General features: G+C 46.5%; 2 protein-coding genes and 3 long non-coding RNA genes across 7 annotated transcripts; 3 read left to right on the forward strand and 2 right to left on the reverse strand.

Annotated features, from left to right (window-relative positions):
• Positions 1-20,358: 20,358 nt before the first annotated feature.
• LOC116660282 lies at positions 20,359-34,981 on the forward strand. 3 transcript variants are annotated; one of them, XR_004315732.1, is made up of 4 exons: positions 20,359-20,618; positions 22,235-23,081; positions 31,039-31,123; positions 33,349-34,981. It is a non-coding gene; the product is annotated as an uncharacterized LOC116660282 (long non-coding RNA). The 3 variants fall into 3 exon arrangements; XR_004315731.1 differs by lacking the exons at positions 31,039-31,123; positions 33,349-34,981 and having other exon boundaries at positions 22,235-24,238; XR_004315733.1 differs by lacking the exons at positions 31,039-31,123; positions 33,349-34,981 and having other exon boundaries at positions 20,359-20,614; positions 22,235-24,238.
• A 9,333-nt stretch (positions 34,982-44,314) lies between these two features.
• LOC116660281 lies at positions 44,315-48,865 on the reverse strand. Its single transcript, XR_004315730.1, has 4 exons — positions 48,743-48,865; positions 48,509-48,606; positions 46,948-47,009; positions 44,315-44,492 (listed from the first exon to the last, which is right to left on the reverse strand). It is a non-coding gene; the product is annotated as an uncharacterized LOC116660281 (long non-coding RNA).
• A 4,475-nt stretch (positions 48,866-53,340) lies between these two features.
• On the reverse strand, positions 53,341-89,167 carry LOC106730254. Its single transcript, XR_001366707.2, has 4 exons — positions 88,895-89,167; positions 74,401-74,576; positions 69,328-69,391; positions 53,341-54,437 (listed from the first exon to the last, which is right to left on the reverse strand). It is a non-coding gene; the product is annotated as an uncharacterized LOC106730254 (long non-coding RNA).
• ANKRD34C (ankyrin repeat domain 34C) lies at positions 88,432-98,510 on the forward strand. The gene is given in 3 exon segments (XM_006189623.3): positions 88,432-88,483; positions 96,786-97,741; positions 97,743-98,510. Coding segments are annotated over 2 exon segments (1,611 nt in total). The 5' UTR covers positions 88,432-88,483; positions 96,786-96,829; the 3' UTR covers positions 98,442-98,510.
• Positions 98,511-103,712: 5,202 nt separating this feature from the next.
• On the forward strand, positions 103,713-113,525 carry TMED3 (transmembrane p24 trafficking protein 3). Its single transcript, XM_006189622.3, has 3 exons — positions 103,713-104,090; positions 105,796-106,044; positions 112,656-113,525. The coding sequence occupies exons 1-3, from the start codon at positions 103,920-103,922 to the stop codon at positions 112,890-112,892; spliced, it is 657 nt and encodes a 218-aa protein (XP_006189684.1). The 5' UTR covers positions 103,713-103,919; the 3' UTR covers positions 112,893-113,525.
• The last annotated feature ends 30,213 nt before the right edge of the window (positions 113,526-143,738 follow it).

The following is a 143,738-nucleotide window of genomic DNA, read 5'->3' on the forward strand; positions in this document are numbered from 1 at the left end:
AGCTTAATATAAACTGATAAACTTCAGGAGAAGCAAACAGCTGTGAAAGAGTGAGTAGCAATCCTTACTCAGCAGCGAACCACTGTCCCAGGAACGCAAGAATGCAAACACTGCTGATTGAATTTTCGCAATTGAATAGTTGCATCCGGTAGACAAAGCAAAGACAACTCAATTTTTGTTACAGAACAGAATGCTCCCTGCTATCGATGTTAAAATGCAAGGTGAAAGTACAACTGGCAGAAATAGAAATATAGAAGGGAGGGGACAACAGCTGAAAGGAAGCAAGGGTTACTGGGCTTGTAAAGAGGAAAGGACTCGATGGAACAGGAAGTACAGTGTTTGTTGCTCACATTTACAAAAGTAACCTGAAGAGGAGCTCCAGCTAGTGCTAGGACTCCATTAGGATGTTGGAGAAAGGCGGAGGGAAAAGGAGAGGTTTTAGACAGCCACGTCCTCATCTAATACGGCAGAAACCTCAACCATGCAACAAATTAATAAATTGAGAAATAGAGGTGAAAACCTATTATATTGTGATATGTGATAAGTGTAAATGCCAGATCAGCTAAAAAAAATGGAGGCAGGAAGGGGAAAGGCAAGTGATTGCTGCTTTTATTTTTTATTTTTAGTTTTTTTTAATGGAAATACAATCAGTTTACAATGTTGTGTCAATTTCTGGTGTACAGCATAATGTTTCAGCCATACACATACACATATATATTCCTTTTCTTATTTTTTTTGCTGCTTTTATTAACTGTGTATTTTAAAACTAATCTAAAGATGAAAGAAAAATAAATAGATTTGTGTGGTCCAGGCCACCAATATACATGATCAAATCGACTTAGTTCATCCTTGTCTTGTGTTTGTGAAACTGAGGTAGGGGGAGGTAGGAATTAGAATCTGGTCTGTTCTCTTTCAACCTACATATCAAATTTGGATCAGAATGCTCCAGAAGAGCCTTCAGGGATCATGGTATGCAAATGAAGACCCACTCTTTTTTCAAATAACATCGTTCTTTCGTATTGAATCCTATCTCTGTAGGAGGATTGACAAATGTTCTCTATTATCAACCATAACTTAATCTACTTCCAGTGGAGGGCTGTGGAGGTGCTGATAGTCAGGGGTGAGTTGGGATAGGAGACAATGTTCCTCTTACTGCAGCTTCTGTGGTGACCATGATGCCCAATGAGAGGCTCTGAGAAAAGTATTGACCTGTCACGTGCCACATCTTGGTGAATGCATTGGAAGATCAGTCCAGATGCTAAAGAAAAGCCAGTTCATGAAATCAAGCACTGGAATCAAAACTGAGATTTAACTGCAATTCCTGATATTCAGAAGAGGGAAAAAGGCACAAAAGAAGCAGCCTTTAAGGGACCCCATCCAACCAAGAGAGGGAGATCCTAAGTCAGGTGACCGACTGCATTAAGAATAAACAGCCTGGTACACCAGATGCAAACAGGGGGCCTGAACACCAAGAAAGTCTCCAATTCTCTGCCTGGAAGAGATGTCTTGTTATCAACTTGTGAAGAGCAGAGGCTCCTTCTTGTTCATCATGGAGTTCGTTAAACAGTCATTTATTTACAGTCAACTTAATAAGATTTGGAGGAAGAAGGGAGAAGGAGATTTCTTGGTCTCAATTGCATTTACCCGTGAGATAGTCTGTAGGATTCTGAGATTTGATCTCTGTAACTCCCAACGGTACAGAATGTTGGCAGTTATCTGATTAAATTTCCAGATGCGAATTTCTTGGCTAAAAATGTAGTTTGGTGATCGCAGTGAGCACTGTCCACATTTTATGGATGCTTATAACCTTTTGAGCCGTATTGCTAGAGTCAGAGAATTTCTAGCCTCACACGAGTCCCATCTTCTTCCCTAACGAGAAACTTTGACAACTTATTTCGCCAGTTTGCTTGGTGTCTGACACAGACACATAACCTCCTACCTACTAATCAGACTCATGCACTTGAGGCTCTAATTTGAAAGAGATGATGGCACAGGAGAGGCTCTGGGTGGAATCCATTTTGCCGACGCAGGTGCTACTGAGGCACCTGGCTTCCAGAGGCGGGGTTACTGCAAGGTGGAGTGTCCACAGTGGGACAGTGGAGGTGGCAGCAGTCAGGGAGCGTTCATCAACGGGACAGCTTTTTGTGGTGTGGTTTTGGTCATTAATCTAGGCATCTGAGACCCCAGGCTCAGCTTTCCCAGCAGTTTGGAGAGCAATGCACTCTCCTCTGATGAACTCCTTTGCTGCTTGATCAGCTGCACGCAGTCTCTGTCGCTTGCAGCCAGGAATCCTGATCAATATGGATGTCTGTACTGATCAAGAGAACCAGAGCAAGACTGCTCTGTCAAATGGGAGTATGTCCATCCAACAGAAGCATGGCTGATTTATGTACTTAGCAACTTATTTGTTTTGTACGGACACCAATATATGATTAGGGTGGGCAGGGAAACTAGTCTCTCATAGACGTGAATGAAGTTTGAACTCCACTTTTTTTTTAACATTTTTAAATTGATTTATAATCATTTTACAATGTTGTGTCTAATTCCAGTGTAGAGCACAATTTTTCCGTTATACATGAACATATGTATATTCATTGTCACATTTTTTTCTCTGTGCGTTACCATAAGATCTTGTATATATTTCCCTGTGCTCTACAGTATAATCTTGTTTATCTATTCTACAATTTTGAAATCCCAGTCTATCTCTTCCCACCCCCCGCCCCCTTGGCAACCACAAGTTTGTATTCTATGTTTGTGAGTTTATTTCTGTTTTGTATTTATGCTTTGTTTGTTTGTTTGTTTTTAGATTCCACATATGAGTGATCTCATATGGTATTTTTCTTTCTCTTTCTGGCTTACTTCACTTAGAATGACATTCTCCAGGAGCATCCATGTTGCTGCAAATGGCATTGTGTTGTCAGTTTTTATGGCTGAGTAGTATTCCATTGTATAAATATACCACATCTTCTTTATCCAGTCATCTGTTGATGGACATTCAGGCTGTTTCCATGTCTTAGCTGTTGTAAATAGTGCTGCTATGAACACTGGGGTGCAGGTGTCATCCTGAAGTAGGGTTCCTTCTGGACTACACTTTTAGAGACGGTGTCCCAAAGTTTAACACGTTGACATTTTATTTGGCGTACACAGTGCTCACTAACTCTGAATTATGATGGCAGGAATGGCTGACAATACAATTATGATTGTGCCTCTCAGTCATCTTATATTGTACAAAAAGTTGATCTTTAGTCCTCATTGAACTTCTGGAGAGTGGGTGGGTTTTCTGCTTGCATATGATTATGCAGGAACCAGGGTTTGGATAGCTTAGAAAATGTTTTCATTGTGTTCTTTTCAAGTGTACTTAAATCAAGTTGTTCTTTAAAAATTTCAGAAGAAATTCAGATTCAACATGCGAATGCACCGAAAGTCTATTTACCAAACGTCAGCTCAGTCCACATTTTCAGAAGGACTATTTTTAAGTGACAGAAATGACAATAGAGAGGTTCAGATTCTAAGACCATAGCTGGCAGGATTTCTATGGTGGGAATTCCAGTTCAAAGGAGCCACCGGAAAACAATTTTTTTTTTTTCTGGCAGAAAATCAGAATTTTAGAGGAAGTTTGTGTGATCTAATACCCCCCCCCCCCGTCAAAGTGGGTCTATGATTGCTCAGACCCAAAGGACCCCTCAGTCATTCAACTGGAAATAGGCTTCTACGGAAATATATCCTTCAGAAGGAAAGTCCTTCCCCAACCCCCTGATGTCACGGAGAATAATGGACAAGGAGAGTTTTCTCAGTGTGCGCAATTTGGGGCATCCGTAGTGACAGACCAGGAATCTCCCCCTGTGGCCAGACAGTGGAGCCCCCGTGAGCCTGTGTAGAGCATGTGCTTTGCACTATTGATTGGAGTTTGGGCTTCTTGTTTTCCCCTTTTCCTATTTCTCAACAGGTGTGTGTGTGTGTGCGCATGCGCACGCATTTAATCATAGGTTGTGTGAACATTAGGAGCCACATCCAGATCTGACTGAGAGAAATGCACAAAGAGTTTATATATATTTGATGTATGTAGGTTAGTTGCATTGTGTTAGATGGGCATTTAACATTTATAGGCATGGGAAGAAATGTGTGTATATGTGTACACGTGTGTGCACACGTGCTGGGTACTCAAGGGGTGGAATGTAGGGGACTGTCTGCTTGAGTTTCTGACTATTCAGTGCCGTTTTTCACATCCTTTCTCTGATCAAAGTAACCCACTTTTTCTTTGGAAAACTCTCTCTTCCTCAAACTCCTTTGTTTTGATGGAGTTGTTAATCCATCAGAATATGATAATAATAGTGACTGATACTATTTTGGCTCCAGAATTAGGGCACATGACCCAGGCCTGTGCAGTCAAGAGTAACCATACTCTGGACCAGAGAGATTGTCTCAAAGATGAACATTTGACCCAAATTGGGCTACCAGGGCCCTAGCTGAGATTTTTTCAGCTAATGGAGAAGACTGTCTCTTTTCCACTAGGCTTGGGTGATGTGAGCCTGCAGCTGCCAGTGGCCGAATAGCCTGCCATGTGGAGAGAGCGTGACTCACCCAGATGACAGCTAGTATTTGTTGAGTACTTACTATGTACCAGGTGCTTTTCTAAGTTCTTTATCTCATGTAATCCATGCAGCAACTCTGCAAGATAGGTTTTATCATGTCCTGATTTTGGGAATGAGGAGATGGGGACATAGAGGCCATGGTAACATATCCCTTACTGTTCTTGTGGAACAAGGACTCATAGGCAGGAAGTCTGACTTTGTGGCTTGAGGCTCTACTTGCTATGCTGCGTTGCTGAGACCAGCAGAGAAAAGCCAAACAGAGAGAAGGAAAGCTGGGAGGGGAAGAGGGCAAAAGAGCCCTGAGAGTTTGGTTTGAGGGAGCCAATAAAGAGAACCAAAAGATGGAGGGAACTGAAGCACTAATTCCAGCTGTGCTGGAGCCAGCTGTGCGCCAGGACTTCACAGGTGCTGAGCTCATGTTTTCTGTTTAGGGCTTTAAATGAGTCTGAGTTGGGTTTTTGTCACTTGTAACTGGAGACGTTTGAACCCGAACAACTATATATTATATTCTATAGCCTTGGTGACCAGTAGAAAGAAATGTCCTGCATCTGGGATGTCCAATACAGTAGCCACTCACCACATGTGTCTATTGGATCGTTAAAATGTGCCTAATGCACTGGGCAACTGAATTTTTAGTTTTATCTCATTTTAATGAATTAAAAATCAGATAGCTAGCAGGTACTGTGTGGGATAGCATCGATCTGGAGGGAACAGCTAAAGCTGTTCTCAGAGTCCTACATTACTAAAGGTGAAGGGGTGAAAATTAGTTAATTATTACAACGCAAGAAGTTGGGAAAATAATAAAAAACCAAATGTAAGGAAAAGAAATGAAAGATTTATAAAAATCAAAACAAATTACTGGTTCAGAAAATAAAACACTAGACCTTAAATCCAAGAGCTAGGTAAATTGAAATAAAAATATACACATGATGGAACTGGTGAATCACCAGCTAACCTACACAAGCCAGAAAGGGAGAGAGCACAAATATGCAGAATTAGAAATGGGAATGGAAGCATAATCATAGATATAGAGGAAATTAAATACATTTTACGAAAAGGCTTTACTTAACTTTATGCAAATAAATATGAAAAAACTGAATTACTTTCTAGGAAAGTGTAGATTTCCAAAGTTGATTGTATTATAGATAGAACTGAAATCAACCAATGGATTGTCGAGGGATGAAGTGAGAAATTTACCAAAGAGCTACCCCCTCCCCAGTCTGCCCGGCTGAGACAGTTAAACAGCCACAGAACATTCTAGCCAAAGAAATTTGATCATTCCCCATTGCTGGGCATTCATGACTTGACCAGTCTTTTTCAAACAAAGTTTGAGTTCTCCAAAACTTGAAGGAAAAGGGGATCCCCAGACTCCTTAAATTGTATTAGAGGACTACAAAAGAAACGTTACACATTTTGTTTTAAACCAGCACGATATGGATTTCAAATCTAAAGAAGCATAAAAAAGAATAATAGCCATGAACTTCACTTATGAAGAGCAATACAAAATCCTAATGAAATAGTAGCAAATGGAAGCAATTAAAAGAAAGACATTTCCTTTAATAGCACATTAAAAGAGAGACAGAACCATAACCAAGGGGGACTCACTCTGGGAGTTAAAGATGATTCAATGTTAGGCAATGTTTTCTTGTACTTCATTTATGATCATTCTTGATTTAAAAAAAAAAGGCTTAATGAAGTAGGAATTGAGGAAACTCTTAACAACATAGATATTTCCTTAATAAAACAAAAATATCTCTCAAGCCAAAAGCCAGCATTATCCTTTTTAAAATAATTAAATTTTTTTTTTGTTTTTGGGTAGGAGGGGAGGTAATTAGGTTTATTTATTGTTACTGCTTTTTTAATGGAGGTGCTGGGGATTGAACCCAGGACCCTGTGCATGCTAAGCACACACTCTACCACTGAGCTGTACCCTCCCCCTGCCCAAAAGCCAACATTATTCTTAAAGATGGAAACCCATTAATACAATTAAAGTCAGAAACAGGATAAGGATGCCCATTCTTATCATTGTTATCTGATAGTTTTTCTAGAATATTAACCAATAAGAAAAGAAATATGAGCATAAAAGTTGTGAAGGAAGAGACAAAATTGTTGTTGTTTCCAAATGCTATGATCATGTAACTGGAAAACCCAAAGAATCTAGTAGAAATAGTAAGAGAATTCAGTGACGCTGCTGGTTCCCAAATCAATATACAAAAATTGATAACTGCCCTAAATAAAATAATACTTTACTAGTTAAGATAATGGCATAGAAACATGTGAAAAGAGGCACAGTCCCATTCCTATTTAATGAAATCAAATGAAGGTGACTTTTTTTCACTTAGATTGATAAGGTTAAAAATGGATAGTATTTAAAAGTGTGGGGACAGCGAAAGAGAGTGTGACAATGAATATATATATGTTCATGTATAACTGAAAAATTGTGCTCTACACTGGAATTTGACACAACATTGTAAAATGACTATAACTCAATTAAAAAAAAGTGTGGGGAAATAGACATTCTTACAAAATGTTGATGAGAGTGTAAAATTGGTGCAACTTCTTTGGCAGGCAGTTCAATATTATCTAGCATCATAAAAATATATACACCCTTTGACCCAACTATTCCACATCTAGGAATTTATCCACCAGATAACTTTTGTACACACATATGAACAAATGCATGTATACAAGGGTTATTTTTTTAAATTGAAGTATAGTTGGTTTACAATGTCGTGTTAATTTCCAGTGTACAGCAGAGGGATTCATGATGTACAGATACACATATTCCTTTTCATAGTCTTTTTCATTATAGGCTATTACAAGCTATTGAATATAGTTCCCTGTGCTGTACATTAAGGACCTTGTTGTTTATTTTATAAATAGTAGTTTGTATCTGCAAATCCCAGATTCCCAGTTTTTCCCTCCCCCATGGTAACTGTAAGTTTGTTTTCAATGTCTGTGAGTCTGGTTCTGTTTACAAAGGTGTTTACTGTAGCATGGTTTGAGATGGCAATAGACTCGTAAGGTCAGAAATGTCCAGCAAAGGAGCAATGATTAAACATTATATTTGGAATAGAATAATACTATATGTTTTACAGAATAAAAGTAGATCTGCATGTGCAGATGTGGAACAATCTCCAGTATTTATTTTATGAGGAAAAAAAAACCCATGAGAGATTGAGCAATGCCCATAGTATGCTCCCATTTGTGCCAAGAAAAAAAAATATATATTAACAGTAATTTGTGGAAAGATAAAATAAAATACGTAAAACCCAATTAACAGTTGACTAGAAGCTCAGACATAAAGGAAGATTCGCTCTTTCATAACGTTTCAACATTGTACCAAGGGTATGTATCACTTTTCAATTAAGATGGCCAGTATACACGTGTGAGTGAATCCGATATTCATCCGTTCTTCTGTTTGTTTGTTCATATAGCATGCATTGAGCCTCCTGCTCCTTCCCCTCCCCACTTCTGTATCAGGCACCATGCTAGACCTGGAGGACACAGCAGGGAACAAGACATGCAAGTTCTGGTTCCCTCCTTTCTAAAGGGCTTTGCTACTCCAAGTGTGGTCTGTGGACTGGGGGCATTGGCATCTGTTGGGAACACGTTAGAAATGCAGCATCTTGGACCTCATCCCAGACCTGCCTTTGAGTCAGACTCGGCATTTTAACAAAGTCCCCAGGAGATTCTTAATATGGTTGGAAAGCCCTGTTCTAGGGATCATTCCCCCAGCACTGCATCCTTGCTTGTTCAGGTACGGTTTCTGGACAAGAGGAGGGAGGGAGTGGTTACAGCTAGCTGGGAGCACGCTGACCGCCCAGACAGGAGTGCGGGGGGAAGGAGGTTAAATACTCACAGTCCAAATTGCACTCTAACTTTACATTAATTTTTGTCCTGCCTTTTCTCTCAGGAGTTAACAACGAAATAGCTTTGCTGTGCTGTTGCTATGGTAACAGGGTCTAATAGCGCTTTTACTTTTCCCGATTCCAGGAGCCTCCCGACTAGTCTCTCTGCCTCCAACCAAGCCTGTTTTCTACTAATCAAAGTTGGAATCAAACACATGGCAACAGGGACAATCACAGTCCCCGTGTGATGCAGCAGGTGCACCCACTGCCGAACTTTGCATTAACTTAGGGCTGCTCAGGGCTATGCTGAGCTGGTTCCTGAATTCAGAGCAGAGTCGCCCCTTCCCACACAGAGAGAAAATTAGCTTCTTGGCCAATCATGTATTTTTCATTTTTAAATTTCTATAGTATTTTTTTTGCTGTATATAGTAAAAAAAAAATTAGAAAATGCAAATAAGTGAAAAATACACAATCTCTCCAAGTTCAGACATGTGTCTCCTTTTTAGCAATGGTGCATTATGCCATTGTTGGGTAGAATGAGATGGGGCATGTGAGGCACTTGGTGCTCAGCCCGGCACACAGTGAGACTACAGATCATGGGCGTTTTCATTCTTTCTTCCCCCAGGTGAGAAGGCAGGTCCTGGGCACACACCTCCCCTTGCAGTTCTAATGCCTTCCATTCATCTCTAGCATCACAGCCTTCCTGAACTGCTTTGAGAGGTATCTCTGCTGTAGACACAAACTCACGATTGTCCTTGTCCAAAGGAGAAGCAAACACCAGGCAACTCATAAAAGGATCACTGACCCTTTAGACTAGGTCACACCTCAATTCTTAATAGGCCTTCTCTGTAGCAGCCTCTCTTTTCTTGTTTGTTTTGAAATAAAGACCTAGAGAGTTTGGGGACAAGGATGCCACGTAGACCAGTGCCCTGACCTTTAGCAAGGCTTACCCGTTTCTTGGATGTGGTAACTGTGGTCCAAAGAAGTTACATGAGGTCATACACCAAAGGGAAGGCAGAGGGGCATTAGCTTTTCTGGTTCTTTCATCACATTAGAAACGTTCTCATGTTTCATCCGGTTATAACATTTGCAGTAAAGTGTACACATCTTATGTGTGCAGCTCGATGAAGCTTCACATGTGTAACCACCGCCTACACAAGACATAGTACCCCAGTAGGCTCCCTCATGCTCCCTCCCGACCGACACCCTACCAGAGATAACCACTCTCACCCCAGATCACTTTTACCTACCACTTGTGGTTCTGAAGCTCAGAGGAGCAGGTTTTGCCACCACCATCTTACACCCTAGCAGTTTGTGACCCATATTAAGTGGCAACAATAACGTCTAATATATATTGATTGCTTCCTCCGTGCTGGGCGCTGGGCATATGAACCTTTCCTTTAATGCTCATGACTATGAGGCAAACACAGTTACCACCTGACATCTGTCAACTATCTATCTATCTATCTATCTATCTATCTATCTATGTTACAGGGGTTTGAACTTCGCAGTGTGGGGGCTGATGGATCAGTCTCTGTAAGGCTGTTTATTTGCATCTGTTGCAGGACCAGCTGGATCCCACAAGCACGACTGGATCCAGGTGACCAACTGTCCTGTTTTTCTGGGACTAAGATGGGTTCCCAAGAGGTGAGATTTTCACTTTTTTACAATTGAGAAAGCCTCAGGCAAGCCAGGAAGCGGTGGTCAACCTAGCTGGAAGCCATGAGGGTGGATTGAAAGCTGTGTCTTGCTGCCTCCAACCTTGATGGTATGGGTGTCCCAGAGAAGAAGCCGACACCCTCTTCTGCAGCTGGACATGCAGACCTGGCCTCAAAGCTGAAGATGCTGAAGGGGGCCCAGGGGACAGTGGAACACTTGCAGGCCCCACACCAAAGAGGTGAGCCAGCAGATAAGCAAGCAATCAACAACCTATATGAACTACACAGTGCCTGCCAACCTCATGCTCACCCTCCAAAGCTCTCGCTGGAACGTCTCCTGTGGCCCACCCTAACCAGAAACACACAGGGAAGAGAATTCTGGGAAATGTAGTTCAGTCTAGCCAAGTTGACACATTGCAGAGCTCGCCCCCCTTTTACAGATGGGAAAACTGAGGCTCAAGGAGGCTATTTAACATACCTAGGCCTACAGGGGCAAACAAATGTCACTCTGACGATGTGGCTCTGGAGCCTCATCCTAACCCAGGCTCTGTCTTGCAGGCCGTGGGAGGTTAGCAGTGGCAACAGCTGGGCAAAGTTCCAGCTGCAGATCCAGTGGCTGGGGTTCAGGGGAGGTCCCTGTGCACAGAGGCATGTGGTGTGGAGAGGAGCCCTTAAAAGCGGGGGTCTGGTATGGTGCTGACTCAGCTGTATGTTAGGCAATTTAGTTAACGTCTGCAAGCCTCAGTTTTCCAATATGCAAAATGGGTTTATCATAGTACCTACCCCACAGGGTTTTGTGAAGATTAAGGGAGGTGATCCGAGGACTCAAAGAGGTCAGTTATAATCTGTGATTCAAGAGCTGTGCACACACGCAGCGCTTGCCCTTGGAGGAAAAGCTTTTAGGGCTGGATGGTGGGGAAGGAGTCATCATTGCCCAGCCCCGGGCCTCTCCGAAGCCCCAGAGTACTGAGATGCAGCGGGGTGGAGGACCACCTATATAGGGCCAGTGGGGTCTAGGCGCAGCTCAGGCCCTGGGTGGGGGCAGTAAGGGACTGCAGGGCCAGGTGGTGACAGCGCTAATGGAGATCACTGGTCAGGCCTCGGAAACTGAGAGCCCCTCGAAGGCTTTACCTGCCCCCAGCCCCCTCTCCTAGCAGGACCCCAGCCTTTCAGAGGAGGGTCTTGAAGGCACTGTCCCTGCCTGGCAGCCCTGGGTGAGTCGGCACTGGAGTCCCGGGCTTCAGGACAGCCCGGGCGGAGCGGGAGAAATGGAGTAGCAGCCTCCCTGCCCACTGTGCCACGGGCAGCAGGGGCCAATTCACCAGTTCCCATTGTTTGGTGCTAAATTTAGACTCCAGCTTCTTAGTGAGCTCAGTTTTTGTTTAGTCAAAGGAGAAATCCAGGGCCGATGAAACTCACCTGCCTGTCACTGCCAGGCTGGCAAGTGCCACCGCCCACGGGGGAGGCACAGGACGCTGACAGTGTTCTGGTCTGTGCCCCTCTACCCGGGCCACTCCCCAGCCACTTTCTCTCTGTCCCCAGGCCAGGGCTGTTGACCACCACAGGTCCCTGACCCTGGCCGTGGGACCAGAGGGCCTGCCACTGCACTCTGCCTTGGCCCTACTGACTGACAGTGTTCTCTGGGGCAGGGTCAACATCCAGCTTTTCATCCAGAAGCTTCCGCTGTCTTCTCAGTTTAACACCTGGAGGATTGGATTCCTCACTGGGGCTATTAGGCCCCCGGGCCCTAGTCTACTGGCTTCAGGGATCAGTTTTTCCCTGAGGCCAGCTCAGAGCATTGACTCAGTGGAAATCAGGTCAGGAATTTATTTATTGAGTGCCTACTATTTTCCAGGCTCTGTGCGAGGTCTGTGAATGCAGGAGCTGCCAATTCAGAGCAGTGTCTGAAAACTAGGAGTTGCCACCCATTAGTGGATTATGAAATCGATTTAGTGGATTATAACTACCATTGAATAAAATGAAATTAAAGGGAAAAGATCAGAGGGTCCTGGAAGTAGAAAGGGCAGATATTGTTTCCCAAAACTTCCATATGCGTAGGTGAGTACTAGATTGTAACATAAAGCGTGTTTCTTACCAAGGGCCAGAGTCTAGAAGAGTTTAGGAAACCCTGGCTCAGAGGGAGTGGAATTCTGATACAGTGTAATTGCAGTTGTGGGAAGAGAGGAGTCCTGGACTTGAAACCCGGATCCACCCCCAGCTGCGCGAGCCTGGTCTAGGCAATCATGTTTTTTAGGAGGGATGTTAACTAAAGCTAGAGCTGATGCTTGCCCAGGGCTTAGCACAGTGCGTGGCACCATGTTAGGTACTCAGTAGGTGGTAGAAGCTATTTATAGCGTGACAAGTGCTGAGAGAGTTCTGGAGAGGAGGGAGGGACCAGCTCCTGGAGGGCTGATAGAGGCTTCACAGGACAGCTGACAACTGAACTGACCTGAGAAGGTGGATGAGAGCATGGAAGGACAGTGGAGGCGAAGGACAGCCTAGAGGGGGAGTGACATGTCTCAAGGTCTTTTCTGGGAGCAACAAGTATTGTTGGGCTGGCTGGAGTGTAGAGTCTGAGCTGGGTTGTGACAGGAGGTGAGCCTGTGGTGATGCAGGGCCCTTTCAGGGCAAAGGTCCTCACGTCACACATTTGGGAGTTTGAGCACAAGGAAGAGATATGAACAGATTTGCCTTGAGGTTTAGCTCCTCATTCTGTGATTCCTTCCCCTATGATTAATTTTTAAAAAAAAATCTCTCCTCTGGAATCTTAGAGTGGCCTCAAGCCAAGAGGCAGCAACAAGCCAGGGCACCCAGTCACACAGCTACAAAGAAATGAATTCTGTTAATGACCAGAATGAACTTGGAATTGGGTTCTTCCCCAGTCAGGCGTCCAGATGAGAATGGAGCCCAGTCAACACCTTGACTGCAGCCTTGTGAGAACATGAGCAGAGGACCCAGCTCGGTCTTGCCTGGACTCCTGACCCATGGAAATATGAGGTGAAAAATATATGCTGTTTTTAAGCTAAGTTGATGATCATTTGCTTTGCAGCACAGAAGACTAGCAGGATATTTAGTCCTAACACTCCACCCCAGGATATGCTAATTAAAGTTTTCATCGTTTCCATGTACCTTTTCATTTCAGTTTTGTTTTATATCCAATTTATTAATGGATAATAAGTTAACATGGTAAATTTTAAAACTGTGAAAAGTTTATAGTAAAAAGTCATCTCTTGCTTCCCTGTTCCCGGTTTCTCTGTCTCCTTACCCAGGGACAACTTGTGTTACCAGTTTCTCGTTTATCCTTTGAGGGAAGTTCTACACACTTATGTGCAAATACCACTACATATATATTTTTATTTTGCATTAATGGCACTTCGCTATACACACTGTTTTGCACCTTGTTTGTCAGTTAATGTATCTTGGGGATGATTCTGTATCAGTACAATCGAAGTTCTTTCCTTTTGACGTGCATGTATCATCATTCAATAGCCAGTCTGCAATTGATGGGCTTCTAAGAAGTGTTCCATTTTTTGTTCTTACAAGCAATATTGCAACATGACTTTGTACACTGGGCACAAGTGTATTTCTGCAGGAGAAACTTCTAGAAGTGGAATTTTCGGGTGAAAGGGTATATATCTTTACACAAGTGATAGATATTGCCTCCCTTCCAGAGAATTCACAATTCATCCTCCTGCCAACAATTATGAGAATCCCTGTTTCTCTTACCCTCACCAAGACAATGTCAATCATTTTCCTTCTTAACAAACCATCTGTCTGGCTTATAACATGCATTTAATTTGAGGTTAAGTATATTTTCATAGGTTGAAGAAACATTTGTGTTTTCTTTTCTGAAATCTGTTTGTTCATATCCTTTGTCCACTTTCTTATTTGTTTGCAGATCTTTTTTTTTTAAATCTCAGATTAATTTGTAGAACTCTTTATCCATCAGGATAATTAGCTCTTTGTCTATAATATGAATTGCAGATACTGTATTGTTCCTAGATTGCATTTTGATTTTGTTTGTGGTGGTTTTTGCAAAGTCTATTGCTACAAAGTCCAATTTATTAGACTGTGCCTCCCCTGCTTTCTCCCCTTCCTTCCTTCCTTCCTTCCTTCCTTCTTCCTTCCTTCCTTCCTTCCTTCCTTCCTTCCTTCCTTCCTTCCTTCCTTCCTTCCTTCCTTCCTGGCTTCTGGGTTTGTTATACTTAGAAAGTCCTTCCCTACTCTGAGATAATGACAAAAATTCCCTGTTATTATGCTTCAGAAATGTCAGGTTAATATGGTACAAGGAAGTCAGTTTCTTTGAAATTGACCAATAAAAGGACCTCTGGTATGAGTGACAGAGAAAAGAGAAATTTCGACTTTTGAAGCCAGAACAAGGAGGCAGGTGCAGTCTGGGCAAAGACTGAATCATGCCCTCAGCGATCTAGGAGATTCCAGCCCACATTAACCTGATGCCCCCAGTTCACATGCCCAGATTTCGTCCCAGTTCCAGCCTCTGTCACCCGGAGGATCTGAGACTCATGATGCCAACAAGGGCCAGCGTCTTCATCTGTAAAATGAGAATGCCACTATCTGTCCCACCTTGCCTGCCTTGCTGGGTTGCTGTGAGGAACAAGTGAGACCAAGGAGCATAAAAGACCTTGAAAACTGTCCAGTCCTATATGCATGCACACTGCCCTTCTCAGTTACCTGGGATCAGAACGTTCAGCCCAGTCAATTCCAGTGGCTCCACCATCCTCAAAAGCATCCTGGCTGGAAAACTCCAAGCCATCTCCCCTTTTCCCACATTCTCCACATCCAAGCAGTTGCCAAGACTCATTGATTTTAATGCTAACTTTTCCCTTGCATGTGTCTTCTCTCTTCTGCTTTCCCTATCCCTGCCATCATTCTGCATTTGTCCTTTCTTGGCTCAACTATGGCAGTAATGTCCTCAGTGTCTGCCTGTCTCTGGTCCTTTTCTTCTCCCAGTCTTCTGCTCCTAGACCCGAGCCCTGGCTTGTCCTTGGAGAGCGACTGGCCTCACGTGATTGTAGCCAGTTAAATACGAAATAGAGGCAGACCACGTGGTTGCTTCCCCAGCAGCCCACCCCCTTCTTCCCTGCTTACAGACCCCAGTTTAGTGCAGTTGCAGGTGAATAGGGCCCTGTTCTAGTCCTAAGAGCCTGACACCTCACTGTTTTAAACCAATCACGGTGATGAGGATACCATGCCCCCTTGCTGGTGATTGGCTCAGGAATAGGGGCGGCACAAAATTCTGGCCAATGAGATGTGACGGGAAGACTGCCAGGGGAATTCTGGGAAAGACTTCCTTGCTCTGCAAAGGGGAGAAGTAAGAAGTCCTGCTCTGCGGCTGCTTCTTGCTCTTGGTCTTCCTGTGATGCCTGGAGCTGTGCCAGACATTTTCAGACCATGACGGGAGATGAGCCACCTCAAGCTGTTGATGGCAGGAAGGAAAACGGGAAAGAACCTGGGCGCATCATAATGTGGAACTGCTGAACTGAATCACACCTGCAGTTGCCCTCCCTCTGGGCTTCTTGTATGAGACAGTCAATGTGTAGAAGGTTCTGTGTTGGATTTCTCTGACTTGTAGCCATAAGCAGTCTCACTGCTGAAAACACCGTGATGACATCTACTGATATAACAGGTGGCCTGGCTGGGCCACAGCTGCCGCGTGGACACTGCTGGCACCGAGGGTACCTTGTTCTCCAAGGTTCTGTTTGCTGGTGTCAGTGTGGGTGGGGCTTGTTGGCTTAGAGGGGAGGGAGGGTTGGGGTACAAGCAGTGGTGGTAGAGAGGGAGAAATGAGGAGAATGGGAGCATAATGATTGTCCTCTTCCTTCTCTCCCCTCATCCCACCCTCGGTCTGCTCTAGGAAATCAGCTGTGAGCCTTGTTGGAGAGAGTTTTGGGCCAGGAGCTGGAAGTCATGTTCATGAAAGACGTTGGGAGACCCTGAGCCCAAGCTGTTTCAGGGTTGAGCAGGCAGGGAAAAGTGGCAGCAGGGGGAGTGTTAGGAAGCTCCACAATAGTCCAGGTGGAGATCGGAAGGAGGCCTGGCCCAGGACAGTGGCTGGTGGTGGGTAGTGGGGTGGGCTAGCTCCCCCTGTGGGAAGGGAGGCAGAGACACGTGCCCACTGAGGGCCTCAGTGGGGAGAGTGATCACAGAGCCTGGAGCCCGGCCTGGCAAGCTGGGAGTGATGGATCCGGACGTGCTCTGTGGCTCCTTGAGTTGTCACAGTGCTGGGGCCAGAGCAGGTCATGGGGGATGTCACATGAGCCAGGGGACGGGAGGGGGGGCAGGACAGAGCCTGACACCCTCTCTCAGTTTGGAGGTGGACCTGGGAACAAGTAACAGGTCTGGGAGGTGGCCCTCAGATCTAAGGCAAGTCAGGAGTTCCTGGCAGAAGCTAGGCTGGTGGAGGCAGTGGTGGGCGGAATCTTTAGAAAGCATCTTGCTTGGATTTTGAACCCACCAGGGCTTGATGGTAGGGGACTTCTGGTACCTCTTGCATTCACAGCTGTGCCTGCCACCAGGAGAAGGCAGCCTTGTGGTTTTGTGCACACACCCAGGGGCCTGGGCATCTAGCAGGGAAAGGCCCCAGATCTGCAGCCTGGAGTTGCTTCCTAACCGCCACCTGGAATTTCCTGAGGTGACACAAGGCCTTTCCATGTTGGCTTCCTCCTTCCTCACTCCAACCGGCGTGTTCAGATGCAGCGGGAGTCTGGCCCTGGTGTTGGTGACAGGTGAGTACCTGCAGCTGGATTCTGTTGCCATAGCAACAAAGTAGGGAAAACTGCCCCAGAGCTCGGGGGCTGATTGGGCCACAGGGCCAGCCTGCTTTCCTCTGTCAGCACGTCTTCTGGGACACTGTTGAGTGAAAGTGTCCAGGATGAGACAGGAATTTTCTGACAGGCAGTTTAAGTGGGTGGGATATGAGAGGTTTGACCCCAAAGTTGTGTTCCCTTTTCCCTTCTTCATATATACCTGCCACGGCCAGGCACAATATGCAGTTTCCTGTCTCCTTGTCAACTAGCAGCAGCCACCAGAAAGAGAACCCACTTCCTGTTGACAGCCAGAGTTGCAGAGAATAAAGTGTGTTTGTTTTGGAGCATTATTCAGAGCGGTCTGAAAGATTTACTGATGCTCCGTCACATGACCTATCACTGGGCTTGGGATGTCTTAGTCATCTCAGGCTACCATAACAAAATCCCACAGACTGGGTGGCTTAAAAAAATAAATGTTTATTTCTCTGGGAGGCTGGGAAGTCCAAGATCAAGGTGCTGGCTGATTCAGTTTCTCGTGAGGACTCTATTTCTGGCTTGCAGAGGGCCACCTCCTTGTCGTGTGCGCTCATGGCCTTTTCTTGGAGTGTGTGGGGAGAGAGCGGGCAAGCTCTCTGGGTTCTCTCCTTATTAGGGTACCGGTCCCATCACGAGGGTCCTACCCTCTTGACCTCATCTAACCCTAATTACCTCCCAAAGACTATCTCTCTAAATACTATCACATTCAGGGTTGGAGCTTCAACACAGGAATATTGGGTGAATATAAACATTCAGTCCATCATGTGGGGTCACACAAATTGAAAGTAGCCCTTCAGTATCTATCAGGAAACATTTATTTTTTCATTCATTCGTTCATCTATTCATTCATTCAAGAATTTTTTTGAATGCGAGACACTGTTCAGTGTCCCAGAGATGTAGCAGTGAACAAAACAAACAAAAAATCCCTTGCCATGAAACTTACCTTGTAGTGGCAAGAGATGGGAAAGTGAATAAGTAAGCAAGTAATTATAGAACCAGTGGGTCACAAGTGCAGTCAAAAAAGCATAGAGCAGGGGGAGAATGATGGGGATGCTGGAAGGGGGGGGTTTGCTCTTCTTAGCGATCAGGATGGCCTGCTGGACAGGGGCATTGGAACAGGTTTGGTGACAGCTGTGAGAGTGAGTCTTGCAGATTTTCTACCACAGAGAGCATAAATGGCCCAGGGCCACAGTTGCTAAGCTTTGAAATCTGTTACTGCCTTTATGTCAAGGTTATGTCTTCCACCGCTGCTCCCTGCCGATGACTGACTGACCTCTCCTGGGAGACCGGGACCCCTTGTCAGCAAACCTTTGACTCAGGGATTTTGCCAAAACATCCTGAGACTACACTGAACTCTAGGACCCCTCCATTCTGCCTTCTCTCTTCTCTCCTTCCCTTGGGGTCGGACTTGTGTCACCATCAGACCACAACCCCAGTCTTTCCCTGCTCCATTCTTATTTCCCATCATAAAGACATTTCCGTCAATAAAAGCCTGGCATAATTAACCCCATCTCAGCCTCTGCTTCCTAGAGGACCAGGAGTAACACAGATTTGAAGGAAGTTAGAGAGGAAGCCCTATGATTGCCGAGGGGAAAGTGTTCCAGGCTGAAGGAATGGAAGCTGCAGAGGCCCTGAGGCAAGAGCAGGGCTGACTTGTGTTAGATCTGGGCTTTGGTTTTACCGCAGGTACATACTCCATGCTAACAAGGTAGCCGGTTACCGCTTCATGGTGCTGGCAGGAGACACAGGACTCCTGGGTCTAAGACAAAGGACTTTAGTTCTCATGGACCAGTAACACGTTCCATTGGTAGAAACCAGTCAACAGGACAGTCCAGATTCAAGGGGAGGGAGGAGGGACTCTGCCTCCTGCTGGGAGGAGCTGCAAAGTCAGGTTGCCAGGAGGCCTGGGTAAGGGAAGGAGAGTAATTGCAGCCAGTTTTGCAAAAAACTTCCTCCATGAAGACAGGAATTGGGATACTCAGGAGATTGAGGACACAGAGAAAATTCCCCAAATGATCAACCCAACCCCCCTGGGAGTCTTAAGTCTTTAACCTTTCCTGCATCTGACTCAGGCCTGACCATCCACCCTGCCAAGGGCCAGCTGCTGCCACCCTGTGGGGCTCGGAGGGAACAGAGCCACCACCTTCCCTGCTGGCCGGGGAAGCTGAAATCGGTCACGTGAGCCCCCGTTTTTTCACACTCTGTTAGGGCGATGGCGGGAGCGGGGAGGGGTGAGGACAGCCCGTGAGTAATGTGCTCTGCCTGCTCTCACCTCCACCGTAACCACTCTCCGCTCACCACCGGCACTTGCCCGGCCGCGGGGGTGCGGCTTGCCACCGCATTAGGAAAGCAATTTGTTCATGCAGAATGTGCCGCTGTTGGAAGTTCCTCTCTCATCATGAACTAATTTGCTGCGCTTTGTCGCAGCCCTTGCTATCTATAACCATGGTAACAATGCAAAGAGCTGTACATGCGTTTATTTTGGACCCTCGAAGCCCAAGCATAGTCTACTTCTGGCTCTTGGCTTCGGAGGGGCTGGGTGGGTCTGGAGGGGTGGGGCTGGAGTCCGGGTCCCGCCCTCAGTCCTGTGCCAGTCACTGCGTGGCCTCAAGCATGAGCTCCTCCTCTGGGGCCTCAGTTTCCCTAACTATGAGATGTGGGGGTTGGGTCAGTGGTCTCTGCGGACTCTTCCAGGGGTGTCCTGTGTGTCTTCAGGATCTAGAGGGGAGTTCCCTGGCCCACCCGGCAGGCTGTGAGCTGGCTGCGAACGTGGGGATGTAAGCAGTGACTGCTGCAGCTGACGGTCCCCTCTTCCTGCTAATTTGGTGTCCTCACTATATAATTATACTGTGAAATTCCCTGACTGAAGATTTTTTTTTAAAATATCCTTCCCTAACTCCCACCACTCATTGCCCAGATTCGTGAATGGGGAAAGTGGGTGTTTGCAGCTTTTGGCAGAGAACGAGGGATGTTATGCAATCTGCCCTTCTCCGTTTCCCTGGCACCACCCCCACGCTGGGATTCAGGAAGGAGGAGGAGGGCTTTTCAGAATGGGAGGTGTGGATTTTGACCTCTCTGGGCCTCAGTTTTCTCATCTGTCAAGTGGGGGGAAAGTATCTTCCTTATGGGGTGATATGAAAAGACAGCACACTGTGCCTTCTTACCACAGGGAGTAGGATGGGAATGTGGGCTTTCTCCTGCTCATGTGATCTTAGGCTGGTACCATCACTCCTCAGTTTTCCTATCTCTAAATGGGGTCAATCATAAGTATCTGACAAGGAGGTTGTGGGGGTTAAAACAAACCCCCCAAATCCCTGGTGTTGGGTGGGTGCTCAGCCGCTGGTTTTTATTGTGACTGTCAGCAAAGGTGTGGTGTCCTGTTACGCCCTGTAGGGTCCTTGTAGATCGGGTGTGTCTTCCTGCTGGCTGTGGGTGGGGTCACCAGTCCCAGAAGACGTGGCCAGAGCTGGCAACTAATGGAGCTGTCAGCCCGATTCAGAGCACTCCTTGGAGCTCCCCAGAGGCAGGTGCCGATGCCACATCGATGAGCCACGTTCCCCTGATGCGCTCCTGACATTTCCTGCCTGCCTTCCCTGGCCTGCCTGCCCGGGTCAGCGGTCACACTGAGTCACAGCCGCTCCCTGCAGGCGCTGGCCGCCCACTGCCCCGGGGCGCGGGGCGGGAGGAAGCTGGACCGAGTCAGTGCACTGGTAGGTGGGTGGCTCTTTATATTTATATTCTAAAACTTCATAATTTTTCTTGTTTAACATGTGTATTGTTATTATTCTAAGAGAAAGAAGACACTTGGAATACTTTGACCATTACTGATCTACTAAACACGTCAACACGTGTTTGTTTAAACACAGATGAAGGTCTGGAAGGAACCACCAGGAGTTTGAATTGTTACCTCTGGGGCAGCGACGGGGTTGGGGAGGTGGGAGGCTGGTGGAGTGGTAGTGGGGGGTGGGCTGAGGCATTCCCTTCTTCATAGACCCGCAGAAAGTAGTGGGATTAGCAAACTTTTGGTTTGAGTGAGTGCTCTTCTGTAGGTTTTATGTTTAAAAATTAAGAAGCAAAAAACAAGATGAGTTGCTTTGGAACTGGAAATGAATTTTCAAAATTTAAAAAGAGAGGATGTTGGAAAGCCTTTTCAGGAGGACGTACCCCTCCATCACCTTTGATCGTTTCAACTGGGCTGATCTCCAGAACAACGCCCCATGCTTTCTGGGGGTGAATGTTTCTCATGACTCTTCTCGTTTCGCAAGTGAGACGGTGCAGCCTCTGTGCTGGGACCTTTGTGCGCAGCCTCAAGCTTGCCCTGTCTCAGTTCTGCGAGGTGGGTCTTTCTTCTGCCTTCCCACGTGGAGGGAAGGAAGGTTCAGAATGTGGCTCTCTGCAGCCCTGCCTCCTTTCAAGGGCCAGGCTGAACGCAGGCTTAAGTCCTTGCCATGTGCGCAGCCTCTTTGGGGAAAGATTCTCTGCAGTGCAGACCCCTGGGCTGGCCACCCCGGTCCCCACTCCAGAGAAAATGTGAGGAGTGGTGTGCTTCCTGTTTCAGGGGACTATCTCTCCTTGGACCTGAGGGAGGTCTAGCCAGTGTTGACTTGTTTCAGGGGGAGCTGCAGAGAGAGGGACCATGCCTCTCGCCACTTCCCTGGATTCTCGGTGTTCCCTCAGGTTAACATCAGCACATCTGCCCTTTCACCTGACGTTAGCAGTTTTTAAAAGCAGAGACCGAAAGCCTGCCTTCTGGTTGTGTGCACTGCCAGGATATGGGACCAGAGAAGGACAGACAGCCATGGGCTCTCCTCGGTGGCAGAGCATGTGTGGATATGCTGACTTGCTTCGGTGGAGTCTCAGTGAAGTTTTTGAATCCTAGCTCTACACTAATTGGCTCTGTGATTTGGAGGAAGTTACCATACCTATCTGAGCCCAGTTCCCTCATCTATAAAAGAGCAATTCAAAGTACCCCTCAGAACTGAAAGAGGACTCCGTTTCATGAGATCCAGGATGTAGGGTGCCCGGTGTAATGAATGTTAGTAATAATGGTCAGAAGACCACGAACAGTACAACAGGGAAGTGTTCTGTGCCAGGCAGTGAGGGCAAAGCCTCTGCCTGTGTGTGAGGGAAAGAGCACATTCCCCAGCCCACGTTATTACAGGAAAGGGGGCCGGGTATCGTGGAATCTGACTCAAACTCGGCCACTTGCCTGCTGGGTGACTTTGGGTGGGTTCCTTGCCCTCTCTGGGCCCCAAAGCTGAACATCTTTATGGAAGGTGCCCATATCTGTGGTGTTTCCCATCCCTGCTGACCCTTCTCTCCTTGTGCAGGAGCCATGGTGTCCAGGAGAAGGAGGGAGCAGCCGCCGCCTCTGTCCCCCTGGGTCCTAGAGGAAGCTGCCTGTGCACTGCAGCCTGCTGCATTTCCAAGCCAACCTGGCACGAGGCCCCTTGGCGCACTGCCCTGGCTCTGGCTGCCCCAGACTTGAGTCCTTCCTGGATCACACTGACCTCAGAGCCCCAGGCCCCAGGCCCCATGTGGACCTGCTCAAAGGCCTGAGGTTCGGCTCTCAGATGCCCCATTTCAGTTTGGATCCATCACTCTGCCTGGTTCTTCTGGGATGTTACACCCTGCTCTGGACACCCCCGCACCCCACCCCCTTCTGCCAGCCAGCTGACCCGCGGCTCCCAAGGAAGTGGCAGCAGTCTCTTCTGGAGTGTGCAGCCGTGGCTGTGCTTCCTCTGGCACTGTGCTGGGCTGGCAGATGACCCCTCTTCCCTGGGATCACAGCTCCCTTTCCAAAGATCGGTCCTTCCTCGGCCTCTGGCAGTGGGTTGCTATGAGCCTTGCACGCCTTTCCTCCAAGCCCTGCCCCGACCCCGGGCCCACAGTGCTCCACAGGGCGGAGGCCACCCCAGGCCACCTTTGTCCCTTCATGCTCCTCCCTTCAGCTCTTCAGGACTGGGGGCCACCAGCCAGGCCCAGCTCCGGTCCCAGGAATGCACTTCAAACTGCCAGCGCCCCCAGCAGCTGCAGCTCTAGGTCAGCCAGCCAACTAGGGCACTGGCAGGAAGGTAGGGGTGGCATGGAGACCACGTTTCCTCCCACTGCCTGAGCCCCTGAGCCCCGATGGCAACACCCAGCCCAGAGCCCGTGAGCAGCAGGGCTGGTCTCAAGGTGAGACCAGTGAGAAGCACGTGGAAATGCCCCCCCAACCCCACTCCTTCCCCCAAAGCTGTGTGTGAGCAGGTGCCAAATCCCAAGGCGGGGCAGCACAGGGCGGGGCAGGAGCTGAAGTCCGCAGGGAGCTGCCGCTGAGAACAGTCTCACCTCAGCAGCCTGTGGAGACGGGATGAGGTCTCCTGAGCCCCTGCCCAGGGCTCTCCCACACCTTACGGCACTGACTGCTCTGAAGTGGCCAATAGCTGCCTCTGTCTGGTGGATCTTCATCAGGTCCACCTCAGGTGTGGCTTCTGGGAGATTTAAATTCTCCGAGCTGCCCCAGTGCCCAGCCTTGGGCTGTTTCCTCTACACCGTGCTGAGCTGGCAGGTGACCGTGCTGGGACGCACCTCTGCATGGGTCAGGTGCCCCTTCTCTGAACTACAGCCTGGCCCCAGAGCTGGCAATAGACATAAAGGAAGAAATGCAATGAGCCGGGTAATAGTGGAAATTAATAGTGGTAATTAATTGCTAAGAGCATGCAGAGACCATGGCAACGATGGTTGGATGACAGAGGCACAAACCTTATTTCCTTTCAGGGCTGCGCTCCAAAAGGCTCCGTTTCTTTGTAAACAGCTTACACTAGCTTTGTGGAGGGCCCAAGTGCCCTGGGTCTGAGCCCCCTCCTTGAGTAGAAAAACTCGGGTCAGCCTTGAGTCAGTGCCCCATCTACCATGCTCTCCCTCGCTCTGTCATCCTGGGCAATTCACTGTTCATCTCTGAGCCTTTTTCTGTCCTAAAGTGGGGAGAACAAACCCAATTGACAAGAGCTTTTGAAGAGTCCACAGGTGACCTAACGTGAGAGGAAGATGGACTGGAGCCAGCCTACCTGAGTTCATTTCTGGCACCATCATTTACTAGCTGTGTGACCTTGGGTCAAGTCATCAACCACTCTGAGCCTCAGTGGTCACATCTGTAAAACGGGGGTGATAATAACAGTACCCATACCAAAGGTTGTTATGAGGACTAAATGAGATAATAAATATAAAATGCTAAGCACGTACAGCTTAACTGCACTTCCAGTTTACTATATACCTGTAACAGCACTCTATTGTGAAATGTTTACAGGGTCTCAGCTCTGTCCATAATAAACCTTTTAAATTATTATTAATAACCGCGACATTCATTGAGTGCTTACCATGTGCCGGGTGCTGTGCTAACTCCTTTAAGTGTATTAATTCACTTAACAACCTGTAGAAGTAGGTACTATAATTAGTACCTGTTTTACAGACGAGGACACTGAGGTTTAGAGCTTGGTGACGGAGTGAAGCAAAACTTTGAGAAGTTATCCGGAAAACTAACCAAAGCAGGTAGCCCATGTGGTTAAGCCCAGTCACCCCGGCATGAATTGCTCCCTGCATGTTCTGACATGAGTAGTGGCTGCCTGAGGTGTCCTGTCCTGTCTGGGTGGACAAAGGCTCAGCGTCCCCACCTGGCTCTGCTGCAGGGCTCAGTCCTTCCCAGCGCAGGAACGCTCCCATCCAAACCTGCTCCTTTCCCTCAGCCCGTAAGTTGCTTAATGATACATCACCCTGACCTCTCCCAGACTTTGGGTGCCATCCTAAACGGGGCTGATAAGAGCATTCCGGGCAGAGGGAACAGAGTGAACAAGGGCACGAGGCAGGACGTGGCATTGAATTCTTAGGAAAATGCAAGTGACTGCCCATGACTGAATTGTTTGGGGCTGCACAGGGGGTGTGTTGGGGAGCCCTGGAGGTGAGGGGAGAGGAGGTCAGCAGGGTCTGGAGACGCAATTCCCATCCTTGTATGCATGAGGGATTAACCCCAGGAGCTTTAAAAATGCCAAGGCCTGGGCGCCACCCCAGATGTACTGACTGACTGGATCATGGGATTTTTCAAAGCTTCCCAGTTGATTCTAATACCAGGTTCACACCGGATGATCTATGCAAGGAAGTGTAAGCCTTGTTAAGTAGGCAGACTTACACTGTTCAGTAAATGAATCAACTTCAAGTAAAATTAAAAAATTCAGTTCCTCAGTCCCACTGGGCACATGGGACTAGTGGCCGCCACATTGGTCAGCTCAGACACAGAGCATCCCTGGTCCCATCATCTCAGAAGGTTCTGGTGGACAGGGCTGGTTTCATCTCTTACTTTGTCTGGTTGGAATGAGAACCCACTCAAGGATTTTAAGAGCGAGAGCAACACGGCCAGGTATTTGCTTTAGAGAGAAGATTTAGGGGCAGTCTAGAAAGTGGATTCAACGGATTCGATGCTGGCAAGGCTGACCAACCTCGGAGGGAATAATCAGGGGAGTGTCTTGATGGTCTAGGTGGAAGGGGAAGCATTGACCTAGAGCCCCATCAGAGCTGGAGAGGTCGGGCTGGATTTGAGAAGGGCGAGAAGAACATGCTGTATAAAGCATACAGGGCTGCCTGGCCGGCAGGTGAGGAAGGAGGGGAGGTTTAGGTGGTGCTCATGTAGTCAGTTGCCTGGAGGTGCCTCTCAGTGGTTCCCAACCAGGACAATTTTGCACCCCCCCCCGGGATATTTAGTCATATCTGGAGACATTTTTGATATGGAGTCTGGGGGATGCTGCTGGCTTCTCATGTGGAGGCCAGGGATGAAGCAGAGGCTGCCAAACATCCCACAATCCACAGGACAGACACATGGTCTCAGTGCACACGGCTGAAGTGTTTTATCACCAGCCCTTTACTTTTAATGTGGGTAATTACTCACTGTGTGACCCCAGTGGTTTCTAGCAGGGTTGGCAGAGAACCAGACGTCAGGATATTTTGGTAGATGGACACTGCAGAATGTCCTGAACCGGCCCTGTGGCCTGAAAGGTGAGGGCACTGGTGGGAGTGGGTGGGGGGTGGGAAGGACGCGTCCCCAGGCTTGACAGTGGCCCTCCGAGGGCGGGTGATGCCGGTTGCCTCTGACACCAGTCCCGAGGCGGGGGTCCCGTGACAACTGATAGGACAGTCTAGACGGTGTTGGGCCCAGCCATTGTCGGCCCGGAAGATGACTCATGGATCTGGGCCTTGTTAACCTGTTTACAGTGAGTCATTGGAGCCCCTGTGGGCCTCGGTTCCCTCAACTGTAAACTAGGAATGATGGTAATCGCCCTGCTGCCTCACAGGGATGTGAGGTCTGAATCCAAGAGCCAACGGTGGCGAAAGGGTCGGGTGGACCATAAAGCACCCGCCCAGGTAACACGGCGTTGCTCCGTGCAGTGAGCAGTTTCCCTGCTTGTTGGCTGAGCCATTGCCCTCGGGAACAACACTGCCCAAGTAGGGACCTTCTGGTGCCTAAAGAGAGGGAGAGTGGAATCATCTGCAATGGTGTTGGACCCAAACACTTCTCTGATTCTGCTGACTTATCTCCCAAGTCCTCCTCCTATACTTCCCACCTTGGACATTTGACAGAAAAAAAAAAAAATGCCCATAGTTACAAAGGAAAGAAATGATGAGGGAAGAAACAACACCCAGGAATGGAAGTATATGTAACATGGGGCCACCTGACCCAGCTGTGATCTCACCTCCATAGGTGGGAACACAGACCTTTTGTCATCTGACCTGGGTCTATCTCATGGGCCTCCTGTCTCCTTCGCTGCCCTGGTGAGTGGGGGCTTGGGTAGCTTTCTGCCCAATTCAGGCAGCAGGCTTCTGGGAGTCCATGTCTGCCAGGGGTTGACTGGTGTCGAGAAGAGCAAGGCTGGGGACGGCCAAGAGGGCGGGAGGGAAAGAAGAGCTGAGCATGTGTGGAGGGGTGGAGAGATGCCCCCAGGGGGCCGGGCAGTGACTGGACCACAGGTAGAAGCCTGGGGATTGGGGATACTTTCGGAGTGCCTGCATTTCAGCTGCCTTCCACTTCTAGAGTTCCTCCTGAAAGACAGGGAGTCCAAAATAATTCCATCCCTGAGAATACCTGGCTCATTTTCTCTCTTAAAGTGAGATCATTTGAGCCTCAGTTTCCTCATCTGTAAAATGGGGAGCTAATCCTCACCCAAAGTGCTGAATGTGGGGAGAAGTAGATTGAACAGCAGGTGTGAGGCGCTGAGCAAGCACAGACACAATCCCCGGGGGAAAGCAGGCGCTCCGTTAACACGTTGCTGATGCCGCTGGACAAGCCCGGGCCTGCTGTCAGGAGACCTGCCTGCTTTGAGCCCTAGCTCCGCCCCTGCTGGCTGGGTGCCTCCCCAGAACTTCTCCGGGTCATCAGGGGGCCTCATGCCTTTTAAGGGTTTGAAGCCACACAGATTCTTGTGGAATTCCTGGGCCATAGGTACCCTCAGTGCCCACCGAGGCCAAGGGTTTCAAACTGTTTTTAGCCACAGAAGCCTTTGTTCAAATGCAAATTTGTGTAGAAGCCCATTATATAAAAACAGGTAAAACAGGGCTGGTCTGGTGGCCGCACAAGGTGAGGGGCTCAGAGGTCTATGTCCTGCTCACTTAGTCTGGAGGTCTGGGGGTCCCGTTTCCCACGGAACTTCCGTGAAACCCTAGGCTCCATTGTGGAAACTGATTTTAGTCTAAATGCCTTTTGGGGTTGGAAGGGGGAGACTGCCTGTCATAGAGGAGGAAGGAATTGCTCAAGATAACTCAAGACGTCTTTTGCTTTCCCTTGGCCTCAGCTTTCCCATCTGTAATCAGGAGGGGTAGGTAGTTGGATCACCTCTAATTTTCCAAGGTGTTTTAGTCTGTAACTCCAGTCTAACACATGGCACAAGCGCCACCTAGTGGTGAGAAACGGCTCTGGCAGCTGGAGAGGCGCCCAACAATTTCCCCAGGTGCAGGAGGCAAAGATGAGGCTGTATTCAGGTAACTCCACCTTTTGGCCAGGGCGACACCTCCTGGATACACGTATTAAGAGGCATGGTGAGAAATATGCCACCTGGTTCTGCCACTATACCCTGTGTGACCTTGGCCCCGTCCCTTCCCCTCTCTGGATCTCAACTCCCCCATCTACAACCTAAGGGGGTTGACTGAAGTTCTTACTGTAGGGTTTATGGATCTGTGGAGGGGATCTTGTGAAATCTCTGAAATTTTAAGAAAATTTTGTATGTTTAAGCAGTTATGTGTGGGTGAGAATCTAGATCTTTAATTGCTTTCTTAAGGGGTTCTTTGGAGCCCCTGGTCTGGGTGAACTCTAACGGCACCCAGGGAGCAGGAATTCTGGGAACTTCTCCTTTGGAATGTGCACATGCATTCAGACAACTTGGATGATTCACATTTGGCAAACGCATCCAGTTTACCAGTTTATGTGGAGAAATCCTAAGGAAGCCAAAGAAAGATGAAAAGCAAAAGCCCCCCCAGTAAGTGCCAGCAACCAAGGAAATGTGGCTCAGTCCCCAGCGGCCTGAGGTTGGGACTCTGCAAACCTCTGCCAGCTAAGGGTGCTGTCTGGGCTTTCCCGCCCTCGATGGGACCGCCATGGTCCCTGGGCAACTTCAAAGGTGGGGCTTGACAACTGGCAGAACTAGAGGACTGTAGTCCTCATGGTCTAGCCCCTTCTAGGGCCCGGTGATGGGCTCTTGTCTCAGGCTTCACTCGACTCTCCTCCCCCCCAGGGCCCGTTGCTTTCAGAACTACTCCCCATTAGGTGTCTCACTCTGGTTCCTTCTGCAAAGTGTGAAGTGGGAGATGGAGAAGGAGGAGAAGGGGGAAGAGATTAACTGCTGAGTGTCTGCTCTGTGGCAGGCACTGTGCTAAATATTTTACTGTAATTAGTTCATCTGATCTCACAACGGCCTGGAAGGTAGGATATTCCTGCTATATCGCTGCAGACTTTGAGGATCAGAAATATTAAGTGACTTGTCCCAAACCATAAAGCCAGCAGATGGGCTGGGGTCTTAATCACGTGTTGCAGTCAGCACATGCTGGGCTTTTAGGACTGAAGGTGGCTCAGGCCTCACTGAGAGCTGGGTGCTGTTGCGGCTGCCGAGCACTGAGATTTAGGCACTGGCCTGGCTCCCACGCCGGCCTTCCTGCCAACCTATTAGCCTAAAATTGCCCACTGACTCTGCTTGGATTTCTCATTTCCTGGGGTGGTGATGGTGACCGAGGATCTGACCCAAACACTCCCCAGACCACACCTCACTCTGCTCCATTCCTGGGTTTGACAGTCCACCCATGCAGAAGCCCACACCTCGTCTCTGCTCCCTCCAGGGCCTTCAGACCGCCCCTCCCCATGAAAGGCCACAGCTGCCTGAGAGCGGGCGGTGGCCCACACCAGACACCTGCCCTCTCTATGCTCCTGGCCCACGGGCAGTGACGGCCACCGCCACTCACCCAGCTCAGTCTCCCAAGCCGGTAAGTGGTGGAGCTGGGGTTCAACCCCACGTGGACTCAGTTCAGAGCCTCTGCCCTTGACCACAAGGCTATGCTGCTGTCAGGTCTGGTCTCACGGGTCCTCACTTCATCACCCAACTTGTTCAGCACTGGGTCAGCCCCATGGCATTTGCACATTAGGTAAACTTGCCTTCCACGTCTTCCTCCAAGGCATGGTTGCAGTCTGGTTGGTGGCTCTGACCACCTTCCAGGTTGAATTGGCTTCCAACCCACCTGGAAAGATAACTGCACTTCTCTCCAACGTGTTCATAAGGTTGTCACATTATGTGCCTCCCTGCTATCTGGATGAAAAGTATCTTTAGCAAGTTTCAAACGAATCTATTAAACCTATTAAACAGAGGAAAAGAACTGCGTCTGTAACACTTTCCTTCCAGTAAGATCCTTTCCTTTCTGCCTTTTCTTTCTTGGAATTTTCTGCTGGCTTCCAATTCACTTCCTTCACACATATCCCTCTGTTAATGACTCTTTGGCTGTCAGAGTTTTATTTTATTTTATTAAAAAATTTTTTAATGGAGGCGCTGGGGATTGAAGCCAGGACCTCGCCAATGCTAAGCATGCACTCTACCACTGAGCTATGCCATCCTTTAAAAAATTTTAATTAAAAAATTTGGGGGGGGGCCAGGATGGGGAGAGGTAATTAGATTTATTTATTTATTTATTTAATGGAGGTACTGGGGATTGAACCCAGGACATCATGCATGCTAAGCATGCGCTCTACCACTGAGCTATGCCCTCCCCCTACTTTTTTAAAATGGAGGGGGTTTTTTTTTGTCTTTTTTTAATGGAGTGTCACCATTTTAGAATCTCAGTTTCCACTTGCTCTAACCATCTCAATCTGGGTGCAGTATGGTGAGGTCAGTTGCAGAGCAAAAGAAACCGGAAAGAGGTTTATAGCTTTATTAGTTTAGACTCACAGTTCCCTGGGGAGAATGCTGCACGCCAAGTAGGGCCCCTCAAGGGAAGCACAGGGTGGGTCACGAGGTGGAGGGAGAGAGGGAGCTGTGGGCAAGTGCCTTTACTGTGGTTTCCTTGGACAGGAGTGGGCCAGGCAGGGTGAGCAAGCTTGGCATTGGCTCTGCCTGAAAGTGACGCCCCCGCGAAGTTCACGTTCACGGTGACCGTTAGAGCACGGGGGTTGGGACCATCTAGTCTCCAGATGTTTTGGGATGAGCCAGGGTTTACTTGGGGGCAGCTTGTGGCCATTTTGTGGATGTTAAAGATCAATTTACAGGAATTAGAAATCTGGTTAACACACCACTCTGCCCCAGGACCGTGCTGAGACAAAGCCCACATCTTGTGGTCTTGCTTTCGAGTCGTTTGGACCTTGGCTCTGTACCATGATCAAGAGAAGGAACGGCCATCAGCTGGGATGGCGAATTTCACTGAATCTGTGCGGGTTCTCTGCCAGGCCCGGGGGCCGGGGACGGAGGCCCCTTCCTTTGAGGTGTGAGCTCCCCTCACACCTCATGGTAAGGCTTTGAGCTGCTTGTCTGATGAGAAGGACCAGCCATGGTCACCTAACAGTTCTTGGCAACACACATGTTGGTGAACCAGGAGGGGAGATGGAACCCTGATTCCTGACCCCAGTCTCTTGATCGCACAGGTACAGGACTAATAGTCTCCAAGTGCACCGGAGTCCCCTTGAAGGCAGCGAGAGGAGGTGCCCATGTGTTTGACTGACAAGGCAGGTGAGCTGCATTTCAGATCACTGTTTAAAGGCACGGGGAGGGTGCCGTCATATGCTTCATGCGGATACCGTGTTCTGCAGGGAGAGGCAGCTTCGAAGCTGCTGCTGAGAATGGGCAGTGATCATACAAAGCAGCAGTGGGCTAAACCAGTGCTTTTGATGTTAGTTAGCTCTTCCTTCCGACAGACAACAGGGGCCGGACCAGGAGGAGCCCGGCAAATACAGTCTAATTAAAAGGAGGGAGTCGTGGGTTCTTGGGCAGGTGGAGAAGAAGGTGAAGCTGCCAATCTTTCTCCATCTTTCCCACCCTGAGCCCAGGGCGGGAAGCAAGGGGTGTGACGTTCCAGTGCCCAGCTGGAAGGGCCCTTAGCGACCCCCCGTGCTGGAGTCTTCCTGCTCTCTGCCAGCGGAGGGCTAGCGTCCCCGGAGCAGACTCCTTGTAGCCTGAAGACCAGATAGATATTAGACGTCAGAGAAGACCAGATACCGGATATCAGAGAAACACAGCCTGAGAAGGCTCTGGCTCTAGGAAGAGAATTAAAGTAAATTTTCAAACCAAGGTTGAGTTAACTCGGTGTGGCAACCCCGGAAGTTAGTCCCATTTGACTCCCACAGTAACTAGGTGTCTCCATCCCCTTATATTTTTTGTTTCAGATAACTCTCTGTTTACATTTCTTTTTGTGAATAGAAACATATACTCTGTAAGTTTAAGTGACAATTTTATCCTTCTTGGAGAAAAACCAAATTTGAGCATGCTTTGCCCCTACTTGGGGTCGGCATACTTTTTCTGCAAAGGGCCAGATGGCAAATATTTTAGCTTTCGGGGGCCGTAGTCTCCATTGCAACCATGAATGCCGCCTTTGCAGTGTGGAAGATGCTATCACAGTGGGTCTGCTGCATCTAGTGGGCTCCGCCGTGTTCTTGGAATAAAAGCACATGTCGGGTGGCTGTTACCAGCCTGGGCTGCTGTGATGAGGAGGCCAAGGCCTCAGGCAGACTTGGTGGCAAAAGCTGCTGGGATTGATTAGTGATGTCTGCCACTGGCCCAGGAAGAGAGGGTGGGTAGCAGGTGCAGGCCAGGTATTTGCAGATCTGCGGGGCAGCCCTGAGTGGGTGAACAGAGGCTTTGGGGCTGTGGACAGTGAGTCTCTAGAGACAGAGGCAGCCCTGTGAGAGGGTAGAAAGTGCACTTCCTGTTTGGACATACCATTGGATCTTCCACATCCGATGAACATACATGTGGCATCCATGGGGCTGGGAGTTGTGCAGGGAATCCTGACCCTGGTGAGAGGTGCATCAGGGCAGCGGTGTGTGGGCTCTTGTTTGGAGTTAGTTTGTGGGCTCAGAGTCTGCTAGCTGCCCTGGCAGGGTGGGAGGCAGCCCAGTCATTGTGACACTCATAGCTGGATGGAACCTCTGCCCCTGGGTCTGCACGCTTGTCCTTTGCTGCAAGAACGGGCTTGCCTTTGTTTCCTGGTTGGCTCTCTGGGAACTGGGTCTGCCCTGAGCTTGGCTGGACTCTGGCTCCTCATCCAGCTTTTATTGGCCTGAGCTCCCCAGCTGCCAGCAAGAGGTCCACTTTATTCCAGATGGTTTCGCCCACCCGAGCCGCCACACTCCTCACCACCCACTTCTGACCTGGCAGTTCCACATGCTCCCACCACTGGCCGAGCATCATTGCTGCCCGGGAATTCCACAGCCGCCCCTGGACCAGAGCCCCTTGAGGGTCAGGGCTCCACAGGCCTCTTCGACACTGTGATTTTGATGCTCAGCAGTCTGTCCCGGGGCCAGCCCCGCAGCTCCTGAGTCCTCCCAACCCTGGTCCTTCTGGGCGAGATGTCACTTTTACTGGGAGAACATAATGGCCCACACGACCATGGCTTTGGGCTCTCGTCTGCCAGAGTTACAGGCTTCAGCTTTCCTTTAGAACTTCCTTCCCTATTTTGTTCCTCTCTGGAAATGCCCAGGGGTGGTGGTTTGAGCCTTGGCTTCTGTCGTTTCCTGCTGGCCCCGTCTCTTTCTGTGGGCTTCTGTACCCACTGATCCCTGTCAGGTCACAGAGGCTGCCACCATGCGGGCCTGGGGTGGGGAGCAGGAGAGGAGACATATTTATTATGAAAAGGACCCCAATTTTCCAAGTGGTGCAGAAACCCATCTGTATATTCTGATGAGACTTTATGAAACATTGGGATAAAGTTACACTTACAAAGAATTGTGATTTTATAGGACGTTTTCCTGGCCATCTCTCAGCCTGCCCCGGGCAGTGGAACCCACCTACTGCTGCTGTGAGAGGGTCGTGAGCCTGCCTGTGCTCCCTGGAATCCAGCCTCCTGGACTGAGATCCAGTCCCAGACTGATGACAGCAGGAATGCTCACTCCCTGTGTCAGAAACCCAACCTCCAGTCTCGGTGTCTCTCGTGACCCCAATTGGCAGGTGACATCAGAGCACAGTGGCGCAGAATCAGCACGCTCCCAAATACCGAGAGGGTCTTCGTTCTGAAAAGTTTTCCATGCAGAGCACTGGCTGAACACCCCAGGCTGAATTTCCCCACACCAGGCCCTACTTGCCTTTTTACAGAGGTGCCTTGAACATGGGCAAAGATGGTGCTTTGCCCTGGATCTCACCTCTGAATGCTTGTTACCAAATCTCCACTGAAGCCCACACACAGCTTCTCAAGACTCAGCGACTGTGTGCAAGCTTGGGGCAGCATAAATCCAAGTGAAGACCAGGCTCGTGGGGCAAAGTCTGCAGCGCAGGAGCTGACCCGACCATGACCACACGCAGTCCTGTCTTAGAGGATGCTCAGCTTCTTAACTGAAAGCAGTGGTTTTCAGCTGGGCTGCACAGCACACTCTGCAGGTTTGCTCCTGGGGAACTCTGAAAACTATGCTGCCTGAACCACAGTCGGAGCAATAAAGTCAGAAGCTCTTGGAGGGTAGCCTGGGACCTGGCATTGTTTCCAGGGCTCCCGGGTGATATAATGTGTGGCCTGAGCTGGGAGCCACTGCTTTGAAATGCTGACTCTGAGGTGACTGGTCTTATTAGTCAGGAGAGCTGGGTTATCTTACAGTAACTAATTAATCCCGGTATCTTTGTGGCTTATCATGACAAAGGTCGGTTTTTCAACCACACTGCGTGTCCAGTAAGGGTTAGTGGGAGGCTCTGCCCTATGCAAGGAGCGAGCTAATGGAAGCATCCTTATCTCGTGAGGATCCGTTTCCTTGGTTGCTATGGCAGGGAAGACGGCTGGAAGGTTACTTCTATGTTTTGGGCTGGAGGTAGCACATGTCACTTCCTCTTGAAGCCCATTGGCTAGAGCTGGTCACAAGGCCTCACCCAGCAGCCAGGAACCTGGGGGAGGGGCCAGCGAGCTGGGGGAGTGTTTGACGAGAGCAGCTTATTGGTGGTTTTTCTTTTTCACAGCCCACTCCCCAACACTGACTTGGTTCTTGCTTTACTGAAGGATCATTCTGGAAGTGTTGCCAGACGGAAGTAAACAGGCAGCCCTAAAACAGTGGTCAAGTTCAAATCTCCATCACGTCAGGGTAGAGACCTGCATGCCATCTGGGGAATCGTTCACAGGTCCCACTGAAGCTGAACAGAAAATAGTATTTTTACTCTGGTCCCTCATGTGTACAGTCAAGAATTTCAGGACTTTCCACAAATCAATCATCTCTTGCAGCTGCAGGACACTGTTTAAGTCCTGCAGCTTTGCAGGGGATATTGACACTTCGTAGGACCAATTCCCTCTGCCCGCTTTTCTAGTTCAGAGTTATCTTTTTTTTCCCCCCATGCATTTATTGTTTCAGAAAAATTTTAAATAAAAAGCTGTCATACAGAGAATACAGACTTGTGGTTACCAGAGGGGTGGAGGGTGGGAAGGGATAGACTGGGATTTCAAAATTGCAGAATAGACTACACTGTATAGCACAGGGAAATATACACAAAATGTTATGATAACTTACAGAGAAAAAAATGTGACAATGAGTGTGTATATGTCCATGAATAACTGAAAAATTGTGCTGAACACTGGAATTTGACACAACATTGTAAAATGATTATAAATCAATAAAAATGTTAAAAAAAAAGCTGTCATAAAATTTGGTTGTGATTTTTATGGACTGGACATCTTTATAATGTTATCTCTGCCTCAGGAGAATGCTGTATAATTCTAATTATTAAGGCCTTCTTTTCTGTTTCTCAGTGAATGTTAGCAATTTTTCTTACAGATCTTACATATTTCTTACTGAGTTTATTTTCAAATATACATACATGTACATGCAAATATACATACATATATATATTTTAAATGTGTAGAGGCTATTTTTCCCATCCTATTTTCTAGCAGTATTTCTCTACCAGGGTTAGTGTTGGTGGTGTTTTGGGGTAGATATTTTATCATAATAGGAAAGTATTCTAATCTCAGTTCACAGAGCATTTTTTTGTTGTTATTGTTAGCTGTAGGTATTGGATTTTATAAACTACTTATGGGTCATTTGTTGATATGATTATATGTTTTTTTTTTCTTTTTTGTCCTGTTGATGTGATAGTAATAATTTTTTTTTTCTAGCATTATACTTAACGCCTGAGGAATAAAAGCAGAGCTCTTTGGCTTTGCATCTGAGATCCTTTAAAGGCTGGCTCTAAATGGACATTTCCAGTCTTATATTCCAGTGCCTCTCCAGCCTTACTCCTGATGGGCATCTCCCCAAACACACGAAACCTTCCTGCTGTTCACTTTGTCTGACGCACAGTACCCTTATCTTCCAAATGGGGGCCTCCCCCCAAACAATCTCCAGAGCCAAGGTGACCAGGTGTCACAATTTGCCGGGGACAGCCCTGATTCACAACAGCTGCCCCCGGATTCGCCACTCTCACATGTGTCCTCTGCTGGACAAGGAATTACACGGTCACCGGCTCCTTAGATAAGTTGTCCCTGCTTCCAACACCCCCTTCTCCCGCAAGAGCTGCACTTCTGCCCTCTGCGCTCCCCCTCTTCCTGTGCAGAGTTTCACTGTGGTGTTTAGTGCACTTGCCCACCACCCAGAAGCACTCAGTACATTAGCCAAGGTTGTCAGTTGAATGAATGAGTGAATGTCATGACCTCACTTTTTTTTTTTTTTAATTAAAAGAAGCTCTCCTTGTTGAGCAAGCCCCTCCCTTCTCACAGGCTGTGCCCTCTGAGGCTTTTCTGATGGGCAGCACTGGCCACGCTGCTTGGCCAGGGAGCGAGAGCAGCCACCTGCCCTCAGAGCAGTGGAGGCGGGGCCCTGGAAGGGGCTCCTGCACAAAGCCCGCTGCTTCAGGGCCACTGGGAAATGCAGACTGTGGGCTCAGGACCTGTCCAAAAAAGGAGGAAGGAGGAAGGGAGAGGAGAGGGTATGGAAGACAGGAGGAAGGAACAGAGGAAGAGAAAGGAGGAAAGGGAGGAATGGAGGGGAGGAAGGAGAGAAAAAGAGGCAAGTGGCAGACTGGGAGAAAAGGGGGTCTGGAGGGAGACATAGAGGAGGAGGAAGAGGAGCAGTGGGTGCCCCTCCTGTTGCTCTCACACTGCTATTTTGGGGGATGCTAATTTCTTGACTATTCAGGGAACCTTTGCAGGCATATTCACCTGTCTCGAATGTCGTGGGCCTCACCAGCCTGTGATTGCAGAATAAGGTCACATTCCTCTTAACTACTCAAATTAAAATAGGACAAAGCTTCACTGCCTTTGGTGTTAGAAAAAACTCCCCTGAAGGAGTCCCACGGCCCTCGTCCTGCGGGTTTCCAGGGTGCAGAGGGCCGTGTTGTCGAGGTAGGGACATTTTAATCCATTCTGCAGTTTTCACTTTAAAATATCTTGTTTGTAGAAATCATATAATAAAAATGAAAATACAGTGTCTTTAATATAGTTGAGGACATCCTGAGAAGACAGCAAGGAAAAAGAAAAAGACACTGTTTTAATAAAATATGTTGTTTTTAAAGCTATTTGAAGCCTCGCTGAGAAGGCTCGCAAGCCGGATCGCACTTCCCGCACCGGGGTTGTGTGCGTACACGCGCCGGGTGTTACGTGCGGCTGATTTACATCCCGCCTTCACGGTGCATAATTTAGACACCTTTGCTGAGATGCAGATAGGTTCACAGCTCTAAGAACAGCTCTTATGCTCTGCAGGAGAAGCCTGCCCCTCTGTGAAATTCTGGTATGTCCTCAACCGTCAGGGCCAGGACAAAGCAGGGAGGATGGGGGCGGGGGGGGGGGGACACTGCTAAGCAGAGAACGCCTGAATTACAGGCCTGCACTCACTTGAACTAGCATTTCGCTGCCTTTTAGAAGCATAAGCCTGTGTCCCCATGTCAGTCCTTCTTATTCGATCTTCTGGCCACCCCAGCAGCCACACTATTTTGTGCAGTGTATTATGGAAAATATATAAGCATTTGAATAAGACTTTTTTGAGCTCCAGATTCTCTTCTTAAGGATTGGACTGCTCAGCTGGAGGCTGAGAATCTCTGTTCTCTGCCAATAAGCCCTGGATCTCCCTGACCAAGACCAAGAAGAGGCCTGAAGATGTGGTTATTATCTGAATGATTGCCGTTAGGGCAAACCTCCTCTGGGCCTAAACTGTGTCAACAATTGCTTCTAGAATTGACTTCTCTTGGCCATATAGACACGTGGGCTTTGAAAGGGCTGGGCACTTCATCTTTTAAGGTTTTGCAAGGTTCACGGGAGAGAGTTGGAACGTTAGAACTTGTTTTTCTTTGGCTGTGAACTTAGCCAGTGACCTTGGGAGGGACTTGCCACTTGGTTAAACCTTTTCACAGCAATATGTCGTAGAGGATTCAGCCCTGAACTTGAGAGTCAAGAGGCTGGAGTCTTCATTCCAGCTCTCTCGTTAACCTGGTGTGCGCCTTCGGGCAACTGGCTTCTCTTCTGATGTCTTCCGATGCCCCAACCCCTACAGACATCACAGTTCTAAGATTTGATGATGAGTGACTGTCATCCCCGAGTGTCTTAGCTTGTTTTAGAATTTCTTCCATCTTTCTCCTGCTGGTTCCAGGTAGAAATGAGGTTCTTGAGCATAGAGAAGAAACACGTATTGCATTCTTGGCCAAAGGGGTTTAAAATGGCAGGGAGGTGGTCTCGGCTGGACCTTCCAAAAGCACACTCTTAGGCAAAGACTTGAGTACAAGTGGTTTATTTAGGAGGCAGAGCAGGGAAGTGATAACAGGGAAGAGAAGCAGACCAGGACAGCGCGTGCGAACGAGCGGCTGCCCTGGGTAACCGGGGCTCAGTCCTGCTGGAGACCTCTGGGAGAACAGATGGCAGAGTTGTGTACTTAACGGTATTTTTCCCCCAGAGGTGTTAACTCCCCAGCATGTCCAGCTTGCCCCTGGCATAAGCCAAGAAAAATCCCTGGGATAGAGCACTGCAGATGTTTGCAGCCACGGCCATGTACAGGAATGGGGGAGCCAAGAGGACTGGGTGGGGCTCTGACGGCATCTGCCAACGCTAATGCTGCACGGAACATTTTCCTAATTTCCTTGGCTCTTCATTGTATTCGAATACGTAAGAAATATATCTTGCGAGAGAGTCCATATGTACTTATGCAAGTTTTGGGTGTTCTGATGTTCTGTTTTGTTTGGAGAGACAGAGACTGCATTGAATTAGAAGGAAATGTCTCATTCAGCAAGAGGCTGGAGACGTGGGATTGGTACATGTGGGTCTGATTATGCTGAGATCACATGATGTTGGATGAACTTATGGAATGTGGGAGGAGTCTGTAGAGAGAACAGTGACTGAGATCGTATGAGGAAGAAGTTCAAGGGTGGAAATAGGACACGCACGGAATTTAGATACCCAAGAGCCTGTCCACTTCTCCAGCCTCTTCCACCCTCCCTCCGAGATCCAGCTCAGATGCTCCGTGTACTCGCCTCCACTTGGATACAGATAGTTCCCTTCCCTGGCTCTGAGTTTTATTCCACCTTAAGCTTACAACCTGGGTTTGCTGGAACCATTCCAAGATCAATTTTTGCCTTGTCTTTTTTTTTTTTTTTAATTTTGGGTTTTTGTTGTTGTTGTTGTTTTGGAGGGGGAAGGTAATTAGGTTTATTTATTTTCTCATTTAATTATTTTAACGGAGGTACTGGAGGTTGAACCCAGGACCTTGTGCATGCTAAGCACGCACACTACCACTGAGCTATACCCTCCCTCCTTGTCTTTTCTTATATACTTTAGCCCCGAGTTAGGACAAAATTGTAACCAGATCCCAAGTTTGGTTTGGGAATTTTGGCCCCATTTCCAGGCCCTTATTTATCTCTTCGACCACATTGAGTGTGATGGTCTTGCGTGCCCACTTCCCCCGCAGCCTGGGAGCTCTGGTTCAGCTATGTCCCAGGGCTCCAGCTCAGAGCCCAGCACACAGCTGGTGCTCAGACAGCGCTTCCTAGACCAGCGTCCAGACTGCCACGTGGGCTCCAGAGACAGCAGATGCTGCCTGTGACCCTCAGAACCGAGCAGTATTCAGGGAGGGAAGTAGCTGGTTCCACCTTCAAAGCTTTGAGCCTTCCCCGGCTCCCAGGGCGGGGTCTGCACCATCTCCGCAGGCCAGGCCTGGTGGCTGTTTGTTACGCTTCGTAACATGTTAAATGCAGGCGCTGAGCCCTGTTCTGGGAGTAGCTCACCTGTTGCCACTGGCTGTTCTCTGACGGACTGAGTTGAACAAGCCTGTAGGCAGATGAGCAGAGCCTGGGGCATGTTTCAGCTCAAAGGGGCCAAAGCAAACACTGGGCGTCTCAACCGAGCACATTCCTGAGCTCATTAAACCGGGCGAAGTGAGCCCAACCGGATGGAGACTGGGAAGGAGACAGGTTGTAGCCCTGAACACAACTGGGCAGGGCAGCCTGCTCCGGGAGGGGCTCGGTGCTCAGCGTTTTCCTTCCCTCCACCTGTCTTGAGTCTGTCCCCCCAGCAGCCTGTTATACCCCAACCGTGGGGCGAGTACGTCTGTCCAGGTTTGCAGGGGAGAGGTTGGCTGGTTGAGGGTCGCCATTGGCGCTGCCCATAAGGAACTTACTAACGGGCGGGCAGACAGGCTGTGGCGGAGCCAGCCAGCCGGCAGGAAAGGATTATATGAGATGGAAATTGAATGTGACAGACCGTCCGGCCGGAGACCTGGAAGGGTGGGGATTTCATAACCACGAGAGTCAACCAAAGCCAAAGGAGTCACAGAAAGCACCAGGTGGGATCCTCAGGGGAACTTTTTGGACAGAATGCCCATGAAAGACAGGCAGGGTGTGGTGCAGCATCTCAGCAATTATTCTGCTCCACCTTCAACCTGCCTCCTTGACCATGAGTTTCCGGGCTAATGAATGGTAAATTGCATTAAGAGGCGTGCACGACTTGGAATGTTTGTGAGACATGTTGAAGGTGATGCCCATTCACTTGTTTGTGCTCTTAGCAAGACAGGGTTAATGTTGGAGAAATTGGATGGAGAGAGAAATATCTGGGATTTAATGCTGATGAGCTGTGAAGCCTTGGGCAAGTTGCTTAACCTCTCTGAATCTGTTTTTTAATTCTATAAACAGAAGATGGTGATGCTTTGAGTAGCATTAGTTCCTGAGAAAATTCATTGTATTAGAAGTGGAGAAACTTAAGTCAAATATGTCTATACCAGTATATTTTACAGCATATTTACTTAGGGCCTCAGTGATACATTCATAAGTGGTTTTAGAATGCAGTTTTGGTAAAAAGCCAGAAAAACAAAGCAAAAGGAGGAAAGGAAGGCTGGAGAGGGTTTCAATTCTGGGGTCACGGAGGGAGTGAGCCAAAGGGGCAAACTGTGTTTGACAACATGGGACAGAGGGTCAGGTGTGATGACACTGGGCAGGCAGCACCCCCAGGCTCCCTAGCTGGGGGGGGGATCTCCTCTTGTTGACACATTTTAGTAATAGAAGCCATGTGCTAATGAAGTATGTCTTGACTGAGGCAGAGCAGTACATTGTCTTATGACTCAGCCGGGAAAGATGGATTGGAGTGAGTTTGAGTGGAGCGGACAAGATCGGTGAAGGCGTGGGTGGAAAATTAAAGGTCTGTACTGTGCTTGCAGCCCATGGATGTCCTGCACACGGCACATCCCTGGGGTCTCTCCTTCTGGCATAGTCGTGACCACTGTAAGTAACCCACTGGTTGACCTGTCACTGCCTCCCCTTCTCCACTTGGTGGCTTTGCTATCTGGAAGGGACCTTGGAATGGAGTTCACTCTCCAGGAGAGTTTTATGAGTTAATATTCTGTGGCCTTGATAGCTTTCCGTGACCCTTGCTGCCCCCGGGAAGGCGTGGGCCCACCCCCAAATAAACACTGCTCGAGGTTGTTGAGAAGGTTAAATGAAATATTAGATAAAGATAAGCTGAACCCAGCTTCTGACCTCTGGTTGTTCTCCAAACATAAGTACCATTGCTTGCATTATTTAGTTATTTAAAGAATGTATTAAGTTTAAAATGAAATGGAAGGGCCCCATCCCGACCGCCACTGCATGAATTCAAGCTCTCACCGCCTCTCAGCCGCCCTGAGCAGCAGCTGCCCAGTTGGTTCCTCTGCGGCCCTTCTCTTTCCAGACCTTTTGCCCTTATTAGCTCGAGTCAGATGTGACTTTCCTCACAACTCCAGAGCTTCCTGTTGCCTGCCAGGTAAGATGCAAACCCATTACCCTGAAGTTCAAGGTGCCGTGATTGGCCCTGATCTTATACCTGCAGCTTCATTTGACACCATGACCTCACTCGGGCTCTTTGCTGTTCGCCAGCCGGGCTCCTGCCTCACACCTTCATACCTTCATACGCTGTTCTCTTCATCTTCAATCCCTTCCCTCTGCTCCTAGGCAGAGCCAGATGTCACTTACTGCAGTCTCCCCCAGACAGGGTGAACGGCCCCCTTCAGCAAGTGGGCCAGTATCAGCTCCGAGCTTCTCACTTCCTTGAGTGCAGACACTGAATTCACCCCTCTGTCCCCAGTGTCTCGAGCAGTCCCTGGCAATAAATGGTCTCATCAATGCCTGTTGGATGAATCGAATTATAGTGAAAAAGTTCCATGCAAATGAATCCAATGGAAAGGTTAGAAGAAATATACACTTCAATCTATCTTATTTAAACACCCAAATGGGAATATCATTTGGACCAGGAAAGCGAGACGAGAGGATAGGGGTCTTTGAAACTTAGCTCTTTCTACCTGTCCACGTGTTAGCCTGTAGACTGGGCATGGGTGAGAGCAAGGAGATGTCTTTTTAGACACTCTCCCGGCTTGAACATTCCAGAGTACCTTCCTGGTTTCCAGGCTCCTGTGAATGTTTACAGAGACTGAGGCACATGTTGTGAAGACAAGGGTGATGGGGTCCTTCAAATGGGGCAACTGCTTTCACGGAAAAATAAACGAGCCATTGCATTATCTCTTCTGTCACAATTTGGGTCTTTGAGGGGTGCTGACTGGGCCCTGCAGTTCTAGCCGTTGGTCATTTACCAGTTTCCTCCTCCCGTTGCTCAGGACTCCTATCACTTCTCTGAAAACACCTGCTTTGTGATCTGCATCAGATACCTGATCTGATCTAGCATCAAAGACCAGAGAGCTGCATCCTTGGGATTTTGGCGGAGTTTCAACCTGGGCTCTGGTTTCCCATGTGTAAAACAAGGGGGTTGGACCAAAGAGAAACACATGTATTGTCACCATACGGCCCAGCTTCCCCCAGTGACTGACCTTAAAGACCCTGGAGTGATTTCAGACCATCTCAGGTCAGGGTCTTCCTTCTTTCCACACACCTGGACTCCTTGAACACAAAAGCTCTCATCAACTCGAGTTCTGGGACTGGCTTCATTATTCCACTGCCCAGAGTCCCTGATTCGTTTGTTTTTCCTTCACCCTCAAGAGTCAGAAGTCTGGGGCTGTATAATCATTTGGTCCTGAGTAAGGACCTGGTTTCCAAAGCTCTGTGGGTCCTTAGTCGGTGCCTTCCTTACAGGATGCAGATGGAGCAGGACTTCGTCTCCGGGACGCGACTGGCCCGACCCTGGAGAAGCCATCGAAGAGGTCCAAGGAATGCACCTTGTGGAACATCAGTTGAAATAGTGGCCACCTGGTGGGCATCTCCTGGGTCAAGTCCACTGTCAGTGATTATATTATCTCATCAATGACCTCAGCTACATTTCTGTTGAATTCTCTGTGCTTAGGGCTTATAGCTCACCTCACTTAAACTCCACTACGACCCTACGGGGTAGGATTGTTGGGATGGTCACAGCTGCTCTGCAGATGTAGAAAGTGAAGCTCTGGGAGGCTGAGTGACTTCACAGAGCCAGTAACTGACAAAATCAGGATTTAAATCCAAGCCAATTAAGTACAAAGGCCATGCTCTTACCCTTATACTGTGTATCTATTTTAATCTTCAGAACAACCCTTTGAGGTAGCTATTCTAATCCCCACATTTGCAAAAAAGGAAGCTAAGATTTAGATAGTTTAAGAGACCTGCTGAAGGCCATGTAACCAGGAAGCACCTGTCGTGGGATCTGAACTTAGGTATAAGCATAAGCACTTTCCATCTCTTTTCTCATTTAATTCTCACAGCAATCCTGGGAGGTAGGGGGTCCTATCTGTTTCATAGATCAGGTACCAAGGCTCAGAGATTCTTTGTTTGCTCGAGGTCATACAGTCAGGAAGTGGGCGGCAGGCAGATGGGACCCAAAGCTGATGGTCTTCACACAATGCGATACTCTATAGAAAACCATTCCTGGACACTGGTGATTATTCTTGGTTTCATCTTGATGTGGAGAAACATCTTAAGGCCTCCACAACTGAAGCCATGTCAGTAGTGTTTGGTTTCCAGGGACTGTGTGCGTGGATCAGGGTGGAAGGCCAGCCAACAAGAGGGGAGAATCCGACACAATGGGGCAGGGAGCTTGGATGCCGGAGAATTCACCATTAGACCCAGACTCCACCCTAGCCTGAGCCCATCAAGGCCACACAGTTCTGTGGACACATCCAGCTCGAGCAGATTTGCAGCTGATGGGTCCTGGCCTGGGGCCAGCACCTCTGGAGGACCAATCCTGGCAGGAGGAGGAGACTCAGAGTAGGGACTTTATGAATGGCATGTGGGTGTGGGCTTAGACGCAGAGCCCGGGAGGAGGAGAACGTGCCGGGGCCCCCTGCCTCAGACCTGCAGGAGCTGCTGGGTAAAGCCTTTGCTAACTTTGGTTTATTTATTAATTTTGACATTTCAATTCATTTACAATTTTGATTGGTTTTTCAGAAAAAAATGCGAAGAGTCCACTACTTTCCATAGCTATCCAGGGTTGCATGTCTCAATTTCTGTCTGCAGAAACAGGAAAGCCTCGCCAAATGTCGAAAGGAGAGACCTGGGGAGAGGCCAGAGCAAAGCAGAAGGTCATGGAGGGGCTTTGGGAGCGAGGGGAGGAGTCGCAGAGATCAAGTGGACGTTTCAACCTGGAAATCAAATGTCAGCTTTCCTATTGTTCCGATAAGTTTCATCAGAACGTCTTGGCCGGCCAGTCACATCCCCTTATCACTTTTCCAGCCAGCTTTGTGACTCTAAGTGTTGGACGGAGAACTGATAAGGGTAGGTGATTGTCACTCACAGCCTCTGGAAGCCCCGAGGGTCCCCTGCGTGTCAGGGAGAACTAGTGCTCCTGCTCTGGGTGCCCGCGGACAGCAGAGGGTCCGAGAAGAGGGAGGACCGTGTGGGCGTTGGGGGCCCTGGGCAGTGTTCCCCGCCAGGGGATGCTGGGGCAGCCCTGGGGTTTGTGCTCAGTGAGGTCTTTGCTTTGCTTATTCAAAACGTGCTCTCTGCAACTGCGTTTAGGGTCTCCCCAATGAGAACAGCGGTTGAGTGGTGGAGGTGCTTATTCCTGGGGCTTCCTCATAATAGTTGGCAGGTGAATAAAGAGGCTAAAAGGCTTTGGAATTTTAGGCAATCTTACTGTAAAAAAAAAAAAAAAAAAAAAAAGTGAGAGCAGGGATTTCCATCTGATTCGAGTGAAAGTCCCATCCCAGAACGTTTCCTCAGCAAATGACAAATTCTAACTAAACTCAATTTATAAGGACCATATGTTCAGACAGAACGTTTCATGGCATGGGCTAAACGCATATTCTTTCTGTTGTAGTAAAGATGGTTATTTACGATGTTGTTGGTTCAGAATGATCCTTTAAACTCGTAACTGCTTATACTAGAGCAAACTCAATACGTTTCTGTTGAATTGGCGAATGACTGTAACCGAGTGACACACAAGCAAGTCTAACTACACCTACGCATAAAGACAAAACCGCGGATTAATAGTCTCATAACTACAAATGCTTCTGTTTCCTGGAATGTGAGTGCAGAGTAACAGGCAGTGGATTGCATCTCAGCTGAACAGGTACATTTTTTTTTTTAGATATGATTAAAGGTTATGATTTTCCTTGAAGAGTAAATAGACTTTGAAAGTTAAATTAAGATGCTATGTTAAAACAGTGGCTCTCAAACTTAGCTGCATCTTGGAATCATCTGGGAGTTTTGAATGATCCTGGTGTGCAGCCAATTACATCAGAATCTCTGACATACGGTTTGGACGTGAATAGAATGTGAATCAAGGCCCTTAGTGTTCACGCGGGGTCTCCTCGCTCTAATGCAGTGGTGTACAGCCTTTGGTGTCAGACATCAATGCCTGGGTCCCACCCCCAGAGATTCTGATTTAATCGGTCCAGGCATTGCACTGTAGCTGTGCCCAGGTGACCCCAGTGTCCAGCTGTAAGCTGGGGGTCCGATGGTGCTTCTAGCCTTGGCTGAGTCCTCGACTCCTGTTATGACCTAGGTAAGTCTTTAACCTTCATTATGCCTCAGTTTCCTTTTAGGCGTAATAGAACCCAGGGGGCAATGTTGGAGTGAATGTCCCCTCCCAGCCCTTCCTGCTTTAAGTGGCGGAGGCCCCCTCTTCTTTCACCGGAGATGACTCAGCACCTGGACTCAGCTCTGAGTCTAAGAGTGCAGACAGTGGCTCTGGAGGCCGAGGGGTGGATGGGCAGAGGCTGCTGGAGGAGCAGAGAGCACAGCCTGGACACTCAGCACCTCCTTTGGACAGAAAGAGGCCAGTTAGCCACAGACCCCACCCTCCACCAAGTGAAGGGGCCAAGTGCAAAGGGGGCTGAGAACTCTGCATCCTCCCGTGCGGCATGTGATGCCGGGAGTTCCTGGTGATCACCTGGCGAGATGCTCTTGAGTGCAGGACCACAACACAAACAGAGCTTACATCTTTGAGGTCAATTCTCCAAAGGTTTTGGGTTGTTTCCACAGTTTCTCATAACTCTGTCTTTGCACTGTATAAGTGTTTCCAAGCTTTTTTTTTTTTTTTTTTTGGACTGGTCCAAAGATATAACATGTGGAAAGAGAAAAATACCTTGTAATTAGCCTTTGGATTATAAGAATATGAATGATTAAAAGTATAGCTCACATTTCTTTAGGGCTTACTGGGAACACCTCTGTGCAGAGCCCTTTACTTTTAAGTTTTAATAACTTTAAAATTTACTTTTGAATTGCATCATTTAATTGCCTATACCCACAGTCTGAGCTAGGTGCTACTATTATCATCTCCAGTTTACAGTTGGGAATACGGGGGTCCAAAGAGGCTAAAGACCACGCCCCAGGTCACATAGTATGTGGCAGAGTCAGAATTGGAACCCAGGACTGTCGGACCCTGAAGGCAGTGTGTGTAACCACTGCACTGTACTACTCAGAGCAACCTTGAGTGTAAGGCAGAGTTGGACCTCAATTTACAGATGCGGTGACAGGCAAGAGAGGGCATAGACCTTTTCACTTACGTAACATCAGCTGATCCCTCCAAAGAGTCCTTAGGGTCACACACGTGTTGCAGATGAAGACACTGCAATGCAGAACAGGTCACCGGCGGGAGGACACAGAGCTGATAAGCGGAAGGGTGGGGACCAAGCCCACCTCTTTTGGACCCACATCCACGGTCCTTCTTCCACTCATACTGCAGAGGTTGGCAGGGCATGGGGGGCTTTGTCCACCCTACTCCCCCTGGAATCCCAAGCACCTGGCATGTAGGATACCTGGCATATGGTGGGCTCACCATAAATGTTTGCTGAACAAAAGCCCCCCAGACCTGCCGTGCACAGAGGCAGCGTCAACCTACACCGCTCCCACCCTCCACCGAATGCAGCCTTTAGAGACACAAGCTTGTGCGTCACGTCCCCAGGAAGAGGAGCAGAGGGGCCTTTGGTGGATGTGTCCCACCTTCAGACCTACTCCTCTGAAAGTATTCGCCTTCTGCCCTCAGACCCCAAGCCAGGGACAGCAGGATAGTGAGCTCCTGGCAAGTGTCAAAGGCAACGCCCGTCAGAAGGTAGTCGGGGCTCTGGGGGTGACGTGGGAAATTTGTCTGGTTTAAACCCACATACTGACACAAGCGGTCCAGTGTCTCACCCAGCCTTAGTTTCCCCATTTGCACAGGGCCCTTTCTGTCACTGCATAGCTTCTCCCCAGGCCTGGGCTCATCTCCTGGGGTCAGGGAGAGGCCTCTGCCCTCCGCTGTCTACAGAGACCCAGCGGGGCACGCGGGCCCCCCTTCCCCTCTCTGCTCCAGGCTGCTGCCTGATTGCCCATGAAAGGGAGGCTTACCGCTGGCTGGAAAGCCCTGAGGCAGCGGATTTTGGTGTGCGTAAGCGATGCCAAGGGCATTAAGGGGAATGCAGTCTCGTCTGGTGCGCACAAAGCTGCTGGGGTTAGATTCAAAAGGAGGAGGAAGCCTGGGCTTTCTCAGGGCCCAGGCACGCAGCCCCAAAATTAAATCCCCGCGAAAGAATGTCTTCATCTTTATGGATGCAGGAAGAGTCCCATGTTTCATAAAAGGAACGTGGGACAGCAAAGCCCGTTTCAGGAAATTCCCTTCATCCTGGATGGGGCTCTAAACAGCTCAGATCCCAGCCCCCGCCTGCCTCCACCCCTCCCCCCATGGGCAGCCTCTAGGTGAACTTGCCTGATTTGAATTCGGGTGAAGGAGCCCCTCCCATTGCTGTCATCACATGATATTCAAGGCCAGGAGAGCACGGAGCAGAAAGCAACATGTGTTATTTACCACTGCGACACTGCTTGCATGTATTTTGCTGTATTCGGTTTCTAACTACTTTACAGATGAGGAAACCAAAACTCACAGAGGTCTCTGTCCCAGATCACACAGCTAGTGACAGGCACAGCCAGGCCTCCAGTTAACTATGTCCCTGCCAGGAAGCCTTCCCTGCACCCTGGACCATGTACTTCATCCGCTACAACACGCACCTCCCTGCAGTGTAAGTCAGGTGTTCATTTGTCTGCCAGAAACAGAAAAAAGTGGGCTTCTGGAGGGCAGGACCTCCAACTTACCTCCCCATATTCAGCTTTTAGCACCACGGGGCAGGCTAACAGTTAACGGCACTGAAGGCATTCCGTGCTCTTTCTGCGGCCCCAACAGGCCAGGGGATCTGATGACCAGAAAAATCATCACAATGACAACAGCCAACATTGACATCTTGCTTACCAGCATTTTGGTACCAGAGGCATGCTTGATTTGATTCTTGCAACAACCCAAAGCCCCCCCTCCCCGCACCCCATCATCACCTTCATCAAGTGGCCAGAAGGCCGACGCTCAGGTAAAGCTACAAGGCTTGTTCGGGCTCCTTGGTGAAAAAGGTCGAGCAAACCTCCAACCCAACCCTTCTGATTCCAGACCCCACGTGATCATGTACAATTCTTTATTTTTATCTAATCAGTAAACAAATACTCATACCTCTCTTGCTCTGTGCCAGGCAGCGTTCTAACCTGAGCTGCAAACATTAACTTATTTAATCTTTTAAAAACGACACAGTGAGGGATGTACTGTTAGTATCATCTCCACTTTACTTCTGAGGAAACTGAGGCAGAGAGACATTCAGGAACTTGACTTAAGCCACGTAGCTGGTAAAAGCCAGGCTGGGATTTTTCCAGAAATTCTGTGCTCTCACCAATTGGCTACACTGCCAATTTGGGACTATTACAAAAAGTGATGTAATATATTTCTTTGGTCATCAGTCCTTAGATATTACTGCTTTTATTCTCAAATAAGTTTCTTCACACACATAACCTCCCCCTGGGGGCTGCTTGGGCTTCCTCACAGTACGGAGTCTGAGAGCCAAGAAGCAGTGTATGAAAAGTGCCGGGAAGAACGCGCTTCACTTCCTGTGACCAGCTTTGGAAGTCACACGACATGGCTCCCATCACAGTCACAAATCCACACTTTAGAGGAGGAAGAGAGACCCCATTTCATTATAGAAGGAATGTCAAAGTCACAGAGTAAGAAGACCATGGGGGAGGGAAGACAGCGCTGCAGTCATCCTTGGAAAAGACAATCTGCCACAGATTAACTTTGGCAGCCAAGTTTTACAACTTTTCTAGCGCCTGACCTTTGATATATATTTTTTTCCAGTTAAAAGAGCTTTGAGTTGTTAAAATCCAAGCCTATGCCAGAATTTCATACTTTTAACAAGGATTTTAAAGAATGTTAGCACTTCTGAGTTCGGATGGGCAGCCCTCTAGCCAAGTGCCTTCCAACATTCTTCCATGGCACGCATAGTAACATTTGCCTTGTACACGGGGGTTAACTGAGGGGACTTGGGGCCACCTACGGGGCTAGGTGAAAAAAGTCATTTTATTTTCTTTAGCATGTATAATTAAGATGTGTAAAATAACATAAAATATTAGAGAAAACACTAAATATTTATAAAACTTATAAATAAAATATTTTCTTAGCGAAAAATTTGAATTTGCATCTATTTTTTTTAATAATCAGGTTTTAGATCTGAAATGACCATGTGAAACTTCTGATCAAGATTTTTAAATTCTAAACACCAACTAGAAATTTTCCCATCCAAGTAAACTGATAAAAAAATCAAGAACAACAGCAATGAAAACATTTAGAACAATGGTCACCATTTGAAATCATGTTTAAGTAATCTAACAGTCTTTTCTTTTATTTCTCTGACACTTGCGATGCTGATTTTTTTGCGGGGGTTAATATGAATGGATTTTAAGTCAAACTTCTCTATATTAAATTTTTGAAAACCATCAATGAAATTCTATTTTGCAAAAGTATACACATCGTTAGAGCAGTCACCTGTAAATACCAGGGTGTCACAGATGAACAGAGGTTCAGGATGCCTGCCCCCGACTCCCACCATTCAGCCATATCTTGTCTGTGAAGGGCTGGCCATGCTCAGCAGTGGCAGTGCAACAGATGCCCAGGTAAGAGGACATCTCTTGGCAGCACCCAGGGCTTGCAGCCTGGGGAGACTTCTCTGGGACTCCAGCCCTGCCAGCCTTGCCTTTCCAACATCCTGCGGGCTGCAAAAGTCCCAGCACACTGGTTGGGAAGCACTGCCTCCATTCAATGCATCAATTATCTCCCCAACAGGTACTTGACACAGAGTTGCTGGAAGGGTGTTTGAGTCCTGGCTTAAAGCTCCCTGCTGGGGACACAGGAGGTGCAAAGTCAAGGTCTCTCCCTCCGGGAGCAGAAAAGTGGAATGACTCCCGATCGAACCCCTTATGTCCCTAATTCAGAAAGCCCTGCTCAACCTGTTCTTGCAAATAGCCAGACACTAAGCAGCGGTGCAGTCTAGCAACTGGGCACTAGAGGGTGGACACTTGAAGCTCTGTTTTTGTGATGATCGTGGAGGGCACAGTTCGCTTTAGTCAGGCATTCATTAGATTTATCATACTGCAGGCCACAGTCATTTCATAGCACAGACATCTCCTATTAGCTGAGGCCTCAGTCTCGGGCCTGGGTGCCTTTGTATAATGGGAACATGATAGGGAAAAATGATGCTCATTTTCCAGTGGGTTCATTCATGCTTTCATGCATCCATCCATCCATCCATCCATTCTGTCGTCCCATTACTTATCCGGTCATTCCTTCAAGAAGCACTCCCTAGCAGCTACTATGGACTGGGTCTTCATTGGGTGCTAAGGAGAGAGAAATGACTCAGAGTTCTACTTGTTTGAGACTCTCAGCCTGGGGACAGAGAGGGTGTCATAAGCTGCCAATGACCACACAGCCCTAGGACTGTGAGCTCAGAGGAGGGCACAGGCCACAGGCTGTGGCTGGACCAAAGTCATCATGATGTGGATGTCCCCCTACTTCCAGACCTTTCCCCACAGGTTCTACACAGGGGGACCAGGCACTGGGTTGCACAGGAAGTGGTCAGCAGCCTTTCTGGAATGAACTGCCACAAGGAGAACACCACCTTACTCTGCAGGCACCCCGCCCCTCTTCCTCCTTCCTCATGGGGAACCGACTCAAATCCCACCCCAGCCTGGCATTCCTGTCCCACCCCAGTGTGACTCCAGCTGGCGTTGGCAGCAGAACCTCTCCTGGCTCTGCCACGCAGCCTCATCCCTGGCCACATCTGTGGTCCCTGAGCAGGTGCCTCACTCTCCTGCCTCCAGATGTCAGAAAGCTTCTGAGCCAACCAGTTTTTCTTAGCATAACTGGTCTATTGAGCAGTGGCAGTTCGTCGGGTTATGAACATGAAGTAAGTCGTTCTGTTTTTCTGGTGACTGCCCTGGCTGTGTTACAATGAAGGCCTTTCCCTCTGGGTAGCAGCTTCCAGAGTGATGGCTCAGCCTACTTCCAGAAAGTTCAGGCACTTGAAATTAGGAAGAACGCAGCTCTGTTCATTTTAAAATGTTGCTCTCACATCTATTTAAAGCTCTTCTCTCTTCCCCCGGAGCAGGTGAGACTGGAGCAGTAGGGTTTAGGATAAGGGCTGGAGGCTGGGTTGGGGTGAGGGGCAGGGTGAGGTCTGCCCTCACTGGTCCCCGCCTCCACCATCCTGCGCTGGATGTGGGAGGAGAGAAGAGAAGGCAGAGGCTTTCTTCACATCTCCTGGTGGTTGTCCCTCTGCCTGGCCGGCACCCCCAGGCCACCAGCTACAACTAGGCGGGATTCATTTTCCGCCATCTTGGTGGCCAGAAGGGATGGCCCTGGCCTGTCTTCCCAGCTGTGGCTCCCATTACACCCTCTCCCTCCAGACAGTCCCTCCCAGCCTGGGTCACACGGGTGGCTGGAGTCTGGAAACCAAGCAGGTGTCTAACAAGGGAACCAAATCTAGTCTTTTCATCTTGAAAACAGCCCCCAAATTTGCACACTCCCTGGGGCCCTCCCTCCTTTTCCTTGAGGAGACACCTCATTTCCTACTCCCACAGGAAAGAGGAGGACAGAACTTTCTCTTCACAAATGCAGTGTTTCTGCAACAGCTCCGTTCCTCATCACCTGCCTTCCCTTCTGTCCCAGGGGCCGGCGTGCTAAGAGTCTGGGTCTCCAGACAGGCATCTCTAAGCCAGCCCTGCTGCCGGGGACAGGCCCAGCGCGGGGGGTTCTCTGGACTTCAGATGTGTGGGGTTACCACCTCTTGTTTGCTCCGTGGGCTTCAGTGGTTCTTTCAGAGCAATACGAAAAGTCTGGCTCAGCAACACTGGGACGCTGGCCTGGATCCTCAGGGGTCATTTGTAAAGGAGCGAGGAAGCCATCCCGGCCTTCGGAGTCCGGGCACGGTGCCGCTTCTCCAAGCCCGCCATCCCTCTGAGGCTCAGATCCGCAGCTCAGCCACCGCAGCGGCACAGGGGCAGCTGGGACAGGGTGTGTGCGCAGTGCTGGGCTAGGCGTGCGGGGGGCACTGCATGCTGGTAATTTGGCCCCTTTCATACGCTAGTCCTAAGGCAATTCGGTTCAAAAACAATTTAGGGAAGGGGCTACATTCAAATGTGGGAGGAGCAGAGAAGAAAGAGGGGCTGGGGGTGCAGCCTCATCTCTCTTTCATCCCTAGGCTTCACACCTGCACATGCCCCGCGAGCAAAATACAGCCCCGCAGCTGAGGACCCCTGTCCTCGGAGAGCAACCTACTGCTATTTGCCATTCCCAGGGCCTTGGGGGGCTGGGGGACAATTCTGCTGCTCTCTACAAGGTGACAAGTCACCCCCTCCCGACTCTCATGAGGACCACGTGTGCATTCGGAAGGCTTCTGTCCACTGGAAACCTTGGCCTTTTGACTTGTTTGAGTGCTGGGAGGGGAGGGTCTCTCTGTGTGACCTCAGGGCCCCTGTTTTCCGTCTAGAGACTACGCTGTGGGGCTGGGGGTTCCCAGAGACGTGCAGCGAGGCTCTGGAACTCTGGCCTTGTCTTGGTTTCCCTGCCCTCAACTACAGCCCCCGTGGCTGGGTCCTGGTGCCTGCCTTAGACCTTGGCCCTGTCCCCTGGGGGCCCCGCCACTCACCTACAGAACCAGCTGTGCCTGTGGCCTGACTTCCCTCATCTGCGCCCTCGTCCCCAGCCACTCTGCTTAGGGCTACTCGGATGCCTCTAGGACGAGGCTTAGAGGACCTTCTACCCCTTCCACTCGTCGTAGGCTCCATGTCCAAGCCCGACTCATTGTGCCAGCAGGAGCTGTGTCCTCTGGAGAAGTGGGTCCTTCCAACCCCCAGGACCTGTTCTCTGGTCCTGTAGCAGGTCTGTTTTGCTGCAGAAGCCAATCATAGGGCCAGGGACCCGCATAGATTTCGGGTGAGCTGTGCCGGAGTTTTGGCTTTGGCTCAAGGCTATTTTGAACCTGTCCACCAGCATGGCCTGCATTTCCCGGTCCTTCCATGTCGCAGGATGGTCCTTTCACCACTCCGCTCGAGCTCACATTCTCCATGACATCCTACACAGCACCTCTTACCACAGAATGTTCTGCAGATCCCTTTCTGGTTTGCGTTCTCCTGGCAGGTAGTGATGTTGGGCACCTTTTCATATATCTGCTGGTCATTTGTATGTCCTTTTTGGAGAAATGTCTATTTGAGTCTTTGCCCATTTTTTAATTGGCACATTTATTTATTTATTTATTTTGCTATAGAGATGTAGGAGTTTCTTATATTCATGCTTTATTGCTGTATATTCATGTACTTTATTGCTGCCTACTTGTTGCATCTTTTCTGCCCCTGAAGGAAGTGAGAGGAGGAGGTGATGGCTAAGTCCCATGGCCAAGCGGCCAGGGAAGGGGCTCTGGCTCCTTCCCGTCAAAGTCCAGGGTGGCACGAGCAAACCCATCCATCTGGTGGGCAGGCTGAGAAGCAGAGACGACGGTCTCAGGGTGAGGCAGGCGGGGCGAGGCTGTTCTGTTCCTGGGGCTGCAGCTGACATCACCGCACCTATGCTCAGAGGCAGTGAGTTTTGTATTTCTAGAGGCAGGTGCACTCTCCCCTGTGCCGAGATGCTGGAAGCTCTGCGGGAAGAGGGCAGCGGCTGTGGAGGAGGGATGACAGAGAAACTGTGATGACACCTTCAGTTCCTTGAAAATAAATGCCTATGTAAGAGGGATGTGTGAAATTCTCAGAGGAACATATGGCTGGAGGGTGGGCATCAGGGTTGGGGGTGCGAGGCCAGAATTTGCATACGTGGCCGTTGGTGCCGAGAGTTTTCAGGGATGCTGGGGTGGTTTCCTTCTCCATACTGGAAAAGGGAACACTCCATCCAGCCTGGTGGCGCTGTACACACCTGAAGTGCTACCATCTAGGAAGTCTTTTGCCATAAGGCTAACATCTCAGAATGGGCAAAACCTGATACCAGTAAGGACTTCCATGGTGTCATGGACTTAACCAGAACTTTTTCTGAGGACAGGTTTTGGGGAAAGGAGCAGAAAGGAAAGAACATCACATCTCAAACTAAACCTGCTAACCACTCACTCAGCTCTTGCCCAAGTGAGCAGCATCTCCCCTAGGCTTTCTCACGTCAGTAAATGGTACCTCCACTGACTTTGCTGATCAGATGAAACATGGCCATCACTCTCTTCTTCCATTTCTTCTTAGCCACCCATCTCTAGTCAGTCACCATGTTCTACTTATTCTGTTTCTATATCTCTTAAACTGTTCACTTCTCCCAGTACCCAAGGTTAGTACTTCTGGGTTAGGTAATGTCTTACCTAGAGAGAGTACAGCCTCCTGGCTGGGCTCCCCCTCCAGCCGTGACCTCTCCCCTTCCTGTCCTGTGTTGCAGATACAGACATGCCTGCCACTGGCTCCCCTTTGCCCCAGGACAAAGTCCAGTTTCCTTAGTATGCCAGTCAAGGACCTTCATGTTCTCAGCCCTGTCCCACCACAGCCCCATCTTTTGCCTCCCACTGTCTTCCCTTCACTGCTCTAGACAGAGACTCTGGTCCTGTTGCTGACGAGAGGTCTAGCCATCGGCATTCTGCTACTCCTTCCAGGTCATTCTAATGTGCAGCCATAGTTAGGAGCTGTTGCTCTAGCCAAATCAAACTATGTGCAGTCCCCTGAAGACATCACACAATTTTTCACATCTGGGCTTTTGAGCATAACAACTGCTCTGTTTGAAATACTCATCGCTTCTTTTATCAAACCCAAACAACCCAAAACCTAACAGGAATCCCAATTATAGCTCACTGTTCACCGAGCCACTCCTACTCTCTCGTCTGCCAGGAGCTCCACGCTGGCTTCATAGCACCCTCTGCTTACTCTAGGGTATTGCAACGGCTTTATTTCTCCTTGTCCTCCACTGCTCCATAGTCCTCTGAGGGCAGAAGTTGTGCCCTGTTCAGCATTTAAGAGCCGCGCCCAGCACAGTGTCTGGCACACACAAAGGACTTAACTTACACGTGTGGAATGTATAATTGGAAAAGAAATGAGGTTAACCTAGCATCGCTTGTTTTTAATGAACTCCTGCTAGGTTCTAGTAATCACCTAATAGTGGCTAGAAGCCATTAATCCCACAGACATATTTGGAATCTTACCTGAGACTGGTGCCATATTCACTGGCCATACTATGTGGCATCCACCTGTCTTTTTTTGAAAGATGGGACCGCCACTTAGCAGCAGGATGGCTTTGGGCAAGTTACTTAGCTCTCTTTCTGTGTGATAATAATACCTACTTTATAGTGTTTTGGGGAGGATTTAAATAAGATAATGCATGTAAATCCTTTAGTTGTATGCCTGGCCCATAGGAGCTCCCCCTTCAATGTTCCCTGTCATTGTTATTATGGTTAATATTGTTGATCACTGATAGCAGTTCAGTGATCTCACCTGCAAAGTTTTTTTCAATTCCATTCAAAAGTTACTGAGCTCGCTCTCATGGTCGGGGGCTGCAACAGGCACTGTCCCAGGTACAGAAGAGTGCGGGGAGAGCTTCTTGTTCCCTGAGACTGCAGCCCAGGGCAGGAGCAGCCATACGTGTCAACACCTTGACTTTCGGGCGGATGGTGGTAAATGTTCCAGAACAAAGGAATAAGCAGAGGGCTCGGAGAAGAATCCTTGGCCCCACTCTGGGTGGAGCTGAGAGGCTGCAGGGTCCAGGGTCTGGGTCCCAAGACGTGCATCGTCTTGGGAGTGGCAAAATTTCTGTGTCTCACTGATCGAGCTGACGTACAGCCAAGCTGCAGCTCGCCAATTTGGCTGGGTTATTTTTGGAATGTTGCTGTAATAGTTTTGCCTCTGTGAGTGCAGGGAAAGCTTAACAAATGTCTTTCCTAACCTGCAGTATGCCTCCTGAGGTACCCAGAGACACTAATTGGATGCCAAGAGCTGGCTTTCCTGCTGAAGGAAATGTCAGGTTCTAATAATATTCCACGATTAGGCCACATAATTTCCTGCCTGGACGGTTCTAGCAGCCTCATCACTGGTCTTCCTGCTTTAAATACTTTCCTTCATGGCCTCTGCTCAACAGCGCAACTTTGGAATTGCCATTTCTCTACTCAGAAGACTTCAGTGATTCCCTAAGATACGAGTCTAGGAACTAAGGGGTGGAGGAAGAGAGGCCTGCCGACATCACCCTCGATGACCCACATGGGGAATGTCTGCATCCTCTTCCTACAACTTTGGACTCTGTGGGTTTAGAGGGCTTGACTCTCTGGCAGGAAAGGGAGGCATGATTCCATCAAAGGCTATAACATGAGTTCCATTAAATTTCAAATTAGGACCACTGCCTGCTCCCTTTGGGCTCTTTATGCTAATGGGGAAAAAAGGAATCATCATCTTGGCAATGATAATTGACTCTCACCATCAAACGAAAATAGGGCTCCTGCCATCCAAAGGGGGCAAAGATGTATATGTTTGGCACCAAAGTGATCCACAAGAGCATCTCTTATTTCTCCCCTGCCCAGATTTGGTGGTAAATGGTCAGGTGTTGCAGCGACAGCCTGAGAAGGGCCTAATGACCAGGGGCTTAAACTGCAGGGTAACCCACAAAAGGAAACCACCTAGATCAGAAGAGGTGCTTCCTCAGAGTGGGAGGATCTCAGAGGGGTAGCAGAGGAAGGAGCTGCTGAGTACCAGCCTCAGTGGCAAAGCCATAGTTCACTTCATTACTTTCTCTTTGTAGATTTTCCCTAGGGAAAGAGGTCCACCAGAATCCTGAAGGAGCATCTCTCAGCACTTATACAAAGCAAGTGATCTGAGTGGCACAGGGGGTGGACTGTAGTGGACTCTGTCGTTCGCCATCCAGATTTCTGCTATGCTCAGGGCTGAAGCACTTATGTCCCAGCTGCAAGGAATGCTGAGTGCTGACAGTTTTCACTGAGCCCCTCTTCCTGGTGATTGTCCTTGGCTAAAGAGAGCCGCCTCACCCAAAGGGACGCCGCTTCCTGGGGCAGCTTGCGTCGGGTGACTGGGTAAAGTGAGCATGCAAAGATCTGATCCCCTTGCCCCAGTTTGGGAAAACTCCTGAGGGCCATCTGAGTGCAGAAGTTCCTGTGGGACTGGCTGAGGCCTTGTGTTGAGGCATCACAGTCCAACTTCTCCTTTTGCCCATTCATACTTCTGTTACTTGTTGACCTCAAGTATACATCCCAATGAACTTCCTGTATGCAAATATCTGTCAAATTTGCCTCCTGGGGAGCCTGACTTACAAGAGCCCCTTCCTTTATCCTACTGCTTAGAACTCTGTTATGATGGATGGGGCTCCATCCTGTGCCATGAGGATGAGGGCCATGCTCTAAGTTTGCTGGAGTAGAAATTAAGCAAAGCCTGGGTCCTCAGTGACTGTGGAGGGACCATACTGGCCACAAATGGCTTATATCTGAGCTTCTATCCTTTTAAAGTCACTGATGTTTTGGGTCTTTGTTACATGCAACTGAGCATTAATGCTAAATACACAAAAGCTTTTTGCAAGCTGCAAGCTACCAGATGCATTTAAGGGAAGCTGGCAGGGTCGGGACTAGGGAACGGCCCCCGCTGGTCCTCTCTGGGGTGAGTGTTGGGCCTCCTTCCAGACGGATGCTCCTGGCTGTCAGGAGACCTGCAGGCTCTTTCCCATTCGTGTTGCAAGAACATTTACGTTCAGTTTCTCTCACTCTCCCCACCCACACCTTTAAAAACCTCTTCTTTGGAACAGCAGACTTTGCCTCCCACTCCAGACAGGTTTCTGTGTGCTAATCTTAATTTGGGAATAATCACTACAAATTGGATTTCTATTCAGCACCTCCTACACCTCTCTATTAACTCCAGTACGTTAACAAATACCAAAATATTCATGTAAAAATATTTCTCCTTTTAGAGAACATTGTTCCTTGTTCCGTGTTCCTCTGTTTAATGCCATCTGATCAGAGTTGACTATAGATTTAATTATAATTTTACTGAAACCTGACATCTCTCCATAAGACATGCAGGGAAAAGACTCAGATCGGGGACTGAGAGACGAGACAGCTGTGAAAGATGGCAGAGGACAGCTGTGAAAGATGGCAGAGTAACCTCCTTCTCCACAAACTTAATAAGAAACCAGAAAGAAAAGACACACTGGCAGAGAATAAAGTGGTCATGTTCCAATAAGTGAAAGGATTGCCACCTCTGACCGCAAATTTGCAAGGCGTCATCAGAGACAGAAGTTTCTAGAGTTCAGAGCAGGGGCTTTCTCCACTGCTGAGAAGCAGCATGTCTGCCACACATCTCACTCTGAAACTTCTATTTTGAGGGAACAGATGGGGATAGGTGGGTGGGAAGCCCAGGAGAAAGGTACGGAACGTCCATCCCTTCTAGATCAGTGATTCTAAACGGGAAAGAGTTTGTCCTCCAGCAGACGCTTGCCAACGTCTAGAGACATTGTTGGTTGTCGTAACCAGGGGTGGGGATGGGGGACGCCACTGATACTTAGTGCATAGGAGCCAGGGATGCTGTCAAACATCCCGCGATGCACGGGACCCTCCCCGTGGCAAGAAGCCATCCAGCCCCAAATGTCAACAGTGCCGAGGCTGAAACCCTGCTCTAGATGTAGGAGTTCTTTCCCTCCTTCCACGGATAAACCGTGTTCACCGGGAGTCAAGGGACTATTTTGCTTTCCTCTGACCATATTCTCTGTGTTTAACTGGTTACTTGGATAGTGTACATCAACGCAGTGAAAACCCATCCCACCCACCAAGCACGAGGCCAGTTTTGCAGATGAAGTTCGGATACAAAGAGAACACAGTACCTAAATCATGCAGAAGAGAGCCAAGAATTAGATCAAACTATATGAGAGACTGTAATGCATGAAGAGGAAGCAGTATGGAAGGGAAAGTGTACTTCATAAATCATGTTGGAATACTGAAGATTGAATGTGGAAAAGGAATTAGATTCATACCTTATCCTACTCACTAAAATGGAAGTTAAATATTTAAAAATAAACCATAGAGGAAAAAGTAGCATCGTCAGAAGCCACCACTTACCATACTTCTTTGGAAGCATGGGGAGGGGAAGGAAATAGCATTGGCTGAGTGCCTACTGTATGCCTTACACGTATTAACGTATCCTGTTAGGACCCACAGCGACCCCGTGAGACAAGTATGACCCTTGGCTTTCAGATAAAGAAACCGAAGCATAGAGAAGTCCAGGTACTTTCCCAAAGTCAAAGGGGGAGCAATCAGAAGCACCTCACTCTGTCTGACCCCACGCCCTCTGCTGCCCAGCCACTGCCCACCAGTCCAGGGTGCCGGGGAGGCGGGGCTGCCCGATTCAGTGCCACTGCAGTCCTAGACAGGCCTGGAGGGGTAGGAAGTGAAACAAATTAGAACCAAGGCTGGGGACAAGGGAGCTGCCTAGTGGTACAGAGCTGATGAGTGTGGCCAGGAGGAGAGGGGCAGTACGGGGACCCCAGGGGCCATCTATCTGGAGTTGGGAAGACGCATGAGGGGCTGATAATTTGTGGTCCATCCCTACTCATTCCTTCTACCAGACATACCTTAAGTCCCCTTTCTAGGGGCCTGGAGAAGCCACTGTGGTATCAGAAAAGAGAGGTGCATGGATTGGGAGGGGGTGTCAAGAAAACGTGGGTTTAATTGTGCTTCTGTCACTTTCTAGGTGTATGGCCTTGACCCAGTAACCTAACCCCTCTGAGCCTGAGTTCCTGATTCGTGCATCAGGGTAACAATGCCCACCTCACAGGATTCATGTGGAGAGTGAATGACAAGGCAGGTAAAGGGTTAAGCATAATAAATGGTGCAGGTAGGAGCCCGATGAACACTTACTGAATAAGTGAATATATATACGTGTGCTCAATGTGTGCATTTATTCATCAGCTGTGTGTTACACACTCTTTTTTTTTTAAATGGATGCACTGGGGACGGAGCCCAGGACCTCGTGCATGCTAAGCATGCGCTCTACCACTGAGCTATTACCTCCACCCCCCATTCATTAGCTCTGAAGAAAACATAAAGCCCAGGGAAAGGAAGTTTATCTAGTTAGTTCTGCTAGGAAGACAAGAATTTCACATTTTTCATCAGTTGTAGTTAAAACATCCTATTTTGGGAAACTGGGTCAAGCCACATCACCGAGCATTAATTATAAGTTGTGGTTCTAGCAGCCTGTGGGAAGATGAGAAAATGGTCCAGCACCTGCACTCCCACAGCAACAAACGTGCCTCTGATGACACTTTCATAAGCGCCACCCCTTCCCATTGCACACATCTTGGCGGCTTACAAAGAACTGCTAACACCCATGGTTACAGAAACCTGCCTTCAAGGAAGGTCATGTTATCCCATTTTGTGGATGAGGAAATTAAGGCTCCAGGAGGTGGAGGAATCTGCCAGCAGTGGCTGGTGGCAGAGACGGAGCTGGAATCCTGGGATGTGCGTGAGCTGATCATTGCTATAGCCTATGCTTGGTTACCTTGTTACAGGCTTAAGGGATGATGCCATAGAGGGTCCTGCCTGCTTCCATCTGCCTCTGTGTCCTCTGAGGACCTCACGTGGAGGCCTGAGGCTCCCATCTGTACATTGCACCCCATCCCCATTCCAGAGCCAGTTTGGAGCTCAGGAATTATGCATCCCCTAGTCCATCATATCATTGTGTCCCAAGATCTGGCAGCACAGCCCAGGTGCTGGAATCCACTCTGGAGCTGCAGAGATCTGACCAGAGAACCTGGGTCAAGTCCAGCCCAGGGTTAGGGGTGATAGCATTTACCTGGAGTGACAGGATGTTACACAGGTAAGGAAGCTGCTATTTATACGTGACAGGTTCACGTTATCAATAATGCCCACAGCATCTTGTGATACTATTACTATGTTCTCATTGTACCGATGATGGAACAGTACCTTGGAGAGTGACACCTTACACAGCATCTCAAAGTTGGTAGTTGTCTAAGATTCCAACCCAGCTCTGTTTACTACGGTCCCATGCCTTTCTCATCGAGGCCTCTGTGACAAGTTGCACTCTGATATCCTCTATGAGTCACAGCCCTTGATTATGACTGCCACTGGGAAGGTAGGAGTTAAGCGTAATGCACTATTTGGATCCAATAACTGAATTTTACTCAACTCTTGGGTGCCTATATAGAGCTTGTGCAGATGGAACAGAGCCTCCCTGCTGCATCCCACACACGTGTAGGATGGTAGGACCAACAGGCAGAACTAGACTGGAGTCTGGAGCACCAGTAGCCACAAAGGCTTCGGTGGGGACCCCACATGGCACCCAGCACCTGCTACCTTCAGAGATAGGGAGCTATGGTCTCCTTGCTCCCAGAAAGCTTTCCCAGCCTGCTTCTTACTCCTCTTCCCTGGGGCAAAGGGGAGAGTCTGGTACGATTCATGAGACTGGAGAAAAGGCCTGAGATTGTGCCTACCAGGCTCTCCCCAGTGTTCTCCCCTTTGACCCTCCTGCATGTGAGCACCTGTTTTCCTCCTGGTCCTGCCACCCCCACACCATGCTGTTCTGCCTTGGGTAGGATGTTTGAGGAAATTCAGCCTAAATCAGAGGAAAGTATTGAGAAACCAGATTGTGGCTGCAGAGTCAAGGTGCTTTTCCCAGCTCTAGATCTGGCTCTTTGATGACTCTTTTGTCATGTTGCTGGGGACCCACGGGGGAAAGGGGCTGGATTGATTTTTGTCTCTGTGGTTAGTGATAACTAACACGTCCAGGGGAGTCTGGCGGCCCCGATTCAACCTCCATCCACGTGTCCATCTCATCTCCCAAGTGCTCTGACCCACTTGGTCTGCACTCTTACTACACCCGGAAAACCCCTGCTCAAGGCCTGCATCTGCAGCTTCCTCCCTGCTGGCAATGCCGAGACCGAATAATACAGTCTGGAAGGAGCTGCAGAGGCCACCTTGCTCAGCCCCCCTGCTGGGGAAGGGGCCATCTGAACTTGGCTTTCATGCCTTGCTTTTGGGAGCAGCCTCTCCCGTAACTTGGCATTTCTGCTTCTTCTCAAAATGTTTTTTTCAAAGACAACGAGAAATCTGCCTCCCTGCTACTTGTCTGGTACAGGCACCCATTCCAGGCGGCCCTCCCTGGGCACTCGAACCCTCTGACCCCTCGTGCCTTAGGAATTAGATGCTGCTTCACTGTTCAGTGGGCATGAAACAGGCAGTGCCAGGTTCCTTCTCCCTGGACACCTTAGAACACATGGTTCTAAGCTCCCTGAGGCTGGGACAGTGCTCCAGGCATCTCTCTCTGCCCCTTGTGCCTGGCACAGAGGAGGTGCCCAGGAAACCTGTTAATTATCTGGGCCCAGCAGGCATTTCAGATGGGAGTGCAGGGTAGGCTGTGTGCACGGTCTTGTTCATTCATCACCCAGGGTGTCTTCCCAGCCTTCGACTTGCTCACCGCGTAAAGGTGGAAACTGGCATGCATACAGAAAATCATAACACTGTGTGGCCTCGGCTAGGAAGGAGCCATGTCGGAGATGCTGAGGGAGTGTGGGAGGGAGCAGTCAGCAGACCAGCACTGGGATGAGCTGAGCTCAGAAGGATGAGCAGGAACAGCCAGTGGGTGTGGAGCAGGCAGGGCAAGCAGCAGGAAGTGGGGCTGGAGAGCTCTGGCTTCCCACTCCCCATGGCCTTTTACTAAAACATCAGGCAGACAGCTGCAAAGGTACATGGACAGTTCTGAATAAAGATCATCATATGCCTGTGATGTTGCTTATAAGTACGTGTGTTCCACACTTAGGATGACCAGCTTGTCCTGGTTCGCCAAGGCCTTTCCTGATTTTAGCACTGACAGTCCTACTTCCCAGGAAACTCCTCACTCTTGGCAAACCCTAGCTCTCAAGGCTGGAAGGGTGGCCTGAATGATTATATTCTATAAACCCTTTCATTATCTTCTGACTGGTACAGTTACAGTGCGTTATAATGCTTTTGTGACAAAGGCATTAATGAGTTAGTTGCAGATATTTGGAATATACTGCCATTTTTGAAATTCTGTATGGGGATTCCTTTATATTTTCAACATGCTGAGCCCCTCAGCCTTCAAGGGGCTCTGGTGCTGGTGGAGGACGTGAAAAACACAGAGGTGAGAGACATTTGGGGACTGCGAGGAGTGAGAATGTCGAAGCCATAGGGGATGTGCCTTTGGGCAGGAAGGGTTGTGGAGGTGAGACTGGAGGGGTGGGCAGTGGTCACAGGGCTTTGGGGACCAGGCTGAGGATTCAATCTTGTCACCCTGGGAGCCTCGAAAGCTGTCACCCAGAGGAGTGTCATGGTTGGATCAGAAAGTTTGCACAGGTGGAGTTCGCACAAATTGGGTGGGAGTTGCAAAGGCCAAGATCAGAGGCGGACGAGCATTCTGGGAGCTGCTGTCATTATGCAGGTGAGTGTCATAGAGATGTGGAGAGGGGGACTATTTAGCAGGAGAAATGGACAGGACTCAGGGCTCTGAGTGTGAATGTGAGGCAGCAGGAACTGACTCACTGTGGGCTCTGGATACAATGATGACCACAAGGCAGGGATTTAAGGAGGATGCTGGGTTTGGCTTTGGAAGTGTTGTTTGGGCCCTGGGACATCCCCTTTGTAGAGGGATGTAAATGTCTGAAACTTAGGAGAGAAACATGGGCTGCGGATAAATACCTGGCTATTATTCACCTTCCAAGTCCAAGGTGATTGAGTTGGGTGAGTTACTGATGTTGAAACTGAGTCCCTCTAAAACCAAGTTCCCCTGCCAGGTTTATGATTAATCTCTCTATCCAAAATTTTATTCCCTTTCTTGTCCCCTCTGACCTCAGTCCTGTGCTAACTGAACATGAATCAACGAGGGTCAGATGACTAAAATTCCTGTTGTCGATAATGTCGTTAATGTACCAAAATTGCTGTTATAGGTATCATCCTTAATGTACAAACTCAGGCTGTTTCTCCAGGGCAAGAGGAACTAACAGACTCCCAGCCATGGACCACCTAGCCAGAGAGTCATAAACCAGAGACATCCTGACTCCTGAATCTACAGTGAAGCAATGTCCCAGATGATGATTAATCCCAGCTTCTTTGTTCTTTCCTTTTAAAAACCTCTCACTCAAAGACCAAGTGGGAGTGGATCTGAGGCTTGTCTCCCACTCCCTTGCTTGGTGCCCTGTAATAAACGCTGTACTTGCCTTCACCACAGCCTGGTATCAGCAAGTTGGCTTTGCTGTCCTTTGGGTGAGTGGACCCCATTTTGGTTCAGTAACAATGGAGGATGAAAGTGAAAAGGCAAGAGGCTCCAGCCCAGTGCTGAGATAGGGGCCTGACTCTCCACATCCTAGAGGAAGGACTGAGGGTGGTCAGCTCAACCAGGACAGCAGACTTTTCTGGTTGTCTTCAATGTGCATGACTGTGCTCATGCACAGTCGGATCCTTGGGAACCATCTGGAAAGTCTATCCTTTCTGGTGTGATCCAGTTCTACATATAATATGCATTCACTTCTCAGGACTGTGAGTAGTCAGGAGCTAATGTATGCACTGGGCTCATTATGCAAAGAACCTGTCCTGTGGCACAGACAGTGCTCACTGATCCTTTGCTCCTGCCTCTCCTCTGCTAGGATTCTGGAATTGTCTGCAGCTGCCAACACACAGCCCTTGTCTTCTTCCTCTAGGTATCTGAAAGCCTGTATGTGCGCATCTCTTGAAAACAATGAACTTAATTGCCAGATTTGTCTTAAAACAATTCTGGCTATAAGAATGCTCAACTTAAGTCAATTTCTATTTCTCAATAAGAAAAGCTAGGAAAGAGAAAGCATTGTGCTGGGGACTCAGGAGATGGACGCTGCAGGACTTAAGGACAAGTCTCTTTCTGAATTTCTGTAAAATGAGGGTGTTGAGCTGGACGAGCTGTCTAGACCCATCCCAGACATGCTGGGTATATGATTCTAGCCAACATGAACGGATCAGGGCATACTAGTGCATGAGTCAGGAAGATTAAAATATGGCTCAAAACAAGGAGTTAAAATGGTAATTTTCAAGATTTTATGTATTTGTTCAATAAATATGTATGGAATACCCAGTACAGATCAGGCACTGTCCTAGCTGCTGGTGAAGAATCATGCTCCAAGCGTCCTGTAAGTAAGAGTCTAGAGGGGGGGCGCCACTGAGGCAGTAGCTGCACAGTGTGAGGGAGACGGAGGCAGGGAGGTCGGAAAGGGAGCTGTTCCAGTGGTCCCGGCTCCCTCACCTAGCTGACAACTTTCCCTAAGGATGTGCCTGCTCCACCTCTACCTCCATAAGACAACCTGCTGAGTCGCCCAGAGGATGTGGTGCACCTCACTTTGGAAGGAGCACTCGTCCTGGGAGGGGATGTGCTCATCCTTCCCAGCGGCGGGGCGAGCTTTCCCAGTGTCAGTGCACATTGACGCCTCAACTTGTGCCTGAACTATTTTTAACCAGCTGTCGCCATGGCAGCGTGAGAACCACTGGGAAAGATGTGGCCTTTCTGACAGCATTCAAGATGCTGGCTGCCCTCTCATCTCGCTTAATCCCCTGCGTGCCAGAGCCGAGATAATCTATATCAAATCCCTGCCTTCTGCTGGCAGAGCTTGAGCCCAGCCACCTCTCTGTGCTTTCTCATCTGCAAAGTAGGGACTTAAATAAAAAGAAAACAAAAACAAACAAAACACCTCCCTTCGTGGGTCTGCGGTGGAACTCCAATTAGGTTGTTAATGCTTGAAAGCCCTCTGCATGGCCCATGTTCATTTCTGCAGCCCACGTCTTAATGGCAACAGCAACCCCGCTTCTGCCCTTCACCTCTGCTTTATGGGCTGATGCCCGTTAGCCTTCTACGAGTGTCTGTGAAGTCTGGAAACATAGGCAGTGCACTCCAAAATTTCTAGCTAAAACCAGAAAATGGCCACGTAGGCAATGGCTGGGGCGTGGAGTGGCGTCTGAACATGGCCTCTCTCCCACGTGGTTACAAACAGAACTGCAGCAGATGGGATGTGGCTGGGATGCCTGCAGCCAGGGAGAGGTTAGCACCTGTCCTGGCAGGAAGTGATGTCTTTCTGGAGAAAAGCTGCCACTGAGGGGCAGGAGTGGTTCCTGGGGGCACAAGCCTAGGACGGAGCGGCCGCCTGCATGGTGTCGTGGAGAGCCAGATGGCCTGGAAGCCTGAGCTCAGGGTCCTGAGCCCTGCTGAGGGGCCCTGGGGAGGCTTCGGATCTGGTCTTGGTTCTGAAAAGAGCCTGAGAAGCATGGTCCCCATCGAGGGTAGGAGCACATCCGGAGGGAGCACATCTTGATTTCTCCTCCGGGGGGCCCTGGGGAAAACTGGAGCGACCTTCTAATTGGAGAGGCCAAGACCCTGTGTCAGGGTGCCCTCAGGCCATAGCAGATTTGCTTAAGACAGGCGGCAGCAATCCCCAGGGAAAATGATCCAGACCTTTGCTGGTGCTAGGCAGTAGTTGGAACATTCAGGAAGCCAAGGAGACATCCTGTGGGCTCTGTCTGTGCTGCTGAGAGACTGACTCATCCATTCACCCTTTGTCCTCCCTCCCCATCCCCCAAGGTTATCCATAAAGGCTGGACTTGAGCAACAGGGGTCTGATCTATGCCGTCATCCTAGTCTCCTCTCCAGGCTTGTTTTAAAAAATAACTTCTATTTTTTCTCATAACACAAGTAACTGACCCTTTGTAGGAGACTTAGAAATGTAGAAAAGCACAAAGAAAAAGAACCAGGTATAATCCAATCACTCAGAGATAACGGATCTTCATATTATGGTATCTGGTCTTTGCTGCATGAATATGTAATAGTATGCATGCACATACATACATCTATTTATAGAAATGAATATTTATGCAATGTGTAATTGTTTTTAGAAAAAAAAGGTGTCAAAGGTGGTTGAGAGCTCAGACTCTGGAGTCAGGCTGCCTGGGTTCTAATCCTGGCTGTGTTCCATGCTGGCTGCGTCGTCTTGACTGTAACTTCTCTGTGCTTTAGTTTCTTTATCTGTAAACTGCCAAATCGGTTGATGAAAATAGTATCTCATTATTGCCTGAATGTGAAGTTCTCTCTTGGTCACTCATGTTTCTTGGAATGTGTTTCCCCAGCCCCTGTCCTTTGGGAGGTATGCCCCACGCTTTCCTGGCGTGCGAGGGTGCTGTGTATCCCTGCCATTCCCCAGCTTGGGGCTCTGGGCCCCAGCCAGTCTGCCTCCTTAGCCTCTGATTATTCACCATCTTTGCTGTCTCTCTGGCTTCTCCCTCTGTGTTGGTTCCTTTCCACCAATCAATACAATCAATTAAAGGGTTGATTTCAAAACATGCTCAAGTCTCTCCCGTTTTAAACAAATAAGCAAAAACTCTTGCTGAATGCTGTGACCTCCTTCCCTTGGCAACCCAACTCCCTAAGAGTTGTCTAGACCCCTCATCTAAGTTCCTCATCCCCCTTTCTCAACCTCAGTCTGGTTGCTGTCCCATCTCCCACCCAGACTGCTTGGGACCAGCTTACCAATGTCCTCCTCGTTGCCAGATCCACTAGGCACTTCCGTCTTTCTTCTCACTGGGCCTCACCAGTGCATTTGGCACTATCACCTGCTCCCTCTTTCCCTTGTCTTCCTGGACCACACACTCCTGCTTCCTGTCTCCCTCCCTTCTCCTCCCCTCTGCTCATTCCTTACCGGTCCCCTTCGTACATTTTTCTCCTTGAATGTGCTTTTTCTCAGCCTTCCCTGCTTTTTCCTTCTGCTCTCTGAGACCCTGACTGAACTCACCCCCACCCGTATCTTCACTACTTTGTAGATGTGGACAATTCCCAAATCTCTCTCTCTTAATTCAGACGGCTTTCCTGAGCTGCTGACCCACATAGCCAACTGGACTCCTCCATTAAGACACCCCCTAGAGCCATAAAATCGATGAGTCTCAGATAAAATGAAACACCTTCCCTACAGGTGCAGCCCTCGCCTTTGGTCTCTATCTTTGGAAAGGGTCAGACTCATATCCCTATTAAAGTGTCAGTGACTCATTTCAAAAGAAATCAAAGCAGTGTTACATTAATGGATGAATTTTTGGAAGAAGAAGATGGAAGTGGGGCAGGGGCATCTAATGTCGCTAAAATCACGACGCTGCTGTGCTTTGTATTCTGGTCCTGTAAGAGGCAGACCCTGATGCTTGACAGACAATCAACACTTATCATTACTAAATGAAAGGAGGCTCATGGGACCAAGAGCAATCACTTTTCAGGAAGTGCTTTAGCTGGAAGGGCTCTCAAAGATCATCTGGTCCAACTGCAGCCCAGAGAGGAGTCTGTGGTCCTCAGCACACATCTAGCAATGCAGAGAAGCACCCTCAGACCTCTCCACATCCCCGTGTGGTTTCTCCGAGGGCCACTAGGCAGGGCCAGCAAACTTACCCCTGCAATGAGCTGAGAGTCTTGGGCGCAGGTAAAAGCTTTTGACCAGACACGGGTTTCCTTCCCCCTCCCTGTCCTCGGGCACCCCTGGAAAGGTGTGGGAGCTCCACATTGCTCGCAGAGGATTTTCTTACCTCTGGCTGGAGTCCCAGGCCCTGAAGTCACAGGAAGGCATGTGCAGAAGTAGGTATTGACATCCTAGGGAGGGAAATGCTCTCTTTAAAAAAAAAAATTACTTATTATAGAAAAATTGAAGCATACTAGGACAAGAGACAACGGTCCAACAGTACCAGATGAATCCCCGCGCATCCAGTACCCAACTTCAGCTCAGTCCTGTCACAGATACGTTTCCCTCCCCCAGTGCTCTTTGTTTGTTTGGCTGGTTTGGTTTGGTTCTAGATCATTTTAAAGCAGGGTTTCTCAAATTTTTTTGGTCTCAGGACCCCCTGGCACTTTCAGAAAATATTGGGGACCACCAAAGGCTTTTGTTTATGTGAGTTAGCTATTGAAACAGAGAAACTTTAAAATATTTACTTACGAATTCATTTAAAATTCATAACATACTTATTACATGTTAACATGTAACGCTTTAACATGACATACTTTTTAATGAAAAGTAACTATTTTCAAAAAAAATAAAACCTAGCAAGAAGAGTGGCATTGTTTTACATTTTTACAAATCTCTTCACGGTCTGGTTAGTAGGGGACAGCTGGACTGGAGTGTTGGTAGAAGGTGGCTGAGTTCTGTGTGTGCTTCTGCATTCAGTGGATTAGAATTTGTTGTTCGGTTGAAATACAAGAAGAAAATCTGACCTTGCACTGATACGTAGTTGGAAACGAAAGGCATATTTCAATAGTCTTTTCAGATATTTGTGGATATTCTTCTTTGATACTATAGTGAAGCCTAATAAATCCTGATTTCTTAAATTTTAGTTGCACTGTGGAATCTGAAATTATCTCAATGAGCTTTTTGTAATCTGTTACATTAAAATCCATTGTCCTCTCTTGCACTTTGAGTGGATTTTTTTAACGCTCATAGATGATTTTGTTCCATCAGGTCTTAGTTATTTGGAAAATGTTGGTTGACTAAGTTATGTAGACTTTTCCAAATGTTTAATGACATATTTCATTACACAGTATCAAAAAATTGCATTTGTTAATACCATCACCAATTTCATCAGATTGTCTTTATATTGACAAGTTGGCAGATACAGGTTTTCTTATATTCTAATTTTCACTCAGAAGTTCAAATTTTGTGATTGGCAACAAAATTTGTCCATTATTTCACTTAATGATACTTGACTTCATTCATCTTTGGGAAAACGTCTGCTGAATACCCAATAGAGTTAAGTCTGTATTGACTGTAATTCGCGTGTTATTCTTTCAAGTAAACATCATGCCCTATGAAAAAGCAGCTAGTTTAGCTCAGAACTCAGATAATACCACAAGGCCGATTCCTTGAGATAACTGTCATCCTCTGAGATGCTGCAGAAGTGCTTTATGGGTCCTTTTCATCTTGTCACATGGAATATTAAAAAGATGTATTCTGGTGGGGGAGGTGGGAATAGCTCAGTGGTAGAGCACATGCTTAGCATACATGAGGGTCTGGGTTCAATCCTCAGTACCTCTATTAAAAATTTTTAAAAAAATTAAACAAAGAAACAATTAAAAAAAAGATGTATTCTAAAAGGTCAAGATTGATCAGAATTAACAGTTTTTATTGCTTTATACAGTATGTTCCTAAGTGAAATAGGCTTTTAAGAGACTCGTGACTATGTGGCAGTCAAGAACGCAGTGACTAGGCCAGTTTGGTGCCACTGCCTTGATACGGGCTGAAGCACCAGCAGTTTCAGCCACCACTGTTTTTGCACCATCACTGTAAATGCCAAAGCAGCGAAAAAAGATAAATAACATCTCAATATTGGTTTTTATTATTATAAACAGTTTCATTTTTATTCGTTTATTTACTTTTATTTTGGTAGGGGGAAGGTAAATGAGGCTTATTTTTAGAGGAGGTACTGGGGATCGAACCCAGTGCGTGCTAAGCATGCGCTCTACCACTTGAGCTATACCCTCCCCCTCTTAATATTGTTTTAAAAACAGTTTTGATTCTGCACGCTCCTGAGTGAGTCTCAGGAATCCCCCTCAAGGGTTTATGGGCCTCACTTGGAGAACTGCAGTTTTTAAGCCAATTCCAGACATCCTAACATTTACCTGTAAATAATTAATATGTATCCCTTTTAAAATCTATGTAACAAACATAGACTTAGAAAAATAACCTCAACACTAATATCACATGTAAAACAATTACTCATATTTCTTAACATTGTCTAATATCCAGCCTGTGCCCAAATTTCCCCTAATGTCTCAAAATTTTTTGACAGTTGCTTTGAATCAGCATCCACATCACGTCCACATGTTGCAATTTTGGCTATGTCTCTAAAAAAAATCTTATTTTAGTGTCCCTTTCTCCCTCCATTTTTTTCCTTTCCACTTTGTTGTTGTTGAAGTACTGGGATCATCTGTGTTATACAATTTCCAGCTTTCTGGTTTTGGCTGCTAGCATGCTTGTGTCATCATTTAACATGGTGTTTGGTCTCCCATATTTCCTGTAAATACCTTAGATCTAGAGCAGGGTTTCTCAACCCTATACCATTGATATCTGGGACCAGATAGTTGGTTCTTTGTTGCGGGGAGCTGTCCCGTGCATGGCGGGATGTTTAGCCGCACCCCTGGCCTCCACACACTGGGTGCAGTTAGCATCCCCACGCACCAGGCTGTGACAGCCAAAAATGTCTCCAGACGTGTCAAATGTTTCTCGGAGGGCAAATCACCCCAGGGTGAGAACCACTGATCTAGAGGCTCTGGTGGCTTGATTAGACTCTGATTCAGTTTTTGTATCGGCAAGAATAAGTCATCAGTGGCTCAGACTATCATTGCATCTTATCAGGAGGCACACGGTCTCTGATTGCTCCACTTTTAGTGATGATGTTAAGATTGATCCATGAGTTCAGGGGTTGTCAATCTAATTCATCAACTTTAAAGCTCCCCAACAACCCTTCTAAAAGTGTTAGCATCTATTGGTGGTTGCAGCTTTGATCCATTATTTCATTAGAGATTGCAAAGCAGTGATTTTTTTTCCAGTTCAACCATTTGCATCTTTTTTTATTGGCTGGGATACTTTTCCAAAGAAGAATTTTCCCCAATTAACTATTTGGTTACCCTGAAATGCTGTCCATACAGAATAAAGTAAGATGGGTCTGATTTTTTTCTTTTTATTTACTAATTTTCAGAAAAATGGGTTGGTGCCTGTGGAATAATAATAGTACTACTACTACTACTACTACTACTACTACTACTACTACTACTACTACTACTACTACTAATAATTTGCTCTTTATCCCAGGTTCCTGAGTGACAGGAGTGTCCTTTGCTCATAATGATCTCTTCCAATCACACTGGAGTTTATACTAATGAGGTGACTTAGGGTGGGGCCCCTACATGGCCTCAGGATAGGGCTTGTCTCCAGAAACACCCAGTGATGAGAAGGGGGAACTTTCAGCCCTGCCCACCAACCTGGGCTGGTGACTGAGCTCTAAAAAACTTTCCAACAGTGAGGCTCAGAGAGCTTCTGGGTTGGTGAGCACACGGAAGTGCTGGGAGGGCGTGGAAGCTCTGCTTCCCTTCCTCATCTCTTGCCTGTGCACCCCTGCCACGTGGCCGTTCCTGAGTTGAATTCTTTGTAATAAATGTCAAGAAAGTGTGTTCCCCAGTTTGGGGAGTTGTTCTCGCGAATGATCAAATCTGAGGAGAGAGTTCTGGGAACCCTCCATTTTCAGCTGACTGGTCAGAGGTACAGGTGGCCCCCGACTTGCAACTGGCACCTGAAGTGGGGGCCTTCTTGCAAGACTGACCCATATTTTATTCAACTTCCGTATTTTCATGAATATGATCTGTTATCTCAGGGTCATTTTAACTAGGAATGCTCTCTTTTCTAATGTGTCATTTCATTCAGTTATTGATTTGTTCCTTTATCCATGCCATACCATAAGGAGGTAACATCCCAAATATCCTGGGATACTGCTTGTTAAAAAGTTAATTCCTGGGCCCTGCACAGGGTACACAGAGTCAGAACATTTGGGCACAGTGATGGGTGGGCATTTTCAATCAGCTGCCCAGGTTATCCCTGCATACCCCAAAGTTTGAATGTCACTTTTCTAGGGTGCTGGTTCTCACCCAGGAACTTGTTGGAAATGCAGGTTCTCAGGCCTCATCCATGCCGCCTACATCAGGAGCTCTGAGGGTGGGCCTGGCACTCTGTATTTTGACAAGCCTCCATGTGATTCTGATGTTTGCTCAAGTGTGAGAGCACTGGGTTAAGGGCAAGAGTCCTCCACCGAGGCTGCACATTAAGAGAACTCTCAAGGATCTTTTAAAATTCCCGCTGCTCAGGCCCCCGCTCCCAGGGCTCCTGGGTGAGGTGGTCTGAGGTGGGGTCTGAGCAGCGGTAAGCTCCTCGGGAGACTTCAATGTGCAGCCAGCGACAGAATGGCTGGTCCAGGACAGTGTTTCTCAGGGGTGATCTGCATCCCGTGGGATGCTTGGCAAAACCTGGAGACATTGTTTTGTTGTAAATGGGGGGTTGCTACTGGCATCTAGTGGGGAGAGATCAAGGAGGCTGCTAAACATCCTACAATGCGCAGGACAGCCCCCCAACACCCGGGGCTAAGATGTCAACAGGGCCGAGGTTGAGACATCCTGGTCTAGGAGAACAGTCATACCCAAGAATCTCATCTCCTAGACTTAGCCAAAAAACAACAACAACAACAACAACAAAAAGATATATATCTGCAGAGTATTTGTTCATTTTCAGAAACAAAAGACATTCCGTAGCTTAATTATCCCTACCCCTACCTTCACGACAGCAAATCCAGATATGCTTATATGCTCTAACATTCATAAAAGGCATCTCCAATACACATGCAGATGCTTGCAGAAAGACGTGTGTACATGCCTGTCCACATGCACGCTGACACTCATATTTACTAAACTACACACACGCAGTCACACAGCCTATGGTAACTCACAGGCATTAAAGTGCACACACACACTCACACACTGACAACCCCACTCATTAGTGGCAAGGGTGTCCTAGGGCCACCCAGAATTCTCATGCCCTCCTCATCCCCATTCTCCCTTTGCCTTACCTGAATGGCCTGGGTGTTGACACGGTGGAGATGCCACAGGCCAAGGTCATGGCTGCACGTCCTTGAGGTGCTAACCAATCAGACGGGGTAGAAGGAGACCCTGTACTGGGCATGGTGTCGGGTGCAGCACGAGGGAACAGTGAGAAGGCACCCACGGTCCCAGGCACTCCAGGAACCTGAGAGGGATGAGGGCAGGGAGACAAAAGGAGTCAGACTGATGCCCTGAGAGCTCTGGGAGGAGAGAGGGAGAAAGGGTGGGCAAGGGCGTGGGTGGATTTGTGCCAAGGTGCTTGATGGAGCGCACTGCCATCGCTGTCTGCTTTGGTTGTCTCCTCAGCCCCTACCCAGATGCAGGTGGAAATATTTGCTAAGGGCCCGCTCGATGTTTCTTTAGACACTTCCACACATGTCTTAAAAGACTGCAGGGGAAAGCATGTGGGTTTTTGAATCCCAGGTCTGCCACTTGCTGGCTGTGTGATCATGGGCATGTTGTCTGGGATCCTTGGGTCTCTTAGGTGAAAGGTGAGGATAACAATACCTACTTCAAATGGTTTCATAAAGATTAAATTGCATGACATGCACACATTTCTTATATAATGCCTGGCATAGGGCAAGCCCTTAAGAGTACCAGATCCTTTCCCTTACCCTCCATCTATTCCAGCCACTTTGGACTAATTCATATATGTCTATCTCCTAGAATACAAGCCTCCCCATGCCTTGTTGAATTGGAAAACATTTCCAGAAATATGGTAGCTGAGTTAAAGGATACGACCATTTTAATGCCCTTTCAGATTATTGTCAATTGCTTTTCAAATACTACTTCTGGATATTTTTTCCAATGGCTGTCTCTCAAAGACATGAACAAAACTTTATGTATGAAGGTGTGCATGTCAGTGCTATTTATAAACAACCTAATTATACAACAGAAGGATAAGAACTGACTTAATCCTGTTAGGAATAAGGCAGCGTGTAGTCAAAGAAGCAATTAACAGCCAAGCCACTTGTGAATGATGCTACTTCTTGATAGATTATTGATCAGCCGTTGAAAAACAAATACTAAATAGTAAAATTAAAAGCTCCACCTGACCAAATGAAAAGAGAAAACTTGAAACTGATTCTCAACAATGATTACAATGTTTTAATACACATGCATTCGAATACAACGTTAGATAACACTTTAAAGTGAAGCTTGGCAAACTTTTTCTGTAAAGGGCCAGACAGTAAATATTTTAGGCTTTGCAGGACAGATGGTGTCTGTCACAACTACTTAATTCTGCCGCTGTAGTGTGAAAGCAGCTATCAACAGTATGTGAATGAATGAGTGTGGCTCATGAGCGTGTTCTAATAAAACTTTATTTAAAAAACAGGTTGCAGGCTGGGTTTGGCCCAGGGGCCAGTTTGCCAGCCTCTGCCTTCAAGTGAAAAGAATTCTGTTGTGAATATATGAGAATATTTTTCTTTCTAGATTTCCTTTTATAACCTTACCATATGATCATCTTTTAAAAATTTAAGAAAAAGATGGACATATAATGTTAAGATAGGGCAAAAGTACTGACTTGATGACTCACAGATGGAATACCAGAGGTGTCATAAGCACACAAAGAATAAAATATTCACCACTTATGAAATATGAAATGGAACTTTCAAAAAGCTTAAAATACCTAGCGCTTACAGAAGTGTAGTGAGAAAGGCATGCTATTTATTACAGTACCAGTGGGAAGGTAAATTGGCAACACTTTTCTACTCAGAAAATTAATAAGACTCCTGTGTCGTTCAATCGTTCAAAGTCAGAAAACTTCAGAAACTATAAGTAATGAGGGGTGATCACTCCAACCAAATATGAAAATAAAATGTAGAGTTGGAGTCATGAAATTAATGTGGAACATAAGAGACAGACAGAACGACAGAGAAGGAGAAAAGGTTCAGAAATACACCCCAAGGCAAGTGGAAATGTATTATATCTTACAGGTGGCATTTCTAACCAGGGAGAAAAATATATTTATTGTTTAATAAGCAGTGTTGGGACAACTGGAAAGCCATTTGGGAAAAAAACTGGGTTCCTACCTCACCTCTTCCTCTGAATTAGTTCTATATCAGATTTAAATGAAAAAAAAAGTACCCTTAAAAATCGAGTTTTCTTTTAAAGAATAAACTCAGAGGAAGGAAGGCCTTTTGAAGTATGACACAGAAGCCATAAATGATATGACTATGGAATAATATTTTTCTTAAAAAATTTTTTGTCTTACTCAATCAGGTACAAACATCACTTTGACAACACACTGTGTTGGGGAGGGTGCAGGAAAACACGTTCTCGTACATACTGCTGTACTGAAACCTGGCAATATCTAGCCGAATGAAAATGCACATACTTTCTGATAGCAGTAATTTCACTCCTAAATATTTACTGTATAAATATAAGTGCACATTTAAATGAAATAGATACAAGGTCACTATATATTTCAATGTTGCTTGTAATAGCAAAAGATTGGAAACAAAAAAATTCAATGTCTGCCAACAGGAGACTTGTTAAAAATAATGTTGCATATGTTACATATATTCATACAAGGGAAAACTCTGAAAATTATGCAACTGTATGAAGAATGGCAATGCTCTTTCCTTATTGGTATGGAAATATTGCAATATATTTGTTAAGTGAAAAAGGCACAGTGGAAAATGGTGTCCGTACCATGCTAAAATGTTATGAGGTAGAAAAAATGTGTACATATAAATGTGTGGGTGGTTTCTGGAAGGATATATGAAAAACCTGTAAAAGAGGACATATCTGGAGACGAGAGACAGGTGGCTAGGTGGAGGAAAGGGAAATAAATTTAATTTTCATTCTATACCCTTCTATAATTTCTTTGAATTTAAAATAAAGCAATGCTTACTTAATTAAAAATTTTGTTATTTATTTTTTAAAAAAATTTTGGGAGGATAATTAGGTTATTTATTTATTTATTTATTTTAATGGAGGTACTGGGGATTGAACCCAGGACCTCATGAATGCTAAGCACATGCTCTACCACTGAGCTATACCCTCCTCTCCCCACCACCCCACACTACCTATTTAAAATTTAGATTTTCTAATAATATTTAATGATCTGGGGAAAGATTGTTCTCAGCAGCATCTTCCATTTTTCCACTTGAATGGATAAGAACAATCTAAAATTTAACTGTGTCCAAATCTGCCCTCTAGACTCCGCCCAGAATCCGCTCCATCTGCCACTTGCCTCACATCACTTAATGGTGACTCTATTCCTGTAGTTGTTCATGTTGAAAATTGTGGAGTTATCACTGGCTTCTCTGTCTCACATCCTACACCCAACTCTGGCCACACTTGCGTTCTTGCTCTTCCTGGAAAATCCCAAGCTACATCCAGTTCCTGCGCCGTTGTACTGGCTGTGTGGTCCCTCCTGGGGGAATCCTCCCACAACCAGCATATGCTTCACCCCTCTTCTCACCCAGGTCTGTGTCCATAAATCACCTCACTGAGAAGAAAGCAGCCCTCCAGCCAGCACTCCTGACCCACTTTTGCTTTGCTTAGAAAAAATTACAGGGTTTCCATGACCTTTTATCACAATATAGAATTTACTTCCTTTTATATTTATTGTCTTTTATCACTTGACTAAGCTTCATGGGGGCATTAATTTTTGTCTATGTTGTTCATTGATGTTTCTCTAGTGACAATATAAGCCCACAAAAACTGTTTGCTGAATGAATGACTAAATGAATTACTATAATAAAAAGTTTACAGAGCACAATATAAAAGTGCACTTATAATATAACTAGAGTTTTTATAAAAATGTATTTAAAATGTTTAAAGTTTTTTTTTTAAAAGATATTACATTATGGGCATTTGGATATCTTGCAATATTTTTTCTTCCTGTTGCCCATGGAAGAATATTCTGTCATTGATGGTTTGGCTTCTTCTCCTCCCCCATCTTCTGGGGGAAGGAATGTATGTGCTAGCTCAGATTCTTCCAGGGAGAACTGGGGAAATGGGTAGAAAGAAAAGATGAACTGCAAGAAGTGAAATAAGTTTAATTAACTTAATATTGGGAATGGAAGCAGAGTCCCCCAGAGGAAGAAGAGAAACTTGAAAAAGGCAAGTGAAGGGCTAAGGAACTTTGGGGACACCGCAGGGGGTGGGAGGTGACAAGAGGATGGAATTCGGCCAGAAAATTCTAAGAATTGTTTCTATAGAATATAAATAGATTCCCTTTGATTTTCTTTAAGAATCTGCAGTGAAGATCTCAATTGTGTTTGATTACTTGCCAGGACTGGACCACATGGATTCCTGCCCTTTTTAGTGGGTAAGAAATATGTGGCAATATTACAAATGGTTTGTTTAGGGTGGTGGCTTTGTGTTATTTTAATTTTTTCTTTATATTTGTCTGTTCTTTTCATATTTTTCCATTATAAATAGATTGCTTTTGTAATAAAGAACATGCTTTAAAATTTTTCTTTACCCTCCATCCCTTAAAGAGTCTCAGTGTAGCAGTCAGTAGCTTGCCGGAGGCACCTGTCTTTTGCCTGCCTATTTTAGGCAGCCTCCAGGGCCAGGAAAGGGACCCTGCCTTGCAGCAGCCAAGGTCTTCCCCTGACCATTGCTCAGACCCTCTTGGCTCTGACTCTCACACGACTCTCTCTCTGGCTGGCTCTGTTCTGGGCTTGCCTCAGCTTCCCAGGACCCTCAGCTATTGGCTGCTTTGCATGGGGCCCCTTGTCTTAGCGCTAGCCCTTTGGACCAGAAACTATAGCTGATCTACCTTCATCTCTCCTTAAAATGGGGGTTTGGTTAATAGCTGTACCTGTCTGACTCAGGTACATGAAATCTCTTAAAAAAAATTTTTTTTATTTTATAAAACTCCATCATGATGCTCAGTGGGGGCTACTCTTCTAGATCATAGGAGAGGGGGCTTTGGGCTGCCACCTCAAGTCACCAGTTGTTCTGGTTTGCCGAGGACTGAGTGTTCTTGGGACATCAGCCTCTTCAGTGCTAAAACTGTGAAAGTCCCTGGCAAATCAGGATGAGTTGGTCACTGCTGTCATCACAGGCACCATCAGCCTTGATCACCGCTGTCTTAGTCAACTTCTGAGTTTAGCCGTGAGAAGGACCCTCTTCCCTCTGGTACAAGTATGCTCTCGTTACAACAGATGAACAAGATGCCCATTTCTCTCCTCACTTATGGAAGGAGTCAGATTAAAATGCAGGAACTCTCCTACACATTTGCTGATCTAAAGGGAGTGACAGAAGTGTCAGAGCAGGACAAGGGGCTCCATGCCTGCCCACGCCACCAGCAGAGAAACACAGCCAAAGAAAATGTGGCAGAGGGGCTCTGAAGGGTCTTCTGCTCAGATGCCGTTCCTGGTACAAGCCACACAGGGCTCCCCTGGGGTCTGCAAATAAGATCTGTATCTCTACAAACAGGTCAGCTCAAGGCACCCAGTCCCTGGAAATTTGCATATCATGAATCTCCTTTGAGATGAGAAGGGTTTTTAGACAAAATTATTTTAAAAACACAAGGCTCTCACAGGACCCAAAAGCACAAGCTCACAGCTTCTAACTAGGTTAGCTAAACAAGGACACTCCTCGGAGGAAACTGCTGGCAGGGACTCTATTTTAGGCATTTCAGAGGAACACTGGTGATCATGACTTACACTGGATAGAGTGGCTATTTAGAGACATTTATTTTTGCCGAAATATTTGCTGAGTATTTTTATAAAGTATTTCAAATCTGAAAAGATAAAAACAATTTCCGTAGGAGCCTTTAGAAGAGGGTCGGAAAGAAGACGGTGATCATAACATGGTACATTTGCGTTGTGACGATACTGATACTTTTCAGACCAACCCTTTACAGTGAAGCCGTGAAGAACCAGAGCACAGACGACAGCATAAATTTGGCATAAAACAAATCTTGTGAGCTTGTGGCCTCTGCTGGTTTCCCCAAGGCCAAAAGGACAGGATAATACTAAAGAAGTTCCGAGGGGGCAACAACTCTTTCCATTGGGAACAAATGGGCGTTTGGGAATTGTGAATGTATTCAGGTCTTGGGATTCAATTTTTAGGCAGCTTGCCAGGGACGGGTTCCAGCCACTCAGACCACTGTCACTGTGCCCCTTCCAGGTGTGGTCACCTTCGCCCCTGCTTCTTAGAAGGAGCTGGTCTCAGCAGCTTCAGGCATCTACAGGGCCATTCCGGTTAGGGAGTCTTGGAGGAGATGTGGTGCATCTGAGAGCCTTATCCCTGGTTCCACATTAAAATCATCTGGAGGCCTTTTTCACTCCCGCCTCTTTGGAGATGGCCTGTGCTCTGTCTATGGAGTGTGTACCTACTTTTACTTTAACCTGAGCACCCAATTCCCTCACCTCTTTCCTTGCCTTTCTCTTGCCTTACACTCTATGCAGTATCTCTCTAAATAAATCTACTTTTACTGAAACAAAAAATTAAAAAAAAAGTCATCTGGAGATCTTTTAAAACCATCCATGTTTGGGTTCTCTTCCATTCAAGTAAACAATTTCTGAGGGTGGGGTCCTGGTATGGGTACTTTTTTTTTAATAACCCAAGTAATTCTAATGCAGAACAACCTGCATTAGAGCCTCTGCTGAAATTCAATGCTGTTCAAACTTTAATGTGCATGTGAATCACTTGAAGAAACTAACACAACATTGTAAATCAACTATACTTCAATAAAAAATAAAAAATTCTGCATCTGTATCTCTATATATTCATGTATATGTGTATAAACGTCTGTTTTCCATCAGAAACTCAGTTGCGTTTACCAGCACACCACTAGATGTGAAGATACCAGTTTTCCAAAATATCTTCCCAAGTTGCTCCCCAGCACAATTAGAGGTTAGTTTTAAGAGGCAAAAGTGCCTGGGATTCTGGTCCTAAATTTCCATGGCTCTGATGCTAGAGCCTTTGTGATGATATGCATTTATATATACATACACAGGTTTATATGTATTCAAGTATATACGTGTGTGTATACATACATACACACACACGTGTGTGTGGGTGTGGGGGGGTCCTCACTGGGTATACCACCTTACATCAATATTACTGCTTCACAGGATGGTGCCCAGAGTTTGGTGGGGAGTCAGGAAGGTCTCACTGCTTAGGAAGCCATGGACCATCGTGGTAGCCCACGACAGTTGCCTTGAAGTATAATATCCCTTGGGTGAATTATTCCCTTTACTGACTAAATGAACCAGGACGGGTAACCCAACCAGTCTTGCTAAGTGTTTCCATGCTTATAGATTTGAAGAGATAAAAGGAACCTAGGAGTTATTTGCAGAAAATACTTCTTGTATCCTGGAAATCTCATCCAAATAAATAAGATGTGAGCATCATGGGGAGAGGGTCATCAATGAACTGATTCAGGTGGTTGAACTCAGAAAGCTAACGGTCAGGTGTTTATAGATTATCTTACTCTGCTTGGGCTGCCATAACAAAATATCAGACTGGGTGGCTTAAATAACAAAAATTAATTTCTTTCAGTAATGGAGTCTAGGAAGTCCAAGATCAAAGTGCTGAATGACTCAGTTCCTGCTGAGAGCTCTCTTCCTGGCTTACAGATGGCCATCTTCTTGCTCTGTCCTCACATAGTAGAGAGAAGAAACAAGCACTCTCTTGTCACTTCTTATAAAGGCACTAATGCCATCATGAGGCTCCACCCTCATGACCTCATCTGACCCTGAGTACCTCCCAGAGGCCCCACCTCCAATACCATTACATTGGAGGTTATGACATCAACATGTGTATTTGTAGGGGACACAACTCAGTCCATAGCATAGATTGAGCCCTGAAAGCTATGGTCAAAGAAACAGGCTTCTCATGGAGTTCTTCAGTGAAGCAGTCACCAACCACCTTAAAAAAGACTGAGATCCTACACTAGACTGTAGCAATGATTCTTAAAATCAACATGAGATTTTCTTTACTGGAAATACGGAATTCAAATTTATATTCAGCAATAAGAAGACTGTTCAGTAGTGTTATAATGATTAGGAAAAAACCATTATTTGATCAAAGATGTAATCTTAAGCATCTAAGATGATTTTTAAACTAACTTAATGAAAGAATAAATTTCTGGTAAAATTCAGGAAGTTTAGGAAAGGAAGTTTAAGGAGAAATCTGTTTCATTACATTTGAAAATGTAATATAAACTTAAAATAATCAGAATGAGGTGACATAAGTAGAAGGAAAGATAGATTGACAGAATAGAATGATGAGAGGGTATAGCTCAGTGGTAGGGTGCATGCGTAGCATGCACAAGGTCCTGGGTTCAATCCCCAGTACCTCCGTTAAAATAAATAAATAAACTACAAAAAACTACAAAAAAAATGACCTGATACACTTAAAAATGATCATATTGGAACATTGCTTTAATAATGAGATCCAGTGTGGTTGAGGATGCACTTAAAAATGAGTAACAGGTCATGAAAATTGGTACAATCTTCCTGGAGGACACATTTGCAATCTGAATCAAAAATACTAAAATTTTGCATACTTTTTGTCTAATATTTTTCTCTAAAAAATAATTCTGAAATTTGAAAAAGATTAACTACAGGACTTCATTGCAGTGTTATTTACAATAGAGAGAAATTACACGAAACCTTCACATATTTAATAGAATTGGGTAAAGAAATTATGGCTCATGCAGGCACTAAAATATCATGTTGCCATTAGCAATTAAGTAGAAGAATAGCATTCAGTGCTGCGGAAGTAAGTTATCAGAGTAAAAAAATACCATCTAAATTGATAGCCTTACAGCTGATTATTCTTGAGGAATAAAAGAAAGGATGCAGGGTACATACAATATACTCTATAGTTTAATTCTAGTTTTGTAAAATTGTGTTTATATTATATATTATAATATATATAGACTCTTTCTTGCTCATCTGCATTTTCCAAGTTTTTAACAACAAGCAGTGTAATGGTCACATTATGCATTTTTTATTTACTTTCTGGCTAACAAAATTCTATTTTCTTTGGGGTGGCATCAGACCAGAGCAAGGAAAGGAGTCATTTCTTGGTCTAAGCCAGCCATAGCAATCTTGTTTTCTGTTTCCCCAGCATCTCTTGCAAATGACTGATTTCTAATAGAAAGAGTCAAGGCGAATAGATAAACAAGAATATACGGTATAGCACAGGGAAATATATACAAGATCTTATGGTAGCCCACGGAGAAAAAAATGTGACAATGAATATATATATGTTCATGTATAACTGAAAAACTGTGCTCTACACTGGAATTTGATACAACATTGTGAAATAATTATAAATCAATAAAAAAATGTTAAAAAAAAAAAAAAGAGTCAAGGCGAATCGGCTGTGAGCTGTACTGCTGGGGAAGGTGTGCTCTTCTGATAAAAGGGACAGATGGGACTGGCTCCACATCTTCAGTCTTCCTGTCTGGAAAGTGGATGTTATGGCTGGAGCCGTCAGCAGCCTTCCAGTACACTCAAGGGAAAGGCCACCAGTATCACCGCTAGTTCTGAAAGTTTTGAGCTTCCGAACCATCATTAGCCACCGCCTACCTTCAGACATTTTGTTATGGAAGAAAACAAATCCCTTTGTTTACATGCACTTTTCTGTTACTTGCAGCAAAAGGCATCTCTAACTGATTTAAATGTGCAGTGAAAAGACTTGAAAGGAATTTCTTTTTTTAATTAAAAGGTGGACTAAAAGGACTGGAAGAATGAATCTGTATCTAATCTTATTTTCTAGACTATACCTGCAACACACTGTAATAACAACCCAGTAAAAGTTATTTAAAAATTTATAATAGTCTGGATCACATCCAGTCCCACAATGTTGGTCCCCCGAGACCTGGGGCAGCCCTGGTACTAATTTGCTGGGTAATTTTGGGAAACTACCTCACCATTCTAGAACTGAGCATCCCAATCTGTGTGGAGACAGTGAATCAAAGAATTCTTAAGGCTCCTCTCTAACAGCTCTAGCTAAAGAGCTCAGTGCTCACCTCTGAGGCTGTCATTCTCTCCCTTATGGACAATAACTGACTGAAATAATATATTCTGTGCAGGGAAATTGCTCAGGAATGGGAAATAAACACTGTATTTCCTTGGCTTAAAAAAGAGTACAGACTGGTGGTTACCAGAGGTGGGGAGGGCTTTGGGGGTAGGTGAAATGGGAGAAGGGGGTTAAAAAGTACAAACTCCCAGCTATAAAATAAAAGTCAAGGAGATGTCATGTACAGCATGGGGACTATAGTTAATAATACTGTGTTGTATATTTGAAAGTTGCTAAGAGAGTAAATCTTAAAACTCTTCATCCCATACACAGAAAATTTTGTTTAATGATGTATGGTGATGACGTTAACCAGACTTATTATGGTGATTATATCACAATATATACAAATGTCAAATCATTATGTTATACACCTGAAATGAATATAATGCTACAAGTCAATTGTATCTCAATAAAAAAAAAAAAAAAAAAAACAATAAAAACCCAGAGTGCGTAGGGAACCACAGCACCAAGGACCTTTGTGGTGTCAGAACACCATGGGATACGATTCTCTTCTAAGAGTGTAGCGAATTCTCCCCAGATCTCCCAAACCAAGCCCAAATCCTACAACACATTCTTTCTAAGACCTTCTTACTGAGATGCTCCGTGCTTCCCCATGGTGTGTGTTCGCCCTTGCTGCAACAAGTAATAAATCCAACTTGCTCAACTATTGGCTAGAAGGCAAAAACTGTTATTGTTACTATTAGCAATTATTATTTTAAAACTAATTATTATTGTTATTAATCCCGTGCGTCTAGCATATAAGGTGCATCTCTGGGGAAGTGGCTGCAAAATCACCAGAAGGCAGACTTGGAGTAGGTTGCAAAAGACCTTTGCCTCATATTCTCTTGTATGAAATGGGTGGCATGGAACAGCAGAGCACTGATTCTCTCTCTCTCACACACACACACACACACACACACACACACACACAAGAGAAGCTGACAAATATTGATCTTTAGAAGGTTCCTCCGTGAAGGGAGAAAGCTTGTCTTTCTTGTTCACAGTGGAATCTCCAGCATGCAAAGGCATGCAGATCACATCACTGAGCCTTGACTCAATAAACATTTCCTGAATAAATGAATTCAAGCATCCTGGAGACTAAGCAATTTAATTTAAACATTAATAGATCAGGTGGACAAACACAGTTAAGACATACATAGTGCCTACTCCCTACCAGGCACTGCACTAAACATTTTACATATGTTAACTCAGCTGTCTCCCATCCCAGTCCTGTGAAGTAGATACTATAATGAACTCAATTTTATGGACGTGGAAATTGAGGCACAGAGTGGTTTAGTGGCTCACTAGAGATCCCATGGCTGGTAGGTGGGCTGAGTTAGGATTTAAATCCAGGTAATCTGACTTCAGAGTCTGTGCTTTAACCAATATGCTTTACTGCCTTGGAGTATGAAATAAAGATATAGAGGGTAGTAATCGGTAATTAACTCTACAGGTGGATGTGTGTTGTTTGTATCCAAAAACAAATAAGGCACATTTTTTTCCTCTTCATTGAGTATGAGGAAAAACACTGTTTGAGTTGGTCATTTAATAGGCCACAAAATGGAAACCATGTAGATCGTATAATTTAACCACAGCAAAATAACATTAGCTATAAACACCAAAAATAACAGAGGGAAAGCACAATAAGATTGGGAATAAACAAGAGATATAAGGACAATTCATAGGAGATGAAAAATTATAAGGCAGTACTATTTGTAACTTCATGCTGATAAATTTAAAAATGTAAATGAGATGCACTTCCTTTCTAAGCAAATATAAATCACCCAGTATAAACTGACAAAAGAAGAATCAGAAAATGAATACTCCATTACTTATCAATAACTTTCAAAAGATAATGAAAGATCTAGCCTTCTAAAATCCATCAAGCCCACATTGTTTTACAGATGCATTCTATTATGTCATCAGTGAGCAGATAGATACCTTGATAATTTAAAAATACCAATGTGTAGGAAAGACCAGGATGTTCTCAAAATCATCCTAGAAAGTTAGCATAACCTGGTATCAAATCTGAACGAGAACCCCACCATCCCCAAAAAAGGAAAAAGGAAATAATTTTCTTAATACAGATGTCCCCCAAAAGCCCTAAAATAAATAATTCCAATCTGGGAGTGAATTTTTATAAAAGAACACATATTGACCAAATAGAGTTTGTTGGGGGGATATATGTGTGGTATAATTAAGGGTGCACTTTGAATCAGTAAGAGGAGGATGGACTATTCAGATTTGATGTTGAGATAAAGGCTTCTCACCTTTATCAAATCCTTACCTTATCCTATGTACAAATTTTCAGATGAATTGATGATCTAAACAACAGCACTATTAACAACAACTATTACAAAGTTCTAACTAGAATATTTAAGCAACTATTCTTGTGACTCTGCCATCTCCCCAAGCAAGACAGGAAATCTAGAAGCCAGGAAAGATAAGACTTACAGATTTGAGCACACAAACTGTGAAACTGTTTTAGAGAGAAAGACCCCCCCTCAAATATTATTCAGTGCTCACAAATAACGAGCGCTATGTGAAAACATTTCCATAGGTAATACTATGGAGACACTAAGTGATAAAGCCATATTACAGAACAATATATATATTTTTAAAAGATCAATAAAATTGATAAAGCTTAGGCAAATTTAGTAAAAAAAAAAAAAACACTGGGCATAGGAAGGGAGAAAATACAAATAAACAATATTAAGAATGAAAAAGGGACATAGTTTCAGAGAAGAGCAAACATTATAAGATAATACTGGTTGTAACTTTGTGCCTGTGAATGTGAAATTGTAAATGAGATGGACAATTTTCTAGGAAAATGTAAATGGCTAAAACTGACTCAAGAAGAAGTAGGACTTTTTTTTGGAAAATAGAACTATGTGTGTATATATATCTAGATAATATATATCAGTGGGTTTGTGGTTTGAAGATGCAGGTAACCTCTGGAGAACGGACTAATAGTGGAAGAACTCCGCCAGGCTAGGCAGAGGTGGGGCATTTGCTTTCTAATTTATAATGCCATGTGCTTTGAATCCTATACAAGCCATGAATTACTTTTGTTATAGAGGAAACAAAAATTGTTGGTGAGTGGCTCCCCAGGAAGTCCTGGGAACAAGTAGTAAGTAGGTGGGCTAAAGGATGGAGTTGGAATGGAATCCAACAGTTTGTCTGCGATAATCAGATCCCCCTCAAGTCTTTCCGTCACAGTCGCCCCCTCTTCTCTCCCTCTCCTTCCCATACTGTGGACAGACACTCTGAGATCCGAGGGTGTTTCATGACGGAAACCAGAGGAAGGCAGAGCCGCGAAGAGAGCAAAGGAGACTGGAGTTCAAATCCCTACCCTGGTCTAGGAGCAGTGTCAGACTTTGGGAGCGTCCTCTCACTTCTCCTGCGCCCCATCTGCACCCACCTCTGGGGCTCCAAGAGGTTCAAACTAAGTTGTTAAGCGAGTCTAATCCCTTAAGCGCTGGGGATGAGCGGGCTGGGTGGCCGGAGCCTCTGTCTGCAGCTGCAGGTAGGCACTTCCCCACCCCCGCTGCCCCCTCCTTTCTCCTTCCTCCCCAGCACAGACACCCACACAACCGCTTGCGCCAGGGCTGGAGGGATGCTCTCAGGCGCCAGCGGGCAGCAGTGCCTCGTCAGCCGGTGGAGCCGAAGAAGGATCTGGAGGGTTGGGGTTGCGCAGGAGAGCTGCAAACCAGAACTGGGGACAATTCCTATCTTTCATGCTTCTTTCTTTCTCTTTAAAAAAAACAAAAAACAAAAAAACCCTGTTCCCACTGAAACTTGACGGAGCAAGGAGTGATTCGAAGGAACTGACGCAGACGCTTTATTTATAAATCTTAAAGAAGTTCTGGGCAAGTCACTCAACAGGACCCGCGAGGCCTCGGGTAACCCCAGCTCCCGGCGCTGGTTCAGCCTGGAAAGCCAACTCACAGCCTCAGGCAGGGATGTCAGGCACCCCCTGACTTTGCTTTTGGAGTAATGACCCAGTCCTGGACCCAGGTGGCCTCCCTTGGTGAGCGTCCCCGTCAGGTAAGCGCACCCCAGGGGTCTCCACTGATCACCTGGGTGGGACCTCCATCTCCCAAGAAGTAAATCCACGCAGTTTAGCTACAGGCATGAGTGGGAGGCTGGTAGGAGAGAGTCTGATTTTATCACAGGAAATTGTGGGAGACGGGAGTGGAAGATGAATTTAAGATTTTTTATTTTTGCATTGACGCGTGGGGATGAGATGCGTAGGGGGCTGAATTTTTGTAGGAAATGGTTACGGAGCAGGGCTAGGTGATCGGCGTCTGAATTTCTGCAGGGACTGAAGGGGGAGCAAAAGTCCACTTTTTGCATATCAGGAACGGGAGGTGAGAGGTTAGGATTCTGAAAATGTGCAATAAATCGTAAAGCGTATAAATCTAAGCATTTTAGAGAAATGATGGGGGAAGCACTTACCGTCCTGGTTTCACCTAACCCCTATCCTCGGCCTTCTCCACGAAGATGCCCAGACACTGGCAACAATGGACGCTCGCACACGCTGCCGGCGCGCCCCGAGCCCACAGCGTTCAGCACCTCGGACAGAGCCCACCAAAGCCGCGCGCGCGGCTCCGGGTGAGCGTAAGGGACCCTGGCTCCTTCGCCCCAGGCCACCGCGGCTCTGTGCTGAGGGCGACTGTCTAGTGCCGCCCCCAGAGCCAGAGAAAGAATTCTCGAATCGCAGAAGCAAACGTGGACCTCGGTTTCTGATCTGCTTCTAACTGCTTCCCGTGACTGCAGAAGGAAGAGGCGGAGTATAAAGATATCCCCCAAGCTTCCGCAAATACTACAACTGAATAGTGTGGCCTTCTGGATTTTGAAAGATGTACCCAAGTCCTTCAGAATTTAACATTTACTGAGCGTTTTCCACGTGCCAAGGCCCTGTGCTAAGCGCTGTACATAAGTTATTGTTACAGTACACCACAAACTTTTCTGCCATTATCCCCATTTTACAGATGAGAAAACTGAAGCCAGAGGCGGAGTAACTTGTTCCAGTTTATACAACCATCAAATGGTATAGCTGTGTTCTTAAACTCCACTCCAGGCTGCAGTCGTTGGGAGATAAGCCTGAGCAGAATTCTCACTGTGAAAGTGCTCTGAACTTGGGATCAGAGGAACAGAGTTTGAAGCAAAGCTGTACCACTTACAAAGTGTGCTCTTGGGCAAAATTACTTAAGGTGTCTGAACTTCAGGCTCCATATCTGTAAAATTAGGGTAATAATGCTTCCCTTTAATGCTTCACCCTTCTTCCCTGCAGAAGTGTGAGGGGAGGGTGGTCAAAGAGATCGACTCAGCAAACTTTGAATTGTAGTTGGGTGGCAGAGGTGAGAAAGGAGGGAGCAGGAAGAAGAGGAAAAAGGATTGGTAATGAACACTCGTGGCACTGGGCATGACGGAGAGCAAGGCTCAGAGGTGGGATTCTAGGTAAGTTTAATTCAACATAATAACTCCTAGGATTTTTATAGGACTTTGTAGAGAGTGTTCACATATTGCCTGTCATTTGATCCTTTTAACAATCTTGTAAGGCAGAACTGGAGTTCTATTCATTTGGCAAAACGATGCTTGCCCCATTACTCAGCTAGCTAGTAGCAGAGCTGAGATTAGAATCCAGGTCTTGGGGGGAGGGTATAACTCAGTGGTAGAGTGCATGCTTAGCACTGGGTTCAACCCCCAGTACCTCCATTAAAATAAATAAACCTAGTTACCCACCCCTACCTAAACAATAAAATTTAAAAAAAAATCCAGGTCTTATCCTATAATCCTTCCACCATGACTGGTGCATCCTCAAGAGCTTGGAATATGGAGCAATTACAGCACAAAAATATATTTAGATAAGCACTGTAAATATCAGCTTGGACCATGTGAAACTGATGTTTTTTGACCATTTTTATCTATGAAAACAGTAACTTCATATGAGTCAACCTAATAAATATTCATTGATTATATTCTATTTTGCTCCACAAAGAATTTAAAGCAATTTATAAAGATCCACAAGATGCCAGATTTATATATATATATTAGAAGCAGTCGAGAAAATAGAGAAGAAACAAGATTAAGGCATAGCCAGAAACAAGATGAACATAAAATATGCATATTAGTAAGCCTGAGAAACTTGTTCTGGGTTACAAAGTACAACAAAATATATATCCGGTCCCTTACATAGGGATATGAGAAACTTTGTAGATGTTTGCAGGAATCTGTTGCGCCTCCCCTTTTGCATAATTTTTCACTAGGTCTAATATGAGAAGTTTTGAAACCAAATGCAATGCCTCAGCCCTATGAATGATTTACCATTGTGCCAAACAAGGGAAGTTTAACTGGAAATCCAATGCCAATGTAACTCAAGAAAGTGGAGATAAAACAAAAAGTATTTTATCTGCACTGGAATAACTGTCAGTTTTTTATAATGGTTCACACAAACACATGATACTTTAAAGTTTATAAAAAGGGCTTCTACATCCATTAGTTCATTTGAGCCTCCTAACAAACCTACAGAGGTAAGAAACTAGGGAGTGATGGAAAGAACAGCGCAGCATCGTGACTTGTATCCTTGTATTTTTACTGTTATAGTGTCATAAACCCACATACCTACACAGGCCAGGGAAGTAACCTGAATGTGTGAACTGGCCCAGTTGTCAGACTACAGAGAATGGTAGGGCATTTGTCAAACTGGACAATGAATAACCCATCTTAAAACATTCAAATTTTTTTTAAAAAGTTAAAGCACTATTTAGTCAAGCAATACATAACTATGAACCACACTTAGCCCTCAGCGCATTACTATGCAGTCTTGTTCTACACGAATCAGACTACAGGTCTGGGAAGGCATGGGAGTGAAAGGGCCTGGGTTCAGTGACATTAAAGACTCAGTCTCTCTCTTTAAATTTCCTACTTCTAAACTGAGAAAGATTGAACAAGATCACTCCTCTCAGCTTCAAATGTCTAAGACTTCCACTTCCACCTTTCAAACAACTCTCCAGCTTGATTCTTCTATAACCTCCTCATGTTGGCGGTCCTGATCCTTTTCATCTCTCAGAGGCTCCTCAGTGACCTCCAGCCTCCAATGTCATCCTTCCAATCCTGAACTCCCTAGGTTTCTTTGTCCTCAACGCCTAGCATGGAGTAGATACATGGAGTGTTTGATGGTGAATATGTGAGTGAATGAGTCAGCAAGTAATGCCAGTGTTTTACTGACGGTTTGCCCTATTACAAGTAATAAAAATTAATTCAAGCTATCATAAACAGAAGCATGGCTTCTAGAGTGTTCACAGACCACAGAGGGAGCTGAAGCTCTGCAGAGGGAGGCGACTCTTTCCACCTCTCATCTCAGCTTCTCAGTGTGTTTTCTTCACTCCCCTCCCTGTGCACATCAGCTTTTCTGCTTCCTCTGCACACGGCCACCCACCAGATGCAGCCTTATCCCCAGAGTTCCTAACATTCCAGTCCCTACAAACAGCCCAAGATAACTGCTATTTCTCAGTCTCAGTTTCAAATTCCACCCGGGGTCGAGTCAGCTGTGCACGCGGGGCAGGTCAAACAGTACAGACTCACCTATCAAAGCTGCACACTGTGTAGGGGATAGATGTCAGAGAGAAGGGGTCACTGTGAGCTATGACAATCTCAGAAGAGTCACCCACTCATCTCTGAATGACCGTGGGCAAGCCAATTCTTCACTCTTGGCTTCAGCTTCTTAATCTGTTAAGTGGGAGAGAGGTCTTCTTGAAGGGGATATTTGCTGCTTCAGGGAAGGCAGCTGATAGCAGCCTGGGGCAAAAACATACATATTAACACTGCATTGGGTTACAAAACCCTGGGAAGTAGGAATAAGGGGAAACGAAACCTGGGGCAAGGAGAGGGGAAGAGCAAATACAGGGGCTACATGACTGAGCTATTCACGGCTTGGTGACAAGTGCACTTGATTGCTCAGTCTTATGGAAGTTGTACAGTCCATTGCATCCCACCAAAATGGTTTAAACCTACCGAAAACAGACTATGAGAAAAAGAAAGGGAAAAGACTTTACCTGACATCTATTTCCCACTTCCCACTGGTCAATATTTGCTCTACAAAGGGTTAATTCCCCCACACTTCTGAGCTGAGTGATCTTGTCTTGCCAATAGTCAGTTTCTCCTGGTCAGCTGAAACCAGGTGTGGGGCTTGGCCACTTGCAGCAGTGACAGCCGTAGCAGTGACCTGACTCTAAGACCTTGCTATAGGCTTAGACCAAGTCTATACACCTTGCTAAGGCCACTCAGGCAAGGGAGTAAGGCGAGTGGCCGACCCCCTGAGACGGGGAAGTAGACAGGGCTACATAAATCTGGGATGATGCATAAAGTGAGCCTGGTGTAATCTGCAAGGCTCTTGTCAACCAGCCACGTGAACTACACAACCAGCCACGTGAACTACAATCTTTTAAACCTATATTCTTGACATGAAAAGTGTAAGACAAATGCAGTGCACCAACAGTCAATGTTAAGGCAGCGCATTTTACCTGGGCTGCAAGAATGAGGTAAGGATCTGATTCTGTCTTCACATATAGCTCTTGTACTTTCATTGTTCAAGGAATTTCAGTTGGGAGGCCCGCAGTGAAAAAAAGAAAAAAGGTTATAGACAACCTGAAAAATAGCTCACTGTGGACAGAGAATGTTATATCTATAGATGGGCTAGACATTCCAGACCTCAGAGAACAACTCGGATGCTGTGCCTCCATCTGCTCTCTCTGAGGGAGCTGGAGCAGAGTTGACTGGGGACAAGCTTGAGCTCAGGGGACGAGGTGGCCACTGATTCCAAGTGGAGGGACAGAAGCATCTCCTTGATATACCATCCTCTTCCCACCTTTCCTTTCTTCTTTTTCTCCCTACCTGCCTCCATCCCTCCCTCCCTTGACTTCGAGGGAGTCCAGAGCTATGGGATTCGCACCACATAGAACATAGGAAGAAAACCCAATTATCCATCCACATCTCCTCCCCATCTTCTTTTCCTTTTTCTCTTCCTGCCTTCCTCCATATTTTCCTTTATCTTACTTTCGAATAATCACACAGCTGATGAGGGAGAAAAAAGACAGATTTCCTGCCTCAAGGGGCTCGGAGTTCTGGGGAGGAGGCTGACCCAGGTGATTAATGAGATCAATGCTCCAATTGAGAAAGTTGAACCGAGGGGAGGCAGTATCCATTATTCTCTTTTAGTATGGGTGTGTGTGTGTGCATGTGTGAAAGAGAGAAAGAGACAGAGAAAGAGAGAGAGAGAGAATGCAAAGATGATGTATAGTATTTTAGTGTATGAATACAAAATATACTATAGTTTACCTATTTTCTTATTAATGGGTTGTTTCTAGTTTTTACTTTTTATGAATTGTGCTGCTGGGACCATTTTTGTATATGTTTTCCTACACATATTTAACAGTCATCTATTGCTGTGAACAAATCATCCCAAAATAGTGGCTTAAAACAATAATCACTTATTTGCTCCTATTTCTGCAACTTGGACCAGCCTCTGGGAACTTCTGCTGGCCTTGTCTGGGTTCCCTCATGCAGCTGCATTCATCTGGGGATTGGCTGGTCCGAGATGGCTTCATGCACACTCTGATGTTCGCTGGGGCTGTTGGCCGTACTGCTACATGTCCTTCCTGATAGGACACCCCAGACTTCTTTACACGGCAGCTGGGTTCCAAGAGAGCAAATCTTAAAGCTGCAGGGGTCACTGAGGCCTGGCCTTGCTTTGAATGTCACACAAAGTGAGTTCTGCCACACTTTATCGGTCAAAGCAAATCATATGCCGACTCCTCCTCCTGATGGGAGGAGAGGCAATATTGTATTGCAGGTGGTGTGTGCATGCTGGGATGGGAGGACTTTGTGGCCATGCTGTTCAATCTACCACACGTCTAAACTCAGGCATGGAACTCCTGGGTCAGCGTGCGGGCATCAGTTTAGGGGAACCAGCTTATGCCTCCACCAGCATGTTCCCGACGCTCCCTGCTTCATCCACCCTTGGTGCTGTCGGTCTAATTTTAGCCATGCGGGAGGGTATGATGGTATCTCGTCGTGCTTTAATTTGATTTTCCTTGATTACTAATGAGGCTGAGCACCTTCTTCTGTGCTTGCTGGCCATGTGTGTATCCTATTTTAGAGGAAGTGATTTGTCTGGGTATGAGTCAGTTGTCATTTTATTCAACTCTCCCCCTTGGATCTTGAGTGATTTTTTTCTCTTGATTAGAAAGGAAGTCACACTGGAGCTGAGACTTGAGGGATGATGAATAATTAAAGAAGAGCAGGGAGGTCTTAGAGTTAGAAACATGAATAGTGCTACAAGGAAGAAAAATAAAATGTGGGGCATTTGAGAAACAACCAGACTTCAAGATAGGTGGTTCTGTGAAGAGAACAGGAATAGGAGGGCAGGATGCTGAAGAGATATGTCCAGGAGACAGAGGGCCCCTTGGATGGCACGGGCAACAGTCTGTTATCATTGCCTGTTCCCTTTTCTTCATTTAGTCCTTGAAAATTCTGCCTTAAGGGTCCAGAGCTTGGGGACTAACAAGCTTATCAACACATAGAACTTTAATAAGATGGTCATATGAAGGACCACAGAAGGGTTACAACGACAGGAAGCGAACAGAGAGAAAGGCCATATCACAGAGAGAGAGACAGAGAGAGAGGGAGAGAGAAAATCAGGAGACTGAAGAAAGAAGTGTAGAGTTGAAGAGACAGAAACAAACTTTTTGTGAATGTATCAAATCACATAGTGTGCCCTTGGATGGCAGTGATTTAACAGAAAATCGCATAGGAACACGTAAACACAACCGCAGCAAAGATCAGACTGAGATGGAGTTACTGACCAATGCATTTGGAAGAAGTGGAAAAATGATCTGAAGCAGAAAGATACACTCTAGTCTGTTAACCACAGTTACTTCTGAAGAGTGGCTTCAAGAAGGGCTGGGGGTTTGTAAAGGAAATCCCCCTTTTTTATATTCTTAAGTGGGATTTGGGCTTTTTTAAAAAAATAGCAAGTATTTATTCATGTACTAAATGTTTAAAAAGGATATATATATATATACACACACATACATATATCTCCATCTCTCAACTTCAGCCAAGACAAACTTTTGAGTTCCTATTTACTAGAGGAATGTAAATTGACCAGTAACTGCTCATGGTAGTGGGGGTCGGAGGAAGGATGAGGTGCATCAGAGGAGAAGGAAAACTCAGGTGTGGTGACATCTGCTCAGTGGGAGCCTGAGGGACAGAAAATCCATGTGGAGGAGCCATGCTGGCAGAGACCTAGGCCAGAGAGGGACCTGGGGCTGGCGGGGCATCCATTCTAGAAGAACCATTTGTCCTTATTCATTGAAGACCTCTTGACCAACAGCCAGTTTGGAGGCTCTGAGTCCAGGAATTAGGTAACTGACACAGGGAGAACCAAAGCAGAAAACCCAGGTTTGACAAACCTCAGCAGGGAAAGCTCTGGTGTGAGTTTTATTTCCTAATATTCGGAAGCAAAAAAAAAAAAAAAAAAAAAAAAAAAAGCCATCCCCTGTCCATCCTCTGCCTCAGAGTCTGTTCAACCAGAGGGGAGGATGTAGCACTGCATTATCTGAGCTATTCTGCGAGTCTGAATGAGGAGGATGAGAACTCTGACCTCTGCTGGAAGCGCGGAGACTACAACCTGGGTTGACTTTGTTGTACAGTATTTCTCCCCATTACAATCATTATACATGTTTATTTTAGGAAATACAGCAAAAAGAAGAAAATGAAAACTAGCCATAATCCTACCAAACTTCTGGTGTATTTCCCACGGGTTTTTTGGATACATACCTAGAACAACAACGCATTAAACCGCTTTTTAGGAGGCAACCAAGCAAGTGTGACTCATTGCCGAACGATGAAGATACAGCAGGGAACAAGATAGACACAGACCTTTCCTCACTGGTACTCAGACTTCAGTGGTGCCGGCAGACAGAAAGCAAAGTTTCTTAAACTGCATTTGTGATAAGTATTGTGCAAACTGTGCATGCAGCAACAGTTTGCATTTTTATTGCTGACTATATGCTAGGCATTATGTCAACTGCTTCACGTGTGGTTAAGTGTTTTATAGACGCAATCTCATTTAATCTTCACAATGACTACTAATAGTAGCTTGCTACTATTACCACCCTCACCCCCGTCCCCCACCACGCTACAGATGAAGAAATGGTGAAGTAACCCGACCAAGGTGGCAGAACTAGGGATCAGGCTGGGACATGACTGAACTGGGCTCTGTAACAGCCATGCTGCTCAGATCAGCTACAGAATACACTTTTCTCTTTTCTTCCCTTGCTAGGTCTGATCGCCACTGTGGCTCAAAGACTCTAAGGTGTAGCCAGTATGATGGATGATGACACCGAATTAAGGACTGATGGAAACTCACTTTTAAAGGCTGTGTGGCTGGGGAGGCTCAGGCTGACCAGGCTCCTTTTGGAAGGGGGCGCTTATATCAACGAAAGCAATGACAAAGGCGAAACGGCTCTCATGGTGGCATGCATCACCAAACATGTGGACCAGCAAAGCATCAGCAAGTCCAAGATGGTGAAGTACCTGCTGGACAACAGGGCAGACCCCAATATTCAGGATAAGTCTGGCAAGACTGCCCTCATCCACGCCTGCATCAGAAGAGCTGGGGGAGAAGTGGTCTCCTTATTACTGGAGAATGGAGCAGATCCCAGCCTCGAGGATCGCACGGGGGCTTCAGCTCTGGTTTACGCAATAAATGCAGATGACAAGGATGCACTGAAACATCTCCTTGATGCTTGCAAAGCCAAAGGCAAGGAGGTGATTATTATCACAACAGATAAATCATCTTCAGGCACCAAAACCACCAAACAGTATCTTAATGTCCCTCCTTCACCCAAAGAGGAAGACAGACAGTCGCCTCCACTGTGTGCATCCCCCTCCGATATTGAACTGAAAGCCCCAGGCCTGGGCACTCCGCCCGGTGAGAAGGACGACTTCTTCAGCCTCCAATCAGGGCATCCAATCCAGGGTGGTTGCAACACCTCTAAGGCTCTTATTGAACCCGGGTCACCCACTAGGAAAGTCGGGAACCTCAAAAGGGCCCGTTTGCCCCAACTGAAGAGGCTCCAGTCTGAACCCTGGGGCCTGATTGCACCCTCTGTGTTGGCGGCCTCCACGCGCCAGGACGAGACCCATGGTGCCAGCACAGACAACGAGGTCCTCAAGAGCATTAGTGACGTGTCCTTCCCTAAACGGGGACCCCTCTCCAGAACCAACAGTATTGACAGGCAAAGACCCCACCCTCTTCCACACAGTCACAGAGCAGGTCCTGAAGATTCCAGCCTCTTCGGCACTGGCCTCCTGGAAGGCAGCCTATGAGAAAAACCAGGCCTCCCACCCTCGTCTGGCCAGGAGAGGGACTCTCCCTGTTGACCAAGAGAAGAGTGGTATCTGCCTGTCTGGCCCCTCTGCTCTCAGAGATGCAGTGTCCCTCAGACGGCTGGAAAATGACTTCTACGATTTAGATTTACAGCCAGGAGCCGACCCACCCAACTCTATCTCCCTTGAATCCGGCAAAGGACCCTTAGATCGAAAGAAGCTCAACAGCTCCCACTTGTCTCTCTTCCAGGGCTCCAGGGAGTCCCTGGATGCTGTGCCCAGCACATCCCCCAGCTCCGCGCGCCGCAGGCCACCCCACCTTCTAGAAAGACGAGGTTCCGGAACTCTGCTACTAGACCGAATTTCTCAGACCAGGCCTGGCTTCCTTCCACCTTTAAATGTAAATCTGAACCCACCGATCCCAGATATTAGATCGAGCAGCAAACCCTCCTCTCCACTTGCTAGTGGCTTAAAATCCATGGTTCCTGTGGCTCCAAGCTCACCAAAGAGAGTTGACTTGAGAAGTAAAAAGAAACTCCTCAGAAGGCATTCTATGCAAGTTGAGCAGATGAAGCAGCTGTCTGACTTTGAAGAAATCATGACCTAGAAGCTTTTAGAGACGGTTTCTTTTAATCTATGTAGCTTATGAAAAGAACCATAATGTAGACCCACACAGCCGCGCAGTTCTCCATATCCTCGTCATCCCTCAATGTTGGTGTGTGGCTGCTTCAGAAGACATAGAGACAGGGTGCTGCTCCCCTCCTGAAATCACACTTGGGTTCTTATCCATCTACTTGAAAAGCACTCAGGATAATTGGGGTTTTGGAGAGGAAATTACCCAAAAAATTCTCCCAAGGAAGAAAACCTTTGGAGTTTGAAAGTCACACAGCAGGTACAATGATCTAAGCTACTGACACTGGTTCTTTTCTTTTCTTTCTTTCTTTCTTTCTTTTTTTTTTTGGCTAACTTTATTTATTTATTTACTTACTTACTTGCTTACTTTTTTTGTTGAGTTATAGTCATTTTACAATGTTGTGCCAAATTCCAGTGACGCCGGTTATTTCCCATTGGACAAACAAGAATTTAAATCGCAAGATGGTATTTGGAGTGTGTCATGTGTAATAAATCTACAAAGTGCCTACAAAGAAAATGAGGCTTCAACATTTGCTAGAATGTGCAAAAGCTCAAAACCAATCTTTAGGCTATTAAGTCTGGGTATCTGTAGTCATATCTAGAGGAATCAAACCAGAATTCCCCCATCAGAGAGGTTCTGGCACTGGGGGTGCTGGCTCTTATTGTGTCCCGGGGCACCGTCTAGTATAGCATGGTTGAGATCTTTCAAAACTCCAGTTACAGACTTTACTCACATGCTAATCTGAGTGTGCTCTGAGTCCCCAACTACTACATCTACATATTCCCCCAATTCTGTTTTGTCACAGTAGCTGGTGCCTCAGCGGTGAATCCTGCCCAGAAATGAAACTTCCTTGGCCTCCTGCCCTGACACAGGCTCTGTGCTGAAATCTTGTGAACAGTCAGGGGCTATTAGCTAATTTGGAGTTGAATATAACACAACTCATAGAATAGACCTGTAAGAAGCATTTCCTGATTATTCTTAAAAAACAAAAAAGAAACTTGGTGAGATCTCCCCAAGCTAGAATGATACATTTTGATAAGATTTGCAAAGATTAAAAAGTAGAGCAGAGGATTTTTAGACCAGAAGCAGGGGGGACCACCTGTAGCCTGAACATTTTAAGGGATGCAAACTGTCATTTATCCTTCACTCATCTGGGTAATCCAAGAACAGCTGGTTTCTTCTTGGCCAGAATTATCTACGTGATGGGAGATGTGTAGAAACAACCTGTACAACCTTTTAAAGCCACTTTGCAGGAACCCAAGAAGGGAAGCAGACATTTAGCACCTTTGGTATAATGTAGCCACACTTTAGGTGAAGGTATTTCTGGTTATTTTCCCATTTATTTTTCCTTTCATGATGCTTAGATATGTTTGCTCCATGGTTAAAAAAAAAAATCGGTAGTCTTTGGGGATAGCACCACATAGAGGAAAGAGAAAAGGCCTTGAGATTTGGGTTTGCAGCTCTGCTTCATCATTTACCAGCTGCAGGACCCTGAGGAATTAGCTTAACTTCTCCAAGCCTCCATGCCTTCATCTGTAAAATGGGGTGAGTAGTGCTTCACCATGCAAGGTGGTGGTGAGAATTAAAGGAGCTCATATGTGAAAGTATCTGTAACTGTGCCTAGAAGCAACTAAGTAAGAGGAAGCTAATTTTAATACTTCTTCAGAACTCTGAATCCCCCAGATCTCAAATAATACATAATACTCTACACGAAGTGAAGTCTAGCTGAAAAATTCAAGTATCCCCTTGAGATCCTTAAAGGTTCTATGAATACTGAGCCCTAAATTCATTTGTAAAGTAAAATAAATTCAGCCACAGAAGCTCTCCACATCAGACCATTTCTATAATAACATTTGCCAGAAATTTATCTGAATATCCCAATCAAAAGTGCTAAAGATGGTTATAAATACACCAAGTGCTTGTTTTTCAGTAATTCCTTTAGGGCAGGTACATACTCAACCTTGACACTATTGACATTTGGGGCTGGATAACTTTCTGTCGTGGGGAGCTGTCCTGTGCACTACAGAATGTTTAGCAACACCCACAACCTCCACCTATCAGATGCCAGTAGCATCTTACCCCCACATATTGACAACCAAAAGTGTCCCCAGATATGGCTGGATGTCTCCTGAAGGCAACATCACCTCGGCTGATCACCCTTGTTTTGGGAGAATGATTGTGTACGTGGTAGAAATACGTCCAGAGCAACCAAGCTGCATGGAGGTGTGCTCTGGCTGGCTAGCTAGGCTGTCCCACTAACTTAAAGGCAATTCAAACCGTGATTTGGTAAGATGACTGACACATAACGTTGGCCTTTGGGATTTTAGACACGAGTGCTAATGGCCTCCTGGACTTTATAGGAAGGGAAGCAGGTAAGAAGAATAGCACATAAGCGAGTGAAAACCTAGGGCTCATGAACTTGGTTTAGTGTGGACAACCCACACTCTCTTCAGGACCATTTAGACAGTAATAGTTCTTAGCGAGTGGACATGATTACTGGCAGGGCAACAACTCTCTGATGCATTCACTAAAGAGAGAACCAGACAGACAACCATTGTTTTCGGCAGCTCATTAAACACACACACATTACACCTTAAGTACTTTTCCAACTGTCATTAGTGCCAGTTAAAACTAACTTCTGCTAGTAGTATCCAACTGTGGGGATAACAAGACACTGCATAAGAGATTTTTTCTAAACCTTATGCTAAGATTTGAAAGTCTAATTTATCCTAAGTAGTGAATGTGGTCCATTCATAGCAATTAGCTTAGGTAAAACACTATGCCCATCGGAATAGCCTGTCCGTCGCACAAACGCGTAATAGCAGGCACACTGATGCCACTCACTACCTGCATCCATCAGTCTTGACCTTTCCATTGGCCTTTCTGTAGACAGTTATCAGACAGCACCTTGTTTCATCACTATTTGATGATGCATTAGTTGAATTAAACTGTTGCAAACTAGTATAACCATGGCAAAACTTCATTATGGTTAATGCATACATGGGCAATATTCTTCATGTTAACCAACTGCACAGGTATGCTTTTTAAAAAGCATATTTAGATTCAAACATGCTTTCTAGATCAGAGATTTTGGGGAGCCTAGAGTCACTACAGAAGTTAGCTGCAAACTGTAGTTTAAATAACCCATCTACTTAAGACTTCCTGAATGTTTATCAAAATATATTACAGAATGTGAGTCTAAACTTCAAAGTCTGGAATTTTGGTTTGATTTCTAGACATTCCAAAGCCTTTTGTTTGTTTGCTTAAGTTCATTGTTGATTCTCTTAGAGTTTCATCCAGTAAATGCAGGTTTTGTCTGACTTTTCTCCTTTGTGCGTGTTGGTACTTCAGATGTATTGTGTGTTGCTTGAACTGGTTCTCCAGTGTTATATCCTAGTCTCAAGCTGACAACGTGCTCAAGGATGTATCAAAATCCATGTACTGGAACTACTTATATATTTCTAATATGTCAATAAAAGATATATTGCAATCCTTCAGTAGTATTTCTCATTTTTCTTAGTGTAATCTCAATGATAAATATTACCTTTTCCTTAAGATGAGGTTGACATGACTGCCTGGTAAAATTGACCTGAGCAAACACCCAGTATTTTACGTACGTGTGATTTAAAAAATTAATTTTTAATTACACAGGTATTATATTTTCTCTCCTGGTTTAAAAAAAAAAAAGGCTAAGAATGAGAAGGTGCATTGCCGAACAGGGGCTGGGGTAAGTTCCTTTCCTCTGTTTTTGCTGCTCAGGTCCCCCCAGGGCTGCACCTGCCATCTGCTCTGCCATCTTCCACACAATAGGTGCTAAAACAATGCTGTTCTTTCATTAACCCAGCCCAAGCCAGGGATTCTTTTTTAGTTCATCCATTTCCATTGTCTTATATTCAGCTAACTGTTGATTATAAGTCTCCACATGCTCTGGCTTGAGCTACTGCCCTGAGCGCATGCAGGTGTCTTCTTGGAACTAAATGCAGGGTTTAACATTTAACCTGGTGAAATTTCTCTTCGTTGGTCTTAGTTTAGTACTCCCGCTGATCAAGGTAACCTTGGTCTTACATTTGTCATTTGTTTCTCCACTTGGTGCGTCTAGATTGGATGATTATTAGTTACATGCTTCCTACCAGTCACTAAAAAATAATGTTCACCAGGGCAGAGCCATGCAAAGAGCTTCAGGGCACACTACATACCTTGCCACGTCCGGTACATTATGCGTGCACGGTATTTCACAGCCGACAGACTGCTTTCACATACATTAGCACCTTAATTCGTGGTCAAATAGCCCAGTGACAGAACACGTCAGTCTCATCCACGTGGAGAACTATATGGGCAGTAAAATTCTTTGCTAAAATCAAGATACATCTCATTTAATGATGTTTTGAAAAAATTCTTTACTGCGCAGCAAGACCACAATCAGTGATTTTTCCTTTGTCTTGCCTGATCATAGTGAATATAAAACCCTATAGTAACGATTGCACAAAATATCTTCTTAGGTCAATGGTAACAGATTAAGACTGTAAATTAATTTATCTCCTTTCAACGCTTTTGAGAAGTCAAGGGGAAAAAAAAAATGATTGTTTCGTCCCAGAATAGTCTTCAACTTATCCTGACGACCAAAACATACCTGAAATTGCTGAGTGACAGACCTGGATTCACCTCTTCCCGAAGCCTTGTGTGAGCACACTCTTTTCCCCAAAGGGGATGTAATTACGGGGGTTTACTTACTTTCATTCTCCCCGCACCCCCGCACACTTTTTCACCTTGGGAAGGGGACGGAAATGAAGAAAGGGGTGTTTACTGCGTCCCCAGGGTTCGCACATCTTTTTTCACGTGGCCCGCCTAACTACGGTGCACAGTAGGCGCGGGCACACTCATTTCCAGGCAAGGGGACGATTCCCCGGAGAACTGAGACAAGTTACAGAGCCAGTCAGAAGCGGAGCCTGTACCTCGTAGAACCCCACGGGCTCCGTGTTGCTGCAGCTAGGGAGGGTGGGCTGGGTGGACCTAGGCTCAGCCCTGCGGTTCCCGGAGGGAGCAGAAGAGCTTCAGCAGGGGATGTCCGCAGGGCGCGCCTCTCAGGGGGCGCGCGCCAGGCGGGGGGGAGGGGGGTTGGCGGGGCGAGGGCGGGGCTCCGCTTCCCCTCCACGGAGATACCCCTGCAGAACGGGGAGGGGCGGGCGAAGGGGCGGTCCCCTTCCCCAGGCCAGCCCAGCCGGCGCGCAGGCGCAGGGGCGGAAGGGGCGTGGGGAGGCCGCGGCGCTCCAGGGCCTCGCGCCCCGGCCCACCCGGGAGCGCACGGCTGCGCACTGAGCGGTCGGCTGTCCCGGAAGCGCCGCGCTCGCGCCACGTCTGCCTCTGCAAGTTCTCCCAGGTCTCGCTGACACTGCGCCACCCGCGAGGGGCGCACGCCCGGGCCTCCGCCCGCGGGGCTGGATCGGGAGCATCATGGACAGCGCGACCCCGCGCTCCGCCTCCGCGCTGCTCCTGCTGCTGCTTCTCCTGCTCCGGGCTGAACGGTCGGGGGGCGCCGAGCTCACCTTCGAGCTGCCTGACAACGCCAAGCAGTGCTTCCACGAGGACGTGGAGCAGGGCGTGAAGTTCTCCCTGGATTACCAAGTAAGGCCATGGCTCCCGGTGTCGCCTCCTCTCTCTCCCCCCTCCAGGTCTCGCCTGGGCACTGGCGCGCCCCAGGTTGGAGTGGCTGGAGTTAGCCACAGAGGCTGCAGGGGCCGGGAATGACTGGGGACCAGTTGACTTCCCCGTGAGGAGGAACGTTTTGATCACTCAGAACCCACTCAAGACAGCCCCGACTAAGCAGGGAGGTAGCGCCGCAGGTGCGTGCCCAGGATGGGGATGCCCCGGGGGCGGGTCCTGCATCCTCGGGAGATGGCCAGAATAACTTCCTGCAGGCCCCTTGACTTTAAGGAATGAGATCTATGATTAGCTGGACCCAGGCTCTCTGTCCCAAGTTTCTTGGACTGCTTTGTCCCCTCCTGTACTGAAAAAATGGTGGCAAGAGGAAAAGGGTTTGTGGTTTTATTTTTCCCTCCAGCGTTTGAAGTCATAGCTGGGGTGAGCGCGGAAGTGATGAAAATGGGTGCTTTGGAAAGGAGGTCTCAGCACAGACTTAGAGCTCTGGCAGTGTTTACAAGGAGTGATGTGGCTGCAAGACTTGGCTGCTGCCATATGGCTCAGAACAGCTCCCAGCTCCAGCACTCCTGGCTCCTTTGAGAGATCTCATGGCTCACAGTTCAGGGGAGCAGGTCTTGAGTAAGAAATCTGCCTTTCAGGTTTAGTGAGCAGATCTAGGTTTGGGGGGCTGAGTAGGGATTATACCCAGACAGGCTTCTGCTGGTGGACACATACTGGCAAGCATTTACAGAGATGAGGAAAGACAGACAGCAGGCTGGCAGGCCATTTGATGGTCCTTTTCTGACCAAAGCTCCTAAAAGAGGCTTGTGCTTGGGGACAGCATCATGTATGATGGCCTCTGAGTCGTTCTTCTAGCCACTGTCAGATCTCTGTGGACAGTGTGCAAATTGCGGCTGGGTTAACAGGGGTAACCTAGGTATGGTCACCAAAAATTGATCATTATGAGGCTGGAGGGGGCCTGAGAGGTCATCTGGTCACTGCTGGGTCAGGATTCCCTGTTAAGGAGTATTCAGCCTAAGTTAAACACCTCCAACATTAGGAAGCTCACTAATCACAAAGCAATTTTTTCCATCTGGACAAAAGGAAATTTAAAATTTGGAAGCAAATGGACTGTTGACTGTGTTCCCTGATGGATGTCGGTTATAGTGATTGACTGCCTGTGTGATTTTGCCCTTTGGAGGTTTTTCTCCTTCCTGTGTTTACAGAGAAAGTTTGAGCTAGTGATTCCTGGGAGCTCTCCCACCTCTGATAGTCACTGATTCTGTGAATGCTTCAGCTGTATTTGCCTTCCCGTTGCATTCCATCGGCAATAATATGAATATTTAACAGACGCGTTCAACAATTTGCGTAACCTCGGACCCTCGGTTTCCTCTTCTGTGAAATGGGGAGGATTAGGCTCTTTGTACTCTTTCAGAGCAAAACCTTTGGACTCAGACAGACATGAATTCAGGTCTGTCATTTTCAAGCTGTGTGATCACGGCCACTTTACCTCTCTCAGCCTCAGTTTCATCCTCTGTAAAATGGGGCATGTCATAGTACCTGCTTTAAAAGGTTATGAAGATTAAATGAAAAAAATGTGATGTCTAATCACAGGGTCTGGCTGGTGTTTGGTAAGTGGTGATTGCTCCTCTATTAACATTGGACTGTGGGTGTCTTTTGTGGTTGTCAGGTCATCACTGGAGGCCACTACGATGTTGACTGCTATGTGGAGGACCCCCTGGGGAACACCATCTACAGGGAAACCAAGAAGCAGTATGACAGCTTCACGCACCGGGCTGAGGTCAAGGGCGTTTATCAGTTTTGCTTCAGTAATGAGTTTTCCACCTTCTCTCACAAGACCGTCTACTTTGACTTTCAAGTGGGCGATGAGGCCCCCATTCTCCCAGACATGGGGAATAGGGTCACAGCTCTCACCCAGGTGAGTGGACATTTACAACCCTAGGCTGAGCCCCGCAACCTGCTCCTCCTCTTCTGTCCCCCTCTTGGCTGATCAGCTCCCAGTCTGAAGTCTCAGTGTTGGCTCTGCCCCTCGCTTCACATCCAGTCCTAAGGACAGCATGTTCCCCTTCCCCTCTTCCTGTCTGTTCTTTAACTGGACCCCTCAGTACTCTCCTCTGGTATTCCTGTGTTGCCATTCAGTCTTTGACAGCACTGCTTTCAAAGTACACATAGCATGTGCCTCTCTCTGCTCATATGACATATCTACATCAGAAAGACCAAAGTCCTAGTTTGTATGTGTTAGTTAAGGGAACACAAGCTGCTATAACAAGCCCCAAATACCAATGGTTTAACACAGTGGAAGTTTTTTTTTTTTTCTTATTCAAATAATAATGTAGTGAGTTGGGGTAGGGGTGGAGGGCTTTCCTCCATGGAGTTACTCGGGAAGCCAGGCTCCTTTCTTGTCATCTTTCTGCTGTCCCTTAGGGCTTCAGAGTCCTCTGACTCTAGCCACTAAAAGAAGGAGGAAATGAAAAAGCCCCACCTGCGTCTTAAAAGCCAGAAGTAACACCATCACCCCCACTCATATCTCACTGTTGAGAAAGACTCATGTGGACAGTCTGGATGAAAAGAGGGCTGGCAGATACAGTCCTGTTGGGCAGTCGACTCTTTGCAACAACTCCACACTCTGGAAGAGAAACGGTGATATTTTGGGGGACAGATAGTCACCTCTGTCACCCATGGCTCTCATGCTTAACTATAATCCAGTCCTAGCCTCCTCCATCAGTCTTCCCTCCCTCCCACATGCAGGCTCTGAGGCTAGGGACTCTGTATTACTTACCCCCGTGTCTCCAGCACCCCAGTGCATGGGGTGTGGCACAGAATAGCAGCTCACCAAATATTTGTCAGATGACTGAGTGGCAGGGCCCAGGGACACCCGCAACACAGGGATGACCGTGCATGGCTGCACCTGTTCAAGGACCAAAGCCAGAGCATCTGAATCTCCAGAGAGGCCAGAGTACCTTCTAGGCTGCCCTCCAAGGTGACCACATACCCCATTCCCCTATGGCTTTGACCATGGGTTTGTTCCCTAGGCAGTTGGGGTTAGTGGCTCACTGCCCAGTCAGTAAGCACTCTCTGCACATGGCTATTTAAATTTAAATTACTTGAGATTAAGTTAAAAATTCACTTGCTTATTTGCTCTATGGCAACATTTCTAGTGCTCAGTAGTCACAAAAGTGGCTAGAGGCCATGCGTGGAGAGCTCCTTGGGACAACACTGGGTTTGAACTTGGCAACGTGACTGCCGACAGAAGGTCCGGCCCAGGGTGTGTACTGTGTGTAAGATCTTTCACAACCTATCCTCTCGAGAGCTCTGTTGGTCACTGATGAAACAGCTTCCGCCTTGAAGATTGTGTAAGTCTCCAGAAGCTGAGCTGAAGGACTTCCATCTCTTGCCAGTGGAAAAGGAATTGGTGGAGAAGAGGCTTAATGGATTCATGCAAGAGAGACGTTCTTTCCAGGAGCCTTAGAATTGGAGTTTGGTTTTGTTGCAGGAAGAGGGATTGCGCCTCCCTCTTCTTTGTCTGGGAGCCTCGTCCTTCCGCCCAGCCTCAGCAGAGCTGTTCCCTTCAACCGCTGTCCCTCTGGCCCCTCTGCCCGAACGGGCCGGGTTGTGTCTGCGTCTGCCTCCGGGAGCACTGGCTCGCCTGCGGGGGGCGCTCAGTCTGCACGCCGTGCTGGGGTGGTGCGGCTTCAGGGAAGTTGGACGGCGCCGTCCCAGCCGCCAGGAGCCCTGCGTGGAGGGTGACCCTGTAACCCACGTAGCCACGGGACAGTGTGATCAGGGCAGCGATTTAAGGGCGCGGGCGCTCCGGGGAGGGACCCGCTGACTCTTCCAGGAGGCTCAGGGAAGTCTTCACAGGGAGAGTTCTGGCTGAAAAGTGACAGTGTGGGCGGTCACCCAGGAGGGTGTCCGGCGCTGAGGAGGGAGGGCCGCCCAAGCCGAGAACAGCAGGTGCAGGTGTTCACGGTATAGCTTGCACTTTCCTCGCCGGCCCTTGTCTTGTTTCCCTCGGCTCGATCCCCTTGCTGCCTCAGCTGTCATCTCTTCCCCTGAGACTTGGTCCAGCCCCGTGCTGGGCCAGAGACCGTGTTTTCTGGCACCAGTATCAGTACTAGGGTTGAAAGAACAGGACAGAGTGGCCAAGGCCCAGGCCAGGGCTTCAGGCCAGAGAGACTTGTCTTTGGCCTGAGTTCCAGCGTGACCAGGCTCCTACCAGAGGATGTGGGCTGAGCCTGCTACTCAGGGAGCCCAAACTGAGAGGCTTCCTGAGAATCTGGGCAGATCACAGCCTAGGCTGAAGGTTCCTGACAGAGGTCAAAGGCCCGGGGCTGCCTCGGTAGTGGTTGAGGGAAGATTAAGGGTCATCTCATGCATCCCTGCCTTTGAGTTCTTGAAGAATTTAAACAACCAAGAACTCCTATCAGTGAAGGCCCTTATGACGTGAGGCTAAAGGAATTTGCTGGTGGTCACACGATGAAGACCTGGGCATCAGCAGGTGGTAGAGGCGGGATGGGATGTTGGCGTGGGATGGAGGAAAGGGATGGTCCTGGGAGGCGGACTGGTCAGGGTGTCTCCAGAGACCAACTGTCATGATGGAGCAGTGCCCAGAATCCCTGTGAGGTTCCAGGACGCCAGAAACCAGCCAGGGCTGGAGGTTTTGGCAAGGCTGAATGAAGGTTGCACTCTGGGGAGGTGGGGACCTGGGCAAACAGGGCTCTTAGGAGCAGCAGGGATTCTGCTGGCTTCCCTCAAGGCAGGAAGCAGGCTGGCCGGGTTACCTAACTGACATTTTGTGATAACAAGCTGAAGAGGTGCCTTAGCCTGATGCCAACGGCAGATCCCAGTCAGTGGCTGGGGAATTAGCATGTTTTTGTGCTAGGGGATGCTTCCAGGTGTCTGTGGATCTGGGGATGTGTTGTGCTGGCGTCTCCGGTGGGGTCTATGCCAGGCTCTAAAGGTGTCTCCTGGCTTTAGATGCTAGGAAAGCTGCAGAGTCCCAGCTGTTGCTCTGGTACCCTCTGGGAACCGGCCTCCTTCCCTGCCGCTGATCTGATCCGAAGCTGTTCCTTTAAAGGCCTCAGGCCCTCTTCATAGAATCACAGTGCTGGTCTCTGGCCGGTGACATCGGATCTAAGCCTTTAAAGTGATGCCTTACGTAGCCTATCTGGTGTACTCTCTGCCTGGGGCGCCTGTATGTGTGATATCTGTGTCCTCCTTCGTTTCTCTTCCTCTCCCCCTCCTCCTCCTCTAGTGATTCTGGACCCTGGGAGAAGGCTGCAGGTATCAGCCTATACTGCTGAATGCCCAGTCTTGGGCCCAGGGGTCCAAGGAGCTTCCAATTCAAGTGAATATAATTAAGTTTCTGAATGCTCTTGTGATGGAAATAAACACGGAAAATGGAATTCTAGCCTGGAAAACCAGTGAGCCCTTCCCTAGTGTTTAAAAACAAAGCCTCTGTGTATTTATACATACTAACCGTGTGTATATATGCATGTGTGCACGTATGCATATGTGTGTGTGTGTCTACACGTACATATGTGCATCTCTGTTCATCCCATTAACTTCAGGAACAATCTGCGTGTTACCAAGTCCTCTAGGTCTCTCCCGGCTCCACCCTTCTCCCCCTACTTGGCGACCTCCTCAATTGAGGCCCTCGTCTTTTCCTTGCCCGCAGATTGCAGCAGCCAAAGTGGTTTCCCTGCCTCCCATCTCCCCCTGCATCGTGGCTTCTCTTCAAGTGGGATCCTGGTCTTGCCATTCTTTTGCTCACAGGGCTGATTGTTAAAAGTCTTGACTCTCAAGGCCTTTGCTGTGAGCCTCTACCTACCCACGACTTCCTCCCCACACAGCCCCGGCCCTGGGCAGGGCCCTGCAGGTGCTCCTTACCGGGCTTTTCTCACCTGCCTGCCCCTCATCCTCCGCCAGGTGACGTGCTGTCCATCTGTCAGGGTTCAGTTTTCCACTTCCTATGTCAGGTAGCCCTCCACCTCCCCTGACAGGATTAGCAGCTTTCTCCTCCCAGCTTCCCCATAACTCTGCTCTCCTGTCTCTTGCTGGCTCTTGTCACAATCCATCACATTGATCCCTTTCTATAAATTGTGACCTTTTTGAGACCCAGGACTGTGCCTGACTCTGATTGATCTCTCAGTTTCCTGGGCCCAGCATCATGTCTGGAAGATAAATAGGCATTTAATAAATAGACATTTGAAAGAATGAATCAGTGGGAGTTTGGGCTATAGAAGAAAGCCCCGCATGATTTGGAATCCCTGTATTCTCATTTTCACGGGTATCTCTCTTGAGTTCCCCAGCCCTACCTTCAGTAACTGTGGTCTTGCAGGAACCACCAGGGTGATCTAGAGAACTAGTTTGACTTACCAAGTCCTCCTGTGTCGTGGTCATAGGTAGTGACTGGAAGGGGGCTCTAGGGAAGCTTCTAGAAATGTCATACCTTGATTCAACTTCGGTACAAGTTGGCACTTAAAAGTCCCTTTGGAATCAACTTCTTGATGTCAGGAGCCCTTCTCAGGATCATTTGTCCTTCTCTCAACATCAGACATTTATAGGTACAGGCATTCCTTGTTTTCCTGTGCTTCACAGGTGCTGCTTTTTTTTTTTTTTAAACAAATGGAAGGTTTGTGGCTGTGATGATGGTTAGCATTTTTTAGCAATAAAGTGTTTTTTAATTAAGATATGTGCATTTTTTTTTAGACACAATGCTGTTGCACACTTAACACGCTACAGAATCGTGTAAACATAACTTTGATACGCACTGGGAAACGAAAAAATTCATGTGACTCGCTTCATTGTTGTATTTGTTTTACTGCAGTGGTGTGGAACAGAATTTGCAATGTCTCCGAGGTATGCCTGTGCAACCTACCCACCAAACGTGGGGAGTGTGAAGACCCCGGGCTGGCTAACCCCACTTGCAAGAGGAGACTGCAGTATAATGGCCCAAACAGTGGGTGTGCAGGGCGCCACTGAGGAAGCAGTTTCAAAGTTCCCCTTGAGGGGATAATTGAAACAGACAGGCTTGTTCTTTACTGTGGATTCTGCCCCTTGAACTGGTGCCCAGTCGAGCTCCACTAACTCCACCTGATGCACAGTAACCGTGTCAGTTTTCCCTCCATGTGACATTTCGCCACCTCTTACCCGCAGATCAGAATGAGGAGTCAGCCAGTATGTGCAGAGGAAGCCCACGCCCCTGGAGGTAGACCAGTGGTCAGACAGAAGATGCTGCCTTGTCAACAGAAAGGCTGAAGGGCAGCTTGTCTGTCCTCCTGTAGTCTAGCTTAGCGCCTAGAATAGCCCGGAATAAAGACTATCTAATGGGGCAGGTAAGGAGAACACACTTTCTCGGTCAGAGTCCCCCATTTGCCTTCAGTCTGTGAGAGAAATGAGGGGTGTCGGGGGCAGTGACGGCAGTTACACTGGTTCAGTCCTTTTTGGCGCCTTGCGCCGCGCTTTGTCGACGGCCACCTTTGGAGTTCGGGGGCTGAAGCAGATGTCTGCTGGATGCTGTATGAACTTCTCTAGCCCGAGAACTCACTGTTGGGTTAGAAGTTTCTAGGTTTTGGATAAAATGATGTTTTAGAGATGGCCTGTGAGTAAGAGCTCATGTTTCTTCACAGACATGATGTATTTTGTTTTCTGTTGCTGAGTCAGTAATGACTATGAACCTGACGGCTGCAAACGACACCCACCTATCATCTCCCAGTCCTGTGGGCTCTGAGCCTGGGCAGGCTCGGCTGGGTCCCCTGCTCAGGGTCTCAAGGCTGAAATCAAGGTGCCGGTGGGCGGGCTTCTCATCTGGAGGCTCCAGGGAGGAACATGAGTGCTTTGACACTCATTCAGGTGGTTGGTGGAATTTAGTTCCTTGTGGCTGTAGGACCGAGTTCACTATTTCCTCGTTGGCTGTTGAGCTCTCAGGTCCTGGAGGCCTTTTCTGGTCCTTGCACGTGACCTTCTGTATCTTCAGAGCCAGCAGTGGTGCACTGAATTCTTCTCAGGCATCCCGCCTCTCTGACCTTTCCTTTAGCTGACCAGCTGGGGAAAGCTCTCTGCTCTGAAGGGCTCCTGTGATTTGGTCAGGCCCACTGGACAGTCTCCCTGTCTTAAGGTCAACTGTACCATATAACAGTCCCGGAAGTGACAGCTCATCATATTTGCAGGTTCCTGGGATTAGGGCAGGGAATCTGGGGGTAATGATCCTGGCCTATCAGAGATGTGGTATTAAATAAGAGAAAACAGGGCACTGGTGGGAAGCATAGGCTCGGGACTTAGATAGTTGAGTTTAAATCTTGACTCTGCTGTCTCCTAACTGTGTGGCTCTGAGCAAGTTACTTAACCTCTCTGAGCCTCAACTAGACTTGTTTGGAAGGTTCAGTAGAACTACGTCAAACCCTTAGCGCAGACACAGCCAGCATTCAGTAGAATTACCAAGGATGTTGACGACAACGCATGCTGTGTGCTGGATTCCGTTCTTCTTTTCTGGGGGTTCGCAGTGACTGCTTTTCTCTCCCTGTGCAGATGGAATCTGCCTGTGTGACCATCCATGAGGCTCTGAAGACGGTGATTGACTCCCAGACACATTACCGGCTCCGGGAGGCCCAGGACCGGGCCCGGGCCGAAGACCTGAATAGCCGAGTCTCTTACTGGTCTGTCGGTGAGACGATTGCCCTGTTCGTGGTCAGCGTCAGCCAGGTGCTGCTGCTGAAAAGCTTCTTCACAGAGAAACGGCCCGTCAGCAGGGCGGTCCACTCCTAGTGGGGCGCTCTGCTCCCGGCCCCTCACTCCCCAGGATGGAGCAGCTCCTCGAGGTCACAGGCTCCTGGGGGCTGGTGGGCACAGCCCAGGGTAGGGGCAGAGCTGCCTGGAGGAGCGTGGGGTGACGTGCCCTCACCTGCACTCTATTCAGATGCCTGGTCCTCGTCCGGCAGCCTCAGCTCCTAGAACGCCATGCTTGGAGGCATCCGGCTGCCTTATGTGTGTAACGCTGAGCGAAGAAGGAAGGGATCCCCAGGCTGGGGACTGGCCACTGTGGGAGGCAGGCAGGCGGCCATCCAGTGGCCTGGCTGGTAGGAGGAGCCCCACGTGCCCAGGCCTCCAGGCGGCAGCTCAGGGCTTTCTCTCTGCTCCGTGACACATGGCCCACTTGGCTTGTGTGTGTCCTAACCCGGGTGGGGAAGACAGGGCCCTCCGTCTGGCCTCTCCTCCCACGGAGCTCTGTACCTGTGGAAACGAGGCCCTGAAGTGGCTTTGCAGGGGTCCCCACCCCAGGCGGGCCATGGGATCAGCCCTGCAGGCAGGAACAACATGGTGGCTGGGTGCCTTGGGTGGCTGCGTATCTCCTGGGAGGCAGGACTCTGGCTAATAAAAACCGCGTGTGAGCACCACGGAGACTTGTGCCTTTCTTTTCTTTGCCCTAACGGAGCTCGCAGCTTAATGGGGAGTGTTGGTGCGCATATAAAAAGTTACAGCGCAGTAGAGCAAGTGATGCCCCAGAGACATTTGCGGAAGGGGGAGTAAATTACTGTCCTCTCAGTTGAATGAAAACAGTGAAAAAGGGAGTTGGTAATTTTGTGGTCTCAGGCTCCAGAGATTACTGTCAACAACTGAGTCATTTAATCCAAACAGAGGGACTAAGACCAGAAAAAGAAAAGACTGAGCAATGATGAGTGGCTGCCCCAAGTGCCATTTCCACAGCAGCCACAGTAGTCTCTTTAAAACTTAAGTGAGACCCTGTCACTCCTGGTCAAAACCTTCCCGAGGCTCCACACAGCGTTCACGGTTCAGGATGAAGTCCTCACCATGGACCACAAAGTCCTGCACCATCTGGTGCCCCAGCCTCTGGCCCTGTGAGTCCTACCACCCCCGCCTTCTCCCTTGACTCACTCCACCCATGCCCTCCTGGTCTTGCTGTTCCTAATCACACCAGGCCATGCTTATGCCTCAGGGCCTTTGCACAGGTTGTTCCCTCTGTTAGAACACTCTCGCCCTGAGACCTGCGTGACCTGCTCCATCGTTTCCTCTTGACCAGTGTCACATTATCAGTGAGATAACCACTATTCTCATCTGCCCTGGCCCTCCGTGTCTCTGTCTCAGCTTTACTTCTGTGTCATTTATCACCATTGACAGATTGTGTTGCTTGTCTGTTTATTGTCTTGCTCATCTCATTAAGGTGTAAACTCCAGGAAGGTAGGGACTTTGTTTACTGCTGTATCCCTAATGTAGAGAATAATGCCTGATACATACTAAGGTCTAAATATATGTTAGTTACTAGACGAACAGCCTTGCCCATCAGTAAGAAATTAATGCCTATGGATCAAGTGTCTGTACAGTAGGTGTTGAGGGAAGATATGATACCTACCCTGAAAAAATCTATCAAGAAATCTGAAATCCTGAGCTATCTGGCAAGTGTTAATAAAGCACTGTAGGACACAAAATAATCCCACTAGAAAGCAACTCCATAAGCCTTACTTCACTTGTTTGAAAGATAAACCCTGCTTACCTGTTCATATGGTATTTTTTCTCTCTGAAAATTAAGTACCAAGTGTCTACAAAAGATGATTTAGGAAATATGTGTGGAGTATGGTTAAAAACAACACAGCACATCCTTAGGTACCGCTCTCTGGGTTAAGCAACAGAGCGTGACTGTTGCCTCTTAGAAGCCCCCTGTCTGCTCTTCACAAACATCTTCTCCCCTGACCCCCCACCTCCGCCGACCAAGAGAACCACCAACCTGGACTGAGAGTTTAGCAAGTGCTGAGAAGTTGTTCAGAGAATTGAGGGATGTTGCTCTGCTGAAGCTCCTCCCGTCATCTGCTTTCTTACGGGAATGATGTTCTGGGCTTACAGCCTTGAAAAAACAAACAATAAAAGAATTGCTGGTGACTCCTATTTGATTTACATACTCCTGTAATCATTCATCCATAAATGTGTGATCTGATTGGGGAGGGGGTAAAGCCCTGCCCCATTCATTGAATTAGGAGATAATGTTCACAGTGAAGTTTATTTTTCATGTTTACTATTTATCAAATGTTTATATTTATGATCAGTTATATGCTAATAACAATTGTAATAACTCCCCAGTCCAGGAGAAATGCTTAACACTCAGAGCTTTTACACTTACAGGACATGAAACAAGTTTTAAAATTTCGATGTATAATCACTTTTTTTTTTATAAAGAAATACAATAGAATATTCAGTGTAAGAATTTCAAGCATAAAAGGATATAATTCCATTCGGGAGGGGAAATGGAAGTCTGAAGGAGAGGGAAGGATGGAAAATTTCAGGTCGTGTATTTAGGGGTGATATGCCAGAAAACATCTGTTGTAACTTTTAATTTTATAATGAAAAATTCTAGCTGTCAGCTGAAAAGGCTTGACGAGGCTCTCATAGCTTCTTAAGTCCTCTTAAAGGGTGTTCAAGAAAGAGAAATGGGGGGCACTGCTTCACTTTGCATGCAGATTCCCTAGGGAGACTTTGTCCTTGGCACCGTGGCTTGGCACTTGAGAAGGAGAACTGGGCTGGGACTGATCCTTCTGGATTTGAATCCGAGTCTGCCATGTACTAGTTATGTCCTCCTGGGCAAAGCACTGAAGTTCCCTGAGCCTTAGTTTCCTCATCCGTAAAACGGGCATAAGGGGTATTTTGCCTGGGCAAGGCTGTGGGGCTTGTGTGTCATTGGTGAGCAGCACTGGGATTCACCCCATCCCCAGAAGACTTGATTCGAATTTGAGGTCTTGACGCTACTGAATGGACATGTTTATACAGAGTTGCAATGTAGTTCAAGGAGAATGGAAGCCTAGAGACCTGGAGGGCTGTCCAGAAATGCAGAACTGTTTTTCTGCAGCTTCAAAAGGGGCTGCTGAACGGTCACACCGCCTGGGGTGTGGCAGTGACTTCCTGTTTAATTAACAAGACCAGCTGCTCCATCTCCTGACGCCGTAAAGGCTCTTCCCTCAGCCTCTGTCTTGCTGGTCTTGGGGCACCACCTTGAGCCTTCACTTGCCCTTAACCCTGCCCAGCCTTTGTCAACAGCCCCTCCATTAAACTCTCAACTTAAAGTAGAAAAGAAGGAGGGAAAGAAGTCAGTTGTTGCAGATTCTAGAAAGCGAGGAGGATTAGAACAAAGCTGTGAATACGTGTGACCACCCCTGGGGAGGTGGCTCTGGGAGAAGGCTGGATGTTCTCCCAGTTTAAAGGTGGGTCCTTAAGCCTGGAGATGTGTGCACTCAGGGATTTCCTCGAGCCCTGCTGTTTGATCACATACATGAAGGTCCCCAGCGCAACACTGGTCTAAAACAAATGCCAATTTCCTGCTCTTCTTACTCACACGCACCAACCAAACGCTAGTGAGTAAACCAGATGCAGTGGCACCTGAGGGGTCTGAACACTTACACCCATCCTCGAGAACTTACGGTCAGGCCTTCCTGCTGTTCCCTGTCGGGACTGACAGTTCGACGGCTTTTATTTGCTTCTCGTGGAGTTTGTGCTCATGGGAGGGATGGCCCGTTTCGCTTATCCTAAATAAGCCTTTCAAAATAGAGGACGGTTGCTTCCTTGGGGTTAGTTAGGGTGACAGTACCCAGCCAGCAAGCGTATCTTTTTCCAAGAAGATTCTATGTGTTGGGGGCCAGTGGGGTTCTGTAAGAAACCTCAGCTGTAGAAACAAATAGGTAGGCGTGAATCCCAGGCGATAACGAAGTGTCGGAGACTGTCCTGTTCACGGCAGGTGACGCTGACGTGGCTCCAGCTCTCCCTTGAACGCCAGTCAAAATGTGTTACTTCCCTGAATGGGACTCAGCAGCGGTGGTAACAAGTCACCCTTCCTGCCGATAGTGTCCACGGCAAAAAGAAAGGCGCACGTGGGCCGGGTGGCTTGTGTGATACACGAAGAAAGAGCCGTGGCTTCGCCTCTCGGATCACCAGGCAGCCTTCTGACTGTGAGCTGGCTTCTCACACACTTTGCTTTCAAGAAGACAATATATTTGTGCTGAGCTTTTAAATTGTGAAACTATTAAAAGCCACAGTCTCATTTTCATTTATGATGTCATATATACAGGCAATTAAAATATCAGCTAGAATTTATCTAGTCCCCTGTTCCTCATGCAAGGCAACTCATCTTAGTAAGACTTGTCCTCAGGCAGGTCCGAAGCCTGGGGTAGCTCCTGGGACATGGCCTTTGGTTTATCTGCTCTTTTGAGCCAACGATCTCAAGAATGTGTCGGGTTTGTACTGCACTTGGTGGACGGACAAGCAGCTAGAGGCTGCACAATAGTGGAGTGTGTGTGCGTGTGTGTGTGTGTGTGTGTGTATGCTGGGAGGAAAGGGTAAGTATACAAAGATCCCATGTCACCTTCAGGGAGGTGGCCTGGCAAGGTGGCCACCCAACAAATCCAACCTAAAGAAGCTCCAGAAGCAAGGGGGACGCCTGCATCTGAGGACCTCACACACGCACACCACTGGCACAGCGTGCATGGAGAGGGGTGGGAGGGGGCGGTGGCGCCCAGCCAGCACCCAGAAGTGAAGTTAGAGGAAAAACTTCCACGTTCTGTGCCGGCCTATCCTGCGCATTGGCCTTGAGACTACCAGGGCCACCCCCTCTGCCGCGGTTCCAGTGGCAGCAGCCCAGGCTGCAGGTAGCTGTGCGGGGCAGGCCCTGCGGCAGAGTGGTGAGCAGCTGATGGCCACCTGCCCCAGGGCCTCTACTCTCCCCTGTCCTCCCCTCTCTGAGACCCATGGGAGGTGGATTAAAAACCAAGGCTGCTCTCTCATTCCAGTGCTGTTCTGTCTTGAGAGTTTAAAGTGAACTTTGAACAAAGCTGCGAAGCATTAGCAAATGAGCTTCTCCGTTGTGATTCTTCACCCTGGGGCTCCCTCCCTCCCCTCTCCTTAGAGTCTCTGGAGAGATACCAGCTAGGACCTGGCCTTTAGCCCTTGTCAATACACATCCCCAGACCCCAGGGTCGAAATAACCAGACCGCTGAGGATACCATGAAAGAGATACAACACCCTGGCCAGCACATACCATTTGAAGCAAAACTGTTGGAACATGTGGACCCCAATTTTTAAGTAACATGACAAACACACTCTAAAAGAGGACATTTGAATTATACTTTGCTGTAACAAGAAGCTGTAATAAAAAACCAAATGGAAACATTATGTATGAGAAATATAAAAAAAGACGACCCCAGAGCAGACAGACGCATGAAACAGAGCTGATCTGTATGAAAGGCCCTCCTAGGAAGCAGCAGGAGAGAAAGGAGAACATATTTTTTAAAAGCTGAGAGAAATGGAAATGGTGAAAGCAGAGGTGGTAAGAGATGAATAACAGGTGGAGAAAATATATTTAGAGAAATGATAAAAATGAACCTCTCAGAACTAAAGAAAGATGGAAAATCTCAGAGCAAAAGTTCTCCCAGAGGGACAAACAGGTTTGGGGATTGACAGGTAAACCCCCGCACGGACGCATAATGACAATGATGGGTGAGAAAACCAGAGGCAAAGGGAAGATTCCGAATGCCTCGAATGCCTCGGGAGAGGAAGGGCGAATCCCCTGCCAATCAGACTGAAATTAGATTTCTCAACAGCAACACTGCGTGTAGGAAGAAAGTGAGGTACGTTTTTAAATCAGAAAAGGCAAGAGTAAAATCACCCCTGGATGTAGACACTTGTAGCCGAATCGTAAACACGAAAGCCCACTGAACATCTCAGGCTCACAGGAGCACAGGGGAGGCAGGGGAGAGGAGGCAGGCAGCTGTCAGACGGGCGAGAACTGGTGTTTACTGTTGTCTGAAAAATCTAGGGTCAGAGAAAAGGAGGGAAGGAAATACACACATGCCAACCAAGAATTACTGTCCTGAACAAGGTCCGCAGAGTTTACAGATGCAAGCAGAGAGGCCACAGGGCCGGAGGGTGCACTGAAAGTTCTCATCTCATTTGGGAAAAGATACTGATGAGTTTAAGAAATCCACAGAGGTGAGTAGTTATGAGTTTGGGCCTTAAGTTAAAAGCACCCACCATAAAAACAAAGCTAGAAAACATAATTTTGAAATTGGTAGAAGAAAACTTGACCCATCCAAGGAAGAACTGAAAGGAAGCAAAAAAAGACAGCCCAGTAAATGAAAATAGGGGGGAAAGATAGAAAAACCCATGTATATTTCTAATAAAAGAATGATTCCAATAAATGTAATCAATTAGATGGGAAAGGCTCTCAGATTAGATAGAAATAAAAGAACCAATAATGTATTTTCTTTAAGAGGCATACCTAGCAAAAAGAAAAAAGAAAAAAAGAAAAACAAAGGAAAAAAGAAAATTAAAAAAAGAGGCATACCTAAAAGACACGCAAAAGCTGAAAATAAAAATGTAAATTTAGGTAATATTACAGCATCTGACAAAATAGAATTCAAGGCAAATGATTACAAGAATCAGTATTATTGTAAGAACGCAGGTAGAACATTCTTGGCCAAACTCACAAGCAAGCGCAATCTAACACAGGGGAATGAACAGATCTGGGGAGAACCTGTTTTTCTAGCTCTGGCGGCAGTGACGGGCGGGCGGTGGTGAGTCCCTCCCAGCTCTCTGGGAAACTTGTGGGTGGTACGAGTTGGAACTTTTGGGTTATGTGGAAATCAACCATCTTTAGCTTATGGTGACTCTAGACATATGCTTTTTATACCCTCCAAACTACCGGGCCATTATAATCCTGGATTCCGACACAGTTTTATGCTATTTCCTTTCTTCCAGTTTGTGTTTTTCAGTTCAGTGTTTGACCATAGGAGACAAGTTTCATCTCAGCTGACTTTGCTCAGTATGGACTCCTGGTTCCTGAGGCCCACACAGCCCTGTGTTGAAAACCGTCATGAGCTTGAGAATCAGCGTGAGAGGGCCCTTGAACAACAACAGAACATCTTCAAATGAGGTAAAACAGCGTGGTTCTCAGGCAGCTTTTCCTTCAAACATGACTGGAGTTAAAACCAAACTGGGTAATTTGTATGCACTCATAACCTATGAGAAATCAGAGAAAATACACCCCTCTAAGCATTTGTGGTTTGATGTGATTACCATAAATCAGGAACATCCTCGTAGTAAATTCTTAATAGAAATAATAGCTTAATAGTAACTCTATAAAATAATTATCTTGGACTTCTGATATAAAAAAGAAGATCTCCCCTCCCCACCCGACCCCTGGTTCCCTGAGATTAACCCAAGCAAATAAGAGTAAATAGAATTTAAATCACTGAAACCAGGGAAAAGACACAATCCCAGATCGTTAACCACGTGGAGCAGCTGTCAAATACGGTGATACTTGAACCAAAAGGAGGGAGACGCCTAGAGCAGTTCCAGAGGGTTAAGACTTTTCTAAAAGAAGGAGGTATTATCCTGAATAGCTGAGCAGCAGCGCTCGGAATGTTAGCATCTCAGAGCCAAGTGTGAGTGGCGGGGCAACTCCTACTCTATTCCTCACCTCAGAGTGGCAGCGGAGGTGGGGTCGGAGGGGAGTCTCGTCAGACAGGTGGGCAAGAGATGTGACAGGTGGAGGAAGGGTGTGTGTGTCGGGGGCAATCAGCTCTGAGGCTTTGTTGACACCAAATCTTCCCCCCGAAAGGCCTGTGGCTGGCGGGGCAGCACTGAAAACTGCCGTCTTCTTGATCACCTTGAAGATGGCTGAGCAGAAGCCTGTTCTCAGCACGTGCCCAGGAGAGCTGATGAAAAAAGCACCTGGAGGTGCCCAGCTCTAAGCTCCCCACTGCCCCGACTTCTCCAGGATAATTCTTCAGCAAATTCATGACCCCCATGACAAGAGGAGTGACAAACCAGGACCAGAAATGAGAGCAAAGTAACAAATAGAAGACATGCAAAGAATAAATTTCAGTGTGATGCAAACAAATATGTTCCCCCTCATAGTCTTTAAAAAAAGGCACTAAGACTTCAGAAGAGGGTGACAAGGAATTATAAAAGAGGTTATAACACAACAAAAGATATGAAAAAAGAGCTGCCAAATCTCAGGGAATATGTGGAAGAGGTTAAAAAAAAAAAACCACATTACAAAAGAGACAGTCAATTGGAGGATGCCAAAAAGAGAACAGGAAGTGCTGAAATCAAAAGAAGGCTTGAGACAGGTGTCCAAAATAAAACGGAAAAAGAACAAAGAGCTGGGAGTTATTAGGGAGAAGCTGAGAGATTTGTACAACAAAGGGTATCCCTCATGCACATAATTGGTGTCCCTGAAGAAAATAGGACCACAACAACAAATCTAACGACATGAAAAAGAAAGCTTTTAATAAAAATAAAGGAAGAGCTAAATCCTCAGTTTAAAAGGGTACCTTGCATTTCAGGAAAAATTAAAGTGGAATGATTAACACAGACACATCCTGGTGAAGTTACTGAGCTTTGAAAAAAGGTAAAGAAACTATCAACACCTATGTGACATGAAAAAGACAGAGACAAAAAAACAAGTAACCTACAAAAGGAAGAAATCATGTGATCTTCAACTTTTGGTAACATTTACTGCAATAAGACAGCAAGTAGTGTCTACAAAGAACTCAGGTAAAGAGAGTGCAGACCAAAGACGATTTTAAACTAACTTGTCATTCAAGAACAAAAGCACTGGATGATCATTTCAGTCAACTCTCAGAGCAGCTCTATGACACAGGAATTACTAATATCCCCATTTTATAGATGAGGAAAACTGAGGCACAGAGAATTTATTCAACTTGTCCCAAGGCCGTAGAGCTAGGAAGTATAAAGTGAGAAAAGCTATTTGATTACCTCAAGAGGCCTTGAAAAATAAGTTAATAAGATTAGTAAAATTTGTCCCTGATGAAAACTTTTTTTTTCATTTTTCAGTTTTATTAGGTAGCATTGTTACAATTTGACTGCACAATATATAATATATATAATATACAATATACTGCATGTAAATACATATGCATGATATACTGCACATATTTTTAAATTTACAGATATGTACTATTCATTGTTTCTAAGAACCTTTAGAGCTTTAGCTTTTTAAACTTACATAGTTATCAAAGGAATAAAGCCAGCCACAAAACAAGAATTACTTCAAAAAGACACACACCCTGCTATTAACAGCAACATTATTTATAATCGCCAAGATATGGAAGCATCCTCAGTGCACATCAGTAAGATGAATGGAGAACACTTTTGATCAGGAATAATCGGTGAGGGATAAGGAGGGGTGGCAGCTGGTGCGGGGCTGCGGGCTGGAGCTGAGTCTGGCCTTTGTGATTCTGCTGCCAGTGAGGGGGGACATTTCTTCTAGACCTGGTGTATTAGTCACAATTTTCCAGAGAAGAAGAACCAATAAGACCAAAGAATTTGATTTTAGGAAGAGCGAGCTGTGCGATGTCCTAGGTCAGGAGAAGCTGGACGTCCCAGCTCAGTTGGGGAAAGCAAGTTCCTCTACCTTGTTCTGTTTAGGCGCTCTGTGGACTGGATGGTGCCCACTTCCTGGTAGACAATCTTCTTTATTCCGTCTCCTTATTCAATTGCTAGTCTCTTCCAGAGACACCCTCACAGACACACCCAGAAACAATGTCTTACCAGCTATCCAGGTGTCGGTCCAGGCAAGCTGACACATGAAATTAACCGTCACACCTGGGTTGGATATTTCCCCTTCCCTGAATTGCTGCAGCTCTAGCAGGCGGATGTGAAAATGTCAAAAAGAAAGATGGGGCCCCACAGGCTGGCTTAGCAGCTGGACCTTAGGGGCTTCTTGAACCTTGAGAGAGCCGGCGGCAAACGCATGATTACTCTGGGTGGATCACATGAAGACTCTACCTACTGGAGTGACTTGATTGGCTTATAAAATCAAGGGACACAGACATTGCCAGTACCTGAAATACTTAGCCCTCTTATCATGCTCCAAATTTCTGTGTATCCGGGTATGAAAAGTGATCACCGGAAGCTGTCCTGGGAGCCTGCATCAAAGCAGGGGGCCGGCGAGCTCTGTTAGGTATTCCATCCGGGCTGTGGTAGACCCTGGAGGACCACGCCTGACTGTTACCAAGCTTGACTGGCTGGAATCCAAAGTACCCGCTTTAGCTGCTCTCTCCTGCAAGGTGTATTAGTTTGCTAGAGCTGCTGTGACAAATACCACAGACTGGGTGGTGCAAACAACAGGTTTATTTTCCCATAGTTTTGGAGGCTGGAAGTCGGAGATCAAAGTGTTAGCAGGATTGGCTCCTTCTGAGGCCTCTCTCTCTCTGCATCTTTAGATGTGTCTTCACGTGGTCCTTCCTCTGTGCAGGTGTCCAAATATCCTCTTCTTACAGGGACTCTGGTCATATTGGATCCACGTCAATAACCTCAACTTAATTACATCTTTAAAGGCCTTATCTGCAAATAGAGCTGCATGCTGAGGTATTAGAGGTTAAGACGTAAATAGGAATTTTAGGGAGATGTAATTTGGCCCATAACAGTTGATATTGGTCCAATTCTTTTAATCTATGCTGTTTTTAAAAAAATAAATTTATTTTTTCCAGACCACTGTTTTGTGAAGATTAGATATATTTTATAGCTTGAATTAGGGACCCCCCTCCCCAGCTATTGATCATACTCTAGCCTCCTCTGGAACATGCACAGAAGGTGCCTGGAGTGCAGAAGGGTTTGGTGGCAATCAAGTCCTGATTCTGCCACCTGGGAGCTGTGGGAGGGTGAGCAAATCACACGGTCTCTCCCCTTGGAGCCTCAGCGTCCTCATTTGTGACAAAACGTGATATTAAGGGACGTGTATAATGATGTTCATTGCAGCATTGTGTGTGGTGATAAAACATTGGCTGGAAACCAAATGTCCGTCAGTGGGAGAACAGATCAACAAAATGCAGTGCATTTATATGTGGGAATACTTTAAGATGGTTAGAAATAAATGGAATGACTCCCCATGCAGCCACAGGAAATGGTATTGAAAACATACTGTTGAGTGAAAAAAAAAAGTTGGAAAACGTGATGCCACTTACATATCACTAAAACACACAGAAAATAATATTCTGCATAGCTTAAGGAAACACACATATTTGTGTGTGTGTTAAATATACTATAAATGTATATACTACAATTACAAAAACACCCATTGGATACACCCGAAGGTGTTAAAAATGGTTACCCCTGGAAATGGAGGGTGGGAAATGGGGCTGGGGAGGGGCCAAGAGGGGGCTTCCATTTTATCTTGGGCTATTGCTTTTTCCTTTTTGAAAGTAAAAAATCTAAAGCATATGTGACAAAATATTAGCATTTAAGAATTCTGGGTGACACATATGTGGGTGTTTGTTGTATCACCTTTTGCACTTTTCTGTATTAAAAATTTCAAGAGCAAAGTAAATAAAAGGATGGTAGCAGGACTTCATCTCTTGAGGCTATTGCAGGGTTTCAATAAGAGTATTTGTGAAAGCTCTTTGCAAAATGAAAAGCTCTGTACAAATATTAGGCTTTCTAGCTAATCTGTCCCATTGCTGTTGATTCTGTTAACTTCCATTTCAAAAGTGCACATGGTCTGACAGCTTCAACCTTTGGGTGGTGTTGGCAGTGATTATGGTAGTGGTCGTGGTGGGAGTGACAGTGATGGTGGTGGTGCTGTGGGTAGTAGTGATAGAGGTGGTGGCTGGTAGTGGTGGCGGTGGTGGTGGTTGTGGTGGTGGTGAGGGTGGTAAGTGTAGGAGTAGTCAGACCTGTGCTCCAGCTCTGTGCCTCACCACCCACTGCCACATAATAGAATACACTTCTGGGCTGAGTGCCTTTCTTCTACAGAAAGACTAAACTCTACAGAGGCAAGTTACACAAATGTGTATCTTCCACTACTCCTAACAAACGCTGCTTAAAGTACTGTATTTAGCACTGTAATTACTTTTTTTTCTGTCAATACAAAATGAATTCCATTTTTTACTTAGAACTGCAGCAATATGAAGAATGACCACAAGAGGGCAGTAAAGAAACATCAATAAAGCTCACTTTTGCTTGAGGGTTGGGCTGCCTCGGCCCTGAGCAGAGAGAAACGTGTCTCTGCAGAGAAACTCAGTTGGTGGGAATTATTCAGGGCTATTCAACATATCACAGAATATCATGAAAGTTAAGAGTAATGTTGGACATAGAGAACAAACTTATGGTTACCAGAGGGTAAAGGGAGTGGGAAGGGATTAATTGGGAGTTCGAGATTCGTAAATACCAACTACAATATACAAAATAAATAAACAAGTTCATACTGTACAGCACAGGGAACTATATTCAATATCTTGCGGTAACCTGTGATGAAAAAGAACATGAAAATAAACATATGTATGTGCATGTATGACTGAAACATTGTGCTGTACACCTGAAATTGATACATCGTTGTAAACCGACTAGGCTTCAATAAAAAAGAATGCAAATGAACGAGCTGCTGAGCACCACTTGTCCAACCTCCTCAGCCCCAGCCAACACCCTTACTGCAACCTTAGGGGACCCATCCGATGAGGAGGCGGGAGGATAATGTTTCACAGGCGTCTTTGCTTTAACGCTTTGCTGTGTTTGAGCTGTAGCCAGAGGGAGACAGGGCATAGGCTGTTTCTAAAGAGGGTGGGGAGTGCGACACATGGGAATCTCATGGAAATGCTCAAGTAAAGGAGAGAAAAGGGGGGTGGAATTAAAGACATACAAATAGAGACACCTACAAGTCAAGAAGAAAAAGACTACCAACTTATTGGAAAAAATGCGGCAAGGACCCAGAAAAAGATTTTTTAATTACTAGTGCTTCAAAATCGATTCCTTCTCCTCGCTTTCCCAATAAAATAGTTCATAAGATTAAACGGGGAAACAGGGCTTTAAAAAACCCTCTTTGATACAAATTTATGTGGCACAGACCATTGGTTCCACTTTTGGACAATCAATAGACATTCCTTTGACCCGGCTTCATCCCCGTTGCTCCTGGTCTCCGGAAGGCACATTCAAACTAGCATTCAAACTAGCTCTGGTCCCTGGTGGACATTCAAGCCTCTGCGTGCACCTGTGGTCAGTTTTTAGGAGACAGACTCTGCTCAGCCCCACAGTGTAGGGTGTCCTGTGGTCAACCCCCAGCAGGGCTGTTGATATGATTTCAGATACAGCAAAGCAGGGGGATGCTTAAGATGCTTACTTATGTGCCGTTCCTTTAAAAACTGATGTTTCTTTATGCACTTAAGCCTTCAAAATAAACTAAAATAAAGGTCACAATTTAAAAATAATCTTTATTTGCAGCCAGGATGATTCTTGATGTGGAAACCCCAAAGCAATGAACTAAAAATCCATTAGAACTAACAAGAGTACAATAAGGCAGCTGATTTGAAATATATACAAAAATCAATATTTTCTTGTAAACAAACAAGAGCTGGTTAGAAAATTTAATGGAAAAGAGATCCCTTTTACTATAACAACAAAATTATATATATTGTAGCACTAGAGGAAAGAACTTTTTAAAAAATTTGCAGGAAATTTATGAAGAAAATAACTTCCTTGAGTTATAAAACATTATCCATAGTATGGACCCACATTACAGCTTGTTTTTAGTGGATTAACAGATGGAATTTTCGAGGAAATGCAATTTCCTTTTAAATTTTGAAATGAAAGGTTGAATTTTAGATGTTTTGGTCCAAGTGAACGTCGCTGTTATAAATTAAGTGTCAGTGAAGTCAGCAAAGTAACAGTCCTCTCATCCAGCTCTTCCGGGTGATTGGGAGATCGGGCCTGGATGCAACATGCTGGGGATCTGCTTGCCCTCCCCCAGCTCACGCCTGGTGTGGTGAGTACATACGAAGAGACCACCTCTCGACCGAGCGTCCACGTGGGTCTGTGTGATGCTTTACCACAGGGATGAGGCGATGCGACAGGATCTTGTTTGGTTGGGGAGAAAAAACAGTCTGCTTTCAAGAGTTCCATGTGTTCTCTGGCCCCCAGTGTCCCCCACTAGGACAAGCCCTTCGTTCATTTGACCACAGGGCGGGATTTTTGTCCACTGTCATTCATGATGTGTTCCCGGCTCTGAGAGCAGCGTTGGCACATGCTAGGTGGTCAGTACACACTTAGGTGAATGAAAGAATGTTTATTTAACTCCTGTGACATGCCAGACGCTGCCTAGGACTTGGATCACACCAGGGAGCACTGCAGCACTGAGCTGACGGCCAAAGCCCCTCCGGTCACGAGTTTCCAGAAGGGAAGATGAATGATAAACAAAAAAGTAAGTACATACCGTCTCAGAATGTGACAGGTGGTGTGGAGGCTTAAAAAGCAGGGTAAAGGGGTGGAGAGGGTCAGCAGATGGTGCGGGGGAGAAAAGGGAGGTCAGGAAAGGCTAAAACACTCTGAAAAATGGAGTTTAAAGTGCCCACCCCTTCCCCCCTGCATTTCTCCTGTTAGAAATTTATCCCATAGGATCTCGGCAGTGCACAAAGACCTGCATGGAGATTTTCATGGCAGCGTTATTTATAACTTCCTAAAACAAGGAACAATGCAAATATCCATCAATAAGTTAAATAAGTTATGATACAGCAACACTATGGATTACTCGGCAGACGTTAAAAACGAGGGGCACTGATTTGTGTTGACATAGACAAAATGGACTGAATACATTAAGGAAAACGGAAAAGCAAATCTCAGAATGGAATGTATAGTATGAGCTCTCTTTTATGAAAAATGTAAGTATATATATGCACATTTATAAAAAAACACACAGACATACACAAATATGTGTATGTTTACATATGCATAAAAATGTTTTAAAGGCTACATCAGCTTAATAGCAAGTCCTCTGGGGAAGGGAGATCTGTTTTCCATGTTACACTCTCTTATACCTAAAAAAAAAAAAATAAATATACGTTAGTTTAAGTATTTAAAAATTTTTTTAAGCAAGTGACAAAATTCACAGTCTTCTGGAAGTAATGCTGCACCTCCAGGGTCCTGCTGTCTGTGAAGGTACCTTGACCTGCTCTGAGGGGACTGTAGAGCTGGGGCAGTCAGAGTCCCCTCTGATTTCAGGTGGTGTCCGAGGCAGTCGGAAGGTCACTGGCCTGGAAGTCAGGAATCCTGGGCTCTACTTCTTCATAATGATTGCAAAGCATTGCAAAAGCCACGTCCCTTCTGAGTCTCAGTTTCCCCATCTGGGAAATAGATGTAGCTTCGCTGAGGTGCCTGGAAGCCGTCATACCCTAAGCTTAAGAGAATCAAGTGAAAAACTTAGGACTAACGTGAGATTTCAGAATGTGACCTGTTATAAAATATATATGGCAAATAAAAAATAAATATGGAAAATAACTATTTTCCTTGATAAGAGCATTAATAATTTGGATAATATAATGAACAAAGGATCTCATTCATTATTGAAAAATAAGATACTGTGTAAGAATTAGCAAAACTGCTTAGGGTCTATGGGCAGGAAGACCAAACTTCGCCGACGGTCATGGGCTCTGAGCAGAAAGGCATTGTTTTTAGTTCCTGGATTGCAACCTTGATACTGCAAACCAGTCAATTCATCAGAATTAGATAATACATTTAATATAATTCTAGTTAAATTCCCAAGAGGAATTTTTTTGGGGAACTTTATAAAACTATTTAAAGTTAATATAGAAGATGTATTCATGCATATAAAGGATTGTAAACGTTAAAAAGGGAGGACAATCTGTATCAAAGACAATATGTTTCCAAGTTACAGTGTATGCTATGTGATCAGGAGCAGGTTAACCAGCAAAACAGAACAGTCCAGATTCAGATCAGGTACATGTAATAAATCATTAGATGAGAAAAGTAGCACTTTATGTTGGAAATCATAAACTAGTCGATAAACAGATTAGGAATAGTCAGATAACTATTTGAAAAAATAGATTTTGTGGAATCCTACCATGCATTAACATAAATTTCAGGTGAATTTAAATGTAAAAAAAAACCCAAACAAACTCTTAAAATCACTAGAAGGAAATATCATTACTTGCATAACTTTGATTTTAGAAAGGACTTTACAGTCATAAAACAAAGGTAGAAATTATGAAAGAAAAGATTGACAAATCCAGTTAATAACTCTTACAGCCTTTGGTGTCAAATAACAAAAGTGACAAATAGCAAACCAGGAAAACTACTTGCAAACTGTACCACGAAGAAATGGCCAAGACCTTCACTAGGTAAGGAATGCTTACGATTTCTTTTTTAAAACTCCAAGTGAAAAATGACAGAAAAAGGCAGGAAAAAAATCATTCACAAAATGCAAATGGTCAATAAATATATTGAAAAATGACTTTATCCTCTCTAATAATACATACTATTGGTAGTAAAAGAGTAAGATAGTTTACAACTGGGCAGCAAAAACAGTAATTTAAAAAGCAAACGCTCAATTTTCTTCAGTTTTAGTGTAAAGTGAAAGCGTTGTTGACTTCTTTTGTCCTCTGAGCTCCTTTCCATTGTCCACGTCTTTGGGAAGCCTGGTCATTTGGATCCCAAAGCTTAGACACAGCCTGGGGCTGGCTTCGCAAATCCAGTTCTCCAAGGTGACGGTTAATGGCGCGCTGGCTGTGTGACTTGAAGGAAACAGTCACAGGACCCGTGGCACTTAGCAAGCCAGCGCCCCTTTGTGAATTTAACAGGCTGTACTTTAAGACACTTTTTTTCTTTCACTGATGGCCACGTGACTGGGTTTGAACTCACAGGATGCTAACGTCCACGTTGATTGCAGAGAATACTGATGGCTAAATCATTGTTTTCAAAAAGCACAGAACAGTGTCGATTCAGCTTTACATGCTGCCTCAAGAGAAGCTGCTTGTTCACTATTTCCACTAAGGGAAGGGTGGAGCGGACTCTACCTTGTAAGTTGCAGAGAGACAGCTAGAATTGTTCAACGATGACCTGCAGAGCCCTCGCCAGGCTGTCTGGAAGGGGGCTACCTGGGACTGAATGTCACCTGCCCCCAGGTGGGGGAGGTTGGCACACACTCAGTTTCCCAAGGAGCTGGAGGTTCCTGTGCCCCCAAAGCTAGAACGCCACTTCTCACAAAGACACCGAGTCCTGGTGTCTGGTGTCCAGACTCGGACAGCGTGGTGCCCGAGCACTGGAGGTTTTCTCTCTGCATGCCAGGCTGTTCTCATGCTGGCACGGTGGAGATGAGGCAGCAAAGGGAGGGCCTTCCCCTGAACACCCGGTGGTCTGCCCAATGTGCTCTGCCCCTTTGTATTTGTCCATGGATGAGGATGGAGCAGGGAACCACAGGCCCCATTGTACTAGCTTGAGTGTTTCCCCAATAAAACCCATTTCTTACATCCATTCTGAGTGACAAGGGGGTGTTGGGCCTCACCTCTCTCCAGATGAATGGACCTTCTTCAAGTCAGTTTAATTCATTTCAAAGGAGGCCCAGGCACCCTGGACATTCAGAATGGACTTAATGCTTGAGTGATTTGCACCTTTTAGTTCATAGGAATCATGGTCGTTAAAAGCCACCAGTAACCCTTGGTCCTAGGGAAAGAATTAGGGAGTGTCTTCATGAACATTAATGATTTTCGATAAAGATCAAATGACTTATTATTGCTTTCATTCCTGTGTTTGTTGGGTAAGTGGACAAAAATAAAACCTTCCAAGTTGTCAAGTTCCTAAACAAATCGTTTGGTATAGTTCCCTGGCTTTAATTGCCTTGTCTGGAGAACTGAGAGGGAATTTTAATACAGCAATATGTCTAGGAAAAAAAATCTCTCAGGGGTTCTCAGTTTCCCCCAGGTTTTCCTGGAGTGCTGGATTTCTTTACCTGATTCTGAATTATAAGCTCAAATGCTAAACATTCAAAAATAAGATAAATACATGTATAGAACCAGATCCCACTTTATGATTTTTAAGGTTTTTTTTTTTCAATGGGGGAAGATAATTAGGTTTTTTTCATTCTTTCTTTAACAGAGGTACAGGGAATTGAACCCAGGACCTTGTGCATGCTAGGCACACACTCTACCACTGAGCCACACCCTCCCCACCAGTACCCACTTTACATCAGAGGGACAAGGGTTGCAAGAGCAGTTTTGGGAACCTGTCAGTTCCAAAAACCATGACGTGACAGTGACAGACCTGGGTCAGTGCTGATGTTGGTGGCAATGACAGGGGGGAAAAGTGGCATAGGAAGGTTTTTCTCTGGCATGAGTAAATGGCATTAGGAAAGAAGCCAAGAAATACACAGGTTTGCACCCAAAATAGGCAGGTGAACAGGAAGAGCAGTTAAGGATGCTGTAGTGGACACCCACAGATTTTCTCTGCTCAGATGCATTTTCCCTCATTCTGATCACAGCTTCTCCAGATTTTCTTGGGAACCACCCTTTCCCACTCTCAGTCCATGCAGTTCAAGAAGAGCTGACTGCAGCCCAAACTCCCCATTTTCACCTGACCCAGGCCTCTGGGTCCTGGATTAAGTCAGGCAAAATCACAATGTAGAGTGTTCCAGTCTTCTTTCTGGGTCAAGGATTTGGGTGGAGACCTAGAAGCATCTCTAATTGAATGCACCTCATCGAGTAACTGACAATTTCCAATAATTACGCAAGCACGGTCCTACAAGAGAGCTAGTCAGCAGATACGACAGAAAATTGAATTTGTGAAGTGGACGTTATTTCAGCACTCAGGTGGAATGGATAAGGAAATGAAAACAAGAAAAACTACTGGGAAATAAGAGGAGAGACAGGAGGACAGACTGGGCGGTCTAAGCACTGTGTCATTCATCCCTGCACCGGCCGCTCTGCTGTAGTGTGGTGGTGACACGTCAGTGAGCTATTAACCTTGGTTCTCAGTCAGTGCCTGTTTGATGGCCGAGGTTACAGCAGATACGTGGTGACCACGGGACTTTTGGGGCATGTTGCTTTGTCACCTTTCCCAGAGGTGATGATCAGAGTTGAACATCGTTCCTTGGCCTCGGATTGGAATTTGGACGTTCCCTCCAGCCAGTGACACCAGGACCACACCTGGAGCTGTAAGGTTGGGTTTAGCACCTTGTTGCAGGGAGGGGACCTGCACACTACGGGAACTTGGGGGCGTCTCAGGAGGAAAGTGTAAGAAAGAACTGACTACAGGGTTTGGGCTGGTGGCAGGCGATGGCGGAGAGTTTAGGGAGAGGGAGTTTTTCTGGGTTAGATGCTGCCAGGAAGTGGGGATAATTCTGTGACTGGGTGTCGAACAAACCTGATCTAGAAGGAGGAAGAGCAGTGTGAGCCCTACACTGTCACTGGTAAAGCAGCAGCAGGCGCTCCTATGAGCCGGGATGGGGGATGCGTGGTCACTGTGTGGTGCGGACGGCGCTCCTGCGCTCCTGCGCTGGCGGTGTTCCCACTGTGACTGGGGAGCGGCCTTGTTTTTGTCTTGGCCTGGCTTGGCCAAAGTGAGTGGCCTCATCCGATGTGGGTGTTCTGCGAAGTGGTCCATGTTCACAGGCGACCTCCAGGCCTGCTCTACAGCCAGGGGCTGCTTGTCTCTGTCTCAGAAGGAAAGGAAATACCTTTTTTTTCCTCTTGCATCTGAGGTCACCCCCAGCAAGTGGCAATGACAGTTCCAGGCCAGCGCCGGCCCCTGGGTTCTGCTCAAGCAGCAGCAGCGGCAGCACAGAGCCTGGGCTCTGCTCCAGGGTGAGTGGCATCTCGTGGCTGGAGGCTCCTGTTTCCTGGAGCTCTCACAGGCGAGCGGACCCGTGGACTCTGCGAATTGGAGCAGATTGGAGCAGGGGCTCCATCGGCCTCCATGACGGGCGCTGGGGTTGGAGCATCTCTGTGTTTGCTTCCCCGGTCAGAGGAATTTAACCTCAGCTTTCTCTCTGTGCTCCTCCATCCCTTCTAAAACCCTGAAACTGCTGGAGTGTTTTCTGTTTTCCTCACTGGGCATGGCTGGGTAATTCCCTTCTTTAAGCAGGTATGCTATCTAATGTCAAATGTCTAACCCTGCTTTTCTGACCTCCAAAGTGACAGAATTTAATGGTTAATGAAATATTGTTCAAACTGAGGCCATGGATCCTGAGGCCTCCACAGACATCCTCTTGAGTCTGTGAGTTCTTAAATGGGAGGAATGCTGGTGCAGCCCTTCGGCTTGAGGTGTCTCTGTGAATAACACAGCCTTACAGACATCTTCTGCTTCTGTGGTGTGCGTGGTGTGGACGCACGTCTGGCATTCTTCCTTTGGGGTGTCATCCATCACCTGAATGTACAAGCAGCCCCTACACTGATCAGAGCTCAGTCACGGCAGGTGCGAAGGGCATCGGTTTGCAGTTTCTCCAGCCAATGTCTCCAGGCAGGCAGACGAGCTATTAATAGCCTGGTGGTGATCAAGCTGGAGCAATGTTCATCGGGCTCTCTTGAAACTGCCTTATGTTTTGAACTCTGAAACACTGGGGACTGTATCTTTTAATTTGCCGGATAGGTCCCTCTTCAAGAAAACCAAATACATGCACACAAAAAGTGTATTCTTAAAAGGATTAATTGGGCTACATATTTTAAAAGTGAGCTAAGTAGATTTAGAAGGTGAAATAAGATTCATATTTTAGGGCAAGACAAGAAAAATTTAAACATAGAAATTCTTGCCTGCCCCTTGGCCTCCTCTCTGCCCACACTGTGCACTGCGTACCTGCGTTAGGCAAACGGCCCCCATCAGCAGGGAAACCTGCTCAACCAGAGAGAGCAACCTAGCATCCACAAGGCAACTCCTTAAAAGATTAACTTCCCTCTTGATCTTGTAAGGAGTCACACGAACTACAACGATGATGCTTAGAGCTGGATTATGTGAACTGTCGAAAATACATCATTTGATGTACAGTCCTCGTCTCAAAAAACTTAGATAACTGTGTCTTGCCTCCCAAAGGGCTGAACAGCTCTCAGAGCTTTCTGAGATGCTTTCCCTGGGTTATAATCCTCAAATTTGGCTCGAATAGAATTTCCCATCTCTTTCTTAGGGCAACTGATTAATTTTTCATCGACAGGTGATATGATGTATATGAATGCATTTTTTGTCCAAATCTTTAGAGACATGCTGTGTTAAGGAAATCCATATTAAGTGCGTTCTGTTGATGTCAGTCAGGGGCTGGTGGCTTTGGGTGACTGGGAGTGGTAAAAATGCAGCCTTCTGGCCCCCAGGTGGGTAGGGAAGTTCTGAGGTGAATAGAAGGCATATTAGTGTGGAGGAAGGCGTGGAGGCCAGTGGGGGTCTCTGTGAGGGTGGAGGATCTGGGATGTGGGAGGGAGTCACTGAGAGAGGCTGAAGGACAGGTATGTTGAATTGAATGAAAGACTCTTTTTGTTCTAGAGTCTCTGGCCTTCTGAGCAGAGCTGTCTGTAACCCTCCCCACCTTCTGTGCCTTCCCTCCCCACCCCGACTCTGTTCTGTGATTCTGAGCTTGTTGATCAGAGTTGAACAGCATCCTTTAGAATCCTCCTTCCTTATGGTGCTTCTACTGTGCTCATAATGTGTTCAAGCCTTTCCAATTAAAATTAAGGTCATCTCTGAAAAGCGAGCTTTCCCCTTGTTTGATCAGCTTTGAAGGACATATCCACTGTTTCTTGATTTACTCACACGGAATTCTTCAGACCCAGCTCAGGGCTTGCCGATCAAATGAGCAGAAGAGAATGGTAGAAGTGAATGTAGCCCGTGTGTTTCTGCTGTTTGCAAGTCCTCCTTTACATTTTACCTGCCAACAAGCTTGTACTAGTCATTCTCCTGATGCACAATGAATCGGTGTTGTGTAAACACCACTAATCATGCAGATAAGACTAGTCCTGGGCTGTTTTCTCTTCTATTCATAGAACCTTCCAGTAAAGGATGGAAAGGGCTGCATTTTCACCGCGATTATACCACGTTGTAGCGGGTCCGGGAGCTCCGTCAAGAGCCTTCCGTCAAGGCGTCTTAAATCTCTCTGGTTTCCCTCTTGGGCCATTTTCTTTGGCTGTTCAATTGTCTTCAACTGCAAAAGGTTATAAATACTGTTCAATGCAAGCAAGCCCATCTTCCAATGAATGTCCCACGCCTCCCAACAGTACTTAATCATCTGTTCCTTTCACTGCCGCAGATGAAACCGAAGATTAAGTACTGGTGTGAGGACAGACTCCGCATGCAGAGCAAGGTTAGGCAGCCTCTCGGAGTGGCTCTACCTCTGGGGCTTATGGGGGTTCAGGGGGGGACTTGGTCTGAGGACTTTCTTTCTTGAAGTAAGACGACCTTTTAGGATCTGTTGGGCAACTGGAAATTGCTTGAAGGTTAGGTTGATTCAGTTTAAAAATCCCCACATAGAAAACTAAGTAAAACCATGATGGAAACTGATGAAATGCAAATGTATTCTCTTTTATCACCAACCTCTCTCTTCCGTCTGCCTGCCCGAATGCCTGCCTGATGAACAGGCTTTGAGGGGCGGGGGCGTTAGGGATATTCCTGGATGAAGCATGGCTACTTTTGAAGGTCTTCTTATTCAGGCTGATTTACAAGTGGACGGGGATCAGACCAGCCCATTCATTAAAATAATTCCTTACTTAAATTTCTGAGAAGAATAACCAGAAAACTTTCTCAGTTTGCATTAAGTGATGATTAATTATACCTGTCACCCCTTCACTTCTAGGCACCTTATTTAATCAGAGAGGGTTGGGAAAATTGAAATTTTAATTTCAATGTAAATTTGTCAACACAGTATTTATATAATTTATAAATGTATAAAGTTTATAAAATGCCTTTATCATTTTATTCACTTTATTAATATTTTTATTTTGGCGAACACCTTGGAACTGCAGATTTAAGGTATTAAGTTGATGCAAAATGTCTGCCATACAATCTAATAGCAAAATCAGTCCCTGTTGGCAAGCCAGTTAGTCAAATCAAGCTTATTTCTTTATTTAATAAAATTGGAAAGCACTAAATTTATTTTCCAAAGTGTTTTGAAGAATATTATTTTAAAAAGAACCATTAAGAAATAACTTAAACAGCATATCTTATAGGCTAGATTACTAAAAGCAATCAATAACAAAGTGATATGTGTATGTATATATATAAAAACATAATTATTACTCTTTGTTTAGTAATATGCAATGTAAAGTAATAGTTAAAATATTGTTATTTTTGAAGCAAGGCATATGAAGGCATATTTGGAAAGTGTGTCTGAGCTTGTACATTCAACACTGGCATTGAGATTTTTGAAAGATTAAATAAGAATCATATATAGAAATCAGGAATGATTAATTACATTAGGTATCACTGTCAGCCTTTCCCTGCATACTTAATGAAAGTGTAACCATGAATTGGTCTGGCAACTGGCATGTAATTTTGTTTTTTGTTAAAAGGAGATAGAAAAATATTGAACATTTTATGAAATGAAGTAAGATAATGTTGGACTCTAACTGGAATAAATATTGTGTCATATGATGGTGTCTGAATACAGGCTTTCACTACCTTACTGAATGAAGCACACCAAACATGAAAGATTGCAAACGGTTTTTGTCTGCAGGATTGAGTCAGTGTGTATCGAAAAATTCTGGTAGCTCAGAAAGCATTCTAGTCATGTTAGAGCAGCACAAAGCTGTATCGGTCCTTCAGATGTAAACATATCTGAAAATAGTCATTTACCCTTAAATACTGGGAGGGGACATGTTTCCTGGGGCTCTTTGTTCTGTTCTCAGAGGATTCTCCCTCAAGAAGTTGCTTTATGTGACAACATTTGGGGGATGGAAGAGATGAAACCCCGCTCACTGCCTTACTCTACAATATATCCAACTTCAGAACTTCCTAACACAGACCAGCATCCCTGGGTTCTTTTTTTAAAATTATCTTCAACTTATTCTGGGGTCAGGGGAGGTATTTAGGTTTATTTATTTATCCACTATTATTACTTTTAATGGAGGTACTGAGGATTGAACCCAGGACCTAGTGCATGCTAAGCACGCACTCTACCACTGAGCTATACACTCCCCCACCCCATACCGGGGTTCTAATGCCTCACTTCACACTCAAAATCACATCCAAGACCTGCGGACAAAAAAAAGGACACAAATGAACTTATCTACAAAACAGAAACAGCCTCACAGATAGAAAACAAACTTATGGTTGCCAGGGGGAGAAGGGGGTGGGAAGGGCTAAATTGGGAGTTCGAGATTTGCAGATACTAACTACCATATATAAAATAGATAATCAACAAGTTTCTTCTGTGTAGCAGAGGGAACTATATGAAATACCTTGTAGTGACCTGTAACGAGAAAGACTATGAAAAGGAATACATGTATGTATACGTATGACTGAAACATTATGCTGCACACCAGAAATTGACACATTGCAAACTGACTATACTACAATAAAATTAAAAAAGAAAAGAAAAAAAAAAGGCCCGCAGACAGGGACAGCCTGAGGCCTTAGACAAGCCCAGGGGCTTCAATTAAAGGAGTTGTCCCCAGGGCAGTGTTTTAAATTGTCTCTTTGCCATTGCAGACTTTTGCAGCTCAGTGCTGTGTACCATAGCAAGATTACTGATGAACGAGGGCATTCCTCTCTTTTCTGTCAACAAGGCCACTGTGAAAGGGAAGGTGGGAAAGGACAATCCACAAGGTCATTCTGACCTGTTCTCAGGCAGATTTGAGAACTGGCAGGTGAGGTATCTAGAAATGGATTCCTTTTAAACTCTCTATGCAGGGGGGGGGGTCCTTGCCAAGTATCCCTTCCCCCACGCACCTCCCTGCTTCCTCCTCTTCCAGAATCTTCCTCCTCCCCACCTTCTTCCAAGACAAGAGAAAAATCTCATTTTATAATGTATAGGTCAATTATATAGGCCAAAGGTGAATGAGGCATCCTTAAGAAGGCTTGTCTTAGAAATCAATTCTGACGGTTTTGAACATGGTTTTCTTACATATAAATTTGAACTCACTAAGCTGTCCCAGCTTAACACACAATTAAAAGTATCAAAAACAATTTCCAATGAAATACAACCTCTAAATTCCAGTATCACACAGACAAATGTATTAATTAAAAAATATGTATTTCATCCGATCGAGGATAGCTGCATTTTCAGATCTTAAAGAGGAGCATGTTCTTATAATTTCCTTTTTAATCATGATAGCCAGCCAACAATTTAACAAAAGGAAGAAGGAAGGCAAAGTCTGTAACATATATTAAGCTTTCACCTTCATTAGAACATCAAATGAATATGCTTTTTACCATATCTGCTTAACTTGGAAGACTCACTTTTTGTTCACTCTTGCTCTGAAAGTTTGATATTTCATATTTTCAGTTTTTGCAAAGTCTTCTTTTATCATGGTTTGATGCTCACTGGCTTAGACCCCCCCCCCCCATGAGGCAGTTCCCACCACCAGGTGGCAGCATCCCCGAGTTGCTGGTGAGCTTGAGGGAGGGGAAGAAACTGAGGTAGGTCTGTAACCTTAACAGCCTGGAACAAATGGCCTGAGCCAAGGCAAAGTGCACACAAACCCCATGAAGCAAAAGGAGAAAAAGTCACAACAGACAGAAGCTAAGGTGCATTGCTATTGCCTTTGCCAGCCATCTATCCTCTCTGACCTCCAATTCCCAGAATTTTGGTCAGATCATCTGTTTGTTTAGACAGAGGCAGGCAAATATAATCCTTTAGGTTGTAGTTCATGAGTGCCTAATACACTTGTTCCTACCAAGAGTATGTTCTTTATTCCCTGCTCCTCAGGGAGGCTTGTCTTTCTGTTCTATTGGGGCCTTCAACTGATTGGGCGTGGCCCACCCACATTGTGAAGGACAATCTGCTTTACTTTAAGTTCACTGATTTACATGTTCATCTCACCCAAATATACCCTCCAAGTTGACGCATAAAATGAACCAACACAGTGACAGTTCTTACAAATTTACAGTTGCAGGAAAAGGATACACTCTAGCAGGGGTTGGGTCAAATTGCCTGTTTTGAGAGACCCCAAGAGCTAAGACAGCTTTTACATTTTTAAATGTAAAATGCAAAAAAGGCTATTAGCCTTTCAGCAGGAACAGTTGCTCGAAGGTTGAGGGCATCACCTTTTGCAAATCCTATTTGCTATCTGTATTTTACAGGAAAAGTTGCTGATATCTGTTACAAAGCAACAGCATTAAAGGAAGGACATCATCACAGCCAGAGGCTGCCTCACAGCAGGGAGCTGGGGAAGTGAAGTGTGAGCTCCAGTTGTGTCCCCTCTGTAATAAGGGCCATACCCAACACACTTTCTCAGATCGGTAAACACTGGCTGGTATGCGGAACACATGGGAAGTAGGGAACCCAAACTGAGTCTTGGCCACGGTCTCTCACACTCTGCTGGTCTCCTGGGCTGCTACGCCACCAGCTCCAAAGACAGAGCCCGCCAGTGCACTGACAGGGACAAGGTGCACATCATCCATCTCACTGTTATCAGTAAACAATGCTGACAAGCTGGCACAAACCTCCCGAAAATGCCCCGGACCCGTGGTCACAACGCAACACTGTTAATCAGAATGTTTTGTGCCCTGATCAGAGGTCAGTGTTGTGTAAGTGCTTCAGCCAAACAGCTCAGGATCGTTCCAGGCTTCCTGGAATGAACTATCCCAGCACACCAGCCTTTCCTGCCCCCCACCTCCCCAACAAAAGCCAGTGTACAGTTCAACATTATTAAGTAAAAATCCACTTTATCAGCGCACAGCTTAAGAAATAGAACACTGCCAGCACCCTAGAAGCTCTTTGTATATCATTTCTCACCTTAACACCCTTCTCCCTCGTCCTGACTTACGGTAGTCACTGCTTGCTTTAATTTCTGTTTTTACCACCTAAATATGCATCCTTGAGCAGATCGTTCAAGGAGAGCCCATTTTCGACCTTTTAATAAGCAGACTAGTAAGCTTTCTACCTTCCCTTGCTCAGCGTTACGTTTTAGAGGTTGATCAGTGTGACCACTACATGGTATTCTGTTGTGAAAATGCCTTATTCATCCACTTTACAGTTTGATGGATATTTGGGTTACTTCCAGTTTGAGGCTATCATGAAAAATTCTGCACGGAACACTGGCATGTACACAGCAGCACGTGTGCCTGCATGGCCCAGGGAGTGGGTACCTCCGTCACTGCCAGACAGTGGGGAGCTCTTCTCCAGCGTGGCCACGCCAATCTATACGCTCAGGGTGTGAGTGTGCCTGTTAGTCTGTAGGAGGTCTTTCTGTAATCTGGGTATCACTCCTTCACGGGCGTATCCATCCCTGCTGAGATGTGTCCTCCCACACCGGGAGTCTGCCTTTCCGCTCTCCCAGTGGGACCATCTGATGAACAACAGCTCTTAATTTTAATGTCATCTAAATGATCAATCATTTCCTTGATGACCAATGCTTTTTATGGCTTATTTTTTTTTAAAAAGCCAAACATTCTCTACCGCAAAGTTAGGAAGAGATTCTCCAGTATTTCCACTAAAATAGTCATAACCTTGCTTTTATATTTAAGACAATAATCCACCTTTGCTGCTTTTTGCATATTTGGTAAGATGAGGGTCCAATTTTATTTGATTTCTCCATACGCTTACCCTCTTGTCCCAGGTCTGTTATTAAAGAGACCACAATTTCCTCTCTGCTCTGCACTGTCATCTTTGTTGTCAATCAAACATCTACCTGTGTGTGGATCTGTTTCTTGGCTCTGTATTTTCATTCGTTGGTCTATTTGTCAATCCCTGTGCAAATACCATGGTGACTTGATAAATGAGGCTTTATAAGTTTTGACGTTTGGGAGACTGGCCCTCCTATATTATTGTTCTTCAAGGGTGTCCTGGCTGTTCCTGGCCTTTGCATTTCCATGTAAATGTGAGAAATGGCTAGTCAAACGGAAAACAAGCATCTAAAAACAATATAACCTTGTTAGGATTTTCAGTGGGATTGCATCAAATCTATAGGTTGGCTGGGGGAGAAATGACATCTTTGCCATATGGAGTTTTCCAATCCATTCCTTTCCATTTGTTTGAATCGTCTTTAAATTTCTCTCCACAAAGCTTTATATTTCTCCCCATACAGGTTTTACACATCTTTTATTCTCTGTCTTCCTACTTGATCTTTCTTGGTACTAAATTATTACAAGGAGTAGTTTTTAAAAACAGTCGTTTTCTGTTTGTTGCTGGCATATGGAAACAAAATTGTTTTTATTTCCTACACCTTTGCTAACCTTTCTTATTAATTTTTTTTCTTTTTAACACCTTCATTGTGGTATGGTTCCTGGACAGTAAACTACACATATTTCAGGTGTACAATTGGATGAATTTTGATAGCTGGATAACACCAATGAAACCACCACACAGTCAAGACAGCTCACGTTTCCGTCGCTCCCAAGAGGTGCAAACCTTGAATTCCCTGGTGGGGCTACAAACGGAGACGGGGTCCTTGTACCTCTTCTCCCACTACGTTTATTTTATGGAGAGTGTTTCAAGCACACAGTTAAGAACAGAGAAGAACAGAAGAGCCATGCACTGACTGCCTCTGCTCTGTCCAGTTTTAACACAGTGCCTATTTAACTGAGCTTTGTTGAAAGGAGTCAGGCTTTCCAGAGAGATCGAGGTGCCCTGCTTACCAGAACCGAAGGCCAGGACCCCCTTCTTCCCCAGAGGTAAATGCTGTGATGAATCTGAGTGTTGTTGCCACACACGTGGTTGCACTCTTCACTCCATATTTTGCACTCATAAATATCACAAAGCCCTGTATCGCAGGCTTCCAAGCTGTATAAAAGGAATAATGTTATGGACACCATTGCATTTATTTTTCACCTGCCCTCTCCCCTTTTTCCTTCTCTCCTCTTCTGCTTTCTGTTGGTCTGATGATGACATTTCTGTTTTCTGCAGGAATTCTGGACCCATTTTAGGTGGACTAGAGATCAAAGCAGAGTACATTTTCAGTAACTTGGGCAGAAAACTGAGGCAGGAGCCAAACTGCATGGGTTAGGATGCTGTTGCTCTTCAGAGGAAAGGGGTCCTGGAGAGGGGGAGCAGTTTAGGAACAGCAGCATGGCTAGTTGGAACCCCTGGATCACGTCTGCTGCATTGGTCCCTCAGCGGCAGGAGGCCGACGAGTCACCAGGGATTCATAGAGCCTCGCCTTGGGTACGTTCTCATGAATTCAACTGATACAGGGGAATGGACCACGGTAACAATGCACCGCAGAGGATGCTACACTGGAGGTAAAGGGAGAAGGAGGAGCGTTGAGAACACAGAGCAGAAGCCTCTGACTCAGGCTGGTGAGGTCACAGAGGGCTTCCTGGAGCAGGAAATGTTTATACAGGGGTGACAATTAGTCAGGGTTTCCCAGAGAAACAGACCAATAGGATGCCGACTTATGAAGAGATTTATTATAAGAAATTGACACATGTGATTATGAAGGTGGGCAAGTCCCAAGATCTGGACAACGAGCCATCAGGCCAGAGACTCAGGAGAGCTGACAGTGCGGTTCTAGTCGGAAGGCTGGTGGGCTTGAGACCCAGGAAGACCCAGTGTTTCAGTCTGGGTCCTAAGGCAGGAAAAAGCCAATGCCTCAGTTTGAAGGCAGTCAGGCAGGAGGAATTCTCTCTTTCTTGGGGGAGAGTCAGATTTTTTGTTCTAGCCAGGCCTTCAACTAGTTGGACGCGGCCCACCCACTCTAGGGAGGGCAACCTGCTTTATTCAGTCTACTGATATAAATGTTACTCTCGTTCAAAAACATTCTCACAGACATGCCCAAAAGAATGTCTGACCAGGTAACTGGGGGCTCTGTGGCCCGGTCGAGCTGAAACAAAATTCATCATTATACCCACTGTCCTGATGTGCCCAGGATTGAAAGTTTTCCCACACTGGGCCTCCAGGGTTACAACTGGAAAAGTCCTGGTGTGAGTTGCTCACCTTATGTTGCATGAGTCCAAAAAGGCAAGGAAGAGGAGGAAAGAGGGAAAAGTTGAGGCATGGAACCCACATAATGTGTTCAGAAGCCTTAGGAGTTTGGAATTTGGGGGAGTGGGGCGGGGAGTTCAGGCAGGTAAGAGCAGGAATGGTATCCAGGGCTATGTCTTGAAAGACCTTGAATTTCATGCCAGCCAACGTGTCCTTTATCCAGGATGTAATGAAGGGTTTTAAGCCAGGGAGAGACACAATCTGATTTGCATTTTAGAAGGGTCTCTGACCTGCCTCCCTATATTGGGCAGAACACTCCTGGTATTCATTACTCAAATGCCAACCTACATGGGCTCTGGAAAGGCTAAATAAAAATTGCATCTGTGAGAACTGACAAATGTAATCCTGCTCTTATCTGCAGTGACAGCTGAAATCGGGGAGTGTGGATCCAAGCCAGCTGGGCTGGTACCGGATTCCGTGCCCGTGGAGGCAGGCTCTCCCCGACTCCTTGAGCTCCTGTTACAGCCAATGACCCTTGTCTACCTAGCAACTCGGGTGATTTACGAAGTATACCAGCTCAGGAAAGTGCTTGCCCCCTCCCCGACTCCTGACACCAGTGGCTTCCCATCGCACTAGGGATAAAATCCAGACACTTTACCCCACCTCAAAGCCCAGCATGGCTCATGCCTTTCTCTCCAGCCTGTCTCACTGCACCCTAGCATGAGCCTCCTTTCTCTCTGTCAAACATACCAGACTCCAGCCTCAGGGCCTTTGCACCTGCTGTTCCTTTTGCTAGCACATTCTGTTTCCACTTCTCCCAG

The sequence above is a fragment of the Camelus ferus genome, chromosome 27 (genome assembly GCF_009834535.1).
Source record: "Camelus ferus isolate YT-003-E chromosome 27, BCGSAC_Cfer_1.0, whole genome shotgun sequence".
NCBI classification, from domain to species: domain Eukaryota; kingdom Metazoa; phylum Chordata; class Mammalia; order Artiodactyla; family Camelidae; genus Camelus; species Camelus ferus.

Coding starts and splice junctions, on each gene's coding strand:
- TMED3 (XM_006189622.3), top strand. CDS start 103,920: ATGGACAGCGCGACCCCGCGCTCCGCCTCCGCGCTGCTCCTGCTGCTG. Junction 104,091..105,795: donor AGTTCTCCCTGGATTACCAA/GTAAGGCCATGG, acceptor TGTGGTTGTCAG/GTCATCACTGGAGGCCACTA. Junction 106,045..112,655: donor GGGTCACAGCTCTCACCCAG/GTGAGTGGACAT, acceptor CTCCCTGTGCAG/ATGGAATCTGCCTGTGTGAC.